At 36.0% G+C, this 144,179-nt stretch overlaps 2 protein-coding genes across 9 annotated transcripts; one reads left to right on the top strand and one right to left on the bottom strand.

Moving 5' to 3' along the window:
* Positions 1-48,687: 48,687 nt before the first annotated feature.
* LOC149535071 (uncharacterized) lies at positions 48,688-133,195 on the bottom strand. 8 transcript variants are annotated; one of them, XM_089804417.1, is made up of 5 exons: positions 132,527-132,632; positions 132,292-132,348; positions 110,545-110,620; positions 94,973-95,156; positions 48,688-49,306 (listed from the first exon to the last, which is right to left on the bottom strand). In XM_089804417.1, the coding sequence occupies exons 4-5, from the start codon at positions 95,118-95,120 to the stop codon at positions 49,110-49,112; spliced, it is 345 nt and encodes a 114-aa protein (XP_089660543.1). In that variant the 5' UTR covers positions 95,121-95,156; positions 110,545-110,620; positions 132,292-132,348; positions 132,527-132,632; the 3' UTR covers positions 48,688-49,109. The 8 variants fall into 8 exon arrangements, with proteins under 8 accessions (XP_089660543.1, XP_089660538.1, XP_089660542.1 ...); XM_089804412.1 differs by lacking the exons at positions 132,292-132,348; positions 132,527-132,632 and adding an exon at positions 132,898-133,195 and having other exon boundaries at positions 94,973-95,141; XM_089804416.1 differs by lacking the exons at positions 132,292-132,348; positions 132,527-132,632 and adding an exon at positions 132,938-133,195 and having other exon boundaries at positions 94,973-95,159.
* Positions 87,111-93,293, top strand: LOC149535072 (uncharacterized). Its single transcript, XM_089803435.1, has 3 exons — positions 87,111-87,779; positions 87,877-88,100; positions 93,257-93,293. Exons 1-3 carry the CDS (start codon positions 87,552-87,554, stop codon positions 93,291-93,293), a joined length of 489 nt encoding a protein of 162 aa, XP_089659561.1. The 5' UTR covers positions 87,111-87,551.
* Positions 133,196-144,179: the final 10,984 nt, after the last annotated feature.

The following is a 144,179-nucleotide window of genomic DNA, read 5'->3' as shown; positions in this document are numbered from 1 at the left end:
TTTATCCAAAATTGTAACCTCAAAAATTAAATCCTACCCACATTCCCACAACCCAAGTATCACAATCTCGTGAACAAAAAAACTTAAGGCATTCCTGCTAGAATGCATTCTCCAAACCTCATCCACCCCATTCAACCTCAACCCTAATCCTACATTGACTAAAAACCCCCATAACCCCTTTTACCCACAGGAGCACATTCCCACAAAATATCCCTTTTGGGAACAGATCCTAGTAAGAAGTTCATGCGGAATACAATCCCCTAAAACATTCGACCACCCCCTTTTCTAACCCATTTCCTCTCAGATCTTTTGCTAGACTACGACCCCGCTGGTCCTATACATGATCCTGTCAAACTTGAGCCTACGTGAATGCAAAATAAAACTACCAAGAATGCATTAAAGGAAAAATTCAAAAAATGACAAAGCTCTATTTAGGGACTACCTATACAGTGTGTGGTCCCCTCCTGAGCCCCTTGTCTCCATTTCCCCTCCTAAATAACTCTTCTTCACCCCTTCTCTTGTAATTTTTAATCTTGAACACAAATCTAACCCTTTCATAGCCTTTTTGCATCCTCCTTTCCCATATTTTAAACCTTTTTGAGATACCGCTAGGTCTCATTCTCTCTCCTTGTTGCCTTCTCAAGGAGGCATCACATAGTCCAATCTCTCTCTCCTTTCTTTTTGCGACTAAGTAACATTTTTGCTTTAAAAATATTCTTCATATTGTCTATCTTTACAAACTTCTTTGAAATAGTGTTGTCCCAACACTATGTTGAGAGGGAAAAAAATGTAGACACCTAAGTCTAATCGCACAAATATGTAATCACATTTAGTCATTCTTTAAGGCATTTTCAATTAAATATTTCATATTGAATTAATTTGTGTATCCCTTAGTTAATTAATTTAATTGATTGACTATAATGTAAGTAATAATCAAATAACAACCAATAGCCCATCTATTTAATTAATTTAAGTTCTCTAATCCATGAACTAACCCTCAACCCAATAGTTAGACTAACCCCACTCATATACCAATAATTAACCTTTTAATTAAATAATTCATTTTATTTAATTAATTCCTCCACCTTCTATTTCTCTAACTAATCCATTCACTAGCCACATCATCCCCTTATCTAAACCACATCAACATATTATCTTAGCCACATCACCCCCTTTTTCTATGTCTAATTACCTCCCCCCAATCACTTGCACAAATTAAGGCACACTTTAAGATCTCTTAACTCAAGCTCAAGTCCACTCTCCTCCCACATATCCCTCTCCCACCAAATAAAACTAAATTCCATTTCACAATTCGGTCACTTAATTATCCCTCCACAAATCCTATCCCCTCATGCCCATTCTACTTGTGGCACTTTTCACAAGGCTATGTATTTGAGAAAGTACAATCCAAGTGTTTATTTATCCTTGCATCCTAGCCCCCCCTCACAATTTCTCTACTTTACATCTTGGTCATCCATTTCCCTTACCCCTAGCCTATAAATTGAATCTTGTATCCTTTAGAATTAATCCACCTTTTGAGTAAGGTTATTATGCTACTTTGAGAGCTAAAAATTACCAAAGCACCATTACTATACTTGAATTATTGTTCACACATCCATTATTGCATCTACATTTAAATTTTGAAGCAACCATTGAACAAACCCTCCATCTTTTGCATTGGATACAATTGATTAATTATGTGTTGTCTTTGATGTAACACAAATGTCATATAATTATCAATGTAAGGTCAAGTTGTGATTTCAAAGTGTGAAAGTGTGAAGTATGATGATGTGATTGAAGATCTAATGATGAGAAGAGGTAGTGAATTTGAAGGATAAGCATAATATCCTTGTGTAGAAGCAAAGACATATTTTTAGGAAGGATCAAGTACAAGCCAAAACAGAGATCCATAATCAACAAATCAATTGCATTCAAATCAGGTCATCTCATTGTTACTCTCTAACCATTGTAGTAGTGATCTAAATCTCCTAACAGAGTTGGCTTAACAGCTCTTTGCAAATCCTCTAACAAGGTGGCAATTCCATTGAATTGTTCTAAAGACCTATAACAAGGACACTCCTAATAGGGTGATTAAATCCTCTAACAGGGTCACACCTAACATTTTGTTTTGTAACCTTTAACAGGGTTGTCTCCTAATAGGGCTCACTTCAAAAGAGTGAAAATCAGTAACTAGTTCAATTGGTGGTTTTTCTCAAATTGGGTTTCCATATTAAATAATGGTTTCAAATGTGTTTATGTTATTTTATTTTATGTATTTGCAACTAATTTGAAGTAATGGTAATCACAGATAACATTTGTTAATCATTTACCGAGCTAATCCAGTTATTGCCAAGTTACAGCATTATGTGTGTTTACCAAGCTTCAGTAGTATTCAGTTATCTATTTGCTTTTTGTACTAACATCTAAGGGATCTACGATTTATTTCAATAGTAATTGATTTGCCCCTCCCCTCTCAGTTACTCCTCTTATATTTCCAACACTTTTGGACCAAATTCATGTTACAAATGAGCTATTCAATTATGAGGTTTGCACTTTGATTTTTTTTTATAGCTTTTTCACAATTTACTCATATTTGTTGTTATTATTTTGGTCTATGAATATTTGACTTTAGTTTTATATTCTTTGCATTCTGATTTCATAGCATATAGTATGAACCTAGGTGGGAATATAGTGTTCAATAATGAAAGGTATTCACTCATATTGTGGTTTGGTGAGAAAGAATCCCTAGGGTCCATATTCATCAACAATCTGGTGGTTGAATTCATCATGTCCTCATGGATCAAAAAATTATAGGCACCAATGTTTACCATGATACGTTATTCTTTAGAAGTCTTGGTCTATAATTGGTTACAAAAATTCTCATATCTATACCAAAAGATTATTGTACATCCAAAAATATTTTGGGTTACCCATATCATAAAAATGGATATGATAAGGGATCATAAAAAAAATATTTTTCATCATTATTGGGGGCCACTAATTACTCAGGTTGTAGATCATGATAAAAAATGTCCTCTTTGTCTAGATGGTGGTTTTGTTCTCATAAACCCTTTTCTTGAAGAGTTCTTTTACAACTAAATTAATCTCTATGTGCCTTTTCCCTTGTAATTTTGAGATCATTTCTATCAATATTGGTATAAAAATTTTGAATTAAGGAATACACTACCATATTGAAATGTTTTTCTTCAAATTGACAACCCTTTTGAGATTAAAAAAAAAATTGATAAATAATTTTGTTTACATCAATAATGAAGACAATAAAATTTGAAGGTATCTATACATTGTTCCCATTAAAGTAGTCTTCAATAAACAATTTTATTCTTTGAATCCTTCTTGACAAATCCCTTCAAAATTTGGAGATTTGTTCTCAAAATAAACTTTTGATAAGCTAAAAATAAATGGAATGCTTTAGATGTATTAACAACAACAACAATTTTTTTATGGGTACTATTATAGTTTAGTTTACTTCCCTCAAATGATCCAAAAAATATCTAACAATATCTCCTTTTCTTATGAAAGTAATTTTTTTAAAGACTCCTCCCTACAAGGAATTACTTGCATTAGTTTCAACAATTTTGGGACTTAAACCAAGTAGTAATAGAAAAGGAAGTTTTACACATTTTGGCTTGATAAACTAAATATTATTTTCATGTTCTTTGGTCCATGTTGGGGGATTTTTTTTTAATATCATGTTCAACAATGCCCTACCAAAAGCAATATTTTGGTAGAAACCAACAACATAACCTACCATACCAAAAAATATTTGGAGTTATTTTCATTGGTGACAAATATATTACCTTGGATAAAGCATGACTCTGAGATTCCATTTTACCATGGGGAAGAAGCTTAGTTCCTATATATGATATAATCTATACAAAATTGACATTTTTTAGGAATCAACATGATACCATTCAAAAAACGTGCATCAAGGAATATTTTAAATGTTCAACATGATATTTTGGATCCTAAGTAAAGACATCATCTATGTAAGGAATTTTTATTTTTGAATATGGATGAAATAGATAATTCATGGCCTTCTAAAAGATGGATGGAGTAGTCTTGATGCCAAATGGAAGAACCTACATTGATACCCCATGGTACAAGGAAGTCTTGAACTCATCAAATTCCTTTAGTTTTATTTGCCAAAAACCTTTGGACAAGTCAAACTTTGAATAGTTGTTAGCACCAGAAATACATGTCCATGTGTGTTCTTTGGAAGAAAGAAGATATTGATTATCCAACAAGCATGCATTTAAAGGCTTTTTGCCTAAAAGTTCATTTCCATTTTCATATTTTTTTGGGATGTACATAGGGTGACATGGAAATGGTGAAAATGATGATTTTATGAGACCTTTAGATAATAAATCTACAATCTCCTTTTTTCATATTTTATTTTATGTTCTACTAAACATAAAGTAATTAGCCTGACCTTGTGACATGATTTCATTACCACTTAAATATATGTCTTGAGATAAATAGAATTCACATTTTATTTTGAGTTTTTTAAGTCTTTGGAGAAAATAGTTTCTTTGAACTTTTTCTAGATTTCATTAAACTAAGTTGTACTAGATCTATTTTGTTAGCAAACCTGACATGGTTATCATTTCACTTCTTTTGAAACAATACACTTTAATTTTTAGTGCTACATTTTACTTGAATAAAAATGGGTACAAAAACTCCTTTGAACTGGGAATAACCTTAGTTATGGTAAATGGTTCCAATGTGGCAAGGACTTCCAATAAGATAATCATAACCATTAACTTCAAACTATAAAAAGTTGACATATATTACACAATTTTCTAAGAGAGAAATGGACACTATACAAACCAAATAAGATGTGTGATTACCATTTCTAAAATAAATTTTAGTTTGAGTGGTCTTACATTGATCCTCTAGAAAGCATTGATAATAGGCTTTGTTGACATTGACACCTATATCAAGCAAAAAACAAAGATTATATGGTTTGATTAACCTAGGACATGAACTAAGAGTGTGATACTCGAACTCTTCATGAATGAAACTTGGGTATTTTTAGTAGGAAAATTTTTAGTATCAATATTAATAGAAGTTGGTTTCGTTTCTTCTTCTTGAATGTATTGAAAGATCTCTTATTCTAATGTGTGGATCTCTTCTTACACAAAGTCTTGTTGAAGACATTATGTTTTTATTTGGGCTTGACTAATAACCTTGTTTAGAAATTCATGACATTGATTGTGTCATTCTTATCGTTAGAATTTTATTAGAGAAGAATCTAGCTCTATTGAAGAATTCAATTATTGTTTCCACAGAAGGATTTTATTCTCATGAACATACCAAAAATGAGGCAACAAAGACCTAGTAGTTAATGGTTGAAGAGTTGCTAATGTAGGATTATTGTCGTCTCCTAAATTTTGCATTTGGCAATAAATTTTATCAATCCTTTGTTTATTGCACTTCCAAGTACCTTGAGAGATCATCATCATTATTCTCTCTCTTTCTATTACTTTAACTTCAGCCAAGGTTGTGGGTTTAGATTGATGTAATCACCTAAAAATAGGCCAGTATAACTAAGAGGCCTAAATCACCAAATTAGTCAAAAATAGCCTTAATCCAATCAATATTCTAATTATGTTAATATGATCAATCAAATTTACTAGTATAATTCATCAAGATCAATTAATCAAATTATCAAACATCTAAACTCAATCAACATAATCAATTGATCAATTAATACTTCAAGTCTCATTAATAAAATCAAGACAATTAAATTCAATGACTAGAGTTATTAGTTAAAGAAAATAAATTATATCTCTCAATTTACTACTCAACCACAAAAGGTCAAATGACTTAATTTCTTCCAATTAAGGGATATTTACATTGATCACTCGCATGAATCAAGTGAGGATTAGTCATGTAACCACTCTTTAAGGATGGATCTTAACCATCCAAGATGATTTCAAATCAAAATAAAGGAAACTAACTCAAGTCATTTCATATCTATCTTTCATTTTCTACAATTTTATTTCTAGAGTCCCTAGTTACTTTCTTACTTACACATTTAGTTTAATTCCATTCATAACTATGCTATAATCAACTAGTTTCATCTTAATTAGATTAGATTGTATGAAACATGATTGAATATCTCATTTTAGGACAATAAATTCATTGGTCTATACTCATAATCTAAGAGAAAATTCACAATTAGATCAAACTCAACCTAAATAGAGAGAAATAAGCTAATTTTCATCAACTTTTATGATTTTGATAAATTTTAATGTTTTACTAATGAACGTAATGGTCTATACATAATTGTAGATTTCATAGATATACAAGTTTATACACACATTTTTAGCTCCCATCATGGGGCCTCTAGCCTCATTTACCTTATTTTATAACCATTTTCCATATAGAGATGACAACAAATATTGTGATCCTCATCATTAGTCATACTACATTTTATTGAGCCCCATTATTAATTGTACCACATTTTATTAATTACGTATGGTACTAATTGTATTCTATAATTCCATTAATTGCACCTAGTATTCTTAGTTATATGGTAGGGTATAATGAATCATGCTTGGAATAATCGTATAGCCGTAAGAAGGAAATTGTATGGGTCTATGTCTCAAAATAGAGACCTAAAATTGATTGTGAATTGAATTCAAATTTAATTTCTGACACGAACTAATGTTTGAATTCTCTATTTTGAATGATTCTCTATCAACATAATGAGTTTTTTGGAGGTTATTTTTGAAATATTTCTTGTCAAATATATTATTATCAAACTACTACCATTTGTACAGTACTTTTCAAAGCCTATCAATAAAACTATTGACATTTTGGCTTGCAGGTTGCCTTGGAGTATAAGCCAAACAAAAGCATGCATTTTCATTAGTGGATTTCTAAGCAATAATTATATTTTAATTATTGTGACTTATTAAGAATTAGATGAGTATCTTCTTTTCCATTTTTGGAAAGTTAGAAACCTAGATGTGTTTGATTTTTCATTTACAAGTCATCTATGGGGAATGAATGTGTGTTTGATGTGCTTGGGAGAAGAAAAGGAGAATTAGAGAGTATGCTCTTTTCCCTTGAGGGAAAATAAAAAATATTGACCTCACCTTTGTCATCTAATTTCTTTACTTGCATTACTTATTAGAGGCTTGCTAGTTGGGAAACATATCTCCGAAAAGAAACCCAAGTGGGGAGCAAAGCAAAGCCAAGTACTCTTCCCCATTATAAAAAAATGCCTTATTGAGATAAAAGTCTTGAAGGACGTGAGTGTGTTGTACCTAGTATTGTAAGAATATATACCTCAATCCTTCTTGTGGGATTACATTGTCTTGTATTAAAATTACAATATGCTCATGAACAATGGCCCAAACTACAAACTCTTAGGTTAACAAAACACCCAATTCACCTCTAAAATGGAGATAGTCTTTGTAGAAAGAAGATAGTGTTGGCAATATGGCTAAGTAAGACAAGTTAGTTTTTTCATTTATGGAAACATATATATTGGGATGAGAAAGCACAGTTTACAAATAAAGATCTCATAGTCAAATACAGAAAATTGTTTAAGTATTAGATAGTTGTAAAGGCAGTGAACATAGCAAACCATAACACATCAGTTATGTGTTATTTATGGATTAAGGAATTATTTTGGTGACAAAATGATTAATTAATTAATTAGGGATGAAATCCTATATGTTAACCCCAAGTTAACAACTATTAATTTTATATTATGTCAAGCGTGTGAATGCTTGAAGGCTGACAAGGCATGTTTTGTAAAAAAGGAAAGGTATAAGTATAATATCAAGATATGTGAAGCAATGTGGCAATATGTGTAATATGGAAATTTGTTGATTATGACATGCAAATTTATGTGAAGGATATGTGAGGTAGATGTGATGAAAACTTTGATGTATGATCAGAAGATTGTGAAGTACATCAAACAAAAGTAAAGAGGTACATTTGTATATCTATCTCTTTTGTATATAAGAATTGCATTGTATAATTTCATGTTTGGGCAATGAGATCATATTTCATACATTTTTATTTGTATTACCAACTCGTAACACAGTTGAGGCTTTTAATAGGGCCTAGTCCTCTAACAAGGACCAAAATACTATGTACTTCATAAACTCCTAACAGGGTCAATATCCTTATCCAAATTCTTTTGTTTGGTGGATCGTTTGAGGGTACCATCCCCACCAAGGTTTTCCCTTGTCCAGGGTTTCCCTAGTTAAAAAAATATGGTGTTATGGGTTTTCTTTGCGTATGGTTGTATTTACTATTGAAAATTGTTAATTTACTTTCATATGCATGTTATAAAGTAATTAATAATATTTAGTTGTAGACAAAAGTTTGAACAATATTTATTCACCTCCCCCTCTCATTATTATCTATTTCTGACATATAGTAACTTCCCTAAGACATCCCATTATATGTGTTAGTAATCAAATAATATGACTTTTATTGATCCATTGTGTGATCTTCAATGACCATATTCTAATGTGTTTATGAGTGTGTACCTATGTTAGCGAGCAAAGGTTTTCAACTTATGCCAATTTTGTTTAGGGATAAAGTATGATTGGCTTCCCCTACACTAGTGTATTTGTTGTGTTTGATCATAAACCCTTGAAAATAGTTGTAAACATTTGAAAATGATAATAAACCTTGAAAAACCCATACAAAACATTGCAAATTTCAAACTTGTTGAAAAAATACCCTAAGATAGAAAACTAAACAAGTCTTTGTGTCATATCACCTCTATCAAAAAATACATGGTTGCATTAAATTGTAGGATCCTAGACACCAAGTCAAAACTAGTAATATTGAGTTGTATAACTCATAGTTATTATGATTACAAACTATTAATATTTTATTAGTAAATCGTACAAGTAACTAAAATGTGTTGTATATAGTTTTTGAATCATACAAGTGTAGAAAAAAAATCATACATGCTCTATAGGATCATACCTAATCTTCTCTTGGGTCATACATAGTCAAACATATAAAAAATAGAGAATATTTTAGGGGTTTTAAGTACACATTCCACTAAATTGAGCCATCAATCAAACTACCATTTTGGTATTTATTTTGGTTTCATAATACACAACCCATTTCAAGCTTTGACCCAAAATTGGGACCCCCTTTTTCCTTTGGGTCTTTTGCTATGATTTGTAGGGGTTTCACTTAGTTTCTTGATACATCAAATTTTGTTTACTTCTCAAGTATTCCCAATAGTTGGGCTTTGTCCTAGGTGGTCCCTAGTAGACCTTCTAAGTCTTCTAGGTGATTAGGTTTTATCATATTTTCTAGCTTTTAGTATTTTTTTTAGTGTTCTAAGTGTTTCTACTTTTTGGATGTATCCTGTACAACCTTGAAGGTCAAATCCCTGTGTTTGACCCTTCATTTTCTTATATTGTTAGTCTTTCAAGATTTTTGGATTTCTATATGTCCAAAAGTTTAAAAGATTTGATCTTTGGTTTGTACCTTATGGTTTTTTTCACCCTTTGAATTTAAAGTGTTAGAGTTGCAAAGTTTCATTGACCTATGAAACCCTGACACCTCCAATTCAAAAACACTCCTTTCATAGATTATTTATTTTAGAGTTTTTAGACTCTAATGGTCTGAAACTTGAGCTAATATCATGATGATTTCATCACTTATAAAGTTTACAAATAGGGTCAAAGGGTTCATTTCTTCATTTTGTGAGTTTGAAATTTTTTATGTCTTTGTGCTCTGCAACTTTTGTGTCATGCATATTGGTTGATTGTTTGCACCTAATTAAGGGTTAGATCATCAAGCTTGTTGGTAGGCATCTCATAAATTTTGTCAAATTTTTCATCATTTTAGGTTGGGTTTTATTATTTATGTTCCTTTATTTCTTGTTTTTTTCATTTTTCATTTCTATTTTTGGAGTCATTAGGTTATGATTTTTGGGTTAGGGGTTTTAACTTTTTCTCTAAGTGACACAAGATGTTGCACATGCCAGAGTTTCAAACCTCCATAATTTTGACATATATGTTATGTTTGTAACCCCTTGACCTTAAAAGTTAAGTCCTACAATTTTTCATACCTTTTGGCCCTTTCAACCTTGTCATACTCTGATACTTTGATGTGTTTGATGCTTTTGCAGACACCTATGCTAAAAAGGATAAGTTTACACCTTTTCACCATGTTGGCATTTTTGACCACCAACAACTCTAATACTATGAACAACTCTAGTCGATCATTGCATTTGATCTATATTAGTTAAGCCCACAAGTGTTTAGGTTTTTGGCCTCATCAAAATTTCAACATTTGAAGTCCCTTGATCACTTTGAACATTGTGAGAGTTTGAATTTGACCATTTTGGACTTGCATAATTATTTGGTCTTTCAATGTTTTTGGCCTTTTGGACCCTAATGAACTCTTTGCACTTTGACACTGTGAAAGTCTAAAACATGCTTTATTTTCATTTTTATCAATCAGTTTTGTCATTTATGTCTTAATGATTTAGGATTTTTAAGTTTGTCTTGATCAGTTTATTGTTGCTTGATAGATTAGTTGATTATTTGTAATAAGATGTTGTTGATTGCTATATTTTCATGCAGGTTTATTTAATATGTCCACTCCTCATCCAATGAAGTATAAGTATATTGGAAGAAAGTAACCATCAAGGATGGATAATAGGCCTTTAGAAATTAGAGATAAAAATATTAGGAACTAGAATAAGATGCCTATTTGTGACCATGTACTCAACCAAACACCCCATCTAAGTTTTGTACTATAATTGTGTTAGTGGCACTTGTGAATTTTTCCACTCACCCAAGTCACTATATTCACTAAATTTGATCTTAACTTTAGCACAATATTACATTGACAATGAAAATGTAGTCAAGAGTTGAGTTGGAGATATAGCATTGGACTTGAGGGCAAACATCATTACGAATGTCTTTCACATTCATAAGGAAAATACCTTCTTCCCAATCTCTATTGGGAGGGGTGCAAGATGTTTCTAGGAGAATATGGAACATGCTAATAAATTTTACAAAGAGAATTACCTCATTACACCAATTAGGAGGGATAGACTAGACATTATTAATATGTGTCAAGGATAGTTGACTAATGTTATCAGCTATGTAGTTGTGATACTAAGTAGGATACATGGTCTTCCCTATGCACATAACTTCGAGCTATAGATGCTTCACATAATTGAAAGGATCAAGAGAAGAAAATTCAAATATTAGTGATAATCTACATGATCAACTATGAGGGGTGAAAGACAAACCTTGATTATATATGACCTCATGGATTATTTACTTGCTAGCTGCTAGGGCTAAGTACATCAACTTGACAAAAAAGGGGATTCTTCAAAGATTCTAATGTCTTGCTACACATTGTATACCCATAGATGTTGAAGAAGTAGAAATTGAAGGATGATAGTTGAGAATTCAAGATTATGAATGATTTTTTGATCTTTGTAGTTATTCGGTCAATTGAAGGTGATTATGCAAAGAGGATTCTTGAAAAGACTACAACTAGGCTCCATTCTATCAAGGAAATTTACATCTAGTTTAAGACTTACATACATTTGGTTTATTGGATGTACTTTATACCCCAAGAAACTTTCACTCTATCCATCAAATGCATTGGCACTCCTGGAGTTTGGAAGATATTTGACCAATGCATATGAAAACATCAAGCACAAGAAAAATATTGTTGGGAGTTCCCTATTTCCATTGGGGCTCATACTATCCAAGACATCAAGGTCTACAAATCTATTGCACTGGAGTAGGGTGAGTTTTTGTTGGATGATTTCAAGGTGAAGAGATTGGTTTATGATCCTGTTGGGTTCCCTGACCACATTGATGGAAAGGGTTGTATTTATGAGTTTCATCTTGAATATCATTGGATTAATTATGTAGATGACTATGAAGTCTGGATTTGCAATCATTTCAAGATGGACTTGGCCTTGAAACAAGATACTCTTGAGGTGAATATTCCACAAAGAGATTGAGACAAGGATTTCAACAAGATCTTGGATCCTTTGTACAATACTAATAAGCTCTTTCTACAACTAGTCTTGAACACTGTGGTAGCCTGCAAAGAGAATGATGATGTTAGACATTGGGCTTGGCATATTATTGATTCGACTATGAGATGGATCTCTACGCCATTCCATTTGGATCCAGTCTCAACTAAGCCACAATTGTGCCACCTTCTAAGGTAGTAAAAGGAAAAGGGGAAAAAGTTAATATTCTAGTATTCAAGCCCACTACACCTTCGAAGCCTAGGATGGTGTAAAGGAATGAGAGGCTAGTTGTGTATGGACTATATGAAAGGTCTGGAGATGAGAAGGAAATAACTAACAAGGATAAGTTTGATGTCACCTTTAGGAAAAAGATTTAAATTTTTTTTAAAAAAATTACAAGAGATGAAATTGTAAAAGTTGTGTTCAAAAATAAAATAAAATTTAAATTAGGATGCAAAAGAATTTAATTAATATATGGTTAAAATATAAAAGAATAAGATTAAATTATAACTAAATATAACAATATTTGCAAATAAATTCCAAGTTAAAATATAAAATAATTAAACTAAGATATATGAAGTTTAATGAGTGGTCAAAACGAATGAAATGAAAATATTTGACTCCTTCAAACATGATATATAAAAGGAAGAATCAAATGTTATTTGAGATGAAAGAAAAAAATAAGAGCGCATGCATTAAGAGAGAGTAACATATATTGATCCAAAGAGAGAGAGAGGGGGGGGGGGGGGGGGGGGGGGGGCGCATATAGATAAAGATTGATTAATTATTGACAAAAAGATATGTCCCTTCTTGATGAAATGTAACCATTAAATCCCATTGATATTTAATAAAGTTTAAAATCATTCCCAAAGGAGAAAATAGGAGAAGAATATATATATTTGAATACTCTTCATAAGAGGAATAAGAATGAAATAAGAAATGATAATATTATAATAAATATATTTATAGTAAATATATATATTACATGAAGATGGTTAATACTATATATTAGATAAATAATTATTATTATTATATATTTGAATTATATATAGAAAGTACATAATTAGATTATATAATTGAGAAAGAGAGACAGATTTCTAAAGTCACAAGAATAAGTAGATACATTAAGAATTTATATAACATTAAGTTAATAGTTTTAAAAAAATGCATAAATATAAAAATAGTATATTTATTTAGAGTATAAAAAGATTTTAAAAATTCTAAATATTAGTTTGCTTAATATCATAGTAATTAAAGAAATAAAAATAAGAATATGTGTATTAAAATAGATTTTTGTTCTTAACTAAAATAAAAAATATAGTTTCAAGATTTGAGACTCTTATGCTTATAAAACTTTAATTTTTTTTATTTTTATACATAATCAAATTAAGAAGCGTACAAATATAGAATCAATTTATATTGAAAAACATAGTTAAATTTTTAATGAAATGTTGGATGAAAGGAAGATAGTAAAAAATAACAATTCCACCTCAAAGCATCAATTTATCATAACTATCATATAATTTGACTTTTTCATTGAAATTAATATTATTATATTCTTATTTAAAACTAATTTATTTTTTCTAATATAGTATTAGATTAATATTTTTTTTAGACTTAAAGATGGACAATATATTTTGTCCAAGATTACTATTAGAATGTCTTAATATTTAAATTATTATTTAGAAGTTCTTCTATCAAATCAATATTATAACATTACCTATAAGTGTTTTTTATTTCAATCATTTATGATTTTTCTGTTTAAAAGTAAATTATATTTTATCCTTGATTTTAGTTACAATTAATAAAATAATATTTTTAATAATTTAAGTATTATTGAGATAGAGCACTAGTACTTCACCTACATACTATCGGTTAAGAATAAGAGAGAGTGACACTTTGATTGGTGTGAAATTCACACCACAAGATAATTTTGACATCCTCAATCCAATAAAAATTTGACATCATTTTCTTATTCAATATTGTTAGTCAACCCTTGTGGTCAAAAATAGTTGACCACACTCCAAAATCATGTATAAAATGCAACATCAATTCAATTCCTTTGAAATCATCCAACTTGACCTAATATCAATTTCAAATTATTTTAATCAACTTTAGTCAAATTTTGTTGAACTAGAAAAATTTTCATCATTAGAGGGTCAAACTTGGTCAAAATACTCTCCAAAATCACTTAGAATTGGTTCTCAGTCATAGTCAACATTATCTAATCTCTATTCATTCAAATCTATCTCATTTTGGTATTTCCTTGACCTCATTTTGATTTTGATCCCAAGGGACAAGAATATTCTTTCATCAAACACTCAAAACTATAAAGCAATCCCTCCTCGCAGTCACCATCAAGGATGTAGCAATTCTACTTGCCACTCACACACACCTTGCTATTAGTCATGTCACTCTCCCAATGGTGCTATTTTTGGTCAGCACCACTCTCCTGGAAGCTTTGGTGGTCGGCACTACTTCACCTCACCTCTGTAGAGGTCTGGTTTAGGGTGGTCCCCAATGGCTCCTCTTGCTACTCCTACTACCAGTTGGCCCTCTGCACATTTAGACCCCAAGTGGGTTCCCTCGGCTGAATTTAGCCATTTCTCCTCCCAGGCCCAAGGGAGAAAAAGAAGATGATGCTGCTACTATTGACAGATGGGCTCCCCCTAAGCCATCTACCCAACCCACCCCTAGTTGGGGATCTAATGATAAGGATCCTCCTCCCTTAGTCGGTACTACGCTAGTAGCCTGAGGTTTTTATTTTTTGAAGTTTTTTTTATGAATAGGTGATATCCGGCCTTAGGCCGTATGAACTCGTGGGGTGATCTTGTTTCCCCGAGCCCCTTTTTTGTGAATATGTAAATTTTTTTGTTTCTTAATATAAGGAAGGGACTATTCATCAAAAAAAATATAAAGCAATCAAGATTTTATTACTAGGGGCATCTCAGCTTCATTGAACTACATCAAGTTGAGTTTCTTTGATCTCTTGAATGAGTGATTTTATTGGTTTACATAAAATTGTTTGAGGTAGGTACTTAATCTAAATAGGGTTATATCAGTATCATCATACATCTTTTTGTTAGTGTCTAAACAACTAAAATTAGTCCTAATGTTTAGTTTTGTTAGTAGTAATCCTTCCTTGGTTGTATTTAGTGGAATAAACCAAGGTATTCATTATGTATCTCTTTGTCCTCTAGTCCAAGTGTGAGGACAAATATTTTTTGTATTAAGGAAAATAGTTATTCCTCCTTAAGAGGATTGTGATGATTAGACTGCACAAACTTATGAATATGGTATTCATTCACTTGGGAGTTACTAAATAACTCCTTTTATCACCTCTATATAAGAGATGTTTCTCTCTCATTCTCTAGCACTAAACACTCACTATTTAATTTTTTTAATGAGCCTATGGCACCATCTCTCTTCTTCTCTCCCTTTCATTCCTTAGGATTTTGCCTCATTCACAGAATACACATGGGGTTGTTTCTTGTTTCCCCCTTCAAAAAAAAATTACCTTTGGTGATGTTTAGATTATTCTTATGAGCTCTTTATTTTATGGTAACATTCTTTTCACAAATCTATCTTGGATACTTTCCTTATACAGTTTTTCATATTATATTTTCCTACATGGTATCAAAGCCACCTAATCCTTGTTTGAGTGTTTGTGTGAAGGTTACCACATTGGAGACTTTTTGTTGAGAGGAGAAGAGATGCATGCTTCATTCCATTTTTTTGTGTTACAATTTTCATTATAGTATTATCTATTTTCTAACCCTCTTTGGAAGGTTTACTACTAAAGAGTAATTTGTTACATATCTTTTTTTTTCTTGTTTTGGAAAGCTTGCTACCAAAATAAGAGAAATTTTGCTCACTTATTTTTTACTCTGACTTGTTTTTCTTATAGATTTTGGTATTAGAAGTTTCAATTAACTTTAAAAAACTCATATTTTTCCTAAGCATTAACTAGTGCTCTATTTTTTTTTATTAACATTACTTTTGCATTTCTTTATTTCATAACATCAATTTCTTTATTATTAAAATTCATTCATCTCTCAAGGTCTATTGCATTGGTTTACAGATTAAATCAAAATCTTTAATCTCATTGTATCTTTCTAGTTACTCTATATCAACACATTCGTATTCAATTATTTCTTTCAATTTATGTTGCAAAATAAATAACATATTTTACATTGTAGTAGATATAGAGTTTATTTTTACTCAGGATATCTGAAGCAGTAATACATCTACCCATATCTGGCATTTTTTTTAGTATTCATTTTATTGATACTTATAGCTCTGTGCTTGTGTGTTCCTATTTACTATTTTGTTTGGCAAGTTAAATTTTTGGCTCTATTTATTTGTGTGGCAATGTTTAGTTTTTACCCTTGTGTCTTTTATATCCTTTGAAGCACGCCTATTGTGTGGTCCTCATTGCCTAGTGTTCCTTTGTTCCAGTATTCTAGTGCTAGTTCACAAGCATGTCATTCTTATCTATGTTCTTCATTCAAGTGCATATCATTCAATCCTTCACTTCTATCTTCTTGCAGATCTTCCTCATATTGTCACTTCACTCTACCATTTAAATTTAAAAAAAAATTATCATTGAAAGTTACAATAATAATAAATTGATCTACAAATATAATAATATAATATTTGGGACAAACTTTTTTGGAAACCCAAATTGGGTTAGAGATCACATGCCCATTTTATTAATTTATAATCAATGTGTACACCAATAGAGAAATGTGGAAATTAGAAGAATACTCTAGAAAGTATTGGAGATTAGAAGAATAATCTAGAAAATTCTTCTTTTTTTTAAGTATCTCGAAGCCTCCCTAGTTAGTGGTCAAAGTTGTTGGAATGTCCTTGGTATAATTAATTTATTGTCTAGCATCCCAACAAAATTAATTATACCAATTTCTATAACTATCCTTCCATGGTCTAAATAGGATGAGTTCTAGTATTAAGCCTTGTTAGGTACCCATTTACAACATAAAATTTTGGTTCCCTTATCACTAACACTTTAGATAATTGGTTGGTTTTGTCATTATGCTTTGGGTATTTAACTAGTTAACCCATAACCATTTGAGATTTTCCCCAACTAATAAAATCACTTTTACTTTAGGTTTTTCACCCAAGCAAGTGGTTTTACCACGAACCCTTCAAAAAACTTTTAGATTTTTCATCTAAATAAGTGGTTTTGGCATACCACAAACCCTTAAATAGATTTGAAAAAAAAAACCATTTCAATAATTTAATAAGATTAGAACATTACATTCTTGGGGAACATCTTTCAAACAATCTCCTCAAATAAGTTGGGCAAGACCAAAGAAAAAATAGGGGGCATAAAACAAGGGAAATGGACTACTTAAGATAAATAATAACCATTCAATATTCAATGGCATATATTAGCTCTAGTTATCTTCAATGTTAAAAACATCAAGCTCTAAAATATTCTCCTAGTTGCCTCCCATTCTTTAGCTGATACTTTTGTCTTTGACTTTTTATGAAGCCTTTGTCTCAGCAACTTTGAAATCTTTAGTGCCTACCATACCATGATTTCTAACAATTCACCTTATTTTTCACTTTGATTAGAGTGATCTGAAGCAGCGGCAACCCTCTTCATCTACAACACTACATTTTGTATCTTCTTTTGAGAAATCATTTGAAATAGCTTCCAATAAAACTCATGAACACTTTCAATAGTAGCATAAATTTCCTTAGATTACTCTTGGTTACACTTTATCATATTCTTGTTCTCTCCAATCTTATGGACCATCTATCATCAACTTTGAAACCATGTTCAAATCACAACACATAGGAGAAACCAATGGAAGAGAAACCCAAACATGGGTTCTGTTGAATACAAACCCAATCTATTAATTTATAAGAAAACATATAATAAATGTGCAATGTACTATAATGAGCAGTTAGTTGCAACATTAATGGTGGACAACTAAAATAGTAAGAACATGGAAAATATGCATGACTAAAGATAACAAAAAATGACAAGATTGGTTGTGGGTGGCTTTAAAGTACTTGGTTGGTAACTTGATCTATGCTAACATACTAGCCAAATATAATTAGTTTATATTTCGAGTATCCCCCCATAAATTAATTATAGGATTGTCTTAGATGTCACACCATAATCTAGAAAAGATGGGTCTTGGCCTAAAGCCTTGTTTTGGTACCTATTTACAACATAAAATTTTTAGAAAATTTGTTCTTATCACAATCTCTTGGCAACCCTCTTTATCTACAACACTCCACTTTATTATTCTTTCATGCAATCACTTGAAGTTGCTTCCAATCACACTCATGAACATTTTGGGTAGTACCAAAAAAATTCTCACATTACTCTTGTATACACTTTATCATATTCTTGTTCTCCCTAGTCTCTTGGACCATCTACCATCAGCTTTGATACCATGTTGGAAACCCAAATTGGGCTCAAAGATTAGAGGCCCATTTCATTAATTTATAATCAATGTGTACATCAATAGAGAAATCTTCAAACTGGGAGATACTCTAGAAATTGTTGGAGATTAGAAGAATAATCTTTAAAATGCTAACATTTGTTAAGTATCTTAGCCTTCTTAGTTAGTGGCCAAAGTTGTTGGAATGCTCTTGCTATAATTAATTGATTTTCCTACAAACCCCTATATAATTAAAATCACCCTTTATTTCCTCTAATAGCTAACCCTCATATCTTGCCCAAATTTCAAGTGTCTTCTTATCTCGCAATCCACTTACAGGTGAACCCACAATAGTGGGTTACACTTCTTCAAAGGAAGAAATTCCTCCAAAATTGTGCTACAATGAATTTTCCATTTTATAGTTTCAATAGAAAGTATTTTTAAAGTTTTGATAGAAACAATTTAGTTTCTATCAAAACAAACAAACGTGCAAGTTTCTATTGAAACTATTTGTGCCCTGTAGTTTTGATCAAAACTATATAGATAGTTTCAATCAAAACTATCAAGCCCGATCGGAGTTTGTAAACCCCAGTTTCGAGCTTGCTAGTTTCGATCAAAACTAGTTAATAAAGTTTTGTTTGAAACTAGTAAAAAATGGAAACTTATAAATACTATCACTATGACCCCACATGTCATTTTCGAAGTGGGGCTACAGTTTTGATCGGAAGCACAGAGAGGCATCTGAAACTATCAGACTTTGAAAAAGGTATGATTTTCGTATTTTTTTACCCATTTTAAATTATTTTAGTTTCATTTTATATGTTTTTAATTTCATTTTATATGGATTTAGTTTCATTTTCTATATGTTTTTTGTATTTATGTATGTATATCATGTATATGTATGTATAGATATCATGTATGTATGTATGTATGTATATCATGTATGTATACATACATAATACATATATACATACATATATATATAGACCATGTGTATACATGCATATATTTGTATGTATATGTATATGCACATATATATATATATATATATATATATATATATATATATATATATATATATATATATATATATATATATATATATATATATATATATATATATATATATATATATATATATATATATATATGCATGCATGCACGTACATGTACACATGCGAACTAGTAATATATTAAAATTTAAGTTCATATGTGTGTGTGTGTGTGTGTCTATGTGTGTGTGTGTGTGTGTGTGTTTAAATCTTCACCATACCCTTGATAATAATTTCATGAACTAACCCTAACATTAGTTCCAATGAGTTAGGTCATGATATGAACCCTAATATAAACTTCACCTTGGTCCTCACCCTAATCTTAATTCTAATTAAACCTTGACTAAAACCTAATCTAAATAATAAATATAACCACAATCCTAACCCTAAATGTCATGTAATACAATGCTAACCCTCATGTAGATCAATTCTGAAATATGGTCATAATCACTACAAATCAATGGAATATCATCATAGTTGTCATCCTCAAACTCATTCATATTGATAACATCCAATGGAATCAAATTTCATTCACCCACATATCCATGTTCTTGATTAATGCAACCATCATAGTTTTCATCAATGCAATCAGGACAAAAACATGAGTATTATCTTGTGTACAATGAGCACACATTACTATTTGTACTAATAAATGAATGCAAAGATCATGTCTTCTCTACCCTCTTGCATGCATGCATTGATCTTTTATCGACACCTAAATGTAAGGTCCATACATACATATAAAAAATGATTTTTAAATATGTGTGTACATAATTTAGTTATCACCTAATATATCAAATATAAATTTAATTCAATTATAATATTTAAATTAATTTATACCTGATACCTCTGAAAATACTTTGAATGGTATCACTTGATCCACTTGTGATGATGTGTTATCTATATTTTCTAGCATCATAAAATGTGTTTTACACCACTCAACCACGTCATGATCATTATTAATGTGATATCCTTTGTAGTCTATTTAACACTTTCTTAAAGAACATTTGATACAAGCTTCTACACCATCATGCTCACCTTTTCCATGTCCACTCTCAAAAAACTCCAAATGTGTGGTACATTAAGGTGTCAACGATATCTATATAATGCATAAAATGGTCTAGCTGATTTAAGTTGTGCTATACATCTATCTGAGCATATAAAATGTTTTTCTATTTTTATGTCGTTTTTTTTCAAATATTCAACAAATGTCTTAAAACAATGTTCCACAAAATGTGTGTCGTGTTCTTTGTCATCACTAATGTGAAAGTGATACTCTTTTTTAATGACTTGTGCTTGATATGTACTTTCCACACCATCCAAATCAATTTGTGCATGTCAATAAGTTACTTAAACATAGTAACCTACTCTGTATAGTAGTATTCCAATTGAAGTTGTTTTTGAGAAATGAAAGAGTAATTGTCTGCAAAATCAACAGATAAAATTGTTCCGAGTGGAAAATTTTCTCTTAGTTTTTTAAACTGTTATGCTTTCCACTTAGCGAAAAAAGAATGACATATATATGGTTGAATCAATTTATGAAAATTTGACTTAAATTCTCCAACAGGTATGTCATCCTCTACATATTCCAACCTTGTTGATTCTTTTCCAACTTTATGTACTTATATCTCTTACATTTTACCATCCTGATCTTATCAGTATCTTCATCTCTATAAGGAAATTTAATTAGGTTACCACATGTTTCACAAGTTCCTCTTATGCAATCTATTTCACCCATTGCATGATCATTTGGTTTGTCATGTAAGATTGATGTTATGAATTGGCTTGGTTTTTTATGAAATAAATTTTGAGAATCACCACTTTCTTCTATCATCTTTCAGAACCTTGATAGTACAAATAAAATTCAACATGATATCAACAACATGTTTCAAAAGATCTATTTATCTTCACAAAATAGGGCTTCAATCTTTCAAACATTGTTTGTCCAATCTTTTTGTCAGGATTTAAATTACAAAATGAGAGATACAATTCATGTTGTGTGACATCCAACCAATGTTTTGTGTGTTGAAGATACTCCTGAGGCCCAATCCTCTTCTTGATGATATCTCTTCTATTTGGTGAAGGATGAGTATTATCTATCCAAAATTGAATGACTAAGTTCTTAACCATTTTCACAATCCTATCAGATCGAGGAACTCTACACATTAGCACCCAATTTCCTTCTAATGTAATATCATCTAAATTGTTTCTCCTTTTCAGATAATGTAATAGCATCTTTCAACGATACCCAATATGAGATGATAGTGAAGGGATCTGTCTTTTTTACCATAATTTCTTATTTAAAACAAATGTTAGTATCACTCTCCACACAATGGATTTATCCGCAAATCTAGTTTTTTTCCCAATGGAATGTAACCCTTACTTAACACTTTCAACAATATCTTTTTGTAGTTTAGCAGTCTTCCTCTTTTTTTTATACTTGTATCTAGACCCAATAGTTTCAATGACTCTTTTAATTCATCTTTAACGAGTGAAATTGATAATAGTTGAGTTTTCTCCATTGTATCAAGATTCTCAAATTGTGCAATTATTTCTTTAGACTTTTATTTAATTTCCTCTTCATAGTTTGTGTAGGTTGACTAGCATATTCTTAATTTTTCTAGATCCATTTCAATTATGATCTATGTTTCTATGATTAATTTTTATCTTCAATATTTGAGCTAGAATAACATTCTCATTTGTTGTTTGATCTCAAGCTCTAAGAAAAATTAAAATAAAGACTTAAGATATGACTTCTTTTTAGGGGACATATGTGTATATACATAACAAGTGAACTATTAAATACAATTTTATCTAACCTTCATATGACCCTTCTTCGAGATCCATTGCTTCATCTTCAATTTCCTCATGTCCAATATTTTCACCATCTACTACTGAATGTGCATGATCTATAACAAATAAAATCAAGCAAGTTCTTAAGGGGATTTGTGTCTAAAATTAAAAAATCTAAGATATAAAGTTTGCCTAGACATAGGAATCTAGAGAGAGATTGTACTTGTGAGAGATGTTTGCATGTACATGCCGGTTTGAACTTGGGATGAACCTTCTCCAACCTCAGTAGATTTTCCTAGTTGACTACGTCCTAAATAAATCCATAATTAAAATGAATCCTAATTCTAAATATTCATAATTTAAAAATCATAATGTAATAAACAATAATCCTAAATATTTAGCTCTTTAATTTTACCTAATCCTAAATATTCAAAATTCAATAAACCCTTAATATTAAGTTAATAGTAACCCTAAGTTAATATTTACCATATTCTTAATTGGATAAACCCTAATCCTAACTATATTTACAAAAAGTCTAGAATACGGTTATACACTATATGTTAAATATGCATTGGAAAAAAATTACACGTGTACCTTGCTTCCTATAGTATCCTGCTAAATTTTTTTGATGATTTTCATCTTCTTGTTTGTGAGTTCTTATTCGTGCATATTTACTTGCTCTTTTATCTTTGTTGCCCATGTTGCAAATTCTTCTTCCAAAATTCAAAAACAAAAAGTTGCAAAATATTTCCTCCCTCCCAATTGAAGTGTGAATTATATGATTGGATTTGAATGTTAAAATTGAAAAAAAATCAAATATTATTTATATGACAAGTTTTATAATAAAAAATAAACCCCTAAAGGATGACACTAGTTTCGATCAAAACTACCTAGGGTAAGTTAATCGTATGTGTTACTTGCTTTATTAGTTTTGATAGAAACTTTAAGATTTAGTTTCTATAGAAACTAATGATTTTAGTTTTGATAGAAACTTAGTTTCTATCAAAACTAGGAAATTACAAGTTTTCCCCAAATCTTAGAAGATATGCAGTGTTTTCATGGCTTCCAATCTCAATTACTAGGTTCAGATGGAGCACTGAAGACATGTCATTTTGCATGATAGAAATACTCTGAACGCACTTTCTAATGACTATGAATTTGATAAATTTTGAATTTTTTAGGTCATACATTTTTTTATGTGAATTGTACAAAGGTTCGTTATAAAAAATAAACCCCTATATTGAATGCTCATGAAAAAATAGTAAAAATAACTACAATATTCGTATTTGAGTCCTCTTTCAATTAAAAAAAGAAATTTTGAAATAAGGTAAATATATAATAAGTTACATGTGTCAAAATCCAAGTATGTCCAAATTAGTGTTATGTCAACTTTAAACTTTGGTAAAATATGAAATACTAGGGATAAAGACATCAAACCACCTCCATGATTTTGTATAGATGTTAGCAAGCTAAATTTGAAAGAATCAAATTGATATCGATTTTATTTAAAAAAAAGTTATGTGTGTCAAAAGTAACATCACTCTTTCAAAATAAGGTTTTTGATAACATACCAATTTTCATGGGAGAAAAATAATTCAATAAAATCAATTCAATTTTTAAAGAAATAAATATATTTAGAATCTAGGTAGAAAATCCTTTAAAACTCTAATTTACTTCATCTTCAATTTCCTAACCGTTAAATGACAATTTGCATTTGAAAGTAAAAGTTTTCTCAAAAATTCACAATTCAATGTCAGTTTAGGCAAAAAAGTGTAACCCACTATTGTGGGTTCACTGACCATTTTTACCACATATCTACCTAACAAATCAACCATGGGAATGAATAGGATAGGAGATAGCAGGTCCCCTTGTCGTAAACCATGAGAAACCCGAAAGAAAGGGGTCAAAGAACCATTGACAAGAATAGAGAAGGTGGCAGAGGAAACCAGCATATAGACCAAATCCAAAAATATTTTATCAAACCCAAAAGCTTCCAACCCACATTTCAAAAACTTTCAATCTACCCTATCATAAGCTTTGGATAAATCAAGCTTTAATAAGAACCCCTCTTTCTTGAAATTAGCAAGGGAATGGATATTTTCAAGAATCGTAATGATAGAATCCAAAATTTGCCTGCCTAGAACAAACCCATTTTGTTGTCTTGAAATCAAAGAAGGTAATAAAGATAAAATCCTGATACTTAAGGGGGAGCTTGTGGGTCTAAGACCTTCTTTTAAGAATTTAACCTACTCTCATCAAAAATCTATTGATGACTCAATTGTGATGGGAGAAGCCTTTGTCAAAAATGTGAGAAATATAAAGAAGGCTCTTGAAGATTATGGGTAGACCACTTGATAGATTATTAACTGGAAGAAAAGCTTAATTTACTTTATCAATATTAATTAGTATAGACAAAATAAAATCAAAAGAATCATTGGGTCTGAGGTTGGAAGCTTTCTGGGATCCTACCTTGGTCTTCCTCTTTTTCTTGATCCTCTCGAGTCCTTCTGGAGTTCATTGAGAGAAAAAATCCACTCAAAGTTAGTTGGTTGGAAAGGTTCCCTCCTTAGCCAAGCTAGTAAGATTACTATGCTCAAAATAACTTTACAAAATATGCCTCTATATGCTTTGAGTGTTTTCAAGATTCCTAGGATATTTTCTTTGGCCATTGAAAAAATTCAGAAACAATTCTTATGGATGGGTATGGAAAAGAAGAAAGAATGGCTTTGATTGCTTGGGATAAAGTTTGCATTCCAATCAAAAAAAGGAGGACTTGGTCTAAGAAAGATCAATAGTATGAATGATTCTTTACTTGCCAAGCGAATTTGGACAAGGTATAATGAGGAGGGTGAATGGAAAGATATATGGAATGATAAATAAAATAGGGAGGATCGAGGGTTTAATCTCTTCATGTGTAGTGAGATCACTCAAGGGGGATCTATGATTTGGAAGCATGCTCAAAAAAACAAGCAATTGATCAAAAAAGGAGTTAGATGGAAGGTTGGTAATGGTAGGACTATCCATATTTGGGAGGACATTTGGATCTTTGATCATGCCCTAAGTTCTGATCAATTTTTTGGGAATTATGTTGTTGATTATTGGGAAGAGGATAAATGGGTGAACCTTAATAGAGTGGATGAGAACCTTAATGAACTTAAAGAAAATTTTGAATTTTGTCTTTTTAGTTCAAGAGGAGGATACTTTAATATGGGAGTATAATCCTAATGGGTTGTTCTATGTTTCCTCTATGTATGGCAATGCTTTCAAAGACTATCAGGTGCCTTACTAGGCTAAAGCTTGGTTTAAAGGCTTGACCCATAAAGTTAACATATTTTTTTGGATTCTTTTGTATGATAAAATTCTCACCATTGACAATTTAATGAAGAAAGGTATGTGCCTTGTCAATAGGTGTTATCTTTGCAAGAAAGAGGAAGAATTGGTTAACCATTTGACTATTCATTGCCCTTATACTAGAAGGTTATGGGACAAGATCTATGGTATGTTAGATTTGGATTGGGTTTTCCCCCTCAGTATTCAAGAGCTATTCCTAGCTTGGAATTCTGCTTCTAGTAATACTTATATTATGAAGTTATGGGATTTCATCCTCCCGTTTCTTTGCTAGGGTATGTGGAAGGAAAGACATGGCAAGGTGTTCAAAGGTAAGGAGACTAATTCTATTCAGTTATTTCATAAGATTAAACATTTGGTGGTTGAGAATATTATGATATTAGGGAAAGGTCATGAAACTTAGAATGAATGGGAAGGTAAAGCGATTCAGAACTAGAATTTGGAAGGGTTAAGTGTCTCTTAAAATGTTATTAATCCTAGGAATTTGGCTAAGTGGGACTATCCACCATAGGAATGGTGTAAGATTAATGTTGATGGGGCCTCGAAGGGTAACCCAAGGATTATCAATTGTGGTGTCATTATCAAAAATATGAATGAAGATAGTTTGGGTATTATGGCTACTCCTATTGGGGATCAAACTAGCCATGTTGTAGAGGCTAGTGCAGCTCTCTATGGTCTTAGTTTAGCCAAGAGTTTGAACTTGAAGAAAATTTGACTTGAGGGGGATTCCCTTAATATTATTAATTGTCTTAATAAAATTGATAATCCCTCTTGGACCATCCATAATATTATATGCAAGGCTCTTAATCTTATTAATTCTTTTGAGGATTGTGTTATCACTCACAATTATAGAGAAATGAACTAAATTGTTGATTGGGCTGCAAATGTGGCATGTAATAGTCATGCAAAGATAATTTGGAATCATGGTGACAACATCCCTACAGATGGGTGATCCTTGATAGAGTATGACAAGGTTAGAAATTTTCAAAAAATCTTTAGTAATGATGATCATGGCATTTAGGAATAATTATGAATTGGGTAGGAACGAAGAGTTGCAAGCTATAATTAGTTTTGAAGGGACTATACATTCATTGCCACATAGATTGTGGGACTTTATGCATAACAAAAATCTTGGTTGTGATATTGACATTGAGTTTTCCTTATTTACTAGTTTTGCAACTATTGGGAGAATTTGTTGTAGTTTGAGGAAAATAGGAGGCAAAATAAAGAGGATCGAGACTATGAGCTGGAAGGAATGGAAGAAGAAGACAAATATTTGAGATATTTTGGAGCAAGGGCATTTCATGGGCTTCATGGAGAAGTTAAAGGGTATAAATCCCTCCATTACTCACCAATTTATTAAGACCTAGAAGGATGGTAGTATTTTGGTGGGGAATCAGAAAATGGATGTCGTCGAGGACATTATAGCAGAAGCTACTGGTCTTGATACAGAGGGTATCAACTTCTACAGGGATAGGAAGTTGTCAGATCACATTGTTGAAGAATTTGTGGAGACAATTAAAGAGCATAACAAGTTGGTTAAAATTGCCAATGCCTACTTTAGCCCTGGCTCCATTTCTTGTCCTTGGAGGTTTATCATACACGTGGTGATTGAATACCTACCCCCAGATGGTTGTTTTACTAAGATTTTTGGACATCATTTTATGTTGGTTAACCATTTTAGGCATAGGGTTAGACTTAATCTCTCCTTTTACTTGTGGCAGTCATTGGGTAATACCATTCTGGCTATTTAGAACAATCCTGAGAGTGACTATGCTTTCCATGAAGGCTTGATGGTTATGATTATGAATCTCCTTAAACCCAAGAAAGTGGACAAACCCCATTTTGGTAAGCAAACTTTGGAGCGTGAAACAGAGGGGAGTGAATAGGATGAGGGCAATGATAAGGACACGGAGATGGAAGATGATGAGATGTAGGTTAAGAAGAGGAATAAACTTGCTCTCGAGAGCTCATTTGTGAAGAAAAGGAAAACTAAGGAGGTGGATTTTGAGATGGATATGGAATCTAAAGAGGAGCTGGAGGAGGTTATAGGGAAGAAAACCACTGGTTATTCTAGTATTTCTACCTGAAATAAGGTGAAGAAGAATGATAAGGTTTCTAATATTCCCTCTAATGATGAACCTCTAATCAAGAGGATGGAGTGGAAAGGTAAGAATCTACTTTCTGAAGTGAGGGCTATTGATAAAGGTTTTTAGGAGTTGGATGTTGATAGAGACAATATGGAAAGGAATGAGGATTACTTGGCTCATAACAAGGACTGTGAGAAATAGGGGTATTGGAAGGGTATGATTGGTAATTCGGGATTGATGAGAAGGGATATCAGTAGGATGCAAGAGAAGATGCAGGATATTAGGAGAGAGTTTGATCAATTAAACAAGACCATAGAGGTGAGAGAACTCTTGATCGACATATTGATAGGCTTTCTGAGCTGATTGGTAATGCAGAAGAGGTTAAGAATCTAATGAAGAGAGTTCCACCCTTGGAAGCCAATAACAAAGATATAGAACAGAAGATTAAGAATTTGCAAAAAATGTTGGATGACATGGATAACAAAGTGGTCAACACTAAGAAGATGGTTAAGAAACTTGTTGATTAGAGTTGTTCCACCTTGAAAATTGTGGTAGACAAAATCAAGACTTTGCTGGAAAAAATGGAACAGGGGAGAATCCAAGGTTTAAAGGACTTGAAAGAGGACCATGGCCCCAGCAAACATACTAGAGCTAAATCTAACAAGACTGAGGTCATGGAAGCCAAAGCTATGAATGATCTGAAGGCCTTGGTGATTAATATGAATATCCTGGCAAATCAAGCTGTGAATGTCCTAAAGACCCTGTAGCTATCTTTTTGCTGGCTTTTTGTTTTCTTTTTGTTGTCTTTTCCTACTATTTCTAGTAAGACTTATGGTCTTAGTCAATTCTATTAAACAAGACCACAGAGGTGAGAGAACTATCGATCGGCATATTGATAGGCTTTTTGAGGTGGTTGGTAATGCAGAAGAGGTTAAGAATCTAATGAAGAGACTTCCATCCTTGGAAGCCAATAACAAAGATATAGAACAGAAGATGAAGGATTTGCAGAAAATGTTGGATGACATGGATAAAGAGTTTGATCAATTAAACAAGACCATAGAGGTGAGAGAACTCTCGATCAGCATATTGATAGGCTTTCTAAGGTGATTGGTAATGCAGAAGAGGTTAAGAATTTGATGAAGAGAGTTCCACCCTTGGAAGCCAATAACAAAAATATAGAACAAAAGATGAAGGATTTGCAGAAAATATTGGATGACATGGATAACAAAGTGGTCAACACTAAGAAGATGGTTAAGAAACTTGTTGATCAGAGTTGTTCCACCTTGATAATTATGGTAGATAAAATCAAGACTCTGTTGTAAAAAATGGAACAGGGGAGAATCCAAGGTTTAAAGGACTTGAGAGAGGAACATGGCCCCAACAAACATGCTACAGCTAATTCTAACAAGACTGAGGTCATCGAAGCCAAAGCTATGAATGATTTGCAGGCCTCAGTGATTAATATGAATATGCTGGCAAATCAAGCTACTAATGTCCTAAAGACCCTGTAGCTATCTTTTTGCTGGCTTTTTGCTTTCTTTCTATTGTCTTTTCCTACTGTTTGTATTAAGACTTATGGTTTTAGTTAGTTCTATTTTTTTGTGTTGATGCATAGTACTTATGGTCTTCTTTGCTCTTGTTGTTAATTACTTTGTTAAAAGTTTCAAGTCCTTTAAAACTTTTTTTTACTTAATCAAAACTATAAAAAAAACCCAGCAAAAACTAACACTAACCTAAACAATACCTAATTCTAGTTACCGACTAAATTTATTTTTTCTAAAAGAAATGCTATTAAGCAACACTTCCCTATACCAAATGAATATTCTACTACAAAATGCCTTTATATAAATCTAATTACTTTCACCTAATTATAATTACTAAACTCTAACACATAAATATTAACTATTAAACTAGTATACTTATCACCTAAACCTCACCATCTAACAGCTACCCTAAAATGTTGCTTGGCCACTAGTCTACCCCTCTTCCCAAAGCCCTAAGTGCTCCCCAAGGTGATTAGCTCATTGCCTAAGGGCTGACAGATCACTGCCCAAGGTAACAATTCTTCCCTCCTCTTTTGAAACACATGTCTTCACGTGGATTAAAGGAGATGTGGGAGGTTTTTTTAAGAAACTAAGTTTAAATGTATGAGTTTGCTAGTTCATGTTCTAAAAGACTTATTTTTCATGCATAAAATGCAACGCCCAACTTTTGGGGAGAGGAGAAGTGAGGTGGAATAAGTGGGTGGGGTGACATCAACACATAGAAGAGTGAATGGAGTGCTTAGTTAAGGGAAAAGTTTTATAGGCATGAGTTATTAGGAGGAGCAAGGTGATCAACTTAGATATTTTGAAGATTGAGTTGTTTTATCTATCTATTTCAATTCCTTAATTTAATTATCTAATGTATTTAAGGAGCATCTTCAGAGAATATTCTCTGTTACAATGAGGATTAAAATTCTAGAGCATTTTGGCTCTCCTAAATAGGTGAAATTTATAAGTTTTCTTTTCTTCTTCAAAGTGTTAGGTTTCCCCTAGGGATTTTAATAGTGGCATAGTGCAATAGTGTTTAGTCATTTTATTGAGTAGATTTGAAAATGCAATATTGATATAAATTTTATATCCAAGTTAGGAGTGAGTTTAGATGGTTTATATACATTACAACATAAGGTAAAATTCATTGATTTGATAAACTTTATATAAGCTAAGGTTTTTTTTGGGATGCAAGTAAGATGATTGTATCTAAATCGAACATTAGTTTTATCACTCAATTTAAAGGATGAATTATTGAATCTATCAATTAAATAAATCATATATCCATATTCTATAATAAGAACTTTTGAATACAATGAATTAAAACAAAGATTTCATAAAGAAAGTTTAGAGAGTTTCAACTTAATCTTTTTGCAAAGCAATTTAGTTGAAAGTAAGGTTTGATTTGCAATTTAATAACACTTGATAGCATAACTTGCTTATTTCATACAATAATTAAATTTTTGATTTATCAATATTGAAATTACAATATTTAGACCATCTCTTTTATGATCATTCTCAACATGGCTATACAATTCAAAAGGTGGAATAACAATGGAGAAACCTCCAATAACATGAAATCAAGATCACCATTAGTGCTCCAAGAAAACTAGGATTGCTCCATCATGAGAACCTATCCAAATAATCTGCAAAACACAAAGAACAACCATGGAGAGCTCACCTCCCATCCTAGGCCCCAAAAGGCCACCCACCGAGCTAGGAGAACTAGTAATCGATCGGTTGACATTCAGAAACCAATCACAATGACACAACTCAATATGTAATTCACATCCAAGGTATGTATAACAGGTTTCATAATGAACCTATGACTTGGGAGAAGGTGGATTTTTCCAAGTAGAAGATGTCAATAAGAACACAAAATCACATGCATCTTCCAAGGCTCCCAAATTTCATAAACTTTCATTTCTTTCTCTCCTTATTTTCCCAAAACAAAATCAGTTTTGCATTGACAAGAAAGGGTCCATAACACCTTGCTTCCTCCCTCTCCTCAACACGAGAAGAGACTTTGCGCTGACTTGGAGTCCAACTAAAACCCTTCCCTTGTACATGGTCACTTATGTCCTATCGGAGGGTGAGTAATGCCAACACTCTCTTCACAATTTCCCCAACAAAACAAGGAAAAGAAACATGAAAAGAAAGCAAGTAAAACCCACAATACCCATCCCTCACATGATACAAACACACATACTACAATGTGCAAGATTTTAACATATACAAGAAATGAACAAAGAACATAACCATGGTAACGGAGAACCTACCTTCACAAAGGTTATGACAATGAATTTTGAGATGAGCTAAATCTTGTCCTTCTTGCAACTCCAAACTTGACTTCTCTAAATGTAGAGAATGGGTGAACAGTTTCCAACTCTTTAAAGGGACCCTAAATAACCTCTAAACTCACCCACCCAAAATAGTAATAACTCCAAAACTTGACTCTAAACCTCCTATGGTCATCTCACTTACCCCTATCATCAAGACAACCTTTTGAAATAGTGAAAACTTGGGTAACCTCATGGAGATGATCCATTTTCGTACAAAAGAAAATTTGGGATATTTGAGGGGTCCTAAATGTTGCTAGGAAGTTCTAGAAGGGTGGAAATTGTTCCTAACTCATACATATACCACTTGGGCACTTGAATTACATTAATTTTAACTTCTAGGATCAATTTATGACCTATACAAGTGGCTTTTTAAATATTTGATCTTCAAAAACTCTAAGGATGTAACATTTCCACTAAACCCTAATTAAGGGATCCGATTTAGGTTGCTAACTAAATCAATCTTAGGTGGACAAATTACTTTGCTAACCCTAAATTGACATGTCGGTACACATGCATATAAACGAATGTCAAGTGACACCATAAGATTTACTTTTATATAACATTCAGCATGTCACAAATACAAAATGATGCACGTGCATTCATATTACAATACAAATTAAACACTAGACAACAAGGTTTGAATCACTTTATTGGATTCAACCTTAGTGTTATAGTTTCCACGTAGGGTCAATTGTCGATTCTTTGATTAATTTCATGGTTAATTATCCTGCACACTCAATTTGAATATCAGTAGTTCGATAACATCACATTCATATATTTCAACCAAATTTGCATAATCTCATTGATCAAAATATTAAACTTTCAATTAAATAACCTTTCTCATTTTTGCACACATATTTATAACCACAAATCTCATAATTGAATCATCATAACATATTCATTAGTTTGAATTAAAATACTAAAATAATCATTGTAATGCATACGTATACCTAAAATGTCATAAACATCATCAATAGGGCATACTGAACTATCTGAATGCATATAACCTAATCATCAAGGTACCATAATTAATAGCATCATCATAGGTTGAAACACCTCAAAGCATTGTTAATACAAATCAATGTTTAAACAGTTGAACAATGTAGTAAGTCTTGGATCATGGGGTATCAAAACATAAACATATCAACTAATCTCAATTTCTATTATGACACCTAAACCATAAAACCTTAATTTATATCCATCATCATAATCATATAAGTCCATAACTTTCTATCATCTAGTTATGCAGATGTATCCTAGATAAATTATGCAATGTTTATGATTTGAATCATAATTCTGAGTAACCAAATGACTCATCCCAATACAAAAGTATAACCTCTTGTACACGATACCCTACAATCTTAGCACATTGTAATTTACTTTTAATACTTAAGATAAAGCTACTTAAGGGCACTTCTAGAGAGTTGATAATCTTTGTCTTGAAGTTTCAAATGATTCATAAGAAGGTAAATATTAAGTTATATTATTGCAACAATCATCAAATCTTGATACGTAAGATAGCCATAATTGTCATAATATCATTTGCATGGTTTCCAACAAGAACATCAATGTTCTCCCATGTCATTGTTGTGTCATGCCCATATATCCATTCAAATCTCCTATAAAGGATTTAATAGAGAAATTCGTATTTAAATAAGTACATACGAGAAGGAGTCTTACACATATGATGTAGTCCAATATAAACATGGACACTTGATTCCCAGTTGTTGCAGAAAGTGGGGCAACTTTGACCCACCTCCTAAAGTACTATGTGGCCACGATTATGAATTTGTGTCCTCCAAATGAGGTAGGATATGTCAAATGCCCATTCCTGAAAGGGCTAATGTGAGATAAAATAAGCTTCATGAATGGCACGTGTATCAAATTGCCATGCATCTAACATTGCTTACATGTTTTAGTTAACTTTACATATTTTTCCATGGTGGGCCAGTAGCAACCAACTGGCACCCATACACGCCTTCATGGACTTCAACTAACATATGTTGAGAATCTTCTCATTCTACATATATAAGCATAGTACCGTCTAGACCTCTTCTTAAAAAAATCATTAGAGATGATGGTATATTGGGAGGTGTTACAAAGGAGTTGATGCTTTTCATTCATGGACAAGTTATAAGGAACTACTTGGTTACAAAGGAAAGAGTAGATTTTGGCATATCTAGATGAGTCATGGAAAATGACAGCACACTATGTGGATGTTTAGGGAATTGGAGGTAGGATGGTGTAGCTCTTCCACCAAGAACTCATAGTGAGATTCATGCTCTCAATAACCTTGTTCTCATTTCTTAGAATTTCTTGGAAGGTAACAAAAACAAAGTACTTCTTCAGGTCATCTATCACCATTTGTACAACATTATTTTGTTTTCCTTGGTTTGATACTCATTATTTACTTGATTTGTGATGAGTTGTGAGCCACTATAGACATGAACCTTTCTAATTTTCCATTTTATAGTCATTTTGATATCATTTGTGACATAGGAAAAGGATGAATAACTAGAGCCAAAGGCTCACCCAGCTATCCAAACCACCTTGCAAGAGTTAACATAACGGAAGCAAACACAAAGAACAACAACCAAAGGAGGAAGAAGAGAGAAATACTTTTATTGATCCATCAAAACATCTTCATACATACCTAGTTGTAAGGCCTTCTGGGTTACAGCCAATTACAAATACATTCACATTCAAAGATCCAACTGCAAATTCGCACTTTCAGTTCTACTCTACAGAATTCCTCTTCCCCCAAAAACTTTCCTAACTCTAAGCCTAAACACTCTATATATACTTGCCAAAATGGCTTACAAATTATTCTAGAACATTACATAAGAGGAAGGCCAACCCAACAACAATCTGGACACAACCCAAGAAAAGATCTTAACATAGATGTCACGATCGAAATAAATCTCGCAAGTTGGCTCACAGAAATCATGTCCAAATGCTAACACTCAGCATACACTAGGTAACTCAACACATGAAGAGTCACTCGGCATACACTGGGTAACTCAGCACATGAAGGAATTGCTAGGCAAATGAAGATATTTCTAGGCACATGAAGGAATTGCTACAGTAGCTCGGCACATGAAGGAGTTGCTAGGCACATGAAGGAATTGCTACAGTAACTCGGCACATGGAGTTGCTAGGCACATGAAGGATTTGCTAGGCTCCAACTTGCAAAATGGACAAAAATGAGCAGGATAACAAGGCAACCCCAGGATCCTCCTGCATCAATTTGTGAGGGACTCATATTCAACAATGTTATTAGCACAAGGAAACAGTAGCTTGTAGGCCTTAGGAATTGTATAACCTTAAGGTTTGCCAAAAAGGAACCCAGCACCTAAGCCATGTTGTGTGTAAGATTCATTAAAGAAGAGCTACCAAGATTTTTCTATAATGTACATGATGAAAGAATCAGGAAACTCAATCTATATAGGAGTACCATCCTGCAATGGAAAATTAGCTAGCTAGTCTTCAATAGCTTGTCCCTTGAAAACCTTACAATTGACGTACTCAATGTCATATTTAGAGAGAATCATGTCAAGGTCACTTTATTAAGAAAGCATTTTAGAGGATCAATCTTAGCCACCAACTGTGTAGCGTGTGCAAGCATGTAGCATAACAACTTTTGGGACACGAACATGAGTGACATGAAAGCGTTCTCAATATTTCTATAGTTGATCTCATAGGAAACCAACATCCTACTAATGTAGTAAATAGAACACTCTTTCATATCTTCATCTTGTTGGGCCAGTAATGCCCCTAGTGAGGTAGTTGTAGCTGATATATACAACATGAAAGGTTTTCCTGATATGGGTGGCATCGGTACTAGCAGATTAGCCAAGTATTCTTTGATTTGATTCAAGCCTTTATCGCATTCCTCATTCCAGATGCACTTGACAACCTTGTAGATTTTCTTTGTGAATGGTTGAGCCATGTCAACTAGTTGAGAGATGAATTATCGAATAGACTAAATCTACCCTTGTAGGCTTCCCATTTGGTTGATATTGCACAGTGGCGACATGTCCATTATAGCCTAAACCTTGAGGTCACTCTGAATGCGTATTTCTTAGGATTGAAACACAATTTAAATTGCTCCATGCAACCTAAGGTCAAACCTAGGTCTTTGAGACATATCATCCTTTTATTTGACTTAGCAAGTGTGTCATTGACATAATCCCATTATCTTATGCATCATGTCATGAAATATTGTTGTTCTGGCTCTTTGATGAGTTACACCATCTTTTTTCAAACCAAATGGTATCACTTTCCAATAGAAAGCACCTCAAGTGTATGTGAATGTCATCTTCTCCTGGTCTTCATGAGCGATCTTGATCAGGGAATACATTTTATAACCCACAATCATATCCACTATCATGTCCATGTTTGGTAATGGAAAGTCATTACTTGAGCAAGGTTTATTTAGGTCCTAGAAATCAATACACACTCTGATGGATTTATCATGCTTAGAAATAGGAACTATATTGGATATACACTCCACATAGTCATTTTCTCTAATAAACCCCACTAGTAGGAGTTTCTCGAGTTCAACTTTTACCAGTAAAGCAACATGAGAGTACATTTTTCTGAGCTTCAATTTGATAATCTTAACACCTGGTGCTATGTAGAGATGATCACATCTTTATCCAAGGCTAGCAAGTCAAAGTAGGTCCAAGAAAAGTTTATCATTTTCTCTATGAAGAAATTAGTGAACTTTTTCTCTTCTTTAGATTGAGCAAGGTGGATAAAGTGAGGAACCTCTTTTGTCCCAATTTTCACCACCTATGTGGGTTTAATGAGAACTGATAATCTATCTTGGAAATGGCTAGGCAGGGTATCAAGTATCTCATCCTCGAGTGCCTCAAGGATATTTTCTTCGTCGGATATGCCTTTTCTTTTTACTATTTTTGGCTCCAATACCACTATTAGATAGTTTTCTCCATCAAAGTGCTTATTTCTTTTTATTTTTCTTTTGTGGCTAAGATACTTGATATTTTCCTCAATCATATTGATAGCTAGCTCACCAGTAGAAGAGACTAAAACTTCAATAGCATTGAGATAGCAAGCTAAAGTGTAGTCATTTTAAAAGGCAAGGAGATCAACGGTTTGATATTGTTGGGACTAGTCAATAAGTTCAAGATGTACAATGGATATGGAAGTGGAGGGCTCAAGGGAGTTGGCAACATTTTCATCATACCTAGAGATTGGTAAATCAAGTTCTATAGTGCTCTCCAACAAAGAGGTATCGATCCTAATAGGGATCCTAGTGTTGTTGGCTTGATTCACAAAGGGACATATAGTCAGGCTCATTCGACCTCATGTTTGACTCATTAACTACGTCGAGTTGGTTAACATACTTATGCACAACATCAATTTCCAACTCAGTTGAAGCAACTGAGGTTGACTCACATTCTCATTTTGTTCAATCAAATATACTTCCTTCATTTCTATCTAGGAACGAGGAAATGACCATGTTGATGTGTTCCACCCTAGGATCATCACTCTAAGAGTGAGGGGGTGGTTGAGATGAAGATGCCTCTACTTGATTTTTTGGAACATTATGTCAATTCTAATGTTTTAGGGCCCTTAGTGGTAGTTTTTTCTTCATCCTCTCCCTATAGAAGGGATGTCGAGGGTATGAAGTCATTTTGGTCCAAAGAGCTAGTTCTTGGAAAGGGGATATAGAATTTCCCTTGATAGCTAGGATTGGCTATTTGTATCTGGAATAGTTATTACTAAGATATGCTTATGAGTTTAGCTTCCTCTTCTTATTCTAAGTCTTCTACATCTTTATCGAAGATTAGACCTATATCAACTATTGTTTTGAATTCTAGATGTGGTAAAACCCACATCAATCTTGTCTCTTGTCTTTCAGCCTTTAGAGGTACTTAGTGGTTTTGCAAGAGCATATTTATGGTCACTAATAGGATATTTTCTAGAATAACCCATTTTATAAAGGAATTTATACCCTTTTCCAAGGTGATCTCAAGTGTGTTTGGTTAGTTTTTCTCTATCCTCTCCTCTGTAAATCCAATCATGAATGGATCTCTCTTTATGTTCGTCTATAATGGGAACATAGGATTGAATAAATGACCCATCATATATGGTCATTGAAAATGAGGTAGGTTTCATAGCCTCATTAGGCTTTCTATAGGACCTATGTGGTATTGGGAGGGACATGACACAATCAAGTCGATATTCACCCATGCCTATGTTCACAGTACACTAGTACAGATGTGAAGCTTTCAACTACTCTATTATTCAGGACCATCATGTCTAATATTTGATAAAGAGGATTACAAGAAATTATGTTGTCACCTAAAATGGTAACCTCAACTATAGTAGGGGAACTTAGTGCATTGATGATATGTTGATTGGAATACTTCCATCTTGTAAATCCATGGTCTACCCAACAAGATGTCATATGCTAGAGGCAAGTCAAGTACTTGACATACCACATCCCACTCATCAAGTTCCACTCAAATGGTTAGCACAACAAGGCCCTTGGAAGATTTCTCCTCTTCACTGTATGCCTTGATTGTAATCTTTCTTCATAGATCAATGGCATGCTTAGAAAACACTAGTTGTTGAATCAGATTGTATGTACAAATGTTCAAACATATGCCTCCATCTATCAAAATGCACTTAACATAGTGTTTATGGATGAGGACTTCAATATGAGGGGGCAAATTATGAGGGTGGTTGATTGATTTATCCTCCTCACAGAAGGACATGTAGTGTGGGTAAGTCAAGTGATTCACTATGGTCTGGAATTGATCAACATCAATGTCCTTAGGGACGGTAGCCACAAGAAGTGTCTTCTCTAGAATTTCTTATTGTGCGGGGAATATTTCAAGCAACTCAAAGATTGAGATTTGCACTAATGTACATTGTAGTTGGGCCACAAAGTTGTAGTTAGCTAATGAGGTGATAGATGCATGTTTGGAAGGCGAAGCTCCCATGTTCTTGCTAACAAATTATTTTGAAGGACTGACTCCTTTGATAGTGACCTTAGCTTGGCTACAAGTCACAATGTTCAAGTGTTCAATTGTTTACTTTAGGGGACCTACTCCCTTAACAGTGATCTTAGGTGGATTCCAAAAAGTTGCATTTGAATTTTTAATTATTGATTCACAAGACTCTGAATGGATGGAGAATAGGTTCACGCCCTTGAGAATAATCCTCTTGGGAGGTGGATTAGACGAGACTAGGGTCAAGGACTCTTTTTTTCTTCAATTATAATCATGTTGATAAAGTCATAGATCAAGTCCAACATATTGATGACATTGTCAGTGTTGGTGTATGAGTAATTGATTTTGGCATTCCCACCTTTTGCTTTTAACCCTCTCCCTTCTTGTATTTAGGAAAAGGATCTTGATAAGCCTTGTGATCAACATTATTCTTATGACCATCCACTTTCAATTTTGTCACTATCAATAAAGTCTTGAATGACATGTTTTAGCTTCACGTGCTCACTTGTCTTATGGCCTTTATTCCTATAATAATCAAAGTAATGGTCATCATTCCACCACCTAATCTTTACCTTAGGTTCACAGGGCTTTGACATGCCTGGTAAAGTGATGATCTTGTTGGACAATACATCTTCACAGCAACTTCAAGTGACTCTCCTAAAGGGGTAAAATTTCACTTCAATTTGGGTCCCCATGATGTTTTCCCTTTATTGGAATCATTTTGCAATGTCGGGGCTTCTTGTTGTTTACCAGCTTGAATGCTACTTAACAAGTTGAAGATCGACTCTTTTGTTGTTGTTGCCTAAGTTGTTGGGTTTGTCCTTGTTAATGATGAATAATCCCTTGTTTATCAAGACATCTTCTATTCTTAGTGCAGTTTCTACCATCAGGTTGAAGGTAGAGTGTAGTCATTTCCACATCATAGTGTAATTTCGGGACAAGGTTGTTTACAAAGATTTCAAATCTTTTAAGTTTCTAGAATTTTCCTAGGATAGCAAAAGAAATCTTCCTCCACCACAGAAGGAAAGTGACAAAAGGTTTGGTAGTGTGTTATTTAGTGTTGCACAAAGGTAGTATGGTCACAATATGTTGGACATTGTAAGAATGTTGCTATGTAAATCAGTGGACCAACTATTTGATGGATTGAATAGGTGGAGATAGTTTAGTTAACCACTCCATGGGTTGACCATTGAGACTCTGAGGGAATAGTCACATAAGATGTTTTTGTTTCATGCATAAACTCCATACTAAGGGTGCAAAACTCCCTTATGTGGTCTTGGGGATCACTGCTCCTATTATACTCATCATACTTTAGCAGAAAAAGTCATTTCAAAAGCATATAATGAATCATCTACCTCCAGTGATAGTATTTGGTCACCACCTATAGGTATAAGAAAGAAGCAGTTTGCACCTTTGGACTTCCCTTGCGAGGAACACTTGGAATTCACCTAGTCATATTGGAATTTGTCTCACATGCCAAACCACAAGCAAACAATCTAGACTATATGCCAGCACAACATACAATTGTCTTAATACTAACTACAGACCAGCAACATGAACTCCGTAGCAACAAACAAACTTGTAGACACTATTCCACATTGTTTGAAACATTAACAATGAAAAACATTAACAAGCATATGTTTGAGACATTATTTCATGCATGATCCAAACGTTTTTGGCTCGGTCAATAAACCATGAAATGAACTAAAAATCATGATAGCATTTCCAATATTTGATGGAACTCATGGTGCTTATACCATGGTAAGATCTTTTAATCCTATAGGTTGCATTTGTACTATCAATCAGCGGGATATTTAGCACTTGTATGTCTAACTTTACAAATGGACGACAAGTTTGTCAAAGCTTCCTTGATTGTGTCAAGGCACAACATAATATTTTCTTAATCACTTTCCACTGATAACCAAACTGTTGATTTCAAAAGGCATATAATGAAGCATCTACCTTCAGCAATAGTATCAGTCACCACCTATAGGTATAAGAAAGGAGTAGTTTAACACCTTTGAACTTTCCTTGAAGGGAACAATTCAATTTTGCCTAGTCATATTGGAATTTGTCTCATGTGCCAACACACAAGTAGAGAATCTAGACTATATGTTGTAAGTTTTCTATAAATTTTGTTGATATAATATTGATGGAGAATTAATACCTTGCTACAAATTGATCTGCTACAATTCTGGAGTAAATGTTATTGTTCTAGAAGTTTGCAATAAATTCTAGAAATTATATTTTATTTCTATACTAAATCGCCAAGGAGCAGATTACTAGAAGAGCAAACTTAAGATTGTATTGTGTGTTCTCTATCCACAATCTTTCTCCTACTTATATATCAACCCAAGGGTTTGTCTTTTCATAAGACACAACCCCTTCTAAGTCGGCCCTCCCTGAAACAACCTAATCCTCTACAAATTGGTGCCCTTGTCCATTAACTAATAGTTAATTATTAATTAACTACAATAGTCAAATACAAGGCATATAAATATGTCTAGCAAATCATCGATATGTTCTAGGGAGATGTATTTATCATGAGGTTGTCTATAAAGGAAATTACATACATTTTAGATCTATCTAATCTAAAAAATCAGAACATTAATATGATCAAGTTATCAGGATTTAACACTCCCTCTTAACTTGATTAAATAAATGAGAGAAACATATCTAGCAACATTGTTCAGCATAGGGTTTTGAAGATAGAGATCACTTGTTTATGAATTGTGCTTATACTCAACAAGTCTAGGCTGAGATTCTTAACTACTGGAGCTTGACCTGGGTTCACCAAAACAATGTTGAACTTTCTTTTAAAAGTTGGAATTGTCCTTCGAAGGATCCTAATGTTCAATTTCTCTAGAAATTAACTCTTCCTCATCTCTGGTGGGGCATTTGGAAAGAGAGAAATAATAGAATATTCAGGAATAAAGAATTACTAGGATGGGTGCTTGGACAAAATATCATTAAAGCTTTCAAGGAGAATTTTATTTCTTAGAGGAAAACTGGTCCAACATTTCAATTTGATACTCCTTTGTGATCTGAAGATCCTAATTTGAAAACTGATAATCCAAGACTGACCATAAGATGGAATACTCCTCCCAACGGTTGGATTAAAGGGAACTTTGATGGAGCCACTAAGGGCAATCCGGGAAGAGCGGGATGTGGAGAAGTTTTGAGAGATCATGTGGGAAATGTAATAGATGCGATCGCAATTCCTATAGGTCACTCTAACAGTCATATTGTTGAAGCTACTACTGCCCTATACACTATAAAGATTGCAGTTGATCTGTGATACCCTAATCTATGGTTGGAAGGTGACTCTTTGAATATTGTTAACATTTTGAATAACAAAAATTCAATTTCATGGACGATAGAAGCAACGGTCATGGAGATCAAATCCCTAATACATAAATTTGAAAAAGTTGTCATTTTCCATACTTATCGAGAGGCCAATGGGGCTACTGACTGGATAGCCAATCATGCAGTACAGTCGGGATATAAGGTGAGGTGGCTTCATGAGTTAAACAAGCACGTTGATTTAAAAGCTATCATTAATTATGATGCCATTCACTCCAAAGTGGGAAAGATTTTCCCGGATTAGAAAGTTCATGATTTCATGGGGTGACCTTACGGCTGTCAGATCACCCTCCTCGAGGAATTAAGTACACTCATATGAATGTACTGTGGCCTTTGCACGTATCATTGAATAAGCAAGCTCCTTTTCAAGTGACGAAAATCTGGTTTTATTTTAACTTGGCTCTCTGTGTTTGTTTGTTTCTGGTTCTTGGCTCTATCTGTTTTTTGAATATGGGGGGTAAACCATGGAAGCAAGAACCTAAAAAGTGTGATGAATGGAAGGCTTGGAAGGAAATTTGGGACATCTTACAGAAAGGGAAGGTGACCAGTTACCTAGAGAGACTACATGGTTTTAAACCCCATATCACGAATGCCTTTTTTAATAATTGGTCCGCTGACAGGGTCCTTCTTCATGGAGTCACTATGAATTTAACGGAGGACTTTATTTCCAAGATCACGGGGCTCCCCATGGATGGCATTAAGTTCACCAAGCAAACCAATATCTCCAATGCTGCCTACAAAAAAATTTCGAAGTTGGATGCTGACGAGAAACAACTGGAAAAGAATGGAGATTTCTTTGATGTGGAGCAGATGAAAGAAATTTGGCGAGATGTGCTATGTTGTATTCATGAGTATTTCATCCTCGACGGTAGCAATAAAAAGGTTCATAAATTTCATTTTGTTTTTCTCAATCATTTCAGGCATAAGGATAGACTTTCTTTCCCTTTCTATCTGTGGTTTTCTTTGCTTCAAAGTTTGCATGCTCATAGGGAGAAGGAGTCTCGTCCTATTTTGCATGAAGGTTTGATTCTTCTCATAGAGGGTTATTGTAAAAATAAATCTATATCCTCTACCCCTTTTGAAAAACATAAGGGTTCTCACTCAAAAAACATTAAGAAGGAGAGCAATGTAAAAGGAAAAGAAAAGGACCCCAAACGTAAACCCTCTAATACTCATAAACAAGTTGTGGAAGAGGTTTATGAGTCTGAGAATATTGTTAGCTCAAAGAATGATATCTGTAAGGAAGAGGATGGTATGGATGTTGGGGATTTTAGCTCAAAATTGGAAGGATTTCCTGAGACCAAAGGAAAATTTGAGAAAGCAAATGAGACAGAAATAAGTGAAGGAAATTCATAACAGAGCAACCCTGAGAAGGAGAACATTCAGACTATTTTTGGTGGAGGGGTTAAAGACAAAGATATTCTTATTGTGAATCCTGTTGAGGTGAGAGAGGAGGATCAATTGGTTAAACCTACCTTACATGCTACAGAGATTGGAGGTCATGACAAGGAGGACCTTGTTCAGAATGAGATTCCTGTTGAGACTAGGGAGGAGGAATAGAGGGATAGGGAGGAACATGTAGATATGGTTGGCTCCCCTCCTCATGAGTTTGCAAATGGTACCACTAATTCTCTGCAGAGGGAAACCAAGCTCTCCTTCTTGCATTCTGCCAAGCTCAAAGCTAACTCCATTCTCTGTGTTGATTATTGGATTTATAATGAATTGATGGGGCTGAAGAAGAAAGTGGAAACTCTGCAACACATCCAGGATACCGACCGTGCCAAAATCAGCCATTTGGAAGAGCAAATGGGAGATATTCCTAATAAACTCAAAAACTATGAGCAAAATCTCAGAATGCTTATCAAGGAAAGTGGAACAAGGATGGAACAGGTCACATCTAGTATCTGTGCTGCTGCTGCGAGCCTTCGCAAAAGAGTCAATGAAGAAATTATATCTCCTGAGGGTCCAAGCAAAAGAACAAGGCAGAGCTCGAGGAAGAAAGCCCTCAAAGATGTTGAGGCTTCGGCTGCTGATTCCATCTAGGATACTGTTGTGATTGGTAAAGAGGTTGTCAAGATGATTACAGAGCTACAATAGTTGCCTTGGGTTTTTGTTCTTTGGTTTTGTCCTGTTCTGGTCCTATTTTCTGGATGTGGTACTTGGTATTGGTTTTTGGTCCTATTAACTGGTTTTTGGTCTAAACTATTTTAGTGGTTCCAGGTCCCTGTAAAACCTGGGTTCTCTTTTTTTGGACTATGTTTGTGGTTTCAGGTCCTTGTAAAACCCAATTTTGTTGTTTGTTTTAGGACTTCTTTCCTAGTGGTTTTATTGCTATATCTTTTCTCTAGTTGTTAAAGGGTTTCGAGGTCCCTACAAAACTTGCTTTTACTGTAATCTAAAACATTATTAAGCATAGATTTATACTCTATATCTATCTAATTCTTCCAAGCATGTAGTATCATGGTACAGATGATACTTTGTCATATTACTAAACTTGTAATATGAATTATCACTAATACTTGTGATAACAATATTACATGTAATGCAATACACATGATAAAATTCAGAGAATGATTAAATTCTTCCTTTATCCAAATTGTGACTCATATGAACTAACAAGCCTATATCACAATATGATCCTAAATTAAGATTTGTCTGTACACAGGATAAAAACCAGAGAATGATTAAATTCTTCCTTTATCCAAATTGTGACTCATCGGCATAGAAATGTCTATAACACAATTTGATCTTTAATTCACACAGATCTGCCAGTAGTTCCCTATTGTTTTAGAACATTATCTCAGAGATCGTTATCTCATATAGTGTCTATTCATTATCACAGAGATCGTCACCTCTTTAGACAATAAACACAAATGGTGAAGCCCATAATAGTCAATAACTTGACAATAATAATTTAACACAAAATTATTTTATTAATAATCAAAGAATACAAATGAGTTATAATTCAACCATACCAAGTCCTTTTCTGAAGTGATCTATCTTCACTCGAGAGAGAGGTTTGGTAAGAATATCTGATGTCTGATCTGAAATACAAATGTATCTTAACATGACAGTATTCATGTCTACCATATCTCTTACATAATGGTAAGGAATTTCAATATGCTTGGATTTGTCATGAAAAATTGGATTCGTGGAAAGCTTGATGCAACTCTGATTATCACAATGAATGATAGTGGGGTTCATGGGTTGACCAAATAATCCCACAAGTAACTTTCTAAGCCAAACTACTTCCTGAGAAGCCATTGCAATTGCAATGTATTCAACGTCTGTGGAGCTTTGTGCTACTGATGCATGCTTTCTGCATATCCATGATATCATCACTAAGCCTAAACTGAAACAACATCCTAGCATGCTTTTCCTATTAGTGACACTTCCAACCCAATCCAAGTCTGTCTATGAATCCATGTAAGTCCAAGTCAACTTTCTCCATACTTGAGCCCAAGGTCAAGAGTGCCTTGTAAGTATCTCATTATGTGTTTGACTGCAACCAAGTTAATCTCCTTTAGTTCACACATAAATTGACTTAAGGAATTAACTGCATAGCAAATATCAAATCTTGTATTTACCAAGTACATGAGAGACCCAATCACCTGTCTATAAAGAGTAGAATCTATGGATGGTGATTCTGTTGCTGCTTCTTTAAGTTTATACAGGTTAGTCTCCACTGGAGAAGACATAGGTTTGCAGTTCCACATTCCAAATATCTTCAAGATCTCTAAAGTATACTTTCCTTGATTAAGTATGATGTTGTCAAAGTTTTGCCATACTTCCAATCCTAACAAGTAATGAAGGAGTCCTAAATCTTTCATATCAAATTCTCTGATTAGATTTTTCTTACATTGATCTATAAGATGATCATCACCTATTATTAGTAAATCATCAACAGGTAGTATCAAAATTATCATATCTTTTTTATCCTTTTTATATTAGAGATTTGGATCAGCTTCATTCTTGGAGAATCCTAAACTAGTGAGATACTTATTGATTTTTCATACCATGCCCTTGGAGCCTACAAACAAAGACTTCAGGGTTATGAGTTTGAAATCCTTCAAGTTGTTCCAAATATCTTTAGTAATCTTTCCATTCAGAAATGTTGTTTTCACATCCATCTGATGTACTTTCTATCCCTTCAATGCTGCAATAGCTAGGACTGCTCTTACAGAGGTGTATCTAGCAACTAGAGAAAAGGTTTCTTCATAATCAATTCCCTCCTAAGAGAATCCTCTAGCTATGAACTCAGCCTTATATTTTTCAATGCTACCGTTAGCAACATGCTTGATTTTAAATATCCACTTAGAAGAAACAATTGATTTTCCCTCAGGCCTTGGAACAATTTTCCAAACATCATTCTTAATAATGAATTGGTATTCTTTTGTATAGCATCCTTCCAAGCTATATGTTTAATAGCATCTGAAACATTGGTTGGTTCTGATTTAAATAATCACTCATGTTTGCAGCATGGCTAGAAGAGGTTTTAGGCCAAGTCATTACCTTTCCATCCATAAATGCTACCTTATATCCATCATCCTCTAAAGTGTTGTGACATAAATTAGGTTCCTCTTGATTTCGAGTACATATAGTACTCTTTTGAGGTGTAAGGAGATCCCTAATTTTAGTTTTAAGGTGCAACTTCCAACTCCTTTGACTGAATGTGCAGAACTATCACATATGATAACTTCATCAGTTTCCTCTGTCATTGAATCCAATACTTCTTTATACCCCATATTGTGTCTCGATGATCCACTATCAATTACCCAAGAGTTGAGTTTGTTAGACATCATTTGATAATGTTGAATATAGTACATAACTTTTAGGATCATGTTCTTCTTGTCTTAGTTACCTCTGTGAAATTTACTTGTTGTTTCGTATTCTCAAGGTAGTATGACTTACAATGTCCAAGTTTCTCACATCTGAAGCATTTGACTTTAGATATGTCCCTCTTGAATTTGTTATTGCCTTGAGAGGCCTTCTTCTTAAAGTGTTTTTTCTTTCCTTTGTAGGAATTCGTGTTGAGAACATGAAGTTCTTAATCTCCAATTTTCGATTGCAATCCTTTCTTAAATTGCCTAGATTCTTCTTGAAGGCATTCTCCTTCAAGTTTGTTGAAGTCTGGGAGTTTGTCTCTAGCACTTACTCCTTGTGAGAATGTTTCCCATGAATCTGATAACCCATCTATAGCCATAAGTGACAGCTCTTTGTCTTCCATTATGGTCTCTATACTTGCAAGTTCATCTCTTAGACTAGCCACCCTTAGGAAGTATGAATTCATAGATTCTTCCCTCCTTATTTTTATATGATTTAGTTGTCTTTTTAATGCAACGGTTCTAGTTGCATTGTTCACCTCATATGCATTTAATAATGCACTCATCATATTAAATGTTGTATGATGTTTCATTAACATAGGTATTATTTCATTTTTAACTCCACCTAATATGATTTTCATGGCTTTTTTGTTTTTTTTTTAATCCAATTAGTTTTATTAGGATCAGCATCAAATTGCTTAGATTCCTTATCACCAAACTGTATTACATCATTGTCTTCAACAATCATCATAATTTTGAGTGTCCATGCAACGACATGTTCTTTTCCATCAAACCTATCTTCGGGTCTAATAGCGTTGTTCATTGAAGGTAGAAGGATGTTGCTTAGATATTTTCAAATCTGATTGTCAATTTCCATAGCCTAGGTTCGACAACTTGGCTTTGATACCATGCAAGTTTTCTTCAAATTCTAAAGATATAATACTGATGGAGAATTAATACCTTGCTACAAATTGGCTTGCTACAATTCTGGAGTGAATGTTATTGTTCTAGAAGTATGCAATAAATTCTAGAAATTCTATTTCATTTCTATACTAAATTGCCAAGGAGTAGATTGCTAAAAGAGCGGACTTAAGATTGTATTGTGTGTTCTCTATCCACAATCTTGCTCCTACTTATATATTAACCAAGGGTCTTGTCTTTTCATAAGACACAACCCCTTCGAAGTCGGCCCTCCATGAAACAACCTACTCTACAAATCGGCACCCTTGTTCATTAACTAATAGTTAATTATTAATTAACTACAATAGTCAAATACAAGGCATATAAATATGCCTAGCAAATCGTCAATCTAATCTAGGGAGATGCATTTACTATTTATCCTGAGGCCATATATAAAGGAAATTACATGCATTTTAGATCTATCTAATCTTAAGAATCAGAACATTAATATGATCAAGTTATCAGGATTTAACATATGCCAGCACAACTAGTTATCTTAATACTAACTGCAGACCAGCAACACGAACTCCACAGTAGCAAACAAACTTGTAGAAACTATTGCACATTGTCTGAAACATAAACAATGAAACATATTAACAAGCATATGTTTCAGACACTTATTTCATGTATGATCTCAAACCTTTTTGGCTTGGTCAATAAACCATGTAATGACCTAAAAATCATGATAGCATTTCCAATATTTGATGGAACTCATGGTGCTTATACCATGGTAAGATCTTTTAATCCTATAGGCAGCATTCGTACTATCAATTGCCAGGATATTTAGCACTTACGTATCTGACTTTACGAATGGAGCCAAGTTTGTCAAAGCTTCCTTGATTGTTAAGGCACAACAGAATATTTTCTTAAGCACTTTCCACTGATAACAAAAACGCTCACTATCATAATTATGTGTAGAATGAAAGTTCCAGAGTATTCCAATGAGAAAAAACATACATATCAGACAAATACGTCCAGCATATTTATTCTATATAATGGCAACTATGAAAAACCTTGTGTCCCCAAACAAATGAAAAGCCAAATCTACAATTATTAAGGAAAATCTTCTCCCCAGACAAATGAAAATCCAAATCTACAATTATTTGGAAGGAAAATCTTTGTCCAGGACACTGCATTGAAGTGCCATGAGTACATTAACACGCTTTTGTAGTATCTATCTTACGCAGCAGCAAACAATCTCCTTACTTTCTTGATTGAAAACTTAGTGACAGTGACCAACTGCAAATACAAAACACCTGTTGCCATCTACTAATTTGCAACAATCACAGAAATATAACACATGTTGCTTTACCCTTTTTAAGACCTTGGCATTTGTGTTCCATACAACTTATGAAAACTAGTAATTACCACAAATGAATCAATTATCGACCACCGAACACTGGTTTATCTTTGCGGATGGCTTGTGCCAAATTAAGTTCAAAAAGCTCACACCTGATTGGCATTTCCATCTCATAAAAAGGATTTTTCAAGACATAGTCTGTGTACAATTCATATATCGATTTCAGAAGTAGCTCCATACCCTGGGTTCCTGGTTCACAGACCACAAAGATCTTTGTTCCTGCAAGGACAGGCAATGCGTTAACATCAATCATATGTTTTGTAAATAATATCTTGTCAGGAACTAGCTTAGAACATTTTTTTGTGCATTTTTCCTTAACACAAGAAAATGAAAAATTTATGTGTTCCACCTCAAAGAAATTCAATAAAACAACAAAGACATTATTTAATCTGCAAAGTTGTCTGTAATCCTACCTTAGGCAATCTACAGCTTATTCAAGAACTATTCCTCAGGAGTGACCCTGTTAAAAGATAAGTCGTTCAGAAATCCTCAGTGGATTGTAAATTAAGTAGTTGTAATCATCCTTAGTCTATCATCAAAGAAAACTATAAGTTAAGGTCAACTCCCATTATTGCACACTATATATTATTGTTAAGTGACATGGTTGACTTCAATTTAACTAGAATAAAATTAGTTTGCCAAATGAGCCAGTGCTTCTTGATAAAAGTCTTCTAAAACTACAGATCCACCTTTTACTCCACCTTTACAGCAATGTCATGCAACTGAATAGCTTTTCTGAGTTCAACCACATGGATATTTAATACTGGAGTCATTCTTCTCTATTCCATGTTTGATAAATAATCATTCCTTTTCAGATGGTCATCTCTTGAGAGAGAGATAGTATGGTCCATTTGGCACAATCATTGCATTTGCTAATTCTCCAAGCGATAAAAAGGTGGGAATAAAACTATTAGAATGAAGCACTGCATACCAGCAATCTTCATATGAGAGGTGGATAACAGAAAAAATGAATTATTCAACATAAAATGCAGTTCACACAAAAAATGATTTCAATAACTTATAGAAAAGCTAATTGTAGGATAATAATATTGAAACTGGAAAGATGATTATATACAAAGTTACAGAAAATAGCTGTTGATAAAGTTAACTATATCTCTACCAACTGTCTAACAAACAATCCGATGCAAAACATGTTGAAATTTATTCTAGTGATGTGATACATTGTATCTAGCATCGCTGTCCTACCAACCTACCCCTTCCCCCTTATTACGTCATTTTCTCAAGAGTGCATATCAGGAAGGTCCCAAATATCTCAAAGTGGAACTGAAGAATTTCGTCACTGAACATGCCTGTGCACAAAGTGGCACCAAAACTATTTGTTTGGCTTGTTTCACATAACACACAATTATTAACAAATTTCAACACATTATGATTGTTGCAATAAAGGAGCAGAGTCTCTGTCCATGGTAATCCACACAGGATCGCAAACAAATTTCAACACATTCTGATTGTCGCAATAAAGGGTCATTGTCCCTGTCCATGGTAATCCCATCCAACAATGGGATAAAGCCATATCACCTCATAGACTGCCCCTTACTTCCCCAAGAGATCAGCAGAACCCCCAAAAATAATACATATCCTGTGGATTCCTTTCATACATGGATTCTGCACAGGTATCCATGTAACCAGTCAAGGACTTCCTCACTTTTCCTATATTCTAGGTAATTCTCCCTCGTGCGACAGACATGCTTCAAAACTCATTTTACTACCTTGTAGAGACATAACAGTGATTCCTGCATGAACCTCATCAGATATGATGCAGTAAAGGAATGGCAACCTTTCCCTTACAATAAGAATTTATAACTCTACTATAGGGTCTGTGAGGAATAGGATCCTCTATCAATCAACAAACCAGCTTTGAGGCTCACTTGAGAAACATAAACATAAAGTTTGATGTATACCCCTTTTTCGAGAATTTTTTTGTAAATGAAACTCAAAAAGAAGACTTGGCTGCAATAGTCTGATATTGATTTTATTTCAGTTCACGAATACATCATTACATGCTCTTTAGTGAAAAAACAATCCCCACATACATGAAACCAACATAAAGTACCTCCTATTGAAGATGAATCTGAAGGTTGCAGATCTGATGATCTTTTAAGAGCACTGGAGCCGATCAAGACCACCCAACACTCATCCAGCTCAACAACCACAGCCACCACTTGACTCTTCTGAGGTTGTACCACTGAAATATCAACTTCACACCCCTAGCAAATGGACTGATAATATGTGGTCAGGTCTGCAACAGATACCCAAAAAGCCTTATTTCAACCACCAAAAATTCTACTATCACCTAGCAAAGCTAACCAACAGGTATGAGTACCTCCCACACAGTGGAACATCACCAAAATGACATATGGTGAAGATGACAAATCAGAAAACACCAGCTTAGTGGAACATTTCCAAAATGACAAGTGGAGTACACAAGTCAGAAAACACCTCCAGTAAGATATCCACAAAATATTCACCCTTTCTAACCTCTTTCAAAATGCCAAAGAAGGTTCTACAACTAGGGCATCGTCTGAAACCCTCAATTGCATGGCCAGTAATAAGAACACCTGAAAAATATGCCAAACAACACCCAAAAATCTTTGCTAGTCACCAAACAGCAAACCCATAAATCTGCGATCAAGATACACCGTGTATTTTCAATTTCTTCAAACTCCAATTTTGGAAAATCTGTTAAAAACAATGTGTTTCCTGTGTGAAAACGCCAAACCAGTTGGGGAGGATCTTTCACCACTGAAACTAATGTATTTGATGACGGTGTCTGCACTCAATCATTGAACTTCTATGTTAATTCAGCAAAATCTCAAGTGCGCGAATTCTGAATCATACAAATGAGATTCTCAATTCTCCATTTATAACTTTTGAGAGTTATTTTAAAGAAAAATATTTTTCTTTTTTGCTACTTTTTCAGTTGCTTTTTCGAGAAACCACTTTCTGTTTTTCCACTATTATTTGGAAAAGAGTATTTTTGGCTACTTTTTCGGAAAGATGTCTTTTGCTTTTTTGTTACTTTCCTAATATGTGATGTTTACCTTTTTCACTATTTTTTTGGAAATGTGCTTTCATCTTTTTGATGCTTTTATGAGAAAGCCCTTTATGCTTTTTGCCTTTTTCAAAAAAAGAAATTTTTCATTCAAAAAGGCAGTTTAGTCTAAATGTAGTTTTTTGCCCTTTTTCAAGAAGAGAAATCCTTTGTATTGCAACCTCTGTATTAATGAGTTTCTACAGGACAACTTACGTCTCTTCCTTCTACAAACAAGCCCTAGCCCAGGGCCCCTCATACAAGGATATCCTCAGCAGTTCCAACAAATCACTTGTATATGCTCCTGGGACTGGCCCTACAAAAATCCAAATTGAGATTTATTTTTCAATAAAGTAAACTGAACTGAATTTTGTGAAGTGTGTGGACACAATTTCCCCAGAACGTTTCACAACATAGATGAAGACACTTGTAATTACGCTTGCAGATTGAGTTGACACATCATTGATGATGCTACAATCACAATGCAAACAAAGAAAGCTCTTAACTCAATGGTTAGTACCAACATTACCGGTATGTATGATATTGAGTTCATGAGAAAATGTCCTGTTCCCAACATAAAACATTTAGATCTTCCTTGCTCTGCAACGTGGTAAATATTTCCCCTGGATTTAATCAAAATCTTCTTATATGATCAACTAGAAGATTCAAAAAAACCAAGTCACAGACTAACTGTGCTGACAGGAGCTCTATTAACATTGATACGGTGATAAGGTGAATTATCACTTACTCATACTGGCAACATATCTATTAAGAACAAGAAGATTTCCACAATCCATATGAAACTATCAATTTTGTGCTTCTGGATTTGATTGTGATTATTTTTGCATCAACGTTTTGGATCACACCCTATGATCCAAAATTTTGTTACTTGATCTCTTGGGGAAGCTATCAACATCATAAGTCTGCTGAATGCTATCAAGTTTTGTTAAGGAATTAACCTGGATAACCTACAGGTCTACGGGTGCAGATTGTGCCTAACTCTCATTGTCATATACTCCATTAAAAGGCATTTGCAATTACTTATACCTGCTCTAAAGGTGCCGGCAATCAGAGTGTAACAGGTTTTAGTTTTCTTTAACTAACCTTAGTATTAACTAATATCTATCCTATGGTCGCCGACTTTGGGTATACTGATTACTTGTTAATGCTAAGGGTGATGTCCCTTGAGGGACATACCCTCTGATATGGATATATAGGCGGGGCTGTGAAGGCAGTCTGGAGACACACAGCACACCTACAGTCTGATCTCCAAGTCTTCTTAGTCTCACGGATTATCTGCAACATTCCAGTACTCCAGTTCGTACATATACCAGGATCTTCAATTATCTCATCTGCATAATAAACCCTGAATATAAGTTTTATTGCCAAGATTATTCCTGTGCCTATCTAGTCTTTGCATTTGAAGTCTGATCCTGTTATCAGAATCTGCCGAATATTTACATGGTATCATAGCCCTGTTATCAGATCTAGCGCTCTGCAGATTTTTAATTATCAGACCTGTTTATATCCAGTAGTTATCCTTCATTTTCAATGGCATATACAATCAGGCCTGAGGACAGATTCGATGGAAAGGAACATTTTGAAGCATGGAAATTTAGAATCTTGATGATTCTCAAAGAACATAATGTTAGACAATTTGTTGATGGAGCATCCAAACAACCACCTGTTGAACCTCACAAATCCATATGGACCAATGGAAACAGGAAAGCCATTCAAATCATCGTGGATGGAGTTAAGAATGACATCATACCTATGCTTACAAAACACGAAACTGACTACGATACGATGAATGCATTACGAAATGCATTTAAAGTAAATAATGCAACAAGGGTCCTTGCACTAAAGAGACAACTAAATCACATCCAAATGAAAAAAGGAGAATCAATAAACTCTTATTTTCTAAGAGTTGCTGGTATTAGAGATGAATTGTCAAGCATAGGAACCATCACAAATGACACCGAACTAACACTCATGGCCTTAGATGGACTCCCAGAATCATGGGAAACATTTGCACAAGGAATAAGTGCTAGAGATCAGCTTCCAGATTTTAACAGACTTAAGAATGATTGTCTTCAAGAAGAATCAAGAAAACTAAAGAAAGGAGGAAAACCTAAAGTGGAAGATGAAGAACTTCACGTTCTTAATGCCAACTCTTATAAAGGCAAGAAAAAGCATTTGAAGAAAAATAAAGGAAATCAGAAGAATGGAAAGTCCAAGAGAGACCTATCAAAAATAAAATGTTTCAAATGTGAAAAATTTGGACACTATAGATCTAATTGTCTAGAAAACTCCAAACAACTAGCGAATTGCACAAATGTTGTTAGAGAAGAAGAAACTTATGATCCGGAGAATCGTGTTTTGTATGCCTCCTTATCAAATGAAATCTCAAATAAGGCATGGGTAATAGATAGTGGATCCTCCAAGCATATAATGGGATACAAAGAAACTCTAGATTTCTTGTCCAAGAAAGTTAACGGTGAAGTTACTATTGGTGATAACTCAGCACATTCAGTTAAAGGAATTGGTAGCTGCACTTTGAAGCTAAAATCAAGAAATACTCTTCTTCTGAAAGATGTACTATATGTAGCAGGAATAAAAAGGAACCTAATATCAATTACAGCGTTAGACGATGATGGACACAATGTTGCATTTGTGGATGGCAAAGTATTAACTTGGGCTAAGAACTCTTCCATCAAGAAAGCTAAAGTAATTGGTCAAAGAAAGGGATATTTGTATGAACTAAATATAGAACCCATTCAAGCTCTTGTTCACAAAGCAGAAGATTCAAACGAAATATGGCACAGAAGATTAGGGCACCTAAACTTTAAAACCCTATCTACTATGGAAAAGATGGTTACCGGATTACCAAAGTTAAATCAAGATCACCCTAGTATTTGCAAAGGGTGTGCACTAGGTAAAAGTACTAGAAGTCCTTTTCATGATAGTACTAGAAAGACAAATAATGTGCTAGAATTAATTCATTCAGATTTATGTGGACCCACGTCCGTTCCCTCCCTTGGACGATTCTAGTATTATGTCTTGTTCATAGATGACTTCTCTAGGAAAACATGGATTTATTTTTTTAAATGCAAAGAATCAAAATAAATCTTACAAAGATTTAAGGAATTCAAAGCATTAACTGAGAATTTTTCAGGACATAAAATTAAAACCCTTAGAACAGATAATGGAGAATATACCTCAAATTTGTTTAAATTTTTTTGTAAAAATCAAGGATCAAGAGGGAGTATACTATTCCTTATAACTCTGAACAAAACGTGGTAGCTGAAAGGAAAAATAGGACAATTATAGAAGCTGCTAGGGCTATGATTTTTGACCAAAATCTAGAATAATATCTTTGGGCAGAAGCCTCTTGTACTGCTGTATACATCCAAAACAAAAGCTCTCTCTCCTATCTTAAAGATAAGACCCCTGAAGAAGTATTTACTAAAATAAAACCTAATATAAGTCATCTCAAAATCTTTGGATGTCCTGTATACATTCATGTGCCAAAAGAAAAAAAAGAACCAAATTGGAACCATCTAGAAGGAAGGGTATCTTTGTAGGGTGTAGTGAAACTTCTAAAGCATATAGAATTTTCATACCTAGACAGAAAACTATTGAACTTAGCAGGGATGTAATCTTTGAGGAAGATCTTGCATTTAAAAGAGCAATAAATTCCCATGAACCCTCTCCTTTATCAAATTTTGAAAGAATAAGTGAATCTGAATCCCAGAGGGAGAACTTAGAAGAGGTCGAAGATGAAATAAACCTTGAAGAAAGTTCAAAGAAAAGGCCACTTTGGGCCATAAAAACAGTTGAAGTAGCTCAAGATTTTGCTACACCTTCAAGATCAGTCAAAGAAAGTAAAAGACCTAAAAGATTCTCTGGTTATACAACAAATATGATTGATTTATCCAAAACAGAGCCAACCAATCCTTCTGATGCTATTAAACATCCCGCCTGGAAAGAAGCTATGACAGAAGAATATCAATCAATTATGAAAAATGATGTTTGGGAAATAGTTCCAAGGCCAAAAGGAAAATCCATTGTTTCTTCAAAATGGATATTCAAAATAAAGCATGTTGCTGATGGAAGCATTGAGAAATATAAAGCCAGATTTGTAGCCAGAGGTTTTTCTCAGAAAGAAGGAATTGATTATGAAGAAACCTTTGCTCCTGTCGCCTAATATACTACCGTTAGAGTTGTCTTAGCAATTGTCGCATCTAAGGGATAGAAGGTACATCAGATGGATCTAAAGACAGCATTTCTCAATGGGAAGATTTCAGAAGAAGTCTATATAGAGCAACCAGAAGGATTTGAAACCCATGATCCAAATGCCTTTGTTTGCCGACTCAAAAAAGCTCTTTATGGGCGTAAACAGGCTCCCAGGGCCTACTATGAAATGATTGATGAATATCTCACTGGCTTAGAATTCTCTAAGAATGAAGCCGATCTGAACTTATATTATAAAAGAGATAAAGATGGTATGGTAATATTGATATTGTATGTTGATGATTTATTAATCACAGGTGATGATCATCTTATAGATCAGTGCAAGAAAGATCTTATTAGAGAATTCGAAATGAAAGACTTGGGTCTTCTCCATTACTTCCTAGGATTGGAAGTGCGATAGAATCTTGATAGTATCATACTGAATCAAAGGATGTACACTTCAGACATCTTGAAGAAATTTGGAATGTGGAACTGCAAGTCCATGTCTTCTCCAATGGAGACCAATTTGCATAAACTTAAAGAAGCAGCTGCAGAATCACCTCCAATAGATTCTACTCTCTACAGGCAGATAATTGGGACTCTGATGTACCCAGTAAATACAAGACCTGATATTTGCTATGCGATTCATGCTTTAAGTCAGTTTATGTGTGAACCTATGGAGATTCACCTAGTTGTTGTTAAACACATTATGAGATACCTACAAGGTACTCTTAATTATGGACTCAAGTATGAGAGAGTTGCTTTAGATTTACATGGATTCACCGATTCAGATTGGGGTGGAAGTGTTAAAGACAGGAAAAGTACTTCAGGATGTTGTTTCGCCTTAGGATCAGCCATGATGGATATGCAGAAAGCAGTCTTCGGTAGCTCAGAGCTCCACAGAAGCTGAATACATTGCAGCAACAATGGCCTCTCGAGAAGCAATATGGTTGAGGAAGTTGCTTGTGGGATTATTTGGGCAAGCCATGAATCCTACAATCATTCATTGTGATAATCAGAGTTCCATCAAGCTCTCAGTGAATCCAGTTTTCCGTGATAGATCCAAGCATATTGAAATTCCTTATCATTATGTAAGAGATATGGTAGACAGGAATTCTGTGAAATTGGAATAAATTTGTACTGTAGATCAAATAGCAGATATACTCACCAAACCTCTATCTAGAGTAAAGATAGAACATTTCAGAAAGAGACTTGGTATGGTTGAGTTGTAATTCATTTTTGTACTATTTGATTATTAATAAAATGATAAATTTTATTTTGTCAGGCTATTGACTATTATGGGCTCCACCATATGTAATCATTATTTAAGAGGTGACGATCTCTGAAATAATGAATACTTGTGCAATAGGCATTATGAGAGGTGACGATCTCTTAGATAATGTCCTAACAGTAGATTTTACTGTAAGATCTAGGTGAATTTTAGATCGTCTTGTGACATTGACATGTTCATGGGTCACAAATTGGATAAAGAAAGAATTCTAGAAATTCTTCGAGTTTATCCTGTATTTTGGTGTCAACCGACTTGATTGTCGTCAGTGATTTTGTACTTTGTAGCCGACGTCGCCAGTAAATAGTTTGTAGCGGACATATTGTATGTGGCCGACGGACTCCTTCGGGAAGGTTCGGTGGAAAGTATTTATACCCTATCTAGGATCATTGTAAATCATCAGATCTTATCTTATGCTTTGTATGTAACCTGTTGGCATATGCAAATAAAGGAGTACTGCGGTTGTTCTTATTCATTGTCTGTGTGCATCAATCAATTAATCTATGCAGTAAACATTTGGCATTGTTGCCCAATGGACCTAGAACAAGGGCTAGAATGAAGACTAATGCTGAATCAGCTGAATAAAAATAAGAACAAGGTGAACGACAAAGATGAAATTTGCACAACTTAGGGTAATTTAATTCTAGCACAACAGGCAGAGCGCCGAAAGAGATTCCAGAAGATTGCCGACGGAAACAGCAGCACGGAAGAATTGTTGGAAGAGACTCGACAGCGGGTGGAATTGGTGGAAGAAGCACGAGAGGAGTTTTTGAATTTTTGTTCGCCAAGGGAAGAGAATCCAAAGGGAAGAGCATCGACTCGCACGGCTCGGAGTGCCGAGGGAGCACAAGCATGGAGTGAACTCTTCGTCCGAGATACACTTCTGCACGAGACAACTTCAAAAGATCCTTCTTCACCAAGCTTCGCAGCTGTTGAGATCGCCGGTGTGGGAGAGAAAGCCGCGGTGTGGGAGAGCAAACCGCCGGTGTGGGAGACCAAACCACCAGTGTAGGAGTGCAGACCGCCGATGTGGGAGTGCAAAGCCACAGTGTAGGAGTGAACAGCGCTAGTGTTTCAAGACCGAGCAACGCCTATTTACAAAAATCAATTGTGATGGTGGGACCAAAAGAAAAACTGCCAAAGTTCGATGGCAATGGTACAGCTGATCCAATTCGACACTGCAAAACATGTGAAAGGATCTGGAGGGAAAATGGCATAACTGATAAGACGATTGGATGAGGCAATTTCTGGCCACCCTACGGGGTGTGACAACTCATTGGTTTACTAGTACAGATCCGCAGAAGCTAAACAGTTGGAATAACATTAAAAAGGAGTTCCTCGTAGAATTTCAATTGTTGCACGATGATAATGAAATTGTTGGCGAGATCTTCAATACCAAGCAGGGGAAGAATGAAACTATCCGCGTCTACGCCAGGAAATTAAAAGATTTGATAAATAAAATGGAAAATAAACCAGCAGACGGACTTCAGAAAAGATGGTTTGTGGAAGGCTTACGCCCTAAGTTGCGGAAGAAAATGAAAATTGTGCCACCGTCGTCATACATGGAAGTGTACAACAGAGCACTAAACTTGGAAAGTGAGCAGAAGACGAAAAAGAAGAAGAATAGTTCCTTCAACTCAAATGACGATGAGTCCTCGGGAGAGGATACTAGTGATGATGAAAATAGTAGCAGGAAGGTCCGTGCCCTACAAAAGGACATGATCCGCATGATGGAGTTTAAAAATATGCAGGAGACAAAGGGCAGTGAACTGTGGTGCACAGAGTGTAAGACCGATGGTCATACTAAAGGATCCTGTCCAAAGAACCAATTCTGTGACATTTGTCAGATCATGGGCCATTCGACAAAGGAATGTCCCTTTAACATAAAGACCAGAGGATCTCCGTAGGTACTACTTACACAGGAGGCGTCCCCGTTAGGCAATAGTGGAAATACCAATAATGCTAGTGCTACGTCAGGAGGATACAAGAATAATAGACGTGGGCAGAATAACAATAACAATGCAAACAATAAAAACTCTAACAATACCAGCAAAAGCCGAATCCAGCATGATGCGAATAGACGGCCGATCGTAAAATGCCGCGCATGTAACTTGTGGGGGCACTTTGCCCAGGAATGTCCAACTGCAAATACACCAAAACTATTATGCAAATGGTGCGGACTTGGCGACCATGACGATGCCAAATGTCCAAAATTGGGAGTAAACTTGATCATTTTTGGAACAGATGAAGAAGAGGTTTTGGTGATTACGCGGAGGCAAGCAAAAGAGTACTCGGACCCAACGAAGGAAAAGAGGAAATTTGGAGAAGCGCGGGCAAACATTGGAAAGGCATCGCAGGTGGAAACATCTCAATTGAAGGACACCATCAGCACTTCAGCAAGAAACTCTGCAAAACAAAACATTGTACGAAAAATTTTGCAAACGGAGATACCTGTCAAGATAAATGATTTGCTTCTTACGATGCCCCAGCTCCGATCCGCTCTCACAAATATTGCACCAGCTTCGAGGATACCAAGAGAACAAGGTAGAGAGAAGGAAAGTGATGCAGGCGGAGAAGACCAAATGTTGCTAGCCCTCACATCCGGCCGACATCCAGCGGTTGTCGAGATGGGGATCCTTGGACATGTTCTCACAAACACAATAGTCGACGGTGGGTCCGGCATAAATGTCTTACTCGAGGAGACTTGGAAGAAGCTGGGGCAGTTGACATTGTGGCCCCCTACATTTCAGTTGCTCACAGTGGACCAACATGGCATTAAACCTCTGGGTGTACTGATGGCACAGCCGATAATGATTGGCACACAACCATTCCTACTAGACTGTCATGATCCCATTAAAGAGAAAAGGATACGACGCCATCCTTGGCTGCAGATGGCTTATTCAAGCCAGAGTCAAACACGAATGGAAGAACACCTTGTCACTCGAAAGTAAAGGCCGACGATTTGTCATCGATTTGCACACCCAAATGGTCGGGGAAGAAGCCCTGTCATTAGATTCTAAAGAAGAGGAGGATGAAGGCAAACAACATATGGAACCGAATCAGGAGGGAGTCCTACGGTTGGAGGGAGGATCAACAGATGACGATTTGGATTTAGTCAATGGTCTTTACCACTAGCAAATAGAGGACTACGAACTATTCCAAAGCTACAATGCACTAACAATTGAGGAAGGTCCGAGGGGAGATGAATTTCCAAAGGAGTTCACTGAGGTAAACGAGGGGGATGCACCGTTGGATGTTACACCCGCCCATGCATTCAATGAGGAGACAATCAAGTATAATGAAACTACACTACAAGCAATGAATTTGGGGGATGAAGCAGCACCGAAGAACATTCTGGTGGGAGATAATTGGGATCTGGTACTCAAAGCGGCAGCATTCAAGATATTCCTGGACTACAAAGATGTATTTGCATGGACATACAAGGACCTGAAGGGTGTACCGCCGGAGTTGTGTGTGCACCGCATCCCACTGATCGAAGGAGCGGTACTTGTATGGAAGTGACCCTATAGGATGAATAAGAACTACGCGGCACGGGTCACGAAGGAAATCAACAAGATGTTGGAGGCCAAAATTATTTTCAAGGTGCAGACAAGTGAATGGGTGTCGCCTATAGTTATCTCACTGAAGAAAGACACCACCCAGATCCGGATATGCGTGGATTTTCGATGCCTTAATGCAGTCACGGTCAAGGATCCTTTCCCGATTCCGTTTACAGATAGCATTCTGGAGGTCGCCGGACATGAAATTTACTCCTTTATGGACGGGCTCTCCGGATATAATCAAATCTCTATAGCGGAGGACAAATTGAAGACCACGTTTGTCGTCGAAGATGGGGTCTATGCATACAATCGGATGCCATTCGGTTTGTGCAATGCATCGGCAACCTTCTAGCAAATTATACTGCACATCTTTCACAAGATGTCCGTGGGAAACTTTAAAGCTTTCCTCGACAATTGGTCTGTATTTAGTTCGGAGGACAGACACCTGGCAGCACTCCGTGAATGTATGGAAAGATGTCGCAGGGCGCAGCTAGCGTTGAACCCTAAGAAGTGCAGATTCATGGTTCCGCAAGGAAGACTGCTCGAACACATCGTCTGTAAGGAAGGATTCAAGACTGACCCAGACAAAGTAAGAGTCATCTTGGAAATGCAGCCATCCACCAATGTGACGGAGGTAAAGTCTTTCCTCGGACATCTAGGCTATTACAGAAGATTTATCAAAAAAATTGCCAAGGTGTCATACCCGCTAGACAGGTTAACTTGCAAAGAAGAATCATTTAGATGGGACAAAGAGCAGGACGAGGCATTTGAAGAGCTGAAGGTACGATTGGCTACGGCACCCATCTTGGCGTATCCGGATTGGAATAAAGAGTTTCATGTTCATGTCGATGCCTCCAATTATGTGATCGGAGCAACCCTGGCGCAAACAGGTAGCCACAGGTTGGATCACCCGATATACTTTGCCAGTCGATTGTTATCAAAAGCAGAACAGAACTACAGTACAACCGAACGGGAAGCATTGGGAATGGTCTATGCCATGCAAAAATTCCGTCATTACTTGCTCCCTGCACCGTTCATGTTCTATGTCGACCACCAGGCTCTATTGTACATGATCAATAAACCTATCATTCAAAGAAGGATCAGCAGATGGCTACTTCTGTTGTAGGAGTTTACTTTCAAAATCATTGTCCGCCCAGGGAAAAAACATGTCAATGCTGACCACCTGTCCAGGATTAAAACAAGCGAACCCACAGAGGGTGTGAATGACGACTTTCCTAATGCGCAGCTGTTTCAGATTGCAGTACTACCAGAATGGTACAGGAGTATCGGAGAGTGTTGTCAATAGGACAGTTTCCCAGTGGGATGCCACCAAGTGAAAGGCGCAAGTTGATAATCAAGAGCCATACCTTTCAATTGATCAACAGATTGCTTTACAAGATGGGGCCAGATTATATTCTTCGACGGTGTGTGTTCGAAGAAGAAATACCGCAGGTGTTAAAAGAAGCACATGAAGGTCCAGCGGGAGAACACATGGGACCTGACACCACCGCGCAGAAGATATTGCTCGCAGGACTCTGGTGCCCAACAGTGTACAACGATGCACGGGAATGGGTCGTTGGGTGTGACACTTGCCAGCGGGCCGGGAAGCCGCTGAAGAGAGACTTCATGCCACTTAACCCCTCCCACGCATAGGAACTTTTTGAACGGTGGGGGTTGGATTTCATTGGACCCCTGCGGATGAGCAAGACTAGACAGTGTCGATACATCATTGTCGCAACGAAGCACCTGACCAAGTGGGTGGAGGCACATGCACTACCAGATAACTCGACCGTCACCACAGCAAAGTTTATTTATGAGCACATCATTACCAGGTATAGAATTCCATTACAGTTAACAAGTGATAGGGGTGGACATTTTGTTAATCCTATCATCCGACTACTCACCACCGAATTCAAGATTTGTCATTCATTGTCGAGTCCATACTACCTACGGGCAAACGAACAAGCTGAGGCTACAAATAAAATCCTGGTATCAATCATCTACAAATCCTACGCGGTTGAAGGATAAGATTGGAAGGACAACCTATCCTCAGCCCTTTGGGCTTATTGCACATCGTACAAGGTGACGACAGGGCACACGTCATTCCAATTAATGTTCGGATAGGAGGCAGTGGTACGAGCGGAATTCATGATTCCAAGCCTGCGAATAGCACTAAAAAATAAGCTAGGTGACATGGAAAGCTTAAGGGAGCGACTGCATAAATTGAATAAGCTCGAGGAGAAGCAATTGCTAGCGCAGTGGGCGACGGAGGTGACAGAGAACAGACGTAAGGCATGGCATGACAAGCATCTAAAACTCAACAGGTTTCAACCGAGGCAGTTGGTACTGAAGTATGACGGGCAGAATGAGATTAAGCCAAGAAAGTTTAAGGTCAGATGGGTCGAACCATACCAAATCCGGGAGGTCAACGACAATGGAGCAATAAAACTATGGACCTTGGACGGGCAAGAGGTACCTCACGCAATGAACGGGTCAAAATTGAAGATATATCATGCCAGAAACATGTCTCTAGCGTCACAAAATAGCGAAGGCCAAATTCCCTCGCCGTCGCAAGTTGGCAAAGTTGGGGCAAAAAGCTAAGTTATATGTATTTTTTTCGAAGTTGAGCTGTATTTTTGTTCTTATTCAAAATAAAATAAAATAAAATTTAAAATTTAAAATTTGAGAAAAAAAAAAAAAAAAGTTCCTGCAGGCGATGTTCGCATGAGGACCGCAATTGGTTGATGTTACCCACGGACTCCATCTCCACGGTCTTCCCTTGTTGTTCGCAGGCATTGTTCACATGTGGTCCTGCAGGTGGTTGATGTTACCCGTGGGCTCCTTCCCCGCGATCTTCATTTGTTTTCCGCGAACAGTGTTCTTTCATTCTCCGCGGACTCTTTTCTTTCCACGGGTTGTCTGTTCCTCGCGTCAAAACTTCTCTTCCGCCAGTTGCATTCCGTGATGCTCCCCTCTCCCGCAGGTATCTCCTTCCGCCAAGCGCGTTCCGTGCTCCGGGGATAAATTTATTATTCAAAGTTGTGGCCCTATGATTGAAACCGCAGATGCTTAATTCTAAATGCAGGCAAGGATAAGTTAACCACATAGCCTTCAGTTCCCTCACATGGCTTCAGCAATGAGCAGACGTTGTCTTCCTTATGCCCAAGGTTGCTAAACCCCCATGAATTGCAGCACAAAACAAATACTCCTCAAGATCGCAGGTCTATTTTCCTAGCGTTCAGTTCAGCTTCAAACTGATTTGCAAGTAATTCTTGCTTGCAGGAATTCACTTTCCCAGATACAGTTGATTCAGTAGGGAAAAGTCCACTCAATTTTTTATACCTCAGCAACAAATTGAGACACACTCTAGAATCTCTTGTTCAGAGCCGCAGGCTCCTATACATGACTTTTTGTGGGTGCCTTCTCAATCCTTCCACGGCCCAGTAATTCGTCTTACCGGCGGTCGTGATTGAGCAAGTCTTGTTCCATGGTTGCTTTCTCACACAAGCTACTGTTTGTGCCTTGTCATCAGTAGATTGCACATACCGACGGATGCATTCTTCAACCACGGCTTTCTTTTCAGCACTCATATAGCCTCCGAGACATGAAGAAGTAATCACCTAGCAGCAGGTAGAATCTGTGGCAAATAGGTGTTGCCCGCGGACTCCATTTCTTGCACGAATGTTATTGTTCTGTGAGGGACGCTGTAAAAGTATAGCTACGACTAGTTGGTCGAAGGAGAACCAACAGGAAAGGGAAGCAGCATTGGAGGGGGAAAGTTTTGCAGCATGTTCTCCGTGGGAAGGAACCCTATATTATATAAGGAGGAAAGAAGCCGTTATTGCATGGAATCGCCAGGGAAACGGAAGCAGTGGAAGAACCAGCTGAAGACAACTATGGAGAAGAATGCAAGGGTTTTAGCTTCGGGAATCCGAGTTGTAGGGCCATCCGCTTCCAGTAGCAAGAAACAGAAAGTCAGGGAGGAACTCACTCATCTCACCATCCAGTTTGAGGGTCTCAATGGCAGCGAATGCCGAAAGTGGTGGCAGGAAACTCCAGACGCCGACCTGGTTAAGAAAATTTTGATACGGGCACAAGTGCATTGGGCCATCCAACTTCCAGTTTTTTCCATCCGGTTATTTGAATTAGTGTTGAGGACCATGATAGAAGCATATAATCGGCACAATAGAACAAGCACATTTTTGTATAAAAAGCACCAGATGACAATTTCTTTTAAGCCTAGGGATTTCACGAGGGTTTTTGGCATTCCTGGTCCTAGAGGTAAGAAGGTGGAAATCAAGAATCACAAGCTCTCTCAAGAACGGAAGGAAAACTGGATTCGATTAGTAGGCCGCAATCTTACAACCGACGAGATGAAGTCAGTTATCAAGGGATCAAAATGCAGAGGACTTCAGCGGAATCTCATTCGGGAAGGCCATTGGACGTGTATTATGGACATTATCAAGAGCAAGCTGACAAGGGCAACTCGGGCTTCAGATATAGCATTGCCACAGATAGTATTCATGGATGGCATCATGAACGGCATGGTGTATAATTGGGCTACAGTTCTTGCTGACAAGATGGAGGAGTTCATGACACTCTAGCACCGCACATTCTTTATGCCGCATCATGCAATTGGCTTGTTTTTGGAGGCAGCGGTTAATCAGATACCCATGGATGATTTTGAAGCGCCACCTCGGGGGAAGTTGGCATAGGGAGAGCCTCTAATATTTTATTGGAGACATCTGGACACGGGTGGGACAACCGCAGGAAAAAAAAAGGTATTTCGAGGATTGCAAGAGGCGCACAGGGACACTGACAGCGGATGGGAGGAGACTTCGGAGAGCAACGGGGCGGAGTATGAGGAAGAGAGTACTTCCACGGAGGTTGGCAGTGAACCAGTAGATAGTGAGCCCACATTTTTCACCTCGCCGTAGTTGTCAACTTCAGCGCACTTGTCCGCTCCCACGTCACACATTCCACCTTTTGGTCAGCGTCATGCACTGATCGTGATGACCCCGCCAACCGTAGCAGATGTCGCCCAGGCAATAGCCGAGGGTGTCCCACCAACGACAACTATTGTTACACCAGCGACCACTCCAGATGCTACTTTCTCCGCGGCCGTAGCAAATGTTGTTCCAGTTGCATTAGTGGAGCCAGTCTCACAGAGGGTAGAGTTGCCAGCGCCGGAGCCTAAGCCCCAAGTTTGCTTGGATGTGATTGACTGTGATGCGGTCGTCACCATTTCGTCCTCCTTGTTAGCATCCGCCGAGCTAGTACAGACAGCCCTACCAGCACAGCAAGGAGAGAGCATGAAGCCTGTACAGTCAGAGCAGCCAGAGGTGATGGATAGAGCCAGTGCTTTCTTGAGACAGCAGTTCCGACTCATTCCGGCGGAGGTTGGTTCGTCCATCCAGTCCCTCGGGCACCTAGGAGTATCAGCTACAATACCAAAGCCTCAGGAGGAGGGGGTGCCACAGGCCGAGGTTGCGCAGAGTAGCGGAGGCCGCACCGGATGTGGGCATGGTCCCCACAGATGAGGAAGAGAATAGTGATGCCGAGTGGATGATGCAAGGTGTTGCAAAGGAGGATTATGGGTCGGATGAGGACAGGTGTAGGGAGTACCTCAGAGCTATGAAGGTTGCACTCAAGAAGGGACACAATGTGGAATTGCAAGCTATGACTCGGCGAAGGGAGTGGCATTTGGTTCGAGCTTACATCAAGGGGATTTGTCCGCAGTGCTTCCGCTCATGTTTTGAGGAGGGGTTGGCCAGCACTTGAGACACTGGAGATGTTGGCAGATTGGGCCAGTGAGCCAGAGTCGGGGCCGCGCAACACTCAACTGGAGAAGCTAGCGCATGAGATTGTGGGACTGTATAAGGAGGTTTATTATGCTTGTAGGCGCACGGAGGCAAACAGGGCAGCAGACAAGATTGCAGCGGAGAGATCTATGGCAGTTGAGAGGGAGGCTAGGGGGAAGTTAGCAGCAGACTTGGCCAGCCAGCAAGCAGCATGGGCGGCTGAGCGGGCAGCACTGTTGAGGGATAGGGAGGCGGCCGTGTGGGATAAGGAAGCAGCTGAAAGGGAATTACAGTTGGAAAAGACACAGGCTCTGTATGCAGCACTTCTTTTGAAGGAAGCCGTAGAGGTTAACACACGGATTCAGAAGGATTTGAGCATCCGAACAGAGCAGGTCTATGAGTTGTGTCGTCAGCAACATTCTTCAGGGGCACCACCTTCTCTATAGTATTTTTTGTTGTATATGAGTTGTCTCCTATTTTGTTAGTCGTCAGGAGACGACTTTTCTTTTTGGGGGGGATGATGTTAGCCGACTTGATTGTCGTCGGTGATTTTGTACTTTGTAGCTGATGTCGTCGGTAAATAGTTTGTAGTGGACATATTGTATGTGGCCGACGGACTCCTTCGGGAAGGTTCAGCGGAAAGTATTTATACCCTGTCTAGGATCATTGTAAATCATCAAATCTTATCTTATGCTCTGTATGTAACCTGTTGGCATATGCAAATAAAGGAGTATTGCGGTTGTTGTTCTTATTCATTGTCTGTGTGCATCAATCAATTAATCTATGCGGTAAACATCTGGTAGATCTTAAATTCAGGATCTAGTTGTGATTTAGAAATACCAGTTTCTATGAGTCACATGTGTCTAATCACTAGTAGCAGTGATTTGTCATATCACAGGTTTAGTAACATGACTTTGTATCATGTGTTTTATGATACTATGTATTAAGAAGAGATAGACAGATATAGAGTATTAATTCTTGCTTAACATCTATATTGATGTTGCTAGATATAATATCTCTTTGTAGGATTATCAGGTTAAGAGGGAGCGTTAAGGAATTAACCTGGATAACCTATAGGTCTACGGGTGCAGATTGTGCCTAACTCTCATTGTCATATACTCCATTAAAAGGCATTTGTAATTACTTATACCTGCTCTAAAGGTCCCGGCAATCAGAGTGTAACAGGTTTTAGTTTTCTTTAACTAACCTTTGTTAGTATTAACTAATATCTATCCTATGGTTGCCGACTTTGGGTACACTAATTACTTGTTAATGCTAAGGGTGATGTCCCTGAAGGGACATACCCTCTGATATGGATATATAGGTGGCGCTGTGAAGGCAGTCTGGAGACACACAGCACACCTACAGTCTGATCTCCAAGTCTTCTTAGTCTCACGGGTTATCTGCAACATTTCAGTACTCCAGTTCGTACATATACCAGGATCTTCAGTTATCTCATCTGCATAATAAAACCTGAATATAAGTTTTATTGCCAAGATTATTCCTGTGCCTATCTAGTCTTTGCATTTGAAGTCTGATCCTGTTATCAGATTCTGCAGAATATTTACAAGTTTCTCAACCACTTCTTCATAAAACTCGTGCGTTCATTTATCCTCCTGTTCCCTGGATTGTTTGGTGACAACAATCTGATTTTCAGCTTCATCAAGAGCAACCAGTGTATCCTTCTGAGCAACATTAAGCTCCTTGTTGAGCTTATTAACCTCATCTTCTTTTTCTCTCAATTGCATAGCATATGTTCCAGCAACCTTTATGATGGAATCTCTGTTTGAAAGTAGACATAAGTTATCTGACATATGTTCCAGCAACCTTTGTAATCAGCAACATCAGGATCACTTTCCATTCCCTTTTTCCTCTTTTCCATTTGTGCCTTCATGGGAAGATCTTCAATCATCCTGTGAATGTCATCATAGCTCACTAGGGTTGCAACAATCATGTCTTCATAACTTTCAGCTGCTTCTTCAAAGAATCATTGTCACTTTGGTATGCATTTTCTCGTTGGTCGCCCAAAACACCATCATCTTGAAATTCTATTTTGTATTGTTTCTCTAAATCACCATCATGTATAAGTGAGTTGCTATTATAAAAAATACATGATTCATCACCCCTCACAAGGGTGTCCTCAATGTCATCATAGGCTACAAGCTCCCTGTCGGACTGATTTGTATGCAGTGACAAGGTAGCTGTTATGACATCACTTTCAACCAAATTCTCATCATGTGAAGTCTCCAACGCACTCTCTCCTCCAATTAGACCACCCTCTTCAAGATGCTTGTCTAAAACCACCTCTAAGTCACCAATATAGAGAGTTGCATAGTCCATACCAACATTTGTGTTACTTGGTAGGGACAAAGTCGTGAGATTTTTATCTTCTCCATTACTAGCCTGAATTTCTTTGTTTGCCTTAACTTCATTATAATCCTTACAAATGTGATCAAGTGACCAAAAATGTTTGCAAGTAAAACATATCTGCTCTTTCCTCATTTGGTTCTTGCTCATTTTCAAATACCCTTCAATCTGTATACCTACTGATGTTAACTCATGTTCGGTCACAAACTTCTTGAACATGTCAAACTTATGTTCAATTAATTCTCTCTTCTCCCTATAGCCAGAAAATCTAATTCTAATTGCTTACATATGTCATCATTCTCATCAAGGATTAATGACAAGATATTTTAATGCAAACCTTCACATTGTCTGGATGATGCTTCCTATATCCACTTAAGAAACCATGAAACATTTGAAGTATCATTCGATCACAACGGAGGTCCAACATGATGATAAAAAATCTAGCTTTTGTCATAATATCCAGTATCTTAGCCCTCTTATCAAAGGTAGGGCCTTTGTATCTTGTAGTCCACACAAGCTGTCCACTATCAATTGTAGGACCTCCTCTAAGATGTTATCAGCGTAATGTGCAACAGGACTTATTATCCTAATAATCTCACTCAAACCAGAGGCTCCAACATTCTGGACTGTACTAAGGCAACCATTGGAGGCTGCAAGGCCCAATTCAAAAAACCTCCAATCAGACTGGTCTATTTTGGATAGACATGCATCCAATTCTTCTAATTTTGAAAGAAGACCGTTCGTACATTTAGGAGACTAATTGCCACCCAATGATATACAGTCCATTCCCTATCACAGTTTCTTTCTTCAAATCCCTTGGCTGCTCACCTTTAAATGTGTCATTAAATTCTTTCGATAATACCCTATGTTTCAGACTTCCCATGATCTTAGTTTTGCTGTTCCAAACTATACAATACTGCCCTTGCTCTGAAAGACACCGTCTCTGTTCGGGAACTGCTGAAAAGAATACACTATATAGTATATAGTGTATGTTCACCGCCTTGCCAATGGTCATTTCCAATCCAAAATAACAGAACTTGGATGGCAATAAGTACCACCTCGTCTGCTGCTGTGGCAAAACTCTTTGATACGTAGCTTTGTATGGGATTTATGTTTCTTCTACAGATTATTCAACTACAGATTTTGATGTTTGAATTCCCATGGGAATGTCCCACTTGGCAACTACGTGAAAGGGCGAAGTAGATGCACTAACCTTCTATTTTAAAGGTCGCCCTCTATTAATTTCTTTTCACTCACCAGTATATTGGCTTACCTTTGCAACTAGCCTTTTCTGTACCTACAAAACTTGAACAGTCCCATTACAGCAATAATATTTAAAGTGTTGATGCAATATGAAGCTTCTCCCAATAACATACCAGGCCCTGTTATAGCATGATAAATGAGTACTCCAATTCCTTATGCAGGTGACAGGAACACCCTATTCTCATGAAGCCCCCGATGCCTCACAGGGTCGGGGATAAAGGACTCCTTGGTAGAAACTTAAGAGTATTTATGTCCGTTGAAACCCCAAACTCACATAAAATGCAAAACAACTCACATTTATTAGCAACAAAAATAATTCATTCCCAGATTTTGATCTTTATCTTCTTGCAAGAGATATGGTGCACCAAATACTAACAATCTAAACATGGACTTTTCTACAACATAGAATCACTCTTGTATGAGAAAACCTTCATATGTGAACAGAGATGCCTTAGTTTCTTCTAACGAAAATATTTTGTGTTACTGATTCATATAAAACAATATCTATATAACCTGCTGGAAAAAATGTGTGTGCACTGGCAGTCCTGAAGTTTTTGTTGCCATTAAACTTTCTCAAATACGTTACTACCTCAAACTCTATCATGTGCTTCTAACTCCATTCAAATTCCCAGAATCCTGTACGACAACTTATCACCTGTCGGCTTCTATCTACATTAATGACGCCAATTTTCACAATGCAATGATCGCTTGGTATTTACGGCCTCCAATTCAAATTAAAATAGTCTCCCTGCATTCACCAAACAACTATCTGCATGCCAAGGCTAAGCAACATCTATCGTTTCAACAACCACAAATGATTTACAGTATTACAAATTTCTTGATTCCAAACTCCTATCCATCATCTATCGATCAATTCAAACTCACTTTGCAATTCCCGTCTTTGTACTCTTGCTACTTAGGTTTCAATCACAACATTCAATTTAGTTGTTTCCTCGATTCCTCTCGTGGGTGTTCAAACTGGTATCATCAGTTCCACACTCATGACCAAGGAAGCATTATACAGTGAATGGTCGTGCCACCATGGGAGACTATGTTTGCGAATGACGAATCATCATCAATCACCATAAAAGATATCCTTCCTCGACAATTGAAAGTTTATATTCACATGAACATATTTATTCAAGCATTCCTTTCATTTTTCTTGCAACCTCGCCTACACATATGGCAATGTTTTTATTAATGTCGATTGTAGACTGCAAACTTTTCCAAGATAAGCATCACCTTCAAGTAATATCTCACCCACAATTATGCCCCACAAAAACCCAATCGCCAATAATATATACAATTAGTGACTCTTGCAACAATGAACATCACATGCAACTTGTTTTGATAGCACAAACTTTGCCTTAAAAAACTGTATGTCGTTTTCCAAGAAGCTTCCTGTTTTCCCCAACCATCCCATTAAGCTTCGTATTCTAATTCAATCTAGAATTAAACACTGCTCGAAAGAAGCTGTAGAAATTATGATATGAGAATTCACCAGATATATTATCAACTTCAGCTAAGCAAAAAAAAATTTCCTGTGGCATGCAACTTCTGAAAATATTGTGTCTTTCTTGTCTAAGCAAGGCAATAAAAAATAATCCAATAATATGAACACCACAAAACTTGGATTTAGAATATTTCTCTCACGACACTTTATCACTCTTTAGAATGCATCGACACCAAATGGACTAAGCAAAATTAATTTCTAGAATATTAGTCGCTACTTTTAATAATAATTTCTTCACCTATGTAGACTTCAACAAACCTCATGTGCAAAGAGCATCAGCTCAACCTCCTGTGAGCAATACTAAATATAATAGCCTTATTTTCTCTCAGTATTCTGAATCCAACACAAAGATACTTCTGATAACAGAAACTCTAAATTTGTCTCATAAAATATCACGGGCTGGCACTAAAACCAGCTCTGGTACCACTATAATATCCCACCCAGAATATTTAAACAATTTGTTCAACACAATTTCCAGATTTTAAATAAAAGATTTCATTCAACAATATTCAAATTAAAACAACAAATATTCCCAATATTTCTAGATTTAAATGCTCAAGTTATTGTATTATAAATCACCAAATACCCAATCTTACAAACAGCGATAACAGTGAGATTGGAAATACATAAAAAGAACCTGTAAGCTCAGCGTGCACTCTATCTAGAATCCACTACAGTGATGAACCAGGGCTGCATCTAATCCACCAGAGATGGCCTGAAGGTTTGCGTCCTCAGGTCTGAAATGAAAGATCTAAACTCTCCCAATGTTTCTCCAAGAGAAAACTCAAATTCTCCAAACAAAACAATAATCCAAGCATGCTGAGCTCCTCATCGTTCTTTTATGTCCAAAACAGTGACCCTTCAATTTCCTTCTCTTGTCCTTCTGTCTTTTTCCTTCTTACCCCCTTTAACTCACTTTATAGTATTAATTTGACCCATTTAATAAATTTGCATTAAGCTCCCTTAAGCTGAAATTAATATTTTATGGATTTGTCTTCAAAATTCCATATGTCCCAAAAATGGGACATTACAGAGTTTCTTATATATAGCATAGTGGTAATTATGGATGTCTATGGTTAATAATGCATTGTTGAATATGACTGCTTAGTGCATAATTAATATTATTTGTATCTAATCTTTATCGATTAGCTAATATATATAAACATACTATGCATCTATGTTTAAAGTTAAACAATATTAAAGCATGATTAGAATCTTTCACTATTCAACCCAAGGAAGTGGTAGTGATTTTGCAATTAAGGGAGAACCGCTAAGGGAACCCTATTGCAGTGGCAATTAAGGGAGAACAACTATAAGGGTAGCCTACTGCATTGTGCTTAAGAGAGAACTACTAAGGGCATCCTATTGTAGTGGTAGTTAAGGGAGAACAACTATAAGGTCACCGTACTGCATTGTGATTGAGCGAGAACTGCTAAGGGCACCCTACAACAATACTAGTTAAGGGAGAACCACTAAGGGCATCCTATTGCAAGTATCTTCCAAATTCAAATGTCAGGGGACTAGAGGTGAATCATAACTAACTCCAATCATAGAAGAATGGTGGAAAATGTATGGAGGAAAAATTGCACTCTTAGGGCACCCTGCTATGCTTCTCTACATCCTCTATTTTTGGAATTCAAATATAATTGAAGTACAACGTGATTATGAAGATATATTCTCTTTACTCTAACCCTTATCAAATTAGAAATAATATATATATACACTTTTGTATGTTGGCATTGTGTTTTTGGTGAATGCAGGATTCAAGTTAGAGATCAGAAATCCAAAAAGCACTTATTTGGAAAACTTTAACACTAATCTGTTGTGGTCGTGATTTAGGGCATTCTAGGTCAAAGTAGGAAAGGGACATTAAAGAAAACCATGACCAAGAAAAAATTTGCAGGTTCATGTGATCGGCCAAAATTGAAACGTAGTAGGTTGTTAAGGGCCTTAAATAATGACAATAATGACAATGTTGAATTTTTCTGGCTAACGCAGTAAATTGCATTTGACCATATCAGCAAGTCACACAAGACACTAAACTTAAGCATTGCGTTCATTTTGTGAGGCCGAATGTACTTACTATAGCTTTTGTGTTAAACTAAAGAAAAAATCCTAACAAGTGATACTTGAGCTTCAATTTGGCTAAAGAGAGTGTTTCTAGTTCTTTTATCCCAAGAGCGTAATTTGTATTGCCGAAGGTCTTTTTCATATTATTGTATAATCAAGGAGATATTGGACTCATGGGAAATAAAATTTGAAGACATTTTTTAAAAAATGATTGCACTAAGGAATTTAAACAATATGAAGATAATGGCTGCTAGTCACCCTATGTATCTCAATTACTATCCAATTCTTGAAAAGCCTCATGTTTGTCAACAAACCATAACATACTGTTTACATGGTACTTTCCTGTATAACATTGACACAAATTGAGAAGAAGAACCTCATGTTCCTTTTTATGAATTAAAATTATTAATGATATCAATTAAGTTGGGCCCACTAATTTCTGATTTTTGCAGCAGCTTAATAATATTAATTAATTAAAACCTAAGTTGTTGATTCGAGTTCAGGGACGGATTCGGGTTCGGGGTTCGGGTTCGTGGGTTCGAGCAAAAAATTTTCCCATTTGGGTTTGTGGGTGCGTTCGTGAGTGTGTGTGTGTGTGTGTGTGTGTGTGTGCAAAAAAAGAATGTACATAATTGTAAAACTAGCTTACTAAGTCATTTCATAGTATGAATATATCAATATTACTTGATCATTGATCAATACCAAGTGTCAAATACAAACATTAAATACTCACTCATTAATCTATGTTCATGATTGTAAAGAAAATCATACATTGAATTATTAAATTGCAAAATGAATTTTCAAAACATAAACTAGTTCATCAAATATACATATAATAAAGTTTGAAACATAATGATAGATGACAAATGTTTAATAGTTTATCAATGATCATAGACTCATAGTATCAAAGATGCAAATGCCCTTCAAGGGTCAAATGGGTCATCAAAAAATGAGGGATCAATGGCTTCATCCCCAAGTATATCTACATCCTCGTCATTGGAACCCAAACCAGTTGCACTGGCCCCAGAAGTTTTTACATCCTCCTCCTTGTCCTCCTCAACATCTAGCAAGGCAATTCTAGCTAGATTCTGGACAGCCATCTCCAAGTCAGCACTCTCAAGTAATACATCCCACAGCTTCTCTGGCCCTTCTTGTGTTTTGGATCCTTGCGTGACAAGAGGCATCAATTGTTGTGAACATATACCAAGCCCTCTACTTTCTTGGAACCCAACTGGCTACGCTTCACTGAGTGGATAAAGGAGTATGTACTCCAATTCTGCTCAGTTGCAGAAGAGCTTACAACTTAGAGAGACAACTAACAAAATTTTAAAAAATTAAAAATTGTAAATTATAAAACAATGGGAATTTAAGAGTGCTAATTCTACAAGCTAAGTGGCCATAAAAAAGGAGTAAAAAACAAAAATGCAAATGCATACTTGTGACAGGATCTTAATGGCAAGAGGTTGGAGGTACATGTAACCTTGCCCGTGTAAGTACCACTATCCAATGGCATCCATTCTACTTTGGTCATTGATTGCATCAGGGTCTGCATTTTTTCCTAAGACAAAGTCTGCAAACTCTCTTCTAACATTTGATGCCACTGTAGGATTGCTAAAGAGCTTGCTTAATGCCCTCTTATACCCACTCGCAACCTTAGGATCTATGTATGGTGCCACTCTACCAAGAATAGAAAGTATCTCACTACTATAATACTTGGGAGAAAGTGCATATGCCAGGAGGTGTAAAGGTGTAGTCATCTTGTTCAAGCGATGTAGAACAATTTTCTCCACTTGTTTGTAGAAGGTTTCCTCAAGATTCTGATCTCTCCTCTGAATGACTTGGGATGTCAAATGATGTTCATGTAAGTTATCTCGGTGTAGTGTTAATTTTAATTAAAAATCAAAACCTCTCAATAAACAAGGATCAAGTATTGTATAAAATTTTAACTTACCATTTTCACTCTCTCTAGCATGGAGTCCATGGCATCATATATGTCCCCCAAACAAGGCTCATCAATGTCAGCAAACCAAAGCATAGACATTATGGGCTTGGTGAATTCTAATACATATTCCACCCTATTCCAAAAATCATCACACATGATCGAATCATTAACATTTTTATCCCTTTTTGTATCAGCTTGCTTCCATCCACCCCATTGGTTGCTAATAACAATTTGGCACAATGCTTGTCTTACCCTCACCAATTGTCTAAGGATGATTGTGTGTGAAGCAAACTTTGTTTCAACAACCTATTACCATGTTAATTCAAATTGTAAGTTAATAACACATTTCAAATATGTAACAACACAAAAAACATTTTATTCAATTATGTAAAGTACGACACAAAATGATAAATAAAACTAAATAAAGTTACCTTCAATAATCCCAAGTTGGAGAAATTTCTAAAAATTGCTTGTGACATATGGTGGTTTGCCACAAACATTTCGATCTCCTCACACTCCTCATACACTTTTTTCGCCCATTCAATTTAGGTGCCAATTGCTTTCATCATCGAGTTCAAGGAGTGGACAGTGCATGGTGTCCAAAAGATATAATCATAACGTGCTTCTACCAAAGCACCTACAACCCTACAAACTTTAGCATTGTCCGAAATAACTTGGACAACATTGTCAACTCCCACGGACTCTATGGATTCAATGAGAAGCCCAGCAATAAAATTTGCATCCTTTACTTGTCCCTCACAATCAACTGCCCTCAAAAACATTGCCCCCTTGGGGGAGACAACAATCACATTTATTAGTGGACAGTTTTGCAATATTTTCATCCATCAGAGACAATATGGTTTGAGGAGGATGTCTACACTCTTTCTCTCACTATGCAATATGGTGGTTCTCAACTTTTCATATGCAGGGCCTCGCTAACCACGAGGTGCTTCATTTATTGCTTGCACCATCTCTCTCCAATATGGTGATCTCACTAGATTGAATGGAACACCATTTGTAAAGAGGCAATGCCCAACCTTTATGTTAGCGATTTCTCTCAATTCATTTTGAAATGCCTTATCTAATGAGCCTCTCTTGCAAGATGAGAGTGTTTCTATTTCTTCTTCATCTGTAGAAGGGGTAGGTAGGAAGGAATGTTGTCTAGTGGCTGTTTGAGAGGGTGGTGTTAGTAGTTTTTGCTTTGTTCTATCTTTTTTCCCCTTTGACACTAACCTATCAGTGTCTTGTTATTCTTTTAACATGCCTGCTATTTGAGAAGCCGACAACCCCTTTCTACCTCCATCTGGGGGGCCCTCACACATGCCAATCCCTTGACCTGCTGGGCCTATGAATGATGTTTAACTTGGTAATATGAGCTTCTATATTGGGCTTGGCAAAAATTGCATTTTCATATATACCCTCTCCCGCCCCCCCCCCCCCCTCCCAAAAAACATTGCTCAATTCTTGTTGTATACTTCCTCAAAAGAGCGCTTTTATCAATTTTAAATCTTTGGGATCTCTCCCACCCACTGAACTCTGACTACTCATTCTTGCAATCTATAACAAAAATAAAATAAAAAATTTCAAAACTTATACAAGAACTTGATAAAATTTTAGAACAATAAAAAACTAAAAACAAACTATCAAAGAAGCAAAGGGAAGGATCAAATGCATACCTGGAACACTCAACACTGATTCTTGGGAGGATTTGAGACTCCACAAACAATCTCTTCCAACTTCTCTTCAAACTTACAAAATGGCAACACCAAAATGAGAGAGCATAATGAGAGATTAGAGGAATTATATGTTTCTTATTGTGCTTCTTTTAGGGTTAGAAACAAAAAAAAAAAATTTAAATCATTTTTTTATGTTTTTAAAGTGAATTTTTTGGGTCCTCCCAGATTCGCCCGGGTTTGCAGTAGTTCTGAGCAGAGTCCCTGTTGGGGATTGTGGGTCCGCCCGGGTCTGCACTTGGACCCACAATCCCCAACAAGGACCCTACCCAAACCCAAAGTAGGCTTGAGCTCGAATTCGGACCCAGACCCGAGCTCCAGGGTCCGAACCTGAATTCTTAGATTAAAACAAAAGGTGTTTTTTAAACAATTGTATTGAAATAAAAGTATTTTAAAATATTTTAAATGAAATTAAAATTTAGAATATTTTTTAAATACTTGGAGGGAAAGTTAAGACTCAAGAGCCCAAGTTGAAAAGGCATATCTATGCCCAGTTGATCATCATGAATTCATTTGGTATCTTTATTTCCAAACTTATCCTCATTTTGCCATCCACAGTCAAAAAACATTAGCTGGATGCTGTGATCCAAATGGATGAAAACCCTCTTGGCTTTCTTCTCCAAAGGCAAAGACAAAAACTCTTAAAGCATTAGCAAATTCCACCTAAGGCATACCTGCTGAGCTGATATAGAGATGTTGTTGCATGATTTTCAAAGGATTCACAATCAAGATTTGCAAGCAAATGACTTGTGCCACCTATAAGATCATAGTTTGAGACTTGTATATTATTTTGTTGGCTGATATAACATTCTTTTTGAAGCATCATCTATCCCAGAGCAAATTCAGGGCTGCTGCACTCAGTTATGACTGATCGTTATTATTTATTGCCAGGTCCTACATTTTGTCAACCACAATGCAGGTAAGATGTTGCTGCCCTGTTTCCAGATTTAATTGAGAGGTTGTCTTCATTGTTGGTGGCTATATGCCACATTGATTACAGGGTTAAGACTAAGATCCACAACCACTCTTGCAGCGGTCCACTCCATTTTTGGGTCTACGAACTGCAGATAACATTGCTACAAGGGTACACCAGCAGCAAGAGACTATCCAACACCATAACATTGCAAGTTACAATTCCTTGCCATTATATCTGCTGTAGCATTTCGTCTGGGAGGTCGCATTCTGAAGTTAGGGAGAGTTTGGTGCCTATAATTATTTCTTCCATTTCAGTTGCCCTCGGCTGTTTATGAAAGTAGACTAGATCTGAATATAACCCATGAAGGTGATATTAACAAGGTGTTGTCAAGAAGTTTGATTATTTGTAACTTCGTTTTGTCATGTCCTGGAATGGAAGCTAAATGATTTCTGCCATCCAAAAGCAATATTATTGTTTCAGCAATGTTTCATTTTATCATTATCCAGAAAAATCAAAACCAAGGAAACATTTATGCACACTTTCAGTTTTGTACAGTAGCTGTTTTTGTTTATTTTTTATGTTTAAAGTACTCAGGAAAACACATAAGCCCCAGAAAATACCAAAAATAAATTAAAAATGCAAAAAGGGGACTTCTCATAGAAAAATAACCACATCAGCAACCATGTCTAATCTGGGGCCTGGGATAGTGCCTGGAGGATAGACACACTTAACAGACTAAATGTACTATGGAAGAAGCATAAATATGGACCGCATAGGCCAAAAACTATATCAGAGTACAAAGTACACAGGAAAAATGAACGAGAAGACAGGTTAGACACTTCAATGACAATTGTGATAAAAAAATTATTATGCAATGATCTGAGAGTTCAGATGTATGTTTTATACACTGAATATAACTGTATTAGCTTTGTATAACTAGAGTCACTTAAGAATAACAGCAGAGAATATTATACATGAGGGGAGTGAAGCAGCAATTGGACAAGTACAAGCCTGCCTATAGCCCTAACAAATGATAGTTTCTACTTTCATTGATGTATTCCTCTACATCATCATCGCCTAAGAATATTGTTACAACTCTTTGTTTGGAACATATAAGTCAAGACAAACACCACCAAATGTGTGCAAATTTTGGGAAGAAGTTAGATTGTTGCATTACCATCGCATGCCTACAAGTGATGACTATGTTGTTGGCAGAGCCAACAAAGCTGCACGTTATTGTTAAGCACTAAATAGTAAATACTCTTGGATAAAGATCATCCTCCCAGCCTTTTGGACAAAATGAATTTTCTACAAACAATAAACCTATGTCTATTATCCACCACCTAAACTCTAGGGAAAATATTCCTACAGAATATGAAAATTTAGTAAATTCTATCATAGATTGTTTGTTGCCACTTTTGTAATTTGGCATTAAATGAAAGTTTGGATTGGCTTAAACAATAAATATTGTCAAAATTGAAGCCTCCAAAACAATCAGCTTCACGGATCTAGACCAATGCTAAACTTGCATATGGAGTCAAACAACTCTTGCGGCAACTACCCAAACATATTAAGCCAAAGTTCAAGCATCCTTTCCAAGGGAAAAAAGTAAACCTACCTAAATTAGCTTCTCAAAATTTGATGATACAAAATATAATTCATGGACAAGTCTCACAAAGCAGTAATTTTAACTTCATAATATACCATAGAATGCAACAGTCAAACTAGCCTCACTACTTTTGGATTCAGAACCTTGCCGATGTTGTCAATGAAAGATGAGGAACAAGCAAGGATGTGTGCTTACTAACAGCTTAGCAGCCAACTATGGGCAACCATGGGAGTGTAGCTGTTTACCCACCTAACAAATCTGAAACAAACAAGTTTGATACTGGAATATAATGTCAAGCAAATAAGATTCCTAATTTAGACAAAAGATGAAACAACTTATTAGAGGCTGCAATTCTCAATCTATGGACTTGAAAACCAAATTAACCACCATGTTATCAATTGACACCTTGAACAAATATGAACTATACATAACAAGCACTCCACATGGAACAACAAAATTCTGTCACAAGAAGATTCACACAAGGGCACATTGTGGAAAGTAGAGAGCAATAAAGCTAATATTGTGGATAAAAATGAGGCCTACCCTTTTAGCCCAAGACAAATTTTGAATCTCTCTTCTGAACAAGAGCAGAGAAAAGATAAAAAGACTATGGTGACATAGGTGACATAGTCACAATAAGTGACCTAGGATTGTATGGGTGTCAATGGTTGGAAAAGACTAATGTTATTGGGAAAAACACTGCAAAAGAGGAATCAGTTGACAAGGAACCAGTCATTCATTTAGGACGAACGCCCCACTGTCTCCATGCATGGAGTAAATGGTATAAACACATACATGCAAAAAGTAATTGGTCAGATCAAAATTGTCCAACCTTCAATTTTAAGGTCATGATAGCTGATGGGAAGAAACACTCTTGCAGTAAATGTCATCATGTCAAACTCAATAGATCACTGTCAATTAGATTTGAAAGTGTTCACCATGCCAATTGGGTGAGAAAACGTAGTTCTGGCAGTAAAATGGATCAACTAATTGGTAACATATCCTTCAATTTTGAGGACACTTTTGTAACTTTCAATGCAAATACAGTAAAGTACAAACTTGTCAAGATGCAAGCACAACCACAACACTTATTAGCTCTAATAGGATGGAGAAATTGCTCATAAAAGAATTTAGAGTATTATGGTGCAACTATATTTCTTAGAAGAACAAGATGTGGAGACTCTAATTCCACTAAAATTTCAAGAGGCCATTGAACATCATCAACAAGCTTTTCAACACCCCAATGGCACTTAAAGTTAATAACCATGCCATTAAATTGAGTCCAAGGTGTATTTCATCTTGCACCAAGCCCAATCAAATACCCTTATTTAAAAAATTCCAAAATTAAAAAAACCTGTCCAAGATGGAAAATCTTGGAGAAATGTATAGAACAAAAGGAACTCAACAACTCTCACAAATAGGATTCCTATTCTCACTATTGATGAGTATGAGTTAAAATGGTGAAATTTTCTTCAATAAGATTTACACTTACACCATCTACAAATTACAAATAAGGATGTCTATAAGACAGCATTCAAGATGCATGAGGAGCATTCTGAAGTCCTTGTTATGTCCTTTTGTCTCACTAGTGCCCCATCTATCTTTTGAATTCTCATGAGTTCCATATGCTCTACATTTGGTCAAAAGAAATATTTATCTTGTTTGACATTCTAATCTCTAGTAAGTCATCACCACTCAAACATGCAAACAAATTGCAGGTTTTGGAGGAAAATCAATTCTATGCGAAAAAACCGAGTGTGCACTTGGAGTAAAAGAAATGAAATATCTAAGAGTGAAGCATTTAGGACACATATCACATGAGGGTGATAATGTCAAAGTAAACAAGAACACAGTTCTCAAAGATTTGTCACTACCGAAAATAATCAAGGATTTAAGTAGATTCTTAGGGTTAACAAAAAATTCAAAACAAAATTGTTCTCAACGATGCTTCCATGGTACCACCCTTAAAGAAATATTGGAAAAGGATCACTTTCATTGTTGAAATCAGGGAAATGAGCATTCCAACATTTGAAAGACACTCTAACAACCACCCCAATGTTATCTAAACTTCATTTCTGTTAAGAATATTAACCAAGATAAACCTACAGGTCTGACAGTACAGACCGTACTTCCTCTTAATAGTAATATATCTCTAATGTTGGCATTTAATGATATAAATATCTCTCCTATAGGTGCCAAGTTAGGAAGGGTTATGTCCTTTGAGGGACATACCCTTTAGAAAGGATATATAAATAGGTTGTAAATGCAGATTATAGGACACACAGTTACAGCAGTCTGCTCCTATAAGCATTTTATATCCTGCAATTTATATCTGAGATTCTCTATCACAATAAAAGGTTAAATATTCAGTATTGCATCTACGTTATAATAAACACTAATTTCATCAATATTCATACTACTTAGAAGATCATTCTCAGCATATAAGACTGGATTAAAAGTCTGATTAAGAGATAAGGATTTAGCAGAAACTTTACAATTTCTCTAGTACATTTATGTTCAAGCGCAATGCTTTGAAAGGTGCCATTGGAACAGAACTAGTGCAAGAAGGGAATCCCGTGGCATTTGGGAGCCAATAAATCAAAGGCATAATTTTGGTGTGGCCCACATATGAAAATGAAATGTTACCAATCATTCATGGAGTCACAAAATGGCAACAATCATAGTTCTAAACTCGACAAGTTCTCTCAAACCTCCAAAAAAATTACGAGCCAAGAAACTATTAGATTATTCACAAACTAAGTTCTACAAAATAACTTTTGAGTTTTTATTGAGTGAGTGAGCAATATTTTGCCTAAAACTTGCTCAAATTCAACATGTTTTCTGATTGAACACACACCAAAAAACTATCAAAACTGGAAAAGACCTTGACATTTTATTATGTCATTCTCAACTTCACCAAGTACAATTTCAACAGCTTGGATTGAAGGATTTATCAAAGGGTGGAGCACACTTAGATAAACACTTGTTTTGTTTCTTGTTGTGTTTTGCTTGATTTTTACAAATTTAAAATTCAAAAGATCAAAAACCATGTTCTCAAGTTGTTGAATTTCCCTTTGTCTCTCAATGCTAGCATCTACAATGAACAATGCAAGATGCCTACAGTGAGCACATTGCATGGAAGCACTACATAATCTTAGGTTTACCCCAAAAATAACGATAAACAGCGATCACGAAGAACAAAATAGATGGAAGATAGATACAAGAGGCACACAAAATTATCTTGGGAAAACCCTTCCAAATGAAGGGAAAAACCCAGCCACACAACCAAAAAATATCACTTTTATTGATCATAAAATGTTCAAGTGTACAATGTTTTTCGCTTGATGCAATATATATAACAAATTGAGAGACCCTTCACATTACAACCGAAAGTCCCTTAAAAATTCCCAAAACATGATTCTTCATATTTCCATATGTATGCCTTAAGGTATGTCATATGACACATGCCTCTATATTTAATATTACAATTAATATCATAAATGTCCTCTTCAACTAAAGGTGACCATAAAAATAATAATGCCCATATTTCTAGAGATAAAGATCTCTATCATAGCTACAATCTTCAACACTCCCTCTTAGAAAGAGAGATCTTTTAGCAAAATAATCACACAGCTGCAACCAAAAATCTGAATGATATGTTCTCATCACATAAATTCTCAAAAAAAAGCTATCTCGGCATGACATAACTCATCATAAGAACATAAAATGGAGTCACACACATGACTTCCACCATGCCTCATCACAGAGGGTGGATCCAAAGGCTTACACCTCAAACACCATGCCTCAAGGCAGAGGGTGGATCCAAGGGCTTTCACCTCAAACTTCTCCCAGACAAGAATGCATTAACGATTGAGATTATCTCTCAATAGGGACAACTTTGATCACCACAATGAGGTATATGATGTAACCTACCTCTGAAGCTGAAACATCTCCCTCTGAATATGTATCATCAAAGCAACATCCTCGTCTCATTGCATCTTGTTGCACTCTGTAACCAAGAGAGATTGATAGAATCAATCTATCATAAAAGATATATAGAGATAAATACTGAAAAGAAAACACAATTATCAGTTATATAGAATACTTGTCTCTTTGCAATCTGATAATCAATTGTTCTTACCTGACCTTTTAACCATTAGACTTCAATTTGCTTCCTATTTATGGATGGCCTATGACATTCTAGATGAGTCCTTGCTTTTCCCACTAAGATGGAATATTTCTTGTATCACTACTCAGATCAAAAACACCATTTGTAGTTTGACATTGTTTTAAAAGACTCGGCTTGGTCATACCCAGATACAGAAGTAGGCCTGACAACACAAGTACTTGTGAGCTTTACAATGAAAATTGTCCCTAATAAGAAATACCATGGAAGACCCCTCATCAAAATATATAATCTCACATTGCTGATCCGACACTCATATCTTCCACGGTTCGCTACATATCCATAAGCTGAGGAATCTCAAGCAAGTCAAGCCTCTACTAAAGCCTCTGCTTCTCTACTATCTGCTGAGTTGGTCCATTACAACCATTCCTTAGCTTTGGGACTTCTAATATCAATGATTCCAAATGCTTGTCAATTGAATTCACTACTCCCCCAACCGACTGCAATACATCAACTGCAGTAATGAACACTCTGTAATGGCCAACAGCCACCTCTTGGATTTGCCTCTTTGATGCTCTACATTGACTCTACACAGCTCTGACTCCTTGTGCAATTGATTGAGAGTACATGAGAGCAGCTCCGATACATAAGGTTGTTGTGTTGCATTGGTCAAAGAGACAATCTTGGGAGCCATGGCAGTTGAGAATTTTCTGCTATGGACCTGCAGCAACTTAGCTTCGTGACCAACACAGTGACCTATTGCCATTCAATCAGAGCTCTACGTAACACAATTGGGTGCTCCAGCTATTGCCATGTGAAAAAATTGCATACAAAAATATATTCCAAAACTATCACACGTCAACCATTGCATAGATGGAAAACTCGCCGAGTTTCCTAGCTCGGCGAGTTTTTAACCAGTTAACTCGCCGATTTAAAAACTCGGCAATCTGGTAAAAACTCGCCGATCGGCAAAAACTCGGCGAGTTTTTAGGAAAAACTCGCGATTTACTGGTGAACACGGCCTGTGACGGATTTAAGCGGCAGTGAGTGTGTTTTTTCTCATTCTTTCTTGTATTTGCATTGTTTAGAACCTTGAGGAGTGAAGAGAAGAAGGTTTGGAGGCATTCTTGGCTGATTGCAAGTGATTCAAGGCGGATTTGAGTGGATTGTAGAGGATTCTAACCGATTTTAGAAGACAAATTTCTTTCTAGGTATGTTCAACTTCATCTTATCATAGTTTGAAAACTTTTTATAGTTTTATAACAAATGTTCTTTTGTTTTTGTTGTTTTTTGTAAATGTTTTCAAATCATTTAAAATCATTTTGAATCATTTGAAACCCTAGCTTCTAAGGATATGGTTGAAGTTTGTTGTTTGCTAAGGATATGGTTCAAGTTTGAAGTTTGAATCATTTGAAACCCTAGCTTCTAAGTTCTAACTTTGTTTATTCATTTCTCTATATATTTATGTGTAGGGCAGTGGTCAACCATTAAAAAAATGACAAACCCACAAGAAGAGTGGCCACAAACACCATGCCCATTTGGATATATAGGCACTCGGCCTAAAAATGCAAGAGATAAGGCATGGCGGTATGCCTATGAAGCTCCAAATCCAAATGATATTGGGAAGGTGATATGCATTCCCCGTGAGAGAATTATTTCTGGAGGCATAAACCGCCTCAAATACCACCTTGCAAGCATAAAGAAACATGACTCAAATCCTTGTCTCAAGGTAACTGATGAAGAAAAAAGATTCATCCATGCCCTACTTGCAGCTGCTGAAGAGAAAAAATTGAATAGGGAGAGGGCAAAAATAGCTATGAGGGCAGCCATAGCTGAATCTAAAGGAGCTCCTTTTGATATGCAAGAGGAAGAAGAAGCACTTGAGAACATACCAGGATCTCTTCGTGGCCCACGGATCCGCAAACAAAATTTCTCTTTTACCGGTTCCACTTCTTCTACATCTCCTACTTCTTCATCATCACCATCCAGATCCCCATCAGGGATAGGTGGTTATTTTGTGCCCAGGAACACACCTGGAGCACAGCCATCATTAGAGGGCACTGCATGGTTTAAGGAGGTGCATGAGCAAACTGATATTGCAGCAGCTGATTTTTGGTTTTTCAACAATATCTCAATGAATGCCGCTGATAGTCCCTATTGGGTCAATATGGTGAATGCAATGACAATATCAGGCAAAGGGCACAAGCCGCCTAATCGCAAGGATATGAGTGGAAGGTTAGTATTTTACTATTTAGTAATTGTAAATAATTGAAATTCACTTTAGTTCATTGTTATATTTTAAATCTTAATTGTTATAACTTATTTCCTAATTTTTTACTAACACTTACACTTTATTTAATATTACACTCAAATTTTGTAGGTTGCTTGACAAAGCGGTTGGTAGGGCAAGTTTGTTGATAGAAGACCAAAAGAAAGAGTGGAAGAAGTATGGCTGCACCATTTCATCTGATGGGTGGACAGATGGAAGAAGTAGAACCATTATTAACTTCTTGATTGCTTGCAAAGATGATGTGGTGTTTTGGTAATCTGTCGATGCCTCCAACAAAGTGAAAAATGCAGCCACATTGGCTTTAATGTTGGAGAATGTTGTCATGGAGGTGGGAATAGAGAATGTGGTGCAAATAATCACAGATAATGCAGCAGCATATGTGGCAGCAAGTAGATTTAATTTTTTATATTTGAATCAATATGAATCATGAATGTAATGCTATGGTATTATTCAATTTAGATTTGATGTAATTTGTAAATACTAAATATGGAAAGTTTGTTACTGATTATTGATTTTTTGCTAATCTTTTAGGTAGAATCCTCCAAGAGAGGCATCCCACACTTTTTTGGTCACCTTGTGCAGCACATGTCCTTGACCTTCTTTTGGAGGACATAGGAAAACTTGATTGGGTGAGTCCAGTTGTGGAAGATGCTAGGCGAGTCACGAAATATATCTATAATCACCCATGGGTTCTCAGTTTGATGAGAAAAGCTACTAAAGGCAAAGATTTGATGAGACCTGCTATGACAAGGTTTGCAACGGTCTTCTTGACGTTGCAAAGTATTCTTGACCACATATTGGCTTTGAAGCAAATGTTTGTGTGTGCTGATTGGGTTGCTTCACCTTACTCAAAGAAGCCCGAAGGAGAAGCTGTGGCACGAATAGTCTTTGCTGATAGCTTTTTTGCAAAGGCTAAGGAGATTGTGGAGGTAACTTCATTATATTTTTAGTTTATTCAAGTTTAATTTTCAATTCATAACTTACTATGTTATTAACTAATTTGTATTTTTCAAATTTCAAATGTAGATGTCTCTGCCCCTGGTTCTAGTCTTGCGCACATGTGATGGGCAGCAATCCCCAATGGGAGGTCTTTATGAGGCCATGGATAGGGCGAAAGAGGCTGTTAGAAGTTACTATCACGGGGACAGTCTCAGATTTGACCCCATTTGGGAAATAATTGATAGGAGGTGGAACGATATGCTCCACCAACCTATTCATGCAACAGGCTACTTCCTCAATCCCAAATTCAGGTACTATGATAATTGATTGTCCTTGTAGTTGGGATTTTAATAAGTCTTTATTTTACTTTACTTTTTAAGGTTGTGTAGTAAGACTTGATATCATTTTCTATTTGTTTTAGGGCTAATGATTCCTACTCAGATCCTAATGGAGAGGTCATGGAAGGTCTTTCTAAATGCATTGAGAGAATGATATCAAGTGAAGAGGAGAGAGACCTTATTGTGACCGAACAACAAATCTATGTGGAATCAAGGGGTCCTTTGTTCTCTTCTATGCTAGCAAAGAGAGCAAGATCTACTCAAGCACCAGGTAAAGCGTCAAACTTTAAAACTTTTGCTAATTGATAAGTTGTGCTTCTGATTTTGTTTTTTATTGCTTTATAACTTTTTAAATTTTGTTTTGCAGATGCTTGGTGGGCAAGTTGGGGTGGCAATACCCCCAATTTAAGGAAATTTGCTCTCAAAGTCCTATCCCAACCTTGTAGCTCATCCCATTGTGAGCGCAATTGGAGCTTATTTGAGTCCATCCATACAAAGAAAAGAAACAGAATGACTCAAAAACGGCTTAATGACCTTGTTTATGTGCACTATAATCTTAAGTTGCGCATAAAAAATTCACAGCTCTTAGAACTACTTGGTCCACTTGATCTAGATGAGATATATCCTTATTCTGATTGGACAGCACAGGAGCCAAGTCCATTGTTTACACCAGATGAGATCGCTGATTTGGAGAGGCAGGCCATGGAGGGGGAGGCTGACACTGATTTTCAGTTCACTATGGATGACATTGAGGATGAGGACGAGGATGATGATGATTCAGGCGAGGATCAGGCATTACCATTAGGAGGAGATGCATCCTCTTCTAGGACGCCGAGCCAGTCAGTAGGGACGTCGAGCGAGGGGGCACAGCCACAGAGTTCACAGTGACGCAGCTCACGCCCTATCCCAGTGCGGGGCACTTCTTCTAGGACTAGAACCCCTCGCTTTCCTACTAGTGCAAGTGGAAAGAGGAAGATGTGATTGACATTGTATTGATGTATTTAGACTTTTAGTATTTACTTCTAGTTTGACAGATTGAAACTATTTAGTAATTTACTATTTTGCTTCCTACCATGAGCATTCTGCATGAGAATGCAATTTTGTATGCATTATGCATTTATATATATCTAAACTTTCTTTCTTTCTTTTGTATTGTCTTTAATTAACTTATTAGATGCATCTTCTCATTAAATTTTGCAAAATAAATGTATTTTTAATTAAATTTCAGCGGTTTTTTAGGTTCCCGAGTTTTTTTTTTTAAATCGCCGAGTTTTTCCCGATTAAACTTTTGGGGGCCTTGGCGAGTTTTTGCATTTGGCGAGTTTTCCAACTATGACCCATTGTATATCGCAAACAATATCAGACAGAAAAAAGATTTCACGCACACTATGAAAAGTGACGAATGGATATGAAAAAATTGGCATTGCAAAAGAAGGTGATTGTCGGCCTGTAAAACAAGATATAGATACCAAAAATATGAGACAACATGCCAACAAGAACATGCATAATAGATACTAAAAAAGAAAAGAAAACGCTTGGAAGAAGAAGACAAATCCTACTCAGGAAAAACTTTTTATAGTTCACTTAATTAGCAGCCAGCACACAATAAAGTTTCCACACTATGACAATAATGGAGATCCTATTTTAATCACTGCTAACTGACAAAGGGGGTAAAACAAAAAGATCGCTAAATAACTTGACTTGTCGTTACCAAATCGGAAGACATGACATCTTGAATCCAAGTTGGAAATAAGATATGCAATCAAATGCAAACATTCCACCACAATATCATGAAGTCAAGCTGGAAGAAATGTTACATAAGAATGAGAGAATGACTAAGCAATTTATGCCAAACAAAGATACGAACATATTTCCAGGCCGACACACAATAGCATAAATATATCTATGCACTTCTATGCTTTGTGCATAGGCAAAGACAACATATAATTCAGAACTACAAAATAAAATATAGAATATAAAAAAATCATAATTGTCCAAAATTAATGCTATGGCTTCAGATATGAAAGCAATCACCTCCAATCTTTGCTCTAATGTCGAGCATACAACTTCTGTGCATGCACACAAAGTGAAGAGTGCCTGGCCACTTTAACATGACTCACATGAATGGCGATGAAACAAAATCTAGAGACGGCTTTAAAAGACAGAGCACTCACAAGGAAGGAGCTCTACACGACAACATGCTGAAAGAAATGTCACAACATTAATAAACATTCATATTGACACTGGTAGATATGAAGAGAATCCACAAGAAGAAAACGAAGCCCGAACTAAATAATAATGCAAAAAGGTCCAAACTTGAACAAAATAAAACAACACAAACAGAAATATGAGAACCCAGCTCAATCAGAACAAAAGAAGACTGCAGGTAAAGAAGAACTTCATAGACACTTTAATTGGCTATTTGGAAACACAACAAATAATCGAGTATCCAAATCTCTATTGTGGTCATCATGAACTGACAGACTAAAACACTTATATAAATCGCGACAAATATCCAAGCTAGAGAAATGAGGCTCCCTTAAATGTTGTTATTTTAACCTAGCTCTGATACCATGTTAACTTTACCCCAGAAATTAAGATAAACAGCAATCAGGAAGAAAAAAATAGATGCAAGATAGATACAAGAGACGCACAAAATTATCCTGGGAAAACCCTTCCAGATGAAGGGAAAAACCCTACCACACAACCAAAAAAATCAGATCATAAAATGTTTAGTGCACATTTTTTTTTTTCTTGATGTGGTATATATAACAAATTGAGAGACCCTTCACATTACAACTGTAAGTCCCTTCAAAATTCTCAAAACATGACTTCATATTTCTGTATGTGTTGCTTAACGCATGTCATATGACACATGCCTCTATATTTAATATTACAATTAATATCATAAATGTCCTCTTCAACTGAAGGTTACCAACGGTATTAATACACATATTTGTACAGATAAAGATCTCTATTGCAGCTACAATCTTCAACACATATTGTGTGATCAAAGGACACAATGAATTAATATATTGTTGGTTTAATATGGGATGTCAATTGATTGAAAAATATCTTCCTAGAATTGATGGCCAAAATGTCCAAATTTATATCCATGAGGAGGAAGCAATAAAAAAGGAAATGAATGCCCTACTTTCTAGCCATGAGGAGAACAAAAATGAAAGGTAGAGATCAAGAGAAGTAATTGCACCAGTGATGAATTCCACATCCATGAAATCATTTGGAGATTCTCTTCTTGAATATCCTAGCAAGGCCTCTCTGACCTTGGCTACTCTTTGATGAGCATAATGAAATCTCTCATACTGACCAATGATGTCTCAAATTGCTCCTCCATTTCAGCTGAAAACAAAAATAGTCAAATATTCAATAAGATTTGTTTCCAAACTTCACCAACACATGGTTTTGAGGCTCTCTTATTTGCCCATTATTGTTATTTGTTATTGGCACAATGCTTTATTTTTTCTTATATACTTCAATTCTTTTTTTCATTCTAAGGTTCTCTCTTCCTTGAACTATCTATTATTTTATGTCGTTACCTCTAGTCACATTGACCTGCTTTTGGTCATCTACGAACGTTAATGTAATTTATTTCTTTATTTCCTTCCTTCTTTGTTCTTGGCCTTAAGGGTCAACATTCCTACTCACGCTAAGAATAGTTCGAGCTGTCTAAATTCCCACATAATTTCATCATTCCTCGCAATGTTCTACGGACACACCTTCACTTGAAGGTATTGCTAAAACAAAGAAGCACCATGAGGTGAGTACAGCAACTGCACATTGGATGATTGATAAATTAATCAGCCACTGCCAATGTGAGGTACAGAGACCAACTTAAGTGATTTCAATGGCCCATTGTTAGAAAAAACCATCAAAACAACATGGCTAATAACAGATCACAAACGAATGCGGCTAAAAATGATTTGCAAAATCTTGTCAAATGAATGGACATAGGGCAAGAAAAGGAACCTGCTACAATTTTTTGTGACTTCAGTAGCACACTGATGTTCTTGAAGATCATGGATGGCTTGCACATAGTCAAGGATGCAAAGACTTTGTGCAATCTTTGGATAAGTAAATTGAAAAGATTGGGGTGGAGAATATTGTCCTAATTGTCACAAACAACACAACTACATGTATAGGAACAAAAAGACTTAGTCAAGTGAGGCATCCCACTATTTCTTGGAACCCTTGTGGTACTTATTTGGATTTAGTACTTAAGGACATTGAGCAAATTGGATGGAGCAAAAGTGTGGCTGGAAACAATTAAAAACACTAAAAACTATATCTACCACCACATTTGAGTGCTTAGAGTTATTAAAAAAACATACTAGGGCAAGAAAACTATACAAAAGGAGGTGACATGATTTGCCACAAACTTTATCACTTTGCAGAGTGTTGTAGGAGTTCAAACTTCTCTCAAGTAGAGATGTTTGTGAACAATATGTGGTTGGACACTCCACATTACAAAAGATCGGTAGGGTAGGAGGTTGTGAGGGCAGTTTCTAATGAGATATTTGGGAAGAATGTTAAGGAGATGCTCAATACAAGTAACATAAGCTATGAAAGGAATTTTTTAATTGGTGTTTTCTTTCCTTTTGTAATAGTTTTTTAATATTTGCAATTTTTTTTTTTGGCAGCAGAGTCTTTATCAATGTTCTACATAGTTGATGTAACTAAAATGTCAATGGGTTTATCTTTATAAGACCAAGGAGGTCATATTGCATTATTATGGTGGCAACAAGAAAAGGCATCAATCATTTTGTGCATAACCAAATCCACCAACCAATAAAATCCATAAGCTACTACCTAAATTCCATTCTTTCCTTCTTTAATTTATTTAACATTGATTAGGAGCTCATAGCGGAGCTTACTACATGAATAGAAGACATCCCATAATGGAGGCATTGGAGACACAATTCTGAATGAGATGGAAGTATAAAAGGCTACTAAAAGGAGGCTCTTTAATCAACTTTATTCATTTTCAGGAGAGCGGCCCAATAGCTAGGCAAAATAATGAGTCCTTCACATTTCTTTAAAAAATCAAAGTTTAGCTTAGTACCATAAAGTTCTAATTAATAGTTTTAATACCTTAAAAGTCTCTTTTGCAGATTTGCAGTTCCGAAGCATCAAATGTTAAGAGACTAGCTACCTGTGTTTTGCGTCAAGCTTGTACTGCTTCTAGGTGCAAATGCTATTGGATCATATTTAAGAGCATTAACACCAAGAAAAGAAAAGGATGACCTACAGATGCTTCAAAGACCTTGTTTTCAGCCAACACAACTTTCACCTTCAAACTAGAAAGGTGGAGGTCTGGAATAATGATGAAGACTTAGGTGAAATCAATCCATATTCAAATCGGATTGTCAAAAATGCAGACAAAATGTTCACTAACTAAGATCTTGCCGAATTGGAGAGAAAAGCGAATGTAGTGGACACATGGAGGATGAAATACTTGAGGAATCATTCACTCCTCAAGATGATTCAGCTTTACATTTTTACAATAATGTACAATCTATTGGGTTAAACAAAAAGCTTCTAGAAAAAAGTGATGCAAATAGATTATACAGTTTGTTTCCCTAGAAACTTTTAACTTTCAACTGTTCATTGTTTGAACTTTAGCATTTTGAGCATCTGAGGATCATATGACATGTAATTTTTGAATTATGACAAATTGATAATCAAACCAGACTAATATGTTATGATAATGTATGGATCGATAGGCTATGTGTGGGCTTTGAGCTTGAAACATGTCTCACACCAAAAACAATTACTAGGTTGCTGTCAAACTCAGTTTGCTGTTTTTCAACTGCCAAGTTTTTTGTCAGTCCCTGAAATTTTACATGAAATTAATTTGAGATCAAATCAAAGCAAATTAGATTTCATTTAACCTGGGATTAAATGATATCAAATCAGATTTCCAATATTAAATCATATTGCATTTATATTCTATCAGTTCTACTAGATCAAATCAAGCAGGGCAGACAAGTGAATGAGCATCTGACAGAGATAAAAGACCTACCAAGTACAGTCAAATACAGAGAAGTGCAAGAGCTTATGAAAAAAGTGAAACATAAGGCATATTCATGATGGCTTGGAAAACACTCAAGTTCTGGAAATAATTAGGTGACCTGAGTTATATATTCGTCCCAGTGGGTTTATGGATATGTACCATAGCTTAAATTGAAACGAAGTTTAGTCCCCCTAGTTCATCCATATATATGTAACAAGATCGAGAAGGCACACATCCAAGATTCCAAATAAACTACTTTTTCAATACATAGAAGTTTAGAACAATGATTAATCATTCCCATGCAGGTTATATGGCCTACAGGCCATACTTACTTTCAATTAATACATTATTCTTAATTGTCCTCTAGGAATTGATACCAAAAGCACTTTTGTGGCTATGCTTATAATGAATGAGGTATAGTAGAGGAAGCAAACAATGAATAATTATAGCCGTTTAAATGGTTTTATACCATCTTCGATGTGCATCTGATAATTGAATTTGCCTGTTTTCTAAAATATCAAACACTTGTTTAAAAAATCCCTTATTTAATAATCAGTTCCTTAGAAAATTATAATTATTTATCTTTGTGGACTAACCTGGACTTCCTAGGCCCAAAAATAAAAGAGTCCCAAAAATTTCCAGTGAATAGCCAGGTATCCAAGTATAGATCAACTTATATTGTCAAACATGAAAATAAAAGAAGAATTTAGAGACTCTACCAGCACTAATTTGTCTATGTCCTATTTTGAATGAATTGAATCAGAAATATAAAGAAGTACAAAACATAAAAGTTGATGCCCTGCAGATATATTACCAGTCAATGATTGGAAGCAATGAAGATCAAATGTATCTGCCTCAAGCAACTCAATACCCATACAGCCCACAGTAGGCGACAATTGTTGTGATATTGCATGCATAGAATGCCATAAACTAGCTAGCCTCAAGCTATCATTTGTGTCCATTCGCCCCGCTGATCCATAGTCCTACAACAATAGTTCCTACTGTGTAATAAATTATACCAATCTGGAGAGAAACTATAGGATAATCAAAGTAACATTATTCATCTTCATATCTATTTTAACAAAATAATCAATAAAAAGTAGTCTCCAGAACTACAAAGATCCAAGCCTGCATGGTCTGTCATGTTGCAATGAAAAAATTTGTGTTAGAAGCAGAGTAACGAGAATCGCAGCAATTCATGTGATTCACGTGATTCAGCAATTTAATTCAAGCCAGTCGGTTTTTTTGTGAATCGCTGAATTGAATCAGCGATTTCTTGGCAGGATCGGCTGGAAAAATTAGGTAGCCCAATTGGGCAAACTTAAAAACATTAAAAAAAAAGAAAAATACAACTTTTTTAATGATATTTTTCACATTTCTTTCTTAAAACCCTAAGAGGCCTTCTATTTGTTGAGTATGACAAAAAGAGAGGAAAAGTGAGAGATAGACTTGAGCTAGAGCTAGAGCAGATAGACTTGTCTTTTCATTTTGTTTACAGATACACATACATTTCATGGATCTTCATCTTACATACATTTATGATTTGATGTCATTGGTTTTATCAATTTTCATCTTACATGCATTTATGATTTGCAACATTTATAATTCTATATATCTATGCCATATGATCCTATGTTTTCTATTTACTTCAGCTACAAATTACAATTTACATTTTGTGTATGTGATGGATTTATCATTTATGTTCTTTGTTATTGTATGTTAGCTTCTATTTGATGATGTTATAGTGTTTTTTTAGTCATATTCAATAAAGGATGCATGAAATAAGTTTTAAATCGTTAAAATCTCTAAATTTCAAGGGTTTTTTCACTTTGCCAATTCATAGCCGATTCTGATCTGATTCATGAGTCCAATCGGCCTTGCCGATTCCAAGTTTTGGTTCTTTGGTTAGGAAGGGAGCAATTTTTTTTCTTTCAAGTTACTTTGAGAACCATCATCTTGAATTGCATATGTTGAATGGCCCTATATAGATAACAGTGCTATGAACATGTCAAGATCACTACAAAGACAATCATGGTATCAAATCGGATTTGAACATTGAGAGTAATTACCAACAATAGGAACATTGAATGGCATTACAGTGAGATCTGGTCTACACAATCTAGGGGAAACCCTAGCCACACTTCCTAGATTCTCTAGTGTTTTTTGTGTAGTATCTTTGTGAGGGGGCTGTCTACAAGGAGCCTAGACTAATGGCACCACTTTGGAGTGAGATTCTTGTTGTCTCTAAGGCATTTACCCTGTGCTTTTTGGGGGTTTCTTCATTCTGTTTGGACCGTGGAGTGTGGAGCAATTAAGGGGTATGATGTTGGTGCTTGGCAATTGGATTCGCTATATTATTCCAAGAGTTGTTTATCCGGCTTGGTTTTTGTCAAATCTTCTTGCTAGTTGGAGTTTTTGTGGCTTGTGCCTCTTTGCTTTGGATTGTGTAGTTTTTTCCCTCATGTTTGGGGGAGATTTTTGTGCCTATTGTTTGTGAGTGCAGGCCTTGCATGCTTGTGCAAAGAGACTGTTTTGGAGGAATGAGCATGTTGTTTAAGGATGCAATGATGGGAAGTAGTCCATCTCCATGCATGCGTGAGAGAAGAAAACTCTTCCCAAATTGGGGGTTTTAAGCCTACAAGGGTAAATGGATGCCTAATTAAGGGTGATGACAAACCAAATCTTGTGATTCCTCCTAATTCTATTGAGGAAGATATTGCTTAGTTATCTAATCATGCTCTAATTTGTAACCTCATGGGGATTTTAGTGTCTTTGCCCTTTATGGAGTCATCGGCTTGTTGCACACGGAATCTAGAGGGGGAAATAGAAGTGATATTGGCTTCCAACAGTTATTTTTTGGTGTTTTTTCTAATGTGTCAAATAGAAATAGGGCACTTGAAGGGGGGAGCTATTTTATAATCAAGTTGGTCTCTTCATCAAGACATGGCATGTTGGATTCAACCCAACAAAAGAGCTTCCTCCGAGGGTTCCAATATAGGTAAGGCTTTTGTGGTTTCCCTTAGAATTTTGGGAAAAAGTCATCTTCAATTTAGTCGCAACGTAGCTTGGCAAGCCAATGAGCTCTTCACAACAAACTATAGACTCATGTTTATGTTGAAATTAATTTGAGCAAGCCTTCACCTAATTCCATGGAAATTTAATTGAGTCCAAACTTGTGGATCCAACAACTTGATAATGAAACTTTTCCATTTCATTGCTGAATCTATCATGAATATGGGCATTTACAATGAGTGTGCCCTAAAACTTAACCTAGAACTTTTAGAAGTGGTCTAGCTAATTCACTTCCTAAACAGGATAAAGGGAAGGCTCCTCTGATGGAAGACAACGAGGGTTTCATTTGATAAGGACCCCTAAGAAGGGAAGAGGTCAAAAGAGACCCTTTCATGATAGGCAATCAGATGAGGTGTTCAAAAGGTTTGATGCCCTAGATGATCTAGATTAATTTGATGGGGCTATTGTAAACTTGCCTACTAGTTAGAAACTTTTGGATGCAGGGGATCTAAACAATGAGCATGGCAATAATACTCAAGTTGGTCCACAAGAGGAAGGTTTAGGTATGCAAATGGATACAAATATACCCTTGGGAACCTCAAGAGGATTGGGGTCAAGTGGAGGCAACAAAATGAACAATGGTCTAAGTCTCATATAATCTAGGACTAATGTAGATATAACTTTGCAAGAGGGTAGTAAAAGTCAGGGTACCCCACATGTGTTGGGAATTCATTAGAAAGCTCTTAAAAATATGTTCTTCAGAGACTCTAAAGGTGGGTAGGAAAAAAGATCAAGGTAAGGTTAAGCTAGTTCGCAAGGCATAAGTGGAATCTACTTCTGTAAAGACCGTTCACTCTTACTTCTCTTCATCGCAAAATGATTGTCCTTTCATGGAATAAAGGGGCTTGAATAGCATCCCTAGATAAAAGGCTATTCGAAAGTTGATTGCTTCTAATTCACCTCATGTGATCTTTATATAGGAAACTAAGTTATTTGTTGATGGTATGCTCAATAAGGCATCAAAAATTTGGTCTCAAAGTCATTGTTAATGCAATGGGGCTCAAGGCAATTCAAGGGGTATGGCTTTCTTGTGGGATCTACGTAAGCTTGTCCCACTCTAGTGGATTTCTAGTAGGTCTTCTATCTCTTTTGTGGCCACAAGTTGTGAATTTGGTGAGACCCTTCTTTTTACTAATGTTTATGCTCCAATTAATCTTATGGGAAAATCCTTGCTTTGGTCACATATAAGACATCTTTGCTCTCTTGCTCCTTTATTCCCCTAGATTTTGGTGAGAGATTTTAATGCTGCCTCAAGTTTGGAAGAGAAGTGGGGAGGAATTCCAATTTTGATCCTTCTACAAGGCTTCTAAGGAACAATATTGAGTTTCTAAAGGTAGTGGATGTTAAACCCACCTTACTTGCAATAATAGAAGATGTGAAGTGAAGGAAATATAAGAGAGGTTAGCCAGATTTTTAGTATCTTGATTTTGGATGGAGGATGGTTGGACTACTAGTTCAAAGATTTTAGACTAGGGAAGATATAACCACTTGGAAATCAAGTTTTATGCTACTAAGTTCCAAGTGTCAAAATATCCCTCTTTAAAGTTCTAGATTATGTGGCTTCAAGAACCATCCCTTCGTGATCTTATGCTTCACTAGTGGTGTAAGGGAAAGCCTTCTTATGGTACTGCAATGTACTCCTTTGTCAAGCAATTCCAACACAAAGTATAAGCTTAAAAGGCGGAATAGAAAGTGTTATGGTAATATCTTCCTAGCAAAAAAGAATGCTAAGTCTTGAGTTGATGTTGTTACTTGCCAAAATAGGCATCATAATTAATTTGATGCTCTAGATAGGAAGCAAGTTGTTATAGTGAAGGAACTGGAGGAATGGGAAATTTGAGAGGAGATTTATTAGAAGCAAAAGGCTTATAGGTTGATTGGCTACAAGAGGGTGGTAGAAACACAATTTTTTTCATAATAATGTGAAGGACGAAAGACATGGGAGTGCAATTACTTCTCTCATTTCCTCAAAGGGGGTTCTTCTATCACACCACGGGGAGATTACTCAGGAAGCCACTAGATACTTTGTGAATTTTTTTGCTAAGGTCTTTACGCCTACCACTGTGGAGGAACGGTTTGTGCTTGACTATATTCCTTCCATAGTTGCCAATGAAATGAACGAGGAACTCATTAGACCTATATCACTATCTAAGGTTGAAGCAGTTGTATTTGGCATGAAAAAGTGTAAACCTCTAGGGTCAAGTAGTTTCACTACACAATTTTATCAAGAATTTTGGGAAATAATTAAGCTGGATTTTTTCAAGCAGTGGAGTCATCTTTTAGGAAGAAACTAATGCTCAAGAACTTAAATGTTATTTTTCTTGTGCTCGTAACAAAAAAAGGAAGGAGCTAATACCTTGAGTCCTTTAGACCTATAGCTCAATGTTATATGATATATAGAGTAATCACAAAGTTGATCGCAGAAAGCCTCAAGCCATGGCTCAGTAAATTATGATGGAAATATTGTCATTGATGTCAAAGGCATTTAAGAGATAAGTAAAAATGAAGAAGACAGTTCAAAGTGAATAAATATATGAATCAATCTCAATGATGAAAATGGTAATATGGGAATGCATATACTATAAAAGATAAAGCTACAATGATAATGTGAAGAACAAGATTCATATCTCTTATAAATATGGCATAGATTGGAATGGATAAATTGCAGAATTTTCCATTATAAAAAAAATACATATTGTGAAAAGAAAAAATTGTTAAATATAAACCATTCAGATATGAGAATTGACAACAGATGCATTAAATAAAATATGGAAGTTGTTGGTTAAGAATATTGTCAAGCATCGAAAGAGGGACCAGACAAAGAATGTCCATCAAATGATAGGCGAACAGATCGAAGGAGTGTGAGAATAAGAAAAGGTAAGTTGACGGAAAGAGCAAAGCATAAAATAATCACTTTTTGCACAAAGAATAATCATTGTTTGAATCAGCATTAAATAAATAAAATATATGTGCTATGTATGAATCAGAAGTATGAAACCAGTGACTATTGGCAAGATATGAAACGGTTGGCTGAGACAATGACGAAAAGCAAGCAGCAGCAATATTTGTTATAAAGAAGCAATAATATCATAAAGGCCTGATAAAATGAAAAAGGGCATAAGCAGCATGTATGTGATTATGGCAAAAACAGATTGCATAAGTAGGGAGCAATATGCTGATCCATGTCCGAAACAAAATCTACGAGATCAAATTCCTATGCTGGATAATGATTTGTGAAGGTTCGATAAGCAGTAACAGCAAGCGATTGTAGCTAAGATGAAGAACTATAGATGAATCAGAAGTCAAAGTGACGTATAACTTAGTGATATGTTGAGTTTAATTTAGCAATATATGTATCTGCATATGTTTAACGATAAGAAAGATGTCCATAAATATCTTGAGGATCCGCCAACAAAAGACTACAGCGGCTAAAATAATAATAGGATCAATATTAGAACTTGCCACATCACCGTATTTCGAGTAGACTGTGTCATCGAATGTGCATAAAGTGAATGAGGAGTCGGGAGTTCAGTATGATTCATGTAAAGACAATTATAATCTATGTATTCCAGCAATATGCAGTACTCAGCAGATTCAAAGCCAACAATTCTTCAAGTGATAAAAACAGATGAAGACAAGAGAGAAGACGGTGAAATTGATAGCGATAAGTTGTGTTTATTAACTGGTGGTCATGACTAGATTGTGTGCAGCAAAGTAAAGCCACAGATGTTACAAAACAATGGTAATAGCAAACAGATAATAAAAGGAGCCTGCCATCAATAAATGAATGGTATTTACCTTATGCAATTCTAATCGAGGTTGGTTTAGTAAATCATGTGAATCTGTGATTAAAGAAAAATAATAAATTATGCTTTAATAAAAAGAAGGTATGATTTTTAGAATTAAAATATATATATTGGAAGGACACAACCTTTTATTGAGAAGATAATACGACTCTTTATGTAAAGAGTTTTAAAAGGTATAAAAGGGAAAATATGGAGATATAAGTAAATGAGAAGAAAAGATATGTGGTGAAAGAAGAGTGTGAAGAGTGTAGAAGAGAAGTAAACAGCGCGGCAGAGTAATGAAACGAAATACTAAAAGAAGCGTGGAAGAGAAGTCAGTAGTGAAGGAGTAGTGTGAAGTGGATATGTGCAAGAAAGACGAGTGGAAGGAATTAAAAGAGGCTGAGAAGAGGAAGTCAGGTTTTTAGTGTGAGATGGAGAAATGGGCATGGGAAAGTCAGATGTGAATAAAGAAGTAAAAGCCAAGAAACAAGTGCTATAAAAATAATAAGGAAAGTATATATAGATTGACATCTATGAAATATATATATATATATATAGAGAGGGAGAGAGAGAGAGAGAGGAAAGTGATATGTGAAAAATCTTAAAAAGAAAAATAAATAATCAGATTAAAAATCTGATATATATATATATATATGTCAGAAACAAGTTTTTGGAGGCTGACTTAAAGCAAAAGGAAGAGAGAAGCGTGCGTATTCGTAAGTATCAAATCAAGGAAGATTTGCGAGCTAAAGATATCCATCATTAGTTGCACAAGCAACGTCGTCAAGGTGGAAAAGAATTTTTTTTGTGCAGTGGGTTGGTGCTCACAAAGACAAAAGCTGGAGTTGGTGCTTACAATAGGTTGGTACCTACAAAGTGTGGTAGTTGGAGCTTATAGCGAGTCAATGCTCGTAAACATAGGGGTTGTAGCCTCTAGTAGGTTGGACCCTACAAAACATTGTAAAAGACAAGTTTATATAAAAAGCATTTATTTGCCATGGCTTTCTCCCACATTGGGTTTCCATGTAAATCATTGTGTCATTGTGTTCATGTGCAAAATTATTGATTTCAACATTTAAAGTTATTAAAGCAATTGTTTGGATTAAAAATTTAAAAAGGAAAAAGTTGTTAATATATTAATTCACAACCCCCCCCCTCCCCCCTCAGTATATTCGTGTGCTCTTCAAATTTATCTCTAAGGAGAAAGTTTGGATTTGTGGCTGAAAGAGAAACATTGGATGAGATAACCATAGAAACATATGTTGTGCATTCTATGGTAGTTTCTAAGGAGAAGGTTATGTTCATTATGTTGGATATGGCCAAAGCATATGATAGGGTAAAATGTGATTTATTACATAAAGTGCTTATTGCCTTATGTTTTGGAATTGAGTGGATCAGTAGGTTGATAAGTTACATTACTTCCTCCTCCTTTGCAGTTCATATTAATAGTGAGCCCACAAAGTTATGATCTTCCTCCCTCTTCCCATCTTCAGCTTGTGGATGTCATGGCCTTAATGGGTGTTGCTATAATCAATGAGGCTGGCGATTTGAAAAAAGCTCTACATTTTTTTTGAATGTCACTGGACAAAAGATTGAAGGAAAATCTTTCATCTTCTTTTTTAATACTCATGTTCCCATTCAAGTCAGGATTCCTAAAATTTTGAGGTTTCAAATTGGAACACTTCCTTTTGTCTATCTTGGAGTTCCTCTTTTAGCACGTTACTTGCCTAGGGGCTACTGAAGGAAATTTTGGATAAGTTTTCGCATAAGGTTAGCTATTAGACTATAATATATGGCTCTCAAATGCAAGCAAAGTGACTCTCTTGAAGTCAATTGTCTAGGATCTTCTTGTTTATAGGTGTCTTGAGCAAACTTTATTAACAAATTTGATGCCTTTCAGGGCAATTCTTATCGACATGTAAACTACTATCTTCAAAGTGGAGTTTGGTTAAATGGGGTTTTGTTTGTAGGTCAAAGCAAGATGGTGGCCTTTGTTTTTGTCAAGCAGGCATGAATGGGCATAATCTAGTTGTGAAGTTGGAGATGGTGCACGGGCACCAACTAGGGTAAAGGTTGGGCCAGAATCCTCAGCATAATATATTTGGTTGGGTGTGGCGGGGGGGAAGAAAGGACATACCCTAATGCAATCTGGTAGGCAATGGATCAATGATCTACAATGCTCTTAAGAATGGCATAATTGGTAAAACAAGTTCCTGTTTACATTTGCATAAAGGGTGTTGAAACTTTGTTCTAAGACCCTGGGATGGATTCCCTCCTATTCTATCTCAATTTCCTCACTTGTAGTCTCTTAAAAATAATTTTCTTGAATCTGGCTGGAGTAGAGCTAAGAATTTTAAAGTTGCCTTGAGCTTAGGGTAAGGAAGGTTGGATGGAAATAACCACAAGAGTGGCCTCACAAAGGAACAGTGGAGGGTAGAGAGGATGTTGCTAGAATTTAACTAGGTAGATTGCATAACTACCTCAAAGGAGTGAATATCCTTGCACAAGGATCTAATCAGAAGGATAAATTTTTCACGGCTTCAAGATATCAAGAATTAGATAGGTTAATTTTTAGCAAGGTAAACGTTCCTTGGTGGAAGCATGTTTGGCATAGGTTGAATTGGCCTAAGTGTATTTTTTTCTTGCGGTTAGCCATTCCTAACAGATGTCTCACTTGGGAGAATCTTCGAAAGAGAGGGTTCCAAGGGCCTTCTAGTTTTCCTCTATGTAATAAAATGAGGAGACCAGTTCTCATCTCTTTTTCCTATGCACCTTCGCCAAGTAAATATGGCACTAGTGGCAATGAGTTTGGAAGCATGCTTGTGTTCATGTGTACTCTTCGGTTGACTTCTAGAAAAGTCTTGGTTAACCCCCTACTAAAACTTCCTTCACCCATGAGGCATGGCATATTAGACCTTGTTTCATTATTTGGTAATTGCGATTTGAGAGAAACCGCACGATTTTTCAAGAGAACAAGAAGTTGGTCCAATAAGTGTGGCTACAAGCTATTGGCATACTACAGGGACCTTTGATAGCTATGTGTGATCTTCCTATTGCCATAGGCCCTAGAAACTTGCAAGTTGTCCAAATTTTGAATATGTTTGGTGAGGACTTCATCAATGCTTTGTTCATGATATAGCAATTAAGGTTTCGACCAGCTAAAAAGAAGGCCCAACGAAATGTTAAGTGGCATCCGTCACCTTTGGGACCCTTAAGGTCAATATTGATGAGTCTTCTAGAGAAAACCTTGCAAGCAAGACAAGCAAGAGTTGATGTTGGCAAGGATAGCTTTGGAAATGTAATTTTCTCCTTATTTGTTTATAAAGATCAACAAAGCAATAACTATATGGAGGCTCTTGTTGTTCTCTTGGCATTAAAAAGATGGGCCCTGGGATAGAGCAAATAATTTTTTAGTCTGATTCCTAACTTGTTGTGGATATGCTAAATAATTAGAGGATGGATGATGTTGATTGCCATGTAGCTATGGTGGGCAGACAAAACAGAACTTTGAAAGACTCTTTGGAGTCAATTTTTTTTTGCTATGTTCCCCGAGAGTGGACGATGGCAATTGATTGTTTGGCTAAGTGGGCTTTAGAACAATTGGATGGTTGGAATATGGGAGAATGTGATATCCCATACCTAAAAATAGGATTATTATTATTATTTGGCGAATAGAATAAAATTTAAATAAATGAATCTCATTATTTTCTAGTTTATTAATAATTGAATACATGAACAAATGAATTTCATTAATTCAATATATTGTGTGTTAATATTTAGCTAAATAAACAATAAATAAAATTCATTATTTTAATATAATATAAATAGGCAATTGAAGGAATTTCATTATTTAATGATAACAAACTAATGCATCAATGCTCTTGATAAATGACAAACAAGCACACATTACCACTATGGATGATAGTTGCACGACTTAGTCATTTGACCATGCCCGACATGACAAAAGGATTAAGTCCATGGTGGCAACATGATTAAAAGGTTTAATAATTAATTTACTAAACAATCAACAAACCATTACCGGGCAAATCTTAAGTCATCGCTGGAAGGATGCGATTCCCCTTGGTGTCGTATGGATTGGGAACAGTAAGTATAAGACAAAGACCGAAAGGAACACAATATACCAATGTACAGGATCGAAAGAAGACAAAAGGATGACAAATAAGGAAATAAAACACAAAGGAAACTAAGAATACAGTTAGCCTAAAACTACACATATATAGTCAACAGCACATATGGCAGATATCCAACATGCATCTTATTATGCAGAATGCCCAAAAAGGCTATAAAACAAATAAGAACAATTCTGAAATCTATGTTTGATACAATCAGACATAAATTACATCACCAGCACAAAAGGAAGGATATTCTGTTAAGACATGAATCTCTGAGGTGAGCATGTTATTTATTAATGAATTCATTTAAATAATATCCATGCTCAGACCCATTATAAATCTAAGCTAGAAGAAAGGAGTAGGGATACAATATGGGAAAGGCTTGTATAAATCCAGCCAACAGGTTGTCTCAAGATAGGTAAGGATCAATGTCTCCGACTGCCTTGAGAACATGTCGAAGAAAGGCTAAGGGTTAGGATCTAATAAACCTTGAGGGAGACCATTGAGTTTGGTGTCAAAGCGGCCTATTGTATCTCAGCATCCTTTCTAAGCCAGAGTTATAATCGGTATAGCATGAATTTCATAATTCATACATGATTTCATTATGTTATTGAGTAAAATAGAATGCAATTATTATTGTTTATTGACACATAAAATGGACAACTCACTAGGGGGCATTATAGAATGAGATAAATTGCCACCAAAGTGTGCTCAAAATCTTGAGAAGATTGTTAGAGAAGACATGGCAAATTAGTTGTGGCCTTTAAGGGTCGCCTTCTGTTGGTTTGTTGGATTGTTCTTTCTTTTGGGCTTGGTGGCCATTTGCTTTGTACTATTATTCTAATTCAATTTACTTTTACCCATTGTTTCAAAAATAGATTACTAACAATAGAAATTATATTTAACACTAATGTTTACAAATAAAGGATCTCGTGGATTTGATGGAATATTAGCCATAAGAATATGTTCCATAGAATTCAATTGTATTGGGCACAATATTGCAGGGATGCCAATTTCCGGCAACAACAAGGGAGAGCAATTTTAAATAAATAAGAAAAAAATCATATAATGAAATTCAAAATATTGAATACTCCTTGCTTGCCAAATAAGGAGTATTCTAAGAAAAAGCAATATTACATACACAATTGTGCCCCAAAAGGTAAGTTTTCATTTTCTCAACCTCTATTTAAATTCATAATACATTTGTATCCATACATTGATTCATCAATTGTGACTATTTGTATCCCATTGATGTAGATTTTAACTAACAGCAATTGAAATCAGCATGAAGTTAATAATGACTTTGTGTTTACAAGCAACATCCTCTACATTGCAATTAAGGAGGAATATCAACTGCAATTCCTACTGCCATTTGGATTTTTGCAGAGGCTTGGAAGGACAACTGCAATCAATGACGTGGACTTTCATTTGATCAAGTTTGGAGAAAGCAAGACGGCTCATGTAGGGCTTTTAGAGGAGATAAGTTGGATGGCGCAACCTGGAGATCGCAAGAAGTCCGACCAAGGGTTGGAAATGTTAGCCATTGTTAATTGGAAGGACAGACTTTTTGGACCCCGCGATAAGTATGTGGCCCCTATGCCAACCTGGGTGGATGAGAGCAGGTGTATGCAATGAAGCAGTGCATCCTTGAGGGTCTTTTTCATTGATGAACAATATTGGTCCCCTTTGCATGGAGCTTCAACTGGTCCCTCCCCCAACAGAAGCAATGTTTTCTATGTTGACTAGAAGGATAAGATCCCTTCAACCCTCGGTGGTTGGAAGGGCATCACATGTTTCAATTATATGGCACCATCTAGGCAATTTGACAAGCATGGAGCAAAAAGGAATCGCCATGATGCAGCGGATAAAGAGTGCAGCCTTTAGAAGGAAGACTTATAGTTCATTTTGATGACGATATTCAAAGAGAAGTGGCTGAAAATGTTATGTCTTTCTTGGAGAAGGGCCTAATCAGGAGACTCAAGGGGTTTTGGCCAAGTCTTAGTGATCTGCAAAAATGGATTTTGAAGTTTTCTATCTCAGGGCTTGAGGGCTTTTTGTGTTCAATTTTATAATGAACAGGATAGAAGGTAGGTCTTTTACGTGCACCAATGGAGTTGGGAGGATGAGTGCATGTTGTTACTGAAACCTTGGAACCCAACATTCAACTCTACCACTAAATCTTTCGACAAGGTACCATTATGGGTAAGACTCCCCAATCTTCCGTTATATTTCTGGTTTGATCATGTTTTAAGGCTAGTGGGAACACTTTGGGCAAGATAATGGGGGTGGATGAGAGCTCTCCAGATTTCCTTCATACAACTTACGCTCGCATTTTATTGAGATGGACATGATGAAGTCTACTCCAACGGTCTTGTACCCAAAGTCTGCAATTAGCTCTTGGCTTCAATCTGTAGATTATGAAGGGATCCTTTTTAGATGCAGGCAATGTTTACAAGCAGGACATATGGCTGAAAATTATGTTAGAAGGAAAATGCAAAGACAGATAACCTGGTGGAAGGAGGAAAACCCTCAGGTATACCTAGTGGAAAAAGCAGATAATGAAAAATCAGAGATGATGAAGGGTATGGGAGCCTAGGAGGGTCAGCAAGGTAAGGTTCAAACGAGCACAAATGAGTTGGAAGGGGAGAACACAAAGATGATTAGGAGTGCTAATACTGCTGATTGCTTCTTGAGGCCAAACACGGATGCTCACACGTCTCGAATGAGGGACAATTTCCTCCTCGTTCTAAATAGTTTCAAGAGGAAACAAGACATTGGATAAAGAGACTGGTGCAGATGGAGGAAGCCGTGATAGTACAAGAAAGGAGTTTGATGGAAGCCCGCACATCTATACTGGAAAGGCAAAGCTATCATTTAATGATTCAATTGTGTAGCAAAAGGAGGCTACAAGGAGGATGGTAGGCAAGTTGTGAAGAGCAAAAGGATAAGGTGGTAAAGAATGATGGCACCTTTGGCATGCTACTCCAGTTACAGATTAATGGTGGACAAAAAGAAATTCTTAATATTCTGACATGTTTATAGATCTTTGTTTCGGGTTGCCTTGTCTATATGGGGAGGTGGCTCCTCGGTTGTAGCCACTCATGGTTCGCGCCAGTACCAAAATCCAGGTTTTTGAATTACGGTTTTTGAATTACTATCAAAATGCAGCACCATGTAGCTGCTATTTATTGATTAAAAAAAAAACATCCTCTACATTACCATGTACAACTTACATTTTGCAAGCATGCAACCCTAATGAATTACAACAAAGCCGCAGTATCACATGTTTAGTTTTGCACAACTTTATTCAATGACCTTGTATAATACAACAACCGACCGCAACTTTATAATGTTTTTCCTGTTTTTATTCTTTTTGCTAAATCTGTTTTTTGAGGTCGGAATCATGGTGGACCCCCATGAAATTTTCGTTCCTAAGTCAATTTGTACACAAATGTGAGGCCTTTCCTCTATATAAGCCCTCATTTTGAAACATTCATGCCCTTCATTTTATACAGAATATTTTGGAACCAGACCAATCTCATTCTATAGCCAATGATAAGTACACAAACTAGAAACCAAATGAGAAAATTATAACACCATTGAAAATTAGTGCTCTTTCTTCTCTCTGCAAGAATCAGTTAACAGGCAGTCAAAAAAACGAAGCAGGCTAAGGGAAAGTTCTAAAGGCCAAGTCGTCACAGAAATGACAATCCCATTCAACAAAAAGAAATTCAATAGATAGAGGTATCGACCCTCAAAATTGTGCAAACAAGCTCAGGCATGCAAACAAGGCAAGGTGATTTGAACCTTTTACAATTTACTTAAGGTAATCCTAATTTCCATCAGCGGGTAATTATGTCAGAGATTTGGGAAAAATTAGAAGTTCGCAAAAATTAATATGCATAAGTGCTTCTATATTCAGTCACACCATCTTTATTCATAAGGCATTACATATTTATAGTGTTTTCCTATCCCTATCTTATAGGAAACTTCTATAACAACTTGTATATTTATTCATAGTGTCTTCATATCCTCTATTACAGGAAACTTCTATGACTACTCCTAAATATACAACTTGTTATACATAAACACACACGGGTTTATGCTTGCTAAGTAAGACCAAGAATGAGCAAAAATCGCAATGCACCTTTCTTAGCTTAGCTTGCATGCAGTCTGAAAAGGCAGCAGTGAACTAGGTCATGTAAATGGTAAAGGCATTTACAATTAAAAAAGAATATGCAGGAGAGTGACTATCTTCAGCTAAATGTAGAAATGGCCTAACCAGTATACAGTTCTCAATATGTTATGATGTGAGACAGGGTGCAGTAGTTTTAAAACAAAACATTGAAAACAAGCAGTCGGGTGATTTTTAATATATATAGATTGAATTGAAATTTTCCTCATCCTATTTCCAACTTTAAAGGTCTAAACTTAGCTAAAAGAGTGCCTGTAGTTACGTATTGTGGCTAAGCAATTCAGACTATAAGATTGACACTGCAAGACCATCATAGCAGTGCAAAATAGAGGTAATTGGCAGGAAGATTAGTTGCTGAGTATAGATCTCATATAACAATGAGTGGGCCAGAAAAGCTACTATTAGCCAATAAGTGCCAGCTCTGATTGTACTACACACAGAAATAATCGTAAAAGTAGAACTCTGACTAAGAAATAAAAGTAGTTGACTAGAACAAGTTTTCATAACGATTTAAAGGTGACAAAATTGCTTGACTAATTGTAGGGATCAATGCTAATGGTTCACCCTAAAAAGGATTCGGACTCCCTTTTGACAAAAACTTATTTGACAAGTCTCTGATGAATGAGAGGAAATATGATGGTGCTGCTGAGACAGAATTAAGTATTCAAAAGGAAATCATCAAGTAGTAGGATAACTGAAGACCAATGCCATTGATGTTTGTTATAGAGCATGATTAGAAGAATTTCCATGCTCTATATTTTCAAGGAGAAGACAAATTATGGAAACAAAATGGAGTTCAGATGATATTTTAGAGATTTCCGTTGTCAGGATATAGATTCCATTTTGCTCTTTCAAACTATGAATAAGAAGATCAGCCTTTTTCTTCAATCGAAGTATGACATGACAAGGATCACAGATTGCTGGGATCGTTTAACTATCTCTTAAGCAGAGAATGTCATATGAAATTGAAGCTGGATTTAACTATTTGTGGAGAGGAATCTCAACCAAAATTTCAGACTTGAAAATTTGGAAAACACCCCCATTTTTGAATAATTTACACCTCAAATCAACTAATACAACACGCATAAAGCAAATCACTTTCAAATGTAAAATCACTGCTAGCAAAGACCAGATAAGATGGAAAATTTAGGAAAAAAACAAATATGCAACAGAGGTTCTCTTAGGAGATGAAATCTACCTTGCAGAAAATGAGGCCACCGGATTTATTTATGATAAACAAATTGTATATGCTAGCCATGCTTTAGCTCCCCAGCCTGCAAAAGGAGAAACATACATGTGATAATAATATTGAAACAGCAATTTCAGAGCAGCAAGAAAAGGCATCCATCACAACCTAAGTTGTTCTTCTAGGGCATAGACGCAGGTCATATAAGAAATATGTGCTTCACAACTAGCTTTAAACTAGCACTTGCGCTTTAAGGACTATCTATGTTAATATGTTTGTACAATTCAATTTGTGCATAGAATAAAAGTGGACAAAAGAGCAAGAAGGCAAAAAAATTGGGTCAAACTTGCACAAAACAGGCCACGTGTCAAGCTATTTTGAAATACGTTTGAAAACATTCCCTTAAAATAAACATATATAGCAAAAAGAAAAACAGACATGTGATAACAATATTGAAACAGCAATATTAAAGCAGCAAGAAAAGGCATCCATCACAACTTATGTTATTCTTCTAGGGTAGCGTCACGGGTTGTATAACAAAATATGTGCTTCACAACAAGTTTTAAACTAGCACTTGCACTTGAAGGACATGCAAAGGTTACATTGATAGAAAACTGTGTATGCTAATACATTGTTTTTCTCTATGTTGTGCACAGAATAAAAGTGGGCAATAGAGCAAGCAGCAAAAATTTAGGGTCAAGTTTGCACAAAATAGGTCACTTCTCATTCTATTTTGAAATATATGTATCAAAATATTCCCTCAATATAAAAATAAAAAAAAATTAAAATATAAATATACGAATAGGCATTAAAATGCTCCCATAATAAGTTGGTCTAGGGTTATGGAGTGCAGGCGGGGCAGATGACTAGATTTTCCAGGCATCTGCCATGGTAGGACTAGATATTCAGATAGACCAAAAGCAAAGGTATTTCAAAAATAGTGCATGGAGACTGCCAGGTTGGGCATGGAAGAATCAACTTGCTTGTAAAACAAACTTCCACGGATACAAGCTCTCTCAATCTAGGGCATCTAGATGAGACCCCTACTCAAAATAAATGGAGTTTTGCAAAAATCTTCAAGGGACCGGAAAGAGGCACAAAGGGCTTAGAAGCGAAGGTATGGAAGCTGAAAATCTAAGGATATGGCTATAGAGAATTCACAAACAATTCAACCAGCCCATAGTAGAGCAATTCCAGTACAAGTAGAAGATGACAAATGGAGAGAAACAATCAAAACCTTCAACGATAAGGTTTTCTTCATGAAGTACATAGGGGACTGGATAGCATTTACAAATTTGAGCAAGTGACATGACGATTACTGGGGTAAGAACCTTACTACCAAAACTCTTCTAAATGGCTTATTTTTAATCCATGCAAAAACCATAGAGAAAAACAATGGATTTTAATCAATGGCCTTTTCTGTACGGGGGCCATGGGTCCTTTATTAAGGATTGGATGCCTAATTTTGATCTAAGGCATCCATTGATCAGATTCCAATATGACTTCGGTCATATAATCTACCAAACAACAACTAGGAGATTAAAACTTTACAATCCATAGGAAATAAGTTTGGTAGGTTCTAAAAGCAGATGAGGCAGTGATAAAGAACACGGTATGCATGTAAGAACTTCCCATACCTTGGAAACCTTATCTCAGATGAAGGGATGTATGGACAGGAAATAGAAGTTGAAAATATCGAAGAAAATTGCTAAGTGTGTTCAAAAGTGGGTCATTTGGCAAAAGATTCTATTAAGAATTAAAAAGGGAAAGCACCAAAAAGTGAGCGCCTATTGAGGAAGATAAATACTCTTAATAGTAAGTTAGAATCCTTTTGTCGAAAGAATGGTAGTGTCTTTGAATCTGAATAAGGGGTGAGATTGCAATGTGCTTGGGCTCTTCAAATGCAATGCAAGAACCCCAAGAAATAGCCCCAAGGGATTTGAGTAAAGATTTTGCGGATTTAGAAAAAGTTTGAAGTATAGGATACTGCAAGATGGTTTTGTGACTCCTCTTAAAGTTTGAAAGATTGAGCCTTCAAAGAACAGAACAATGATTCATTCTAGGGTTCCCACATACTTGCCTGATCTAGAAAATTTGAGAGTTTTACAGGATCATCCAGCAGAATTCAAGGATTGAACCCCCTTGTAGGAAAAATGAACTGCTTCGATTTTTGTGCAAGAATAAAGGGATTTAAAAGACATAGAAATGATAATGGAAGAATTAAGAAACAAGGCTTCTTTGGAAGTAAAAGAGTCAGATGGATTAAAGGGTAGATGAGGACCAATGGAAGGAGCGATTGAAAGACATCTATGTCCCTCAGGGCTTGAGCATGATTTTAGTCTCGAAGCTATTAATCAGGAATCTCCTAACCATTCACAAGTGACAAGGGGGCTCTTAGATTCATTTTCCAATGCTGATGAAGACATTTTTGGTGTTAGAGATGAGCAAGGAATTATGGAACTGTGAACTATTAATCAATCCAAATCAAAATCAGTCAAAGATAATAATAGAGAAAAGCATAAAAGAGCTCCGAAATTAAAATGATTGAAATGGGAATTAGCAAGAAGTGCCGGGAGAAAAAGTAAACTAAGATCGGCAAAGGGATTTTGCCTTGCCCAAATGCCATGAAGGTCCTATCATGGAACATTAGGGGCTGCAATGCCCCTGACAAGTGACATTTGATCAAGAGGGGACTCGGTGATGCAAAGCATCCTACAATATAGGATCCATGTTGATCCCTCCAACATCCATTAAATAAATTCATTAATTAAAGGCATCATTTGAGGTAAACAGAACATGTTTCAAGAATACTTCACCATTTACATAGTCCGATTTCTATTATTTAGTATATCATTCATAACTTTGGATCCCGACAGTTTCTTGCCAAAGCCATTGGCGGAATTGTTTAAAATTAGTCCTAAAACATATCCAAATCTGATCCCAATCCAATAAATAATTTTCATGTTATGGTCTTTGAACCAAGACCCATATTTTTTGTCCTAAACTAGAAATAAAATCTATAACCCTGCCTAGGGCATCCAATATCTTTCACAAGATAAATCCAACTAATCCCATACCAATTTTAAAAGAACCATTTTTTGAGTCTAGTTTCATAATCTGTAAGCTATTAATTTTTTCAATGCATAAATCATTTTGTGAGAACAAATCCTTGCCTGCAACTCCATTGAAGTTATTTAAACAGCAGTTTTCACTAAATTGTCTATAACTTTCACAAATCTCCACAAAACTGATTCATCCCAAAATGAAATAAAATTGGATTCGCATATCTTTCCAATGAATTCATATAGAGATCCTGATTCTTCCAATTATGTCTGTACCACATGCTTCAATCTGACTGTAGTCAGGGAAATCCCAAATCTGCAAACAACCACTTTTACCAAAATACTCATAACTTCCTCAAAACTTAATGAAATTGATCCAAACCAAAAAGAGAAGAAGTTCATTGATCCTACTATCCAAATATACAAATTATACATGGTTTCCAGACCGCACTTGGTCGTACAAGATCTGAAAACAACACAAATTAAAAAACTAATCAAAACAACAATATAGAAAATCTCCAAAATAAATCCAAAATGTGTCCTTCTCATTACATATTTGGAACAACCAATACAATGATTTTATAGTGGTTGTAGTGGTTTATAACCTCCCAACCACCTTTTGAAGCAACTCCTTACATTCTTTTATCCCTTTTTGCACTTTTTTGAAAAGTTTTAAAGTTGCAACTTTTAAGCAACTTCTAAATCTTAAACATTTTGACCTCACAACTTTGTGAAAACCTTACAAACATATCATAGTGGAATATTAACTACCATTTACAATATTTTTACCCTTTATTAGGCATTCTTTCATATTTTGACCTTCTTGACCAAACTAGGACCTTACCAAGACAATATTAACAATGTCATACAAATGGCTTCACATAGCCTTACATATGATTCAAATAGACTCATGAACTCATGATCATTTAAAAGACCATAAAATTCATGATATGAAATCTATCCTATTGTAGCCTCCTGTTATTCCTTTGTGCTTAAGTGCTCCTGCACCATACTACCAAACTTGAAAAGTTTCCCAAGTCTCTTGGAAACATGGAACCAATAACCTGCAAGAAAAAAACTAGACCAAATATCTTAATCTCTACCTTCATTTGCCTTTGCCTCTTCATGTCTTCATCACCATCATCTTTGCCTTAAACGACACACAACTGTCCTCAAAATCATATTCTCAAATACTCCTATCAATGGAGCATTAATGGCTGCAACTCCACGATGCCTTATTAGTCAAAGATCCACCTTTACCATGCTGCTTCAAACTCACTAAAAATAACTCTCCCATGCGCATCACCTAGGAGTCTCATCCTTCCTCTTTCCCTAGTATTTTGGCATCCATTGGACCTTCCCATGGCCCTGATAGAACTTCCATATCTGTCAACAAAACAACACAACACATTCTATGCTCTTGAAGCCACCTGGTATTGCTTTGTGCTTAGGTGCTCATGCACCACTTGGTCAAATGAAACCAAATTTACTTTTGTTACTGGAATCTAAAGTAAGAAATTGGGAAGTAGAGCATCTCATGAAAAGATGGAAATTTTGGCGCGGTTATTTTGTTGAAGTTGAAGAAGCCTTGGTCTAGGAAGAATTTGGAATCCAGGAACTTCAAAAGTGGATTGTGTGCTCAAGACAAAATTCGCAATTGATAAAGTTAAAATCATTCTACCTGCAAAACGATATGTTTATATTATAATAACTCTGGCCCAACAAATGTAATCCAAAAGAGGAGTTGGTGATCTCTCCTCTCAAGAAAACTACAGGAACTCAAAGATCAAGTTATTCTCTTGGAGTTTGTGGTCTCCTCAAAGTATATAGTTCAATCCAGACATATTTTCAGAATTTTGTTATAAGGACTGGTCTTCAAAAAGTTCATTGTTTCAATGGTTCCTACCTTCCTTTACATGCACTAATGATAGGCAAGGTTTCTTGAATATTGCAACAAAATTGGATCTTTTTTTTTTTCTGGTAGGGGTATGGACTGATCTCACAGTTGTTTTTGAAGCTGAAATTCTTCCAATTACGAATTGGATCATACCCTATTCTTCTTAAAGCTCCAAGATGATTGCATCCCCATCCAGTGTCCCTTTAATATGGTAAAATGTGGTTTAGCGATGAGAAATTTGAAGTTCTTGTTTCTCAATGGTGGAATTCAACTCCTCCTTCATTCAGGAAAAAAGGCGTCTTCTTTGAAAAATTGCAGTTTCTAAAGAGTAAAATGAAAGAATGGAATGGATTACATTTTGGGAACATTTTAGAAGAAAAACTTAGTCTAGAGAAAAGGTTGGAGGATTTGCATAGTTAAGTCATTCAAATAGGCATGGAGAAAGTAGACTTTCAGGAAGACAAAAACCCTCAATTCCCAATATGTGGAATTTTTAGCAAGAGAGGAGATCTTTTTGGGATAGAAATCTCAAGATCGCTGGCTACAAGAAGGGGATAGGAACACGAAGTTCTTCCATTACCTTGTGAAGGCAAGACAGTCAGTGGACAGGATATTCTCTATTAAAAAAGTAGTGGCAAATGGACCAAGGAAAGTTCAGAAATCAATAAGGAAGCAGAGTCAAGGTAAGTTCAGAAATCAATAAGGAAGCAGAGTCATACTTTCAATAGTTACTAAAGGCAGAAGATCGTACTCAGGACTATGGGTGCATCCTAGATGTGATCCCCAAACTCATTTCACATGCACAAAATGTAATGTTACCAGAAAAGGTCAGCACTAAGTAAAAGAAGCTCTTTTTTCCATGGAGGAGGTCAAAGCACCTATTCAAGTAAACCATTATATACAGCACCTGGACCTGGTGGCTTTCCAGCAACATTTTTTTAAAGTTGAGGGATGTTTTTTTTTCAAATCTTTGGGAAGTAGTGGAATTAAGAAAAGGGAGGTTGTCTTCAAGGATCTGAATAACACTTTGATTGTGCTGATTCTGAAGGAGAAAGTCCAAATCTTTGATGACTTCAGGCTCATTTCATTATGTAATACAGTCTATATAATTATCTCAAAGGTTATGGCTAAGAGATTAAAGAAAGTTTTGGACAGTGTCATCTCAAAGGAACAGAGTGGATTTGCACCTAATAGATCCATTGTGGAGGGAATTATTATTGCTCATAAGGCAATACATTCTATCCGACATGCAAAAACTGAAAGGATGTTTGTAAGCTTCAACATCAAGAAAACTTACGACCAAGTAGACAGAGATTTCTTATTAAAAGTGATGAAAAGATTTGGGTTTGGCCAACTCTAGATTTCCTGGGTGAAGAGTTGCATATGCTCACCCAACTTCTCAATCTTGGTAGATGCGAAGCTTCTCTCAAAGATGCAAGAGTGATGAAAGCAACATTAGATGAACAAAGCAAACGTTATAGTCAGGAAATTAATTGGCATAAATTAGAGATACTTCTCTTCAATACTAAGCTAGTGAAGCAAATTGATATTTCAAAGATTTTGCTGATTAAATTAGGTTCCCTTTCAAATCCCTCTTTTTGCAAGGGCGGGTAAGTCATACATTTGGAATAGCCTATTACATAGTTGCTTATAGTGTTGGATGGTTAGAAGAGTATATGGTTCTCTTTGTTGGCCACATTCTGATGCTGAAATTTGCCACACCCCTTCTTTCAAAGTGTTGTCTAAAAATTCCTAGTAAAATCACAAAAGCAATAGAGAAAAGAATGTGAAAGTTTTTTTGGAATGAAAGTCAAGACCACGATAAGGCCCCTTTGTTGGCATGGGAGAAAATATGTCAAAGGAGGCAGAATTGAGGGATAGGCAGAAGATGAATAAAGCTATGTGAGCCAAATTGATATGGAATCTGTACCAAAATTTAGAGCCAAAATGGGTTAAAATCCTCAAAGCAAAATACTTAAGAGTAGAAATAGAATCCCACCTATTCAAAACGTGGCCACCTGAAGCATCTGCTATTTGGAATTTTATGCTATCTCGCAGGCCCACTATTACCAATCATATTTCCTGGATGATATGTGATGGTAGATTTGCAGACTTTTCACATGTCCCTTGGGATGGCGATAAAACTTTGGGGGAAGATGATAGATTCAGAGAGGTACAATAAGTTTCCAGCAATGTATGGCAACCAAATGTAATAAACTATATGGAAAGAAGTTTCACTATTGAAATGCAAGTATTGAAATGGAAATCACCCTATTCTCTCCCAATGAGCCAAGGTAATCACGATTTGTTAACAGGGGTGTTTAAAGAAAGGCTAGTAACTGTACAACAGAATGAAAATATTTGGTGTTGGTCCCAAAAGGGGCATTATTCAGTCAAAATTGGATATAAATTACTTGAGAATGTTGTGGCTTTGGAGAATCTGTCCCAATATCTTTGCTAAAACACAGTGTAACACCAGTATTGAGGTACATCGAGACAGCGCGACATTGGAATGAGTTTCTGGGATGGGGGGGAAATGGGCCTCATTTTTGGGACGGCCAGGGGACAACAACAAGGGGAGGGCAAGGTAGGGAGGGGTGTTGTATAAAATACATATAGAACTTGAAATGCTAGTTATGAAATGATGTTTCAGTATAACATACAAAATAAAAATACTTGAACATAGCAAAATTGCAACACAAACTAGAACCATTGAACATTCAACATAGTAACATGTTACATACCAATTAGTAACATTCAAAAATCAAAATTCAAATACATATTCAAGTACCCATCCCAGCGGTTGTATGGTTGCGGAATGGCGGAGGTGGGAGTACTTGGGTACTCAAGAACCCGTTGCGGAGACGTCTCAAGGACGGGTACTTCAAGGTTTGGGAGGGGGTGCAAGTCCCCATGTTTCACTGCTAAAACAAGAGTTGTCTGCCCAAAGCATGCCCTTACTCCCAGTTAGCCTTGAGAGTGCGAATTCTCACAAGAGAAAGGTTAACAAAACAGGACTTTGGAGGCTCGTTTAAATGCATGTTGTGTGACAACCACAAGGAATGTTGCTTCATTTTGACTTCCCAAATGCTTGCTAGAAATTTGTAACAAAAAGAATATATTGGACCAGTCCTTTACCATAGTTAATTAAAGCTTTATTTCATAGTTGGGGATCAGCACCAAGTCCACATTCTCAAGCATTAGGGAGATTAGTCCATGTACAATGATCTAGGGGAAATAAAGAAAGAGAAACAAACAAATCTTTCGAGAGAAATGTGAGTCACTCCAATGGATGTGTCGCAGGATTGAAATTTCTATCTCATTATTAGTACGTGCAGCAGCTCATTAAATAAGTTCAAAGAAGATCCTCTTTTCCAATGAGGATTAGAAAATTCAAAAGAAAAGGCCACCTGTTGAATTCTGGCCAGCTAATGAGAAATTTGGCTAATCCAGTTCAATTGGAGAGTTAAAAAGTAAAGTGAGAATGTCCAGATGAAGGTTGGATAAAGGTGAATTTTGACGAGCATCAAGTGGGAACCTAGGACCATCTAGTGCAGGATGTGGCAAGAGATTTCATGGGGAATATAATTGTTATAGGAGCAAAAAAGCTGAATATAGGAATAAATAATCTTGCAGAAGCACATGGGGCATTCAAAACAGTATTAATGGTCAAGAAGCTTGATGTCGAAAAACATACATCTAAAAGCAGATTCAATGATAATAGTGAATGCATTAATGCAAGGAAAGGAGCTAGCATGGAATTCAAAAAGATTTATTAATCTACTTGTAATTTGTTACATAAATTTCAAGTCATTAAAATTTCACACATATATTGATCAAGAAATAAAGTGACAAACACCCTGTCTGAGTGGACGGTGTGATCTAATGATGTTATAAATGCAATTTTTTTGGAAACGTACGATGATTTGGGGTGAAGCAAAAATATTGTATGCACACTACCAACCTGATCCATCCATCACTCTTGGGTGTGTTTTGAAGGGCAATGGCACAACTAGTGTAGGAGGCATTAAAGTGGGAAATTTATTCCCAAGCTGAGTGGATTTAAATTGGAAGACTACACATATAAATGTTGCAAAAAGAGTTTTAAAAAGGTGAAGAAAGAGTGGATTTTGGGAAAGTAGAAGCATGAAAGCAAATTCTACAGTGCTCATAGTGAAAAAAACAACTAGCATTCTTGAGCTACATTTCAGAGAAAAGGTTGAAAGGAGTCTCCAAAATTCATGACTCCATTTTCCAACAGATATTGGACGTCCTATTCGGAGGAAAAATTATGAAAACTGAGCATCCTTACCGTGTGAATACTGACATTGCTTCGATATTCCTAGCTTGGGCATTGGAATTGGGCACTAAGGCGGAAGTGGAGTGGGTGATCCAAGAGTGTGTGGATCAAGAACTGATGTTTAGGTTAAAATCAATATTGGCATCAACAGTCCTAGGGAAGAGAATCAAGGATAAAGGGGACTGCACAGATTTGGGTTCCAGTGAGGGTGATTTTTGACCCTTTATATTCTGGAGTGTGAAGGGATCAAAGCAAGAACATTGCACGAAAGTTCAAGTGGGATGGGAGTCTCTCCTAGAATTCTTCCATAAGTGGAAGGTTGTAAGCCACATTGAGATGTAGGTGAACAAGCGAGGAGGGATGTAGCCAACCTACGAACCTAGTAACTTTAGGTTCAACGGTCCGGTGCAAATGATGAAGGTGGCAAGAAAAGGAAAGAAAGTAGTTTCCCTAGGCTGAAAGCCCCTCTTGAATGGTTTTTCTTTTGTAATTTGCATATTAATACTATTGTCTGCTAGTCTTAGGATGTGTGGTTAATAGTGGTGTTGGTCATTATTATGGCATTTTTTGTTTTTGTAAATTCTTAAGTCGAGAGGTAAAGAGTTTATATAGTGCAAGGGTGGTAGGATGTAAACTGTAGACGATTTTTTTTTTACATAACAATTATGGGAAGAGATGGGAGTAAATGGTTGGTGAGAATACCTTTTTTGAAAAAGCAATATATTTGTACTAGCTTTTGTTATATCATAGTTCCAAAAATCGCCGATTTGGCGATAAGATTCATGACTCCCGATTTTTTTGGGATCGAAAATCGCTGAAGGCAATTTTTTCTTGTGAATCGCCTGAATTGCCCAAATCGGCGATTCATGGCAAAAATCGCCAGAATCGCCATCGTGTATCTCCAAAAATCGGCTGCACCAGCAAGCATAAAAAATTGGATTTAAAAACAAAAACACATGTTTTAGTTGCTTTCTAATTTGTCTTTCCTCTTTGTCATAACCCTAAAGAGCCTTCTATTTGCTTAGCATGAGTAGAAGAGAGGAAGAGTGAGAGAGAAGAAGAGAAAAGAAAATCCATAGGATTCCAACCAGCAAGAAGGAAGAGCACTAAGGTTTCCCATAAATTGCATTGGGAGCATTAAGGAGTCAATATCAACACTCCTCAACTCATTTGCAAGAGGTAAGTGCTTGTTTTTTTTTTGCATGTTAGTGTATTATGCATTTTTTGTTAATTTTTTTAGTGTTCATTTGCAAATCTTTAATGTTTTTTATTTCTACTAAATTGTAAACTAGGGTTTGTTGTTTTGTAGTTTTTGTTTATTAGTTGCAAACTTTGATATTTTACATGAATTTTTTTATTGCAGCAGCCCTTTGCTTTCATTTTCCAAATTCCACAATGGGTAAAAAAAATGAATGCTGGAAATATAATGAAGAGTTTCCCGGGAGAACCAAATTTCAAACAAAATGTATATTTTGCAAAGAAAAAATAAATTCAGGAGGTATCTATAGATTGAAATACCACATCGCTAGCATACCTGGCCATGATGTCATAGTTTGCACTCATCAAACTGCTGAGGCAAAACGCACTTGTTTAGTGGCATTAGAAAAAATTGAACAAGACAAGTTGAATAGGAAAATGCAACTTGAAGGGTTAAGAGGTATTGGCTCCCGTGCTCCCACATCCGCAACCGCATCTACATCTGCATCTGCATCTGCATCAGCTTCCGCATCCGTAGGTTGTGTTGGAGAGGGTTCTTCCAGGCCTCCTTTTCATCCTAGTGCTAGTGCTCATGCGAGTGTTAGTGCTAGTGGTAGTCGGTCTTATACTGAGATAGAGTCCAACACCAACCTATTGCGGCCTAGAGTGCGGAAAAATAGAATGGATAGTTACTTTGTGCCCCGCACTACTCCTGGCTCCCAACCCACGCTTGAGGGCATGGGTTTGAACAAGGAGATTCATGATGCTGCCAGAAAAGAGATTTGCAAATTCTGGTACTTTTGCAACATTCCATTTATTGCAGCTAGGTAATTGATTCTTTTTTCTTTGTTATCTTTAAAGTTAAAGTTAAAAGTAAAAGTAAAACTTTAATTACATCTACTTGTTTTATGATTTGAGTTTTTGACATCTAAATTTCTAATCAATATCATTATCTATTTGTGACAGGGCTCCTTATTGGCAGAACATGATAGATGCAGTTGCCATTTGTGGTCTGGGGTTTAAAGCCCCAACTGAGGCTGAGTTGAGTGGATACCTCCTGGATGAAATGGTTGAGGATATGAGGCATAAGCTTGAGGACAACCGAAAGGAGTGGATCGAAAAGGGTTGCACCATCATGACTGATGGTTGGACAGATAGGAGGGGAAGAACACTCCTCAATTTTCTTGTATCCTGTGGAGGTGATTGATCATTCTACTTTCCTACATACATAATTTTGAATCATGATTGACTATTTCAAATTTTGATTTGTTGATTGCTAATAGTAATTATAATTCGTTGTTTTGTTACTTGTAGGATATACCATGTTCCTCAAATCCATTGATGCTTCTGCTCATGTAAAAAACACCACATACTTATGTGAGGTTATTGAGGAAGTTATAGCAGAGGTTGAGGAACAACATGTGTTGCAAGTGGTGACAAATAATGCAGCAAGTTATGTTGCTGCAGGTGAATTTTAAACTTTTCAAGTTTTGAAAATAAATTTATTTGAATTTTGAACTTTTTCTAATTCTAACTTAGAATTTCTAAGTTTCCTAAGTTCTAAAATGTTTGAAATTTGAATTTCTAATTAACTTAAAATTGTTGTAGGTAAACTTTTAATGGAGAGGCACCCCACCATATTTTGGTCCCCTTGTGCGGCACACTGCATTGACCTCATGTTGGAGGAAATTGGCAAACTTGAGTGGGTTAAGTCATGTGTGGAAAGGGCAAAAAACATATGCAAGTTTATTTATAATCATTCATTTGTCCTTAGCACAATGAGGAAGTACACAAAAGACAAAGAGTTAGCTCGTCCAGGGATCACGAGGTTTGCCTCGAATTTCATCACCTTGCAGTCCTTGTTGACATCAAGGGATGATTTGAGGAGCATGTTTGTTGGGCGGGAGTGGATTTCATCTTCCTACGCTACAACCACTGCAGGAATAGATGTGGTGGATTGCATATTTGATGATGATGGTTTTTGGAAACCTGCTAGAGAAATCCTTAAAGTAAATTTATTGCAATTTAACATTTAATATTTTACAGTTTACTATGCTAATTGTTTAATGATTTAGTTTTACCTTAAGTTATATTATTGAATTATTCTATATTTAAGTTTTGACTCAAATTTTTGTTTTACTTTATATGTAGGCCACTGAGCCCCTTGTATCTCTCCTACGAAATACTGATGGGGAGAAGCCCTCTATGGGCTACATATATGAGGGCATGGATAGGGCCAAGGAGGCCATTAGAGCCCAGTATGCAGGAGTGCAGGAGAAGTATGCCCCTATTTGGGACATCATTGATAGGAGATGGCAGAATCAGCTCCACAGACCCATCCATGCAGCAGCTTACTTTTTGAATCCGGCATTTCGTTTCCATCCTGACTTCAAGGCAGATGAGGAGGTTCTCACCAGATTATATACAGTGGTCCAGAGGTTGAGTACTGATGAGGATAGTAGTGCTGCAATTATTGAGCTTGATAAGTTCAATAATAAAGAAGGGCCACTTTTCTCTAGCAGAATGGCCATAGATGCTCGGGAAACAATACGGCCAGGTAAAAATTAAATAATATATTCAATATTCATGAATCTAGATTCTAAACTTAAAGTTGATTATGTAATTTTAGAGTTAACTTGTAATTTGTAATTTGTAAATGAGACTAATTGTTTTTATTTTCCCTTATTTCAGATAGATGGTGGCAAATGTTTGGGGCCACAACCCCAAAACTTCAAAAAATTGCCATCCGTATTCTAAGTCAGCCAAGCAGCACTTCTGGATGTGAGCGCAGTTGGTCCATGTTCGAGCACATCCACTTGAAGAGGAGAAACAGGTTGACAGTGCAGAGGTTGAATGATCTTGTCTTTGTTCATTACAACCTCCGTCTTAGGATCAGACAAATTTTGGGCACTGACTCCTCTCCGATCATTCTGGAGGAGATTGGTCCAGAATCAGAGTGGCTCACAGAGGTTGTGGATCCAGTCTTCACTGAGGAGGACCGTGTGTGGATTGACCAGGTGGATATAGAGGCTGAGGCATCTAGAGCACGTTCTTCAGGCATTGGTAAACGCACACGTGCACGCACAGACACAAGCCCTAGCGACGTTCATGAGCCCATCTTACATGCGGGAGATATGGCTCGGCAATCCTCTAGGACCTACATTAGACGCCTTGCTACTAGGCAAACTAGATACTCAGAGGTTGAGGCTGAGGCTGCAACCGAGCTCGAGGATGGTGTTGAGGATGATGATGACTATGAGCCTGAGGCTTGAGCTGGAGCCTTGCTTTTATATTTTGTTTATAGATATTGATACTGAATCATTGATAGACATATGTTTCAAACTTTCATGGATCTTCATCTTAGATTCTTACACACATTTATGATTTGATGTCTTATGGATCATCTTACATACATTCTATGATTTAAATCATTATGATCATTTGATTTTTATTTACTTCAGCTAGCCTACAATTTACATTTTAGATAACATAGTTACGTATGTGATGGATTTTATGTTCCATGTTTATGTATGTTAAGTTTTAACTTCTATTTGATGATGTTATAGTGTGTTTAAGTTATATTCAATAAAGGGTGCATGAAATAAGTTTTAAATTGTTAAAATCTTTAAATTTAAAGGGTTTTTTCAAATTTGCCGATTCATCGCCAATTCATTGCCGATTCATGATTCGATTCGGCCTTACCGATTCCGATCCGATTCCAATTCATGTTACTTTGTGTTATATTATTAATAAATTTCAGAACTATTTGGACGATCATAAAAACACAAATACACAAACATCACCATTACAAATACCTTAATGATTTATAATATTTTTAATTCTTACTTTTAAAGTTTTCCTTGATCCAAACCAGTTCGGTACCCCTAACTCTTCAATCAACAACCAAAAACTGCAAAATCCTATACATATATTGTTGCTTGTCCTTGAATAATTTATATATAAGTTTGATGGAGTATTTAGATGGATTAATCACTGGAAAGTTGAAAGTATTTATAAATATATTTGATGGAGTGTTTAGATGGATTAATCGCTAGAAAGTATAAAGAATTTATTATTTATACATCAACATTTAATGTGTCCTTAATAGTTAATGAACTGCCTTTCAAAAAAGATTTAGAGGTTTTAGTAACCGGATACATATCAAGATTAATTGAAAAGAGTTGGAAACACAAATACTAGTGAAAAGAGACTATGGGCCCTTCTTTACTAAATTATATATCTGATGCCGGAGCATCTTGGGTTCTTGGCAATCTTGCATCAACTAAAAAAATATTTGCTTTCGATTTTCCTGTTAGTTTTGATTCTAAAGTTATTCCTGCGCTCCATCAAGATGGCTTGTTTTTTGTTGCGGACCTTAGGAGACATATTGCACATCATGTTTTACCTTTGTGTTGGTTCACACCTCGATCTGTTACTTCTATGTGGAGATATTCTGGATTCCTGCTCGACCCATGTGTTCTTCATGTTCTAACAGTCAGTTGGAGTTTTGAAATCTCGCAAAGCAATTACCCAATTGGTGAAGCTTTAAGGCTCTTATCACAATGTTCCTTGATCTTAGGCCAACATCTCTCTTGGATCACATGTCATTTCAACATCGTGGCATCGAGATCTTTTTGATTTGGGCCTTGACCTATATTCTGTAAAATGTTTTCCTGTTCTTGGGAAATGAAATCTTTCCCAAGCCGAATTCATTCTTTTGAAGGCTGTATATATTGCTGTGATTGATCTTAGTTTGGGGGCAGGGGAAAAAGAAGAGTTTTTTAAAGGTTCAAAGGACGAATAAGTCTGGATTTCATTGTCCAATCAGTCCTGTACGCCTGGAACATAAGCCTGCATATTGCCGGCTAATTTGATGTAATTTCATGAATCTAAATTAATGGCGGCCTCTGATTTTGCATTCTCTGTCTCTTGCTGTTGTTTGAGTTATTGCTTCTTCTGTGTGACTCACAGTTGGATAAATCTCCTCGAGGTCCTTCTTGCCATGGCTGCATCAATATTTCATTTTGAATCATTTTTATTTAGTAGTAGATATTTATGGCTGTTAAAAGGCAGCTTCCTTCACCAATCTTACTAAGTGAGCAGTTTGTCATAAAACTGGCTTTGCAACTAGGAAGGCATCATGCTGAATTCAATTTTTTACGTAATTTGCAATTAAGTCGTAAGATCCAACTTTTGACTACTCAATGTTATTGTTGCTGTATTGAGCTAGAAGCCCAAGTGCTTTGGGAGTTTATCATGTAATCTTAATTTTAAATCATGTATTCTCTAAAATAAAGTAAGATTATGAAAGGCTTTTCTAAAGAGTAATCATGGTAGGTTTTGAGGCCTTGCATTCTCTAAGATTTGTTTAGAGAGACTTGAAGAGAAATGATCTAACGACGATTGTGGATCTATCCAATTAATATGTAGTGTTATTGTAATTTGTTTATAAATCACAATCTTGTAATAGGAGGAGTGCCTCCTTTAATTTGTATAAATGGGCCAGTTATGTAATATCGATAAAAGATAGACCTCTTTTATTCTAAATTTCTAAGATTACTGCTAGATGTAAAAGAAGGTATGCCTTCTTCAAGTCCCTAACTGGGCAGCTGTATGTCTGATACAGGACTTTGGTCCCGGGCTACACCAGAGGTTTTCTTCAACATTCTTTTACCCATGGTGCACGCACTTTGAACGAGGAAAAAATGTAAAAAAAATTGATATTAGTAAAAACAGGCATTTTCCTTTTTATTGACCAAAAAAAATACACGAACATTGACATTACAAATATCTTAATGATATATAAATTTTAATTTCTTACTTTTAATTTTTTCCTTGATCCAAACCAATTTGGTACCCCTAACTCTTCAATCAACAACCAAAAACTGGTAAACCCTATACATATATTGCTTGTTGTCCTTGAATAGTTTATATATATATATATATATATATATGATGGAGTATTTAGATGGATTATTCACCTAGAAAGTATAAAGTATTTATATTTCAATATTTAATATTTCCTTAATAGATGATAAACTGCCTTTCAATAAAAATTAGAGGTTTTGGTAACCGGATAGGGTATCAACTAATTGCCAAAATGATGGAATATTTCAACAAAGCATTTATGTTTGTATTGCCAATTGACAAAGTCGTCAAAATATAACATTTCTAAGGATCATATAGCAAAGTGAGAAATATAATTTATTTTTGCCCCCGATAAAATTCTTGTAGTGAGTAAACTGATGGGGTCTAAACTTAAGAAGCTGAAGCAAATGTCTTATATTTTTAAAATGGTGAAACTTATTGTGCTCGGAGATGTTGCCATAGAAAGCCAAGAAAGTTGATAAATTAAAGTGAATGCTCCATGTTCTACAAACAGTAAAAATTCTTATGACTTGAAACGTTGCCATAGAAAGAGAGGAAAATTGGTTCAAAGTATAAAGGCTCTACTAATGATTTAATATGCTTCATCTCATTTTCCTTTGCCATTTGAGAAACCTAAGAACCCAACGCAGTTTGCACTTGGGCAGCCATAATTTCCAACTGAAAACGCCTCTCAAAATTGAATACTCCCATTTAATTTTAAGGAAGTTCCTCTACTTTAAATTTGGAAAAACTATCATAATGCTACATGATATCTTGAATTTCTATTGAACTAAATTCAATGCTGCAAAGGCCCTGAATGTCACAGAAACAAACATAACCATCTCAACAACTTAGAACTCACTGAATTACAATGACTAAATCCCCTTCAAATGTACCATTAAAATTATCTAAATTTTGGTAAACCATGGAAGCAATACGAACTGTAAAATGATCAAATACACTTACAGTCGCATGATCAACACTAACAACCTCGATCATTTTCTGAATTTCAAGAGTAATTTATCAGGGTTCCCCCTTTTCCCTTCTCAAAAATAAACCTTATACAAGAGCAGCATGCCCACAATTACAGACTTTCAAGGAAGCTGAGCCTCTGAACTGAGTTACAACTGTACTGTGCACGAGACTTGGAAATATATAAAATAAAGTAATTGTATTCTAGGAAAGTATTCCATCCAACCTACATATCAAGATCTACTGAAAAGAGTGGGTTAAGCCTTGTGGTCCCATGGAGACTACTCGCCGATATGTTTGTGTCAATATCTACACTCCATTTGCAAACAAATTAACAAATTAACTTCTTATTTTTTGAAGATTCTACAAACTCTTAGTAACCCACCAGTAGTCAGGGCTGAGATTACTCTTCCCAAGCATTGCTATATGAATATTATTTTATTTTAAATTCTACCCTTTCAAGTTTTGAAACACAAAAGGTTGCATATAAATGTATGTAAAATATCTACATTAACTATATATGATTTAATTTCTTACCAAAGTATGCTCATTAAAATATGAGTGACTTGTACTACAACTTTTTTATGCAAACAAATTAATTGTGTGAAGGAAACGCAGATACTAATGAGAAGAGATTATGGACCCTTCTTTAGTAAATTATGTATCTGACGCTACTTGACTCTTGGGTTCTTGGCAATCTTGCATCAACTAAAAAAGTATTTGTTTTCTATTTTCCTTTTAGTTTTGCTTCTAAAGGTATTCCTGCACTCCATCGAGATGGCTTGTTTGTTGTTGCGGACCTCAGAAGACATATTACACATAATGGTTTACCTTTGTCCTGGTTCACACCTTGATCTGTTACTTCTATGTGGAGATATTCTGAATTCTTGCTTGATCCATGTGTTGTCATGTTCTAACAGTCAGTTGGAGTTTCAAAATCTCACAAAGCAATTTCCCAATTGTTGAAGCTTTAAGGCTCTTATCACGATGTTCCTTGATCTTAGGCTGACGTCTCTCTTGGATCACGTGTCATTTCAACATCTTGGCATCGAGATCTTCTTGATTTGGGCCTTGAACTATATTTTGTAATATGTTTTCCTGTTCTTGGGAAATGAAATCTTTCCCAAGCCGAATTCATTCTTTTGAAGGCTCTATATATTGTTGTGATTGATCTTAGTTTGGGGGCAGGAAAAGAAGATTTTTTGAAGGTTTGAAGGACGGATAAGTCTGATTTCATTGTCTAATCAGGCCTGTACGCCTGGAACATAAGCCTGCATATTGCTGGCCAATTTGACGAAATTTCATGAATCTAAATTAATGGGAACCTCTGATTTCGCATTCTCTCTGTCTCTTGCTGTTAATTGAGTTATTGTTCTTCTGTGTGGCTCACAGTTGGATATATCTCTTTGAGGTCCTTCTTGCTGTGGCTGAATCAATATGTCATTTCAAATCAGTTTTATTTAAGAGTAGATATTTGTGGCTGTTAATAAGGCAGCTTCCTTTACCACTTTTACTAAGCGGGCAGTTTGTCATAAAACTGGTTTTGCACTAGGAGAGCATCATGCTGAAGTCAAATTTTCACGTAATTTACAATTAGTTCATTAGATCCAACTTTTGAATATTTGATAATATTGTCGCTGTATTGTTTGTGTGTGTGTGTGTGCGCACGCGAGGGCGTGTGTGCGTGTGACAGAGAGATAGAGAGACCTTGTTGTATAGTAAAATCCCCAACTACTTGATCATTATATTGTGGTTTATCATAAACTTTAAAATGTAAATTGACAAGCCATATCTCAACCAACACCCTCTAGCTTACACTCTGTTATGCCTACCAAAGCCAAGCTTCTTTTATGGCTGGGTTGGCCAGCTCCAGATAACTAACTAAATTAATAGAATATTAAATTATTAATATATGAATTCATTAAATAAATGTTCCATTTAGGCTGATTCCCAAGTCTAGTTTTGTGTTTGATAAGGCGTATTATTCTATTTCCTTGGGCTGATCTATTGTCATTGCCTATAAAAGAAGTGGGCATCTCTAATGAATGAATTATGAATTACACTAATTTGCTATTAAGCATATTTCCTTCTGACTGGGACAAAATCCTCAGGTGGCTGCTTCCAGGTAGGACGAAACCCCTATCTGTAGCATCTCTTATAGCAATAGTAATCCCTGCCTATAAATCCTGTCCAGTCCACCACATATCTACCAGTCTGAACAAGTGTACCTTCCAGGATTGAAGACGATGTTGTTGGTTTACTCTGTGCAGAATCAAACTAAAAATGGGTGCACTGACCTCTGAGACCCACTTACAGTGACTGTGCAAGGTGTGCATATTTAAGGGAGAGCGATAAGAACTGGACAGTGTTCCAGGTGTTTGAAACCAAGTTGCTGGAAGTTTGGACCATTAGAATCCGCAGCTAATCGAACTAGTAATCGCCCAGATTCCAAATAAGGCTGCTCGGCAATTGAAGATATCAGGGTCTGCAATCTCATATTCCTTGTTTAATGCCTCTGTAAAGTCAGAATTTGATTATCTGGACTGAGACTAGCTTTTCCATAATATCAATTCCTGAGATTTTGGTGTTTATAGTCTTGTATCATCAAGTTCTGAATCTTCAGTGTTTGCTGGGTGGAGGTATTCAATTAGTCTGATCTTCGTAGTAAACAGTCAACTTTCTGTGAAGTCGCACCTCTGCAGTAATTTATATCTGAATGCACTTGAGTATTAGAAATAATATAGGACTCGGGTTCTTTTCAATGCACAGTGTAACTTCTAGCAAGCTCAAGAAATCAGAACTTTCCTCTGTAATTTCGGAGATAGTGTTCTTAAAGAAAAACATTCTTATTCCTGTTCATGCATGCTGGTGTTCATATATTTTATGTATTGCCTTATATCATCAAGGTCTGAGTCTTCAGTGTTTGCTAGGTGGAGGTAATGGATCAGTCTGCTTTTCATAGTAAACAGTCAAATTTTTCTAAACTCACACCTCTGCACCAATTTATATTTGAAAGCACAATTATTAAAAATTATATAGGATTCACTTCTTTTTAGTGCATGCATAATCTCAGTTTGCTGTAACTTATATCCAACTCTGGAAGCTAGAACTTTCCACTGTAATTTATGAGATAGTGTTCTTAATAAGGAAAAATATTCTTAATCCCATTCGTGCGTGATAGTGTTCATATATTTTATGTATTGCCTTCCAAAGAAATCTGCAATAAATTGTGTTAGGAAAATATAAAGATTGTGTAAGTTTGTGTAAAACAAAAATCTCTACATTCAACATAAGCAACTGCTAAATTGGGAAGGAAAGGAAAAAATTGGGACAGATTTAAGTGAGGTTTCTTTGAATCTCTTTCCCACCACTAGGGCGCTATGCTTTAAAACTTTAAAATATATGATAGTTAGCAATGGTATTTTGCAGCCATTTAAAAAAATCTGCACAAGGTATCATATTGCTTTCATGGATTCTCCAGATGCAAAGGTTTAATAATTCTCATTAGACTTGGCAGATTATCACACCTAAAGGAAAACTGAGCCAGCACACCAAACTAGAAAGGAAGCACTTGTTAAGAGTAAAGTTCTTATTCAAGTTTCTGAGATGAAGAAAAATGTTTTTTGACGGCTGTCCATCATGTCCAAAGATATATAGAAGTGGATAAGCTAATTTACCTAGTGCTTGCAGGATTAGTTCTCCAAACAGTTTTTCTAAAATGCAAATAGATTTTTTCAGGCTTATTCATCGAGACTACAAATTGACTATTAGGAACGCCTCTTCTTTAATGCAATTAATGATCTGAAGTTTGAACAGAAGTATGGACACAAATTTCATATTTTCTATAAACTAACTAGTGAGCAAAGGCCAAAGAGCTGACAATTAATGGTAGCACAGATGCCAAACTATTGAAGTCTAGAAAGTAAAAATGCTTAAAAAGGAATGTATCAAATTGAGTACTTCTCCACTAAAGCTAATCAGTCAAGGTAAGACTGAAGAAGATAAAACTCGTAACCGTTATCTTGTTAAAAGACATCAAGAAGAAACAATTGTGTGCACCGTTCTACAGTGATAAGCTGCTAAATGCGTTTACAAAAGTATAAAAGGCAGATTATAGGGGGCTCTTTTGGTGGCTTGCAGTGGAAAAAAACTCTATGAGAAGAAATATAAATGATTGGAGATCAGAACAAACAAATGTCAAAGAGTGCCACTTTTTGCATATAAAAGACTAGAGACAAATTTTCACGGAAACCAGATTCTTTGAGGACAGTCCTGGTAAACAAAATTATTTCTAGAATTGCTTCTAAAACGATGAATCATTCTAAATTGATGCAATTGCAGATATACTAGCTCTAGTTGTCTGTAAAGATGATCTCTAAAATGTAGCGTCCCTGGTTATGTTGAAGTAACATAGACACGTGACTTAAAAATCAAATGCAATCATATCAAAAGCACATTGATACCTAGTCGTATCGCTATGTCCTAACCATGTAACTAATCATGTGAGAGGATGTACCCATCTGCAAAACCAAGCCAATTGTCCCTTAGTCAACGTAGTTATTTTGTGTCACACCAATCCCTCGTCTTGAGACTATTGGTCTTTAAAGTGCAAAGCCGGTATAATGACACGAAACTGTGAAGAAATATGCTGTACAATGCATAAAATTGGTAAAGAAGAATGTGATAAGTATAAAATACGAAGATTGTCCAATCTCCACCATTCACTTTATGTGAAAAATAGCAAAATAGCTCTAGCACCCATTAGAGCATCAGCGATTCGGCAGTAGCTGCTACCCGTTCAATGCTAAATGATTATGTCACAAAAATAAACTCAAGAATAAGGAAAGCAAAATGATAAAATAAAATTAGAACCATCAAATAAGTGTACATTCGTTGAAACTAATCAGGATCTAACAGTACGGTCATATATGAAAACAGCTATAGATAAAACCACGTAACCATGCCATTATTTAAGAAATAACACCACAATTATTATTTCTCCAATAAATACGTAAAAACAATAACAGAAATATTTTCAAAAAGAAATAAAACTTGATCGGACCGCGTACAGATTCAAAAAAATAAACGAAACCATGGCAAGTGGCTTGCCTCAAAACTCTTTCCAAAATGTGTGGCAATGTCACTATCGCCGACGAGGGAAAATGTGAAGCGTTTGCAGGAAAAATGATAGGAAACCCTACCAAAGCAGATTTTTTGTTTTGTCCAAATGAGACGAAGCAAAACCGCACTCACTAAAGCAGCTGCTTCGATCAATTCAAAAATGCCAAAGTTTCGAAGCGACTTGCATGTTGAAGTTGAACTCGCAGAGATTGGTGGAACCTTACAATTAGCTCCTAAACCAATGGCCTAAATCCCTTTTTAGGCCAAAATTTTAAAAGAATATCAAGTTTTAAAAAAAGTCTTTGAAATAAAGACATGTGTCACCCACTCAAATCTATTTAGAGTCAAAGTGAGAAAAGATAGATAGATAGATAGATAAAAATTTAACGTGCACAAGGCTAAAAATACCCTGTGGGACAACAAGAGAACTCAAGCAGACTTAAGGTAGCACTGTTCACTTCTTGTGTAGGATGCTGATGAGTCCACCCAATTGCTCAATGTACTCTTCATTGAATAGGTTATGCCAAGAACTGTCACATGTAGTATCCGCAAATTTATCTCTACTATCCTTGTAGGCCTCACATTCTAAAATAAAGTGTTGTTCAGTTTCCACTTTCCTAGAATTGCAGAATTTGCAAATTCTCTCTTCCCAAGCCTCCTTTGGCCTCTTCCGATGCTCGGTCTCACAACGAAGTTGGTGAGAGTCGGTTCTTAGCTGAGCAATAAGAATTATAGCCCTCCAAGAAATGTTGGCTCCTATGTATGCTTTTTGGAGTTGATCACAAGTGGGGTTGAACTCATTTATATAATATAGTTTCTTCCTCCCGATCTCGCTTCCCCAATTTCTCTTGTAGAATTTCTCCATAACAAAGACCTTTATTTCTTTATTATTTGTGGGGCACAAATTGAATTGAATATTCCATTTACTCATCCATTTGATGTTTTGTTGCATCCATCTCTTTTTTCGCTTACATAGTGTGTCACTAAAGACAACTTTAGGCCATCTATCCTCTTCCATTTTTTCAATTCTTTTTAAATAGCTTAGAAGGTGAACCATAGCAAGTGCCTCGATAGGAGCAACCCCCATTTCACTTGGCATGATATCATATGGAATGGTGCTTTTGATTTTAAACTTGCTTGTGATCAAGCACTTTTGGATTCCTTCAATTTGTTTCCATTGTGCTATAGTAGTGTTGTTGGCCCATAATTTACACCTGTAAAGAACAACTGGTAGCACAAGAAGACCGAACAAGGTTTGAATAGTTTTCCAATCCCACAACTCTGCTTCACGGCACCTATTCTGAAGAGCATAAAAAGCCTTCCACCCACCTAATGTCCTTTTACACCTACAGCTAGACCAGCTTAGTTTTTTGTTGAAATCGATGCCAAGGTAAATATACTCCGCAACTTCTTCAAGAACACTTCCATTGTAATAAAATTCATGTTGATGTTGTTTTTTATAATTAGAGAAAAACATAACTTTATTCTTGCTAATATTGACCTGCATCCCCACCATTCTGTAAAAGCGCTCAAGAGAAGATAGACGATCTTGCAAACCACAGGTAAATTTGGCAATTAAAATTAGATCGTCTGTATATAGGAGCAGCTTTATAACAAATTCACCTAGCTAAATGTCTTCACCCTTTTGCATGTTTAACCACTCTTCCAGTTTGTCAATATATAAACCAAACGAAGTGGGAGATAAAGGGCAGCCCTGTTTGACCCCGATATCGCTCCTAAAATATTATGAAATGCCATTTGAATATCTGATTTTGACTTTCACCTCTTTGTACATCCTATGTACAGCAGCTCTGAGATGTATAGGAATCCCCAATTCTTCCATCCTGAACCAAAGCTTGTCTCTCGGGACAGTGTCAAAAGCCTTTTTAAAGTCAACAAAGCAACAAAAAACCTCTTCCTTTTTCTCCCACTCTTTTTCAATAATGTGTCTCAGAGTGACACAGTGATCCACTGTCGAGTGCTTTGGCCTAAAACCAGCTTGCCCTTTAGCACATTTATGGTTTTCTTCTGCCCATTTGCTGATCCTAGTTTCTATCATGCTGGCAAAAAGTTTAGCAAAGAGGGGATTGATCATTATAGTCCTATAGTTGGAGGGATTGTTAACATCACCACTCTTAAAAAGTGGTATTGCAAGGCTGATTGTCCAATCTTTCGGAAACCCTTCTTGGTAGATTTTGTTGAAGATTTCAGTGAGGTCTTTTGCTTTACCTCCACCTAACTTCGTAATCCCTATCTCTATCTCTTGCACAGTGAAAAGATTTGTAGTATCGTTGACCAAAGGTGGTTGTCCCACTCCACCCTCTTGTTCATAAAATTTCTTAGCATATTCAAACCATTGGGTGGCAATAATATTATTTTTAGTTTGCTTTCTCCTTGGTTGGAGTTCTTTCCAAAAACGTTTGGGGTTATTTCTGCCCAAGAAAATTAGCTCCTCTCTCCTTGTGAACATAAAATCAATTTTTTTCTTCTTTAGGATATGTTTGTACGCCTTAATGTCAAGGTTAGTTTTATTTGACTCCCTTATGTTTCTCCTAGCCCTCTTACATTCCTTATCAAACCAAGCATTGCCTGGAAAACAATTAGTTTCAGATTTTCTATTTTTTGCTCTCTTGCATTTTGAAAGAGCCTCATGAATCAAATTTGATAAATCATGACTATTAACACCATGCTTATACATAGGGTGTCCCATACAAAGTTCCTCAAGAGTAGCTCTGAAAGTGTTATTGTTTTCTAAAGTTAACAAAATTCTACCCTGAGAAGGAGGGTATTGAGGGCCATGGATTTTTGCCCCAATCTGCCTATCCTTAATTTCATACAAATTATGTGAACAAATTACATAATCTACCACACTTGCCCCATTGTATGTGTTGCAAGTTAAATTGCCCGACTTAGCCCATCTAGCCAAACCATTACAGATTATTAGATCAAATGTGCCACATAGAGTGATCAATTCTTCCCCAAAATGATTGTAGCCTGTTGCATCTTTAGATATTCTTTCCCATTGATGATTTCTCTCTTTTGTGAGCCAAATAGGGTTATCATTTACTTTGGAGCTGAAAATACTTGCTTGCCAATTTGTTGTCCTAGCATTGGAATCTCCAACAAGAAGAACATCCCCACGCTGCAAAAAAATAGCAACATCTTTTTTTAATGCAGCATAGGGGTCATTGTGATCTAAGCCACACTTTTTATAAGTTTTAGATACTTGTGGAACAAAGTAACAGGCTGCGATCCTGAGAAGAGTGTTATTTTTCACGATTTTGAGCCATATAAATTGTTTATTAGAATCAGTCTTTTCCAATTGAATGGCATGACAATGGGGTCTTACATCCCTCATGCTCATGTGTCTCTATGAGACGAATAATATCTTTGTCTTCTGCAATAGGTCCTAACCCAAGCCCACATCTCCATGGATAACTTCTGCAATTCCAACAAACTAAACTTAAGGACATCTGGGTTAAGCTTGATTGCTATTTTTTTTAATTTGAAAGACTCGAAGTTGAGTTATTGTCGCTAAGCATGATTGTTGATCTTGTTGTATCGCTACATGCTAAAGCATTTGTTGTCGCACCTTTGTTGCCTTCTTGTTGCCCTTCATTGGAGCAGTATCCAAAATGAGCAATAATTGCTTTTCCCTTGAACATCCAAGCTCTTTTGCCTTCATTTCTAGCTATTCTGATTTTTTCCATTTCCATCCTTCTTTCTACTTGCTGTCTCATAGTTAAATCCTCCTCTAAAACGAAGTGAGAACCCCTCAAGAGCTATTTTTTGTTAAGTAGATTTTGTTTGTCGCTAATGCTAGGCATGACTACTTTGATTGGCCTATTTCTCTCAGTGTGTGGTTTGCCAACCCTCCAAGCTTGGCAGATTTGTCCTTGCCACAACAACACATCTTGTAGGAAATCCCTCATTAAGTCGAGGGTATGTTCACCTTCCCCATAATCTTTTATCCCTTTGATAATGATATTGGATGCCCTAAGCTGCCTTTCCTTGACCTCTCCATCTTGTGTGTTCACAAGAATCTTTGCCTCTTCTCTTGCCATATCAAGGTGTTTGTTGTTTTTGTCCGAAGTTTTGGTGACTTCTGAAAAACTTCTCCTCTCCTCTTCAACCTCTATGTTTCCCAAAAAACTAGTGTGAAGAATCATTCTCTCCTTATTATGAGATGGCTCGATATTTGCTGTGACCTTGTTTGTTTCCAATGTAGCATTTGGGTTTTTCCATTCATCCTTCATGTTCTGCCATTCAAGCTTCCCTGCTAAAAGTGTTTCTTGTAGCATTGAGATTTGAGCTTTTAAAATGTTGTTATTATCTACAAGAGTTTTATTTGCTACAATTAGCACCTGTATATTGCGGTAACTTTCTTGCTCCTTAGCCTCTAGGAGCTCCAACCTCCTCTTAGCCCTCAAAAGTTCTTGCACATAAAGATCTGGGCACCAAGTGAGAGGTGTGGAGGTAGGGTTGTAAGTGACAGAATCAACAAAGTTGTTGCTACCACACAAATGATTGTCACCACCTAAGTGTGGAGGAGGGCACATTTTGACAACATCTTCCTATTTCTTCTCTTGTTTATGCAATCTTTGCCCGTGTTTCTGCTTTTCATGTGACCCTTTCAAGCGAGCAAGTCTACATTTTAAAATGCCCTTGAACTGTTTAACGTTGACCCAAATATATTTCCCTATCTTTCCAAGTGATGCCATCTTGACTTGCCCTAAATGGTTAGTTTCAAAGTGCACATGAATTTCTTGACCGTTTTTGACCAATGAGATGGTTTGTTTTCCCATAGTTTGCATATCCACCATTTGTTTTTCGATTGTTTGTGTATCCACAATTTGTTTTTCCATTGAACAAAGGAAAGAAGGACAAAATAAAAGCTAACAAGAGCAAATATATAAAACAAAAAATCAAAAAGTGCACCTTGAAACCCCTAGCTTAAAGGCTTGCCACGATCTTGTTGTGGGCTGGGCCCAGTCTTCGTTTTGTCCTTGGAAACGAGCCTATCTGGGATCTGAACCCTGTCTGGTATTGTGTTTGCTACCTTGGTCCCACTATGATGCTCCAGTGTGATGCCCTGGTCCCACTGTGTCTGTTACCTACCTAGTGCCCTGTCTTTGTTGTGACCCCACTTAAGAACCTGATTGACTATCTAATCACGATCATTTTTTATGCTTTCGTTGTCCTCGTCCACTTGCTCGCTCATGTCATCAAAATAGAGAAACATGTCAAATTTATGTACTTAAAATGTAACCTAACTTAATTTTTTACTAAATATTGGCAACTATGACTATTAATTAGGATAAGTCTTGGAAATTGTAGGCAAAAATGTTTAATTTACTGCAAGGAAAAGTTAGATTCCATGGGCGAAGTCATCACTAAAATACAAATACTTATGTATTATTATTGGTGATTGACCTAAGCATGGGACCTAATTTTTTTAAAGTGTAGGCGACATGGCCTCCCTAAAAGTGTAACAAAATTAGCCAAATTTGGGGTCCCCAATGAGTGAAATTAGCCAATTGGCGAATATTAGCCACTAAAGTTATCCTTGCCTAAATTCAAGGTTCATTAATTTTTTAATTTAAAAAAAATTATATTTTAACATAAATTTGTTTAATGGGATTATTTCATTTTTACAAAAAGAATCCAAATAAATCTTAAGCCCCCTTTCAACAAGAATGCAAAATGCATTGAGTCTAGTTCCTATCCATACAAAATTAGAGTTGAGGTTATAGTCAAAGTGTCAGAAATTGGTTTTCGATGAGGTGTATAATTTTGTTACATATTTCATATGTGATAACACTAAATTAATTGTACATATTTTGCAATTGTTGACATGTTGGAAGCAATATCATGCAATATTACCTGTTGGAAATGAGTCAACGAGTTTGACTTTAAAAACTACACAATCAATATCATAATATGTTGGAAGCAGTCATACCATATAGTTGATCAAATATTTTGTCATCTTTATCAAGATATTTGTGTCTAACCATTTTTTTTAGCATTACTATCAACTCTAAGATGTTAAATGCAATAGTGTAATGTATAGGGACAACTATTAATTTATGTAATATTGAAATGGTAACAAAATATAAATGGCCATATTTTTATTGGTTAATAATTCTTTGAAACCTGAATATTTAACACAAAAATGAAAGCGTCTTAAAATAGTTCATATTCTTAATGTAGCTTTTGCAATCCTTCAAATGAAACTTACTTACATTTTTTAAATTAAATTTAAATCTAATCTTAATTTAAATCTAATATAATATTATTTCCATGTCATAGTAGAAGACATGGAGACTTTTAACCATAATGTTGAATATCCCTTCAAGACAATGTAACCTTGAAAAGTTGTACTAATAATTTCGAAAACTTAAAATATCTAAGTAAAAGTAAAAGCTAGGTAACATTTTAGAATTAAACGAACATTCAAAGAGCTAGGAAAACAATAAATGCAACTTCTAAAGCTTTGAACACAACTTCAAACTTACCATTTTAAACCAAAATTTTAGTTTTCTCCTTTCAATTTTTTATTTCTAAATAGGTAATTTAATAACTTAAGAGAAAACATTACTATATTACATAGTAATATAAAATATAGATTTATATTAAATTAGTGTAAATAATTGTAATTACATTTATTTAAATGATTTTCACATAATCAAGAATGTCTTCTATATATCTTGAAAAAGTATTGGCCCTCTTAAATATCCTAATGAAATGGATTTTTGAATCATATATCTTTCCTAGCTCAATGAATTGTTGTATCGAAATGAATTAGATTTTATAAAGTTTTTCTTCGTAGTTTTAGATTACGGTAAAAGCAGGTTTTGAAGGGACCCCAAAACCCTTTAACAAAAAGCAGAAAGATAAAGCATTACAGCCCAACAGGAAAAAGAAACCTGCAACAAACTGTAGAATAGTATCAAAATTAGGTTTTACAAGGACCTGAAACCACTAGAAAAGTCCAAAAATAAACTAACCCAGGTTTTATAGGGACCTGGAACCACTAACAGTCTAAATGAGAAAAATCAAAAACCAGGGCCAGAGACCCCAACCAGTAACTAGCACCAGACAGGAACAAAACCAGAGAACCCGACCCAGAGCCACTATTGCAGCTCTAAGATCATTTTAGCAGCTTCCTTACAAATTGCTGCAGTCTCTTGAATGGTATCAACAACCGAAGCAACAACAACTTTCATTGCACTCTTCCTTGAGCTCTGCCTTGTTCTTTTGCTCGGACCCTTAGCCGAAGTGATTTCTTCATTAGCCCTTTTGCCCAGGCTTGCAGTGGCCGCACATATACTTAAGGTGACCTACTCCGTCTTAGTGCCACTCTCCTTGATTAACATTCTGAGGTTCTGCTCATAGTTGTTAAGTTTTTTAGGGATGTCTCCCATCTACCCTTCCAGTTGGCTAAGTTTGGCATTGATAGTATCTTGGTTTTGTTGCAGGATTTCCACCTTTTTCTTCAAACCCATCATTTCATTGTAGATCCATGAATCTACTTTGAGCATGGTGTCGGCTTTAACCTTTGTAGAATGCAGGAAGGTGAGCATGGTATCCCTCTACATTGAATCGCTGTCATCTTCAATAGTCTCATGAGGGGGGGAGCGGACATTGTCATTGTTATCCTCCATTTCTGTTTGATCCTCCTTTTGAGCCCCGACAGAGTCCTCTATGTGAGCAGAGTCCTTCCTTTTTTCTTCCTCTATCCCCTTGACAGGAAAAGCAGTCTTAGCCGTATGGTCCTCCTTACTCTTCTCAACAGGGTTCCCGACAGTGTTATCTTCCGCTTTATCACCCCCACTAGATATAGCCTAGTTACCCTCATTAACAGATTTACTCTGTTCAAAATTACCTTCACTATTGGCTTCCTCTTTCCCTTTTTCATTATTACCTTCAGTCTCCAGGTACCCATATTAGAGCTTAAATCCTCGGCATCAGTATCATCCTCATCCTCAGGGTTAATATTCTCACGGCTTTCTGATTTCTCGATCTCAGACTCCTCATCCTCATGTTTTTGAGAAGCTGAGGGTTTCAAATTCAGGGCTTTATCTTTACCTTTAACAGAGTCACCTTTCTTACTCTTAATGGAGTCCTTCTTCTTGTCCTTAGAGGGAGTAGAGGCAATGTGTTTATTTTTACAATACCCCTCAATAAGAAGAATCAGCCCTTCATGTAAAATGGGTCTGGACTCCTTCTTCTTATGGGCTTCTAAACTATGAAGTAAAGAAAACTGCAAAAAGAAGGGGAAAGATATTCTATCTTTGTGTCTAAAGTGATTTAAAAAAACAAAGTGGCATTTATGAACTCTTTTACTTCTTCCATCAAGTATGAAATACTCACGGATACAACAAAGAACATCCCTCTAGATCTCCTTTATCTGATGCACATTGAAGAAATCACCACTCTTTTCCAGTTGCTTCTCCTCATCTTCTGTTTTAGGAAACTTTTTGTAGGCTGCATTTGAAATACTGGTTTGCTTGGTGAATTTTATGCCCGCCATGGGGAGCCCCGTGATCTCTACAATAAAATCCTTCGTAAGTTTCACAGTAACACCATGGAGAGTGACTTTGTCATTGGACCAGTTCTTAAAGAAAGTCGCAATGATGTGTGGCTTAAAACCATTGAGTCGCTCCAGATAACAAGTCACATTTCCTTTCTGCAAAATTTTCCATACATCCTCACGAGCCTTCCAGGCATCACAATTTTTTGGTTCCTGCTTGCGCGGTTCGCCCCCCATCAATAGAGAATAGAGAATGCACTCAAACCAGAGTAACCAGACACAGAGAATGAAAGGGTTAAAATGAAAATTGTTTTTTGTCCCATCAAAAGAGACTCCATTTTTTAGAGATACGTGCGAAAACCACATCGCATTCATTTGAGTGTACTTCCTTGGGGAAGAAAATCTGGCAATAATATGATCACTCCACGAAATCATTAACTTTCTAATCTTTACAAATCTTTCCCACTTGCGCATGGATGGCTTCATAATGAATAATTGCTTTGAGATCAACTTGGTTAGTTAATTCATCGATCCACCTCACCATTTGCCCCGTTAGGACAACATAGTTGGCTATCCAATCAGCAACACCATTGGCCTCTCGAAAGGTATGGGATATGACAACTTTTTCAAATTTTTGAATAAGGTATTTGATCTCCTTGATTGTGGCCTCTATCGACCATGAGATAGAACTTTTATTATTTAGAATATTAACAATATTTAAAGAGTCACCTTCCAACCATAAATTCGGACATCCCAAATCCACGACAATTTTCATAGTATAAAGGGCAGTCGTTGCTTCAGCAATGCGACTATTAGTTCGACCTATAGGAATTGCTATAGCATTTTTAACATTTCCCATATGATCTCTCAACACACCTCCACAACCCGCACTTCTCGGGTTGCCCTTAGCAGCACCATCAAAGTTTCCTTTAATCCAACCATTAGGGGGGGAACTCCAAGTGATGGTCAATCTTGGGTTATTAGTTTGAAGTTTAGGATTTTCATAAAGCATTGGATTATCAATAGGAAAGGTTTGATCAGGGTTCTTCAGAGATTTGAAATTATCCTTAAAAGCTCTAATAATATTCTGACCAAGCACCCATCCTGGGACCTCTCTGTTTCTAAAAATTCTATTATTTCTTTCTTTCCAAATACCCCACCAGAGATGAGGAAGAGTAATTTTCCATAGGAATTGAACATCAGAATACTTAGAAGGGCATTTCCAACTTTTAAAAGAAGATTCCACATTGTTTTGATGAACCCAGGTCAAGTTCCAATACATTAGGATCTCAGTCCAAACTTGCTTGGTATAAGAGCAGTTCAGAAACAGGTGGTCTCTATCTTCAAATCCATTCTTGCATAAAATACACTTATTCACCAAATTTATATCTCTTTTCTGCAAGTTATCAAGGGTCAGAATTTTATTTTGAAGCAGGATCCAAAAGAAGATGTTAATTTTAGGAATGAGGCCCTTAGTCCAAGCTTGAGACCAAAAGGGAAGATTTTCCTTCTCCTTAGAAACAAAGAAAGAAGAAACTTTGAATTGCCCACTAGGATCAGCATACCAAATAATCTCATCCTAAAAAGAAGGGTGGAGAGAAACAACATTGAGAGATAATTGGATGTGATTGAAGCTTTGATCAATGTCCTTCAAGTTCACCCAAGAGTCATTCTGCTAGTAATGACTAACAAGAGTGCCATATCTCTGCTTGCATAAGTCAACTTGTTTCATATCTTGAACATCTTCAATCAGGGGGTGATCCTTAAGCCAGACATCTTCCCAAAATCTTACCCTAATCCCATTACTAATTTTCCAAGAGCACCCTTCTCCAAGAATTTTCTTTGTTCCCTGCACAGCTCCCCATATGGAGGAAGGATGAATAACATCAGAAGAAGAGAAGAAATCAGAAAGAGAAACATAATTAAGAAGGTACTTGTGTTTCCAAATGGTACTCCACTCTTTGTTTTCATGGAAAACACGCCATCCTTGTTTAGCTAGAAGAGCTTTATTCATGCTTCTAATTTTTCGGATGCCCAGTCCACCTTCTCTGACCGGTTTACAAACTTGGTCCCAAGCAATTAAAGGCATTCTCTTTTTTTCCTCTGAACCAATCCATAAAAAATTCCTTTGAATTTTGTCAATAGCCTCAAAAAATTTAGTGGGGATTTTAAAAAGACTTAAAGCATAAGTTGGTATACTTTGGAGAGAAGCTTTAAGAAGAATTAATTTACCAGCCTAGCTTAAAAGGTTCCCTTTCCAACCAGCCAACTTCTTGCTGAATTTGTTAATAAGGTCTTCCCAGAAGGAATCTGAAGCCTTCAAGTCTAAAGGAAGACCCAGATAAGAAGAAGGGAAAGAACCTATAGAACATCCAAGGATTTTGGAAATTTTATGTTGTCTAAGAATAGGGGTATTGAGAAAAAACAAAACACTTTTATTCCAGTTAACCAGTTGGCCTGAGGCAGAAGAATAAAGATTTATTGCTTGCTTCAATTTTCTTCCCTGACTTCAGATTTCCCCATAAAGATGGTATCATCAACAAATTGGCCATGAGAACATATAAGAGGACGGGAAGAGGGTTGCAATCCCTTAATAACTCCTTTATGCACCAAATCCCCAATGTAACTCCCCAAACAATCAGGCATAATAACAAAGAGGATGGGGGATAAAGGGTCCCCTTGTCTCAATCCCCCAGA

Source organism: Cupressus sempervirens, chromosome 10, assembly GCF_028749045.1.
Source record: "Cupressus sempervirens isolate cs-2001-9-10 chromosome 10, ASM2874904v1, whole genome shotgun sequence".
Taxonomy (NCBI): Eukaryota; Viridiplantae; Streptophyta; class Pinopsida; order Cupressales; family Cupressaceae; genus Cupressus; species Cupressus sempervirens.
This window is presented reverse-complemented; position numbering and strand designations above follow the sequence as displayed.

Excerpts from the sequence above, each read along its gene's own strand:
- LOC149535072 (XM_089803435.1), top strand. The coding sequence starts at position 87,552 with ATGAGAAAAGCTACTAAAGGCAAAGATTTGATGAGACCTGCTATGACA. Across the intron at positions 87,780-87,876 it reads AGGCTAAGGAGATTGTGGAG|ATGTCTCTGCCCCTGGTTCT; the intron begins GTAACTTCATTA and ends TTTCAAATGTAG. Across the intron at positions 88,101-93,256 it reads TTCCTCAATCCCAAATTCAG|ATTTGCAGTTCCGAAGCATC; the intron begins GTACTATGATAA and ends TCTCTTTTGCAG.
- LOC149535071 (XM_089804412.1), bottom strand. The coding sequence starts at position 110,604 with ATGGCTAGCATATACAATTTGTTTATCATAAATAAATCCGGTGGCCTC. Across the intron at positions 95,142-110,544 it reads GTGGCCTCATTTTCTGCAAG|GACTATGGATCAGCGGGGCG; the intron begins GTAGATTTCATC and ends CTATTGTTGTAG. Across the intron at positions 49,307-94,972 it reads TTGCTTCCAATCATTGACTG|GAACAAAGATCTTTGTGGTC; the intron begins GTAATATATCTG and ends CTGTCCTTGCAG.